At 36.2% G+C, this 142,901-nt stretch overlaps 1 protein-coding gene across 1 annotated transcript; it reads right to left on the reverse strand.

Annotated features, from left to right (window-relative positions):
• Positions 1-60,756: 60,756 nt before the first annotated feature.
• Dthd1 (death domain containing 1) lies at positions 60,757-121,534 on the reverse strand. The gene is made up of 10 exons (XM_026387469.2): positions 121,264-121,534; positions 118,728-119,340; positions 114,513-114,840; positions 111,909-112,088; positions 110,603-110,847; positions 96,306-96,470; positions 92,988-93,277; positions 85,315-85,559; positions 65,322-65,379; positions 60,757-61,079 (listed from the first exon to the last, which is right to left on the reverse strand). The coding sequence occupies exons 1-10, from the start codon at positions 121,532-121,534 to the stop codon at positions 60,757-60,759; spliced, it is 2,718 nt and encodes a 905-aa protein (XP_026243254.2).
• Positions 121,535-142,901: the final 21,367 nt, after the last annotated feature.

The raw sequence follows: 142,901 nt of genomic DNA on the forward strand, positions 1-142,901 counted from the left end.
AATCATGCCAACAACAATCAAAAAATTGTGATTTATTAACCATTTGGTTTTATTTTATTGCACTGTTGAAAGATGCAAGCTATAGATATGAACCATTTTGTGTAACACTGTATCATAATGCATACCATCCTTCCTGACAGAAAGAACTATGGAAGGAACTTTGCTAATTATTTATTAAAATAGAAAAATATTTTTGAACTAACAAAATGATGATTTTTTTTAGTCCTGTAAGTCAGAAATCTAAAAGTACCCTGCATTCTTCTTCAGACCCAACATCCAGGAACCATCTTTCACTGGAGTCTAGACCTCATTCATCTTGCTGCTTATGATCAGGTTCAGATGATCTGTTATCTGATCACTGGGAAAGGCCCCCTACCTGGTCAGTCTCACCTACCACTCCCCACTAACAAAGGTATCCTAAGACAGAAAACTACTTTCTTCCTGAACTTAAAAATAAATAAATAAATGAGAAACAGGATTTATAGTTTGGTGGAATGGAAAGTTTGACACATCCTCTCTCCAAAAACTGGGTGTGAAAATTCATAAAATTTGAATAAAAACAAATATTTCAGGGCCCTAGAATCAATGAATGGTAACCAGCTGACATATTTTTAGTAACTGTCAGTGCTTAATGTTATAGGTATTCATTTTGGTCAATATTATTAGAAACAATTAAAACAATAACAACTGTTTGAATTAAAATTTCAAGTTACATTCCCATTTATAAAAAGCTTGCTAAGCTTAATATATTTCCTCATTTGAATATTAAAAAAATAAAAATTAAACTAAAAATTTAAAAATTTATTTTCTGATTTGATACTATTTTGATACTTCTCATTTTACAAAAAAATGTGAATAGTTTTAAACATGTTTAGTCAGGATTGAGAGTTGGGTAAAGAGGAAAGAGAAACTTTTTTCCATTTCAATAACATATAAAATAAATTCTTATTTTACTTATTTCATTTCTATTTTCTTCTACTCCTCAGCTAATTTATAATTATTATAAAAATGTGCTAAGAGCCACAGCCAAGTAATATGATGCATGGCATTTTTGGTTGAAAGGTGACCAGCAAGCTATTGAGATGATATGATTATGTTAAGATCTGCATTTATATGGATATTGGACTCCTGCTGTCCACCTTGGCCTGCCAAGGGACTCCTGGAGAGTTCCCATTGGTTGGGGAAGTGCGGTAGGAGGGAATTCCAGAGGAGGGACTTCCTATTGGGGTCAGGGAGAGCACCGAGTGGGTGGGTCGGCAAGCTTGCAGGGAACATACGAAGCATTGGCGGCAGTTTCAAAAATAAAGTTTGTTCCTGCTTGAGTGGCTCTTGATTTTGTGCCCAGCCAGACTGCGGCAAATGTTAAAATAAAATGATATCCAGAAAACTAGGACCATAGTCTATGCTGCTATTTAATGTGAAACATTTACCAGAAATGAGTTTTAAGAGTTCTTATATGAATATGCTAATGTTCCATTGTAGACACATATGCTGTACAATAGCAGCAAAATGTTATCTGGTGATGTTTTTCTCCTCATTTCAACAGAATTCCAAAAATTGGGTGAGTCTGAATGTGCTTTTTACCTTTCATAATATAGGAAACGTTATCATCTAGTAAATTGAGTTGTGTTTTCTTATTAAAAGAATGTTGACACCATTTGATCCAGCTATCCCACTCCTCAGTCAAACCCAAAGGACTTAAGGACAGCATACTACCGGGACACAGCCACATCAATGTTTATAGCAGCACAATTCATAATAGCTAAACTGTGGAACCAACCTAGATACCCTTCAGTTGATGCAAGGATAATGAAAATGTGGTATAGATACAAAATGAAATATTATTCAGCATTAAAAGAGAATAAAACCATGGCATTTGCAAGTAAATGGATGGAATTGGAGAATATAATGCTAAGTGAAGTTAGTCAATCTCAAAAACCCAAATGCCCAATGTTTTCTCTGACATAAGGATGCTGATTCATAATGGGGTTGGTGGGGTGAGGGGAGCATGGGTGGATTTGATGAACTCTAGATATAGCAAAGGGGAAGGAGGGGAAGGGAGAAGATAGGTGGATAGGAAAGACAGTGGAATGAAATGGACATCATTACCCTAAATACATGTATGAAGACACGAATGATGTGGCTCTACTTTGTGTACAACCTGAGATATGAAAAATTGTGCTCTATATGTGTAATATGAATTGCAATGCATTCTGTTGTCATATAGAAGAGATTAGAATTTTAAAAAAATTAAAAAGCATTGGATTCAACAATCATGACTTAAAATTCAACCTGAGAAATTAAAACATTTTCTAATTTAAAAAGAAAAAAAAATGTTGATAACCAAGAACTTTTTGCTCTAAGGAAAAATTTAAATGTCAATTCCATAAGATACTAATTGAAGTAAAATCTAATCACTGGCCTTGGTAATGTATACCACAAAATATTCTTATAAACAAAATCCATATATATTGGAGTCTTAAAATTCTTGATTATTATAACTCCAATCAAATATGGCTTCAGTGAAAGTAAGTCTCAGACTCTCATGGTCCCTTTGTGTGGGTTTAATCACTCACTCTGATGACCTAATCATCCTTTCCTGTTTCACCAACATGTCCCCAGCAAGTACAAATAGTATGATGTCACTGCTCTGCTTACCCAGCACCAGAGGTACTGCAGAGAACAAAGCCCATTTTTTACTTTCAAGATCTCACTCACTCTTTCCTCTCCAGACAGATGATCCTGCTTCTCCTGCCTTTCAATTATTATACCAGTGATAATGACTCTTTCCATTACCCAACCAAACCACGATGTTCAATATTAACTACATCATGCCTCTGTATCTCTCAAGCTTCTCTCTCTCTCTCTCTCTCTCTCTCTCTCTCTCTCTCTCTCTCTCTCTCTCTCTCTCTCTGGAATTTCCTCCCTAACTCTTGTTAGTCCTGCTTCATGGTTCACTTTCTTTCTACTCTGCCTGACAGATTATCATTAATTTATTAAGACCTAGATCCCCCAAGAAACTCTTCATGATTTCCCAGTCCAGGAGAAAGTCAATTGCGACAGCTCCATGCTGCTTGAGTTTCTTGCCCAAGATTCTATCGCTCACTTGTAACCGATGCAATTTGCTCATTATTCTCTCCTAGGAAGGTACTGAACAATTTGAGATCAGGCACCACATTGCCAACATTCAATAAACATCTTGACACATCATGGATTCCAAATAAATATTTGATGAAAGGACAAAAGAACAAAACTAGGGAAGCAGAGAGCCACACAGGAGCTTAGGCACAGGAACTAATCAAGAACTCAGTTCCTGGGAAAATTGAGTATGTGATCAGAGATTGAATCAATGACGGCCGAATATCAGGAGAGGAGAACAACCTGTGGCACCATATAGGCATTTAAAACATATTATTTCACTTCTGTGTTTTCCAGGCTTCAGTCACCGCCATAGTTTCTAAAGTGTTTGACACATTTGCCCAATTTAAATGCGTAATGTTTAAATTGACTTATTTAAATTGACTCCCATTTTACTCACTAAATTTATTCTAATGAAAAATTTGAGACATTACTGTACATAGGTGATTCACTATTTTGTACCAAACACACAAATTACACTTAAAAATAAACATAATGGGAGTTTGGCTTCAGCTAATACCACAGTAATCAGTTAGGACTGATCTTCCCACTGAGAACAATGAGAAAAGTTATACGAGGAATGTTTAAAAATTTGTTGTAATGCATTTTAGAGATCTATCAAGGCAAGAAAGAATTTAAAAGGCAACATCTGGGACATAACAGGGACACAAAGAATTGAGTCTCACTCCTAGAGCCACTATTTTTTCATATAAGTACTGGTTCTCAGATGCTTAGGAACCAAGCAAAGTTTTCAAAAATGGAAAAGAAATTAATTTTAAAGCTTCACAAAAAAGGAAGGCTGGTAAAACTGCAGGCCTTTGTCATCTGAATGCTCTGTCCAGAGGAAACTGGCCAAGCTCTGCTCACTTCACTGTAGGAAGCCTTGTCTGGTCATGGTACTTTCATCCACTTCTAGAATTCAACCACCTCCAAGAGGACTCTTACTTTCTGTTTTGTTCACTTAAACCCCCCTTCCTGGGTCTGACGGGCGAGGTGCCAATCCTTCACTAAAGATAATTTAAAATTTCAGTGGTCACAGAGAGGAAATTTGGATTCTAACAGTTCTGTAGTTCTGGAAAGTTCTAGAACAAAAAAGGAAAGCAGCATTCTGTTTTACAAGGGTCAGCCTTTCCCATTGGCTGTGAAATCTGTCTTGTTGTGAGCACTCTGGAAGTATCTCACCCAAATGAATCCAATATAAAAGAGGAGAAAGTAAGACCAGTTTGGGGATCTTTTAAAATCTACTGGAGCACTTGTGCTTTTGGTTTTATGAGGATTAAAAGGAGTTTATAGCAACTTAATGTATAAAATCTAAAGAAATGCTAAAGAAGTTTAAAATAGCTTTAATTATTTAGATATATGCATTAGTTAAGAGGAAAAAGTTGTGCAGTCGTGCAATGATAATAATAGGTTCTTTGGTGTAAGTTACTTTAATTTTTTAAGGAGATTTCAAGATAAGGATTGTGGATGTATGTGTTGCTTTTAATGAGTGTCAATAATTTCCATATGTTTGTAAAAATAAGGACATATAAATACCTATTCAAGGTGAATTTTAGAATTTATACTGATGTGATAATATGCTTTCTGGTTATCGGAAGGTAAAAATAATGTAACGTAAGCAATACTAGAAAATATTCTAGTGCATGGAAGACTGTTCACATTTTCACAAAAAGGCTTAATAACTACAACTTTCTAAGGTTTGTTTTCTGATTTTACTCTTCAAAGAAATATTTAGAGGCCCTAAATATTTCCAATTATGGAGATTAAAACATGTGTTTAACTTTATATATAATATAAAAAGGGTTTATAAAACATATTCTTATGACTTCAGATAGTGCTATAAATTACATAAATCAATATAACTATACTACTCCAATCATTTTCATAATTTTTTAATGTTTTACTGTCAACAGTGCTTCCATTTTTCTTTAAAGAATAATTCTAATTGACTTCTGAGACCTCCATTGAGTACTCAAAAGTCATTAGTGAATAATTTTATTTTACACAAAAATATTCCTTTGGTAATCAGGCCTAAAACAGAAGAAATATAAATAGTTTTCATATGGACTGGGGATGTGGCTCAAGCAGTAGCCCACTTGCCTGGCATGCGTGCGGCCCGGGTTCGATCCTCAGCACCACATACAAACAAAGATGTTGTGTCCGCCGAGAACTAAAAAATAAATATTAATAATTCTCTTCTCTCTCTCTCTCTCTCTCTCTCTCTCTCTCTCTCTTAAAATAGTTTTCATAGAGTTTTCTTTTATTTCTAAATATTTGTAGGCATAAAATACATATTAAATTCATGTATACAAACACACACACACACACATATATACACACACATTTGTGTCTAACAATATCTAAGTCAAAAATGATAAAATCAATTTTATATATACATTGTCATATACAATTTTTATTAGACCATATGGTTGAAAGTTAGAACTTCAATATTATCCTTGAACATTATGCAATATCATCATATTTTGTATTTAAATATTATTGTGCCATAACAAAATGCCAAAGAAAAGGTTTTATAATAGACAAAGAGAGAATATAATGGTGAGTGAGTGAAAATTGTGACCTCAGATTATTTGCCTAATTCTCCAAAGAAAGAAAAGAGAAGGTTATCGTTTGGCATCCACATATTTTACCCAGAAAATGAAAGCTTATTTTGTTCTTCTTAGTAGAGACATTCAACTCTCAGGAGTCTAAACCTGTGCTCTCATTCTGCCTTTTGCCTTGCTTCTAGGTTGTTTTAAATAGAGCAATAAGAATTCTCCACTCCAAATGAAACTAAAATTTTTGATGTGTATTAAGTTAACCTTTGCATATTTGTTTTAAATATAGTATATTATTCTGACTAATTAAAGAGCCAACAAATCAGTTTCTTGTGCTTTTGAAAAATACAGTCTGGCTTTTTTTTTATATAATGCTTTTCTATTTCTAGCTCCATAACAATTTCATTAAAATTAAATTATTTTATTTTAAACAGAAACTGTTCTGGATGTTTCTCAGATGGCTGCTGGGCAACCATTATGATTTGTTCATAAAAGGATTGGAAGAAGTGATATCTGCTTGATATTTTATTTAGGCTACCAAAAAGAGGTGTTTTTTAAGTTACCTAATAAATTAAAAGAGAAGATCAGCCTTCTTACTTAATTATATACAAATAATTAGTGATGATATTAATCACTAATTCAGATTAAAAAGAGGCATATTCATACTCACATAATAAGACTAATATTGTGTGTAAAATTAGGTTATAAAAATAGTTTTGTTTTATATTTAATTGGCTTAAAATAATAGCACAATTTATACTGTTGAGCACTAGCTCCCCGAGCTCAAGAACAATGTCCAGTCAGTACCCAGCATGGTTTCTGCCAGTCAGACTATGCCTACTACTGCTCTGGGCCTGTTTTCCATTGTGGTAAAGACATTCACTTTTACCCTGGTGATCAAATGCCACCACTGGGTCCCTGCCACCCTGGGATTCCATTATCCACGTTGCATCTTGAGATCACAGTTCAATGGGGTAGCTGTTCACGCTACATTTTCTGACCTACAGAATGAATAATCACAAGCTCTCCACATATCCTGGGGCTCCCTCACAAGTTGATTACACACAGTCCTGGTGTGTGTAAGGAGCATCCTCTGGACCATCCCAGGGTGGGTCATAAATGTGCTGTAACATTCCAATATCCCTAAACCTTCTTCTAAAGTACTCCAAGGCAGTTAGGGTATTGCGTGTACATTGATTTTTTTTTTCATACCTTTATTTCACTTATTTATTTTTACGTGGTGCTGAGGTTCGAACCCAGGGTCTTACATGTGTGAGGTGAGTGCTCTACCACTGAGCCACAAACCCAGCCCCAAGCATATACATTCTTTAGTCCATATTTGATCCAGCCAACCAAACTGTTAGAGCTTTTTATAACCCTTCAAGCTAAAACTTTGAATCCAGAATCTCTACTAATTAGATCATATCAATAAGTTTATGCTGATCCAACTTTATATTCTTTCACTATGATCCCATACCCTTAAGGTCCATTTTCACACATGTTCCCCACAAACATTGAAAGAATCTTACAATTCTTATTTTGAGAAGTGCACCTATTCTAGAGTCACAATTTTTATGTTATCTTTTGGGCTTGTTGGGAATTGAGACTAATTATAGGACTAGATGTAAAGACAGGTATTAAGTCCTAAGGAGAAATCAGTGGTATTTTGAAAGAAAACTACTTGAAGGGAGACCATTACAGTTTCTGTAGACAAACAAAGGGTGATTAACTAAGCCAGAGATGAAAGTATTATTTTTTTCCTGGCAAGGAAAACAGAATTTAGGAGTTCAGTATTCCCAGCTTTTATTAGGATCTGCATAAATGTACTTTTTAAAATTTTTTTACAATCCAATTCTTTTTATTCAACGCATTGACATCAGTAGAAGTTGGGAATTCACTTTGCATTGTAATTAAGCAACTCATAAGATGAGACTCTAAATTCCCCCAAATCTTGGCCTTACAACTACAGGGGAATAACTTTCTTTCAGAGGAAATGCTGAAGCTTCCAAGCTGCTTATGCAGAACTTTTGTTGAGAATTTGAAGCCCTAACCTAACCCTTTATTTCCATACCTTTTTCTAATATAGTTAGGAGTAACCAACCAATCTCATTATATTATTTAGCTTGAGTAAAATGTTCTAATGTAGCAAATACATAGCCACCCAGAACCTCGAGTTCTATAGATATTTGATCAGGAATATTCAATGACAAAAATTTTTATATCTCTATCGTCACATCACACCATGGACTAACAGTACACTCTTTACTACTGGAAATAGTCAAAGTGCCTTTAAATATAATTAGGTTTTGTCTAACCAATTAGAGAAAAGCTAGAATCAAATCAGAAAACTTACTGTTTATATTCTGTTTCTCTAATCTCACCAAAGTTTCTATCAGTCAGAGTTCAAAGAAGCCAATCTAGCAAAAGTCATACAGTAAAATATCTGTTGCAAAGAATTGATTTGTGCAATTGTCAGGTTGGACAGGGAAAGAACAAAATCTGATGGACAGGCTATCAGAACAGGCAGGCTGAAACTCATGGGCTCATGCTGAAGTACTCTTCACAGTTAGAATTTTTTATTCGGAGGCGACTCAAAGGCATTTTTAAGACCTTCAAGTAAATTGAATTGGACCTACTCATATCATCTAGAATAATCTCTTTTACTTAAATTCAACTAAGTATGACTGCAGTCATATCTACAAAATATCTTCAGGGCAACACCTGGATTAGTATTTGATGAATAACTGAGGACTCACAGTCTAGCCAAGCTGAAACCAAAAGACAATTACATGCATCTTTTAATTTATTTTAATATAAACATGTAATACTTCTGAAATTAAAAAAAAGAAGATATATGACTGAAAACTTTCCCCCTTAAATGCAAGTGGATGTATTTTGCAATCATATAACAATGTTAGGCAATAATATAATTTAGATCTGTTTTCCTTCCCTTTTGGAACTTTGTTTATATTTGGTCCATTCTCCCAAGTTTGTCTATCCAAGATGGGTGATATGCACACACAGCAGTTCTTGATCTATACAGCTTCCAAAGATAAACTTCCAAAAATAGATTTCTTTCCCTAAAATGATAGGTTGCACTCTGAGAAAATTTTGCTTTTAAATCCCAGACACTCCATCATCTTTTTTTTTTAATTAAAGTCATTGATCATTCCTTATAATAGTCAGATTTCCAAAGTTTAGGTAAATAGAAAGTGAATGATGATAGCTGATTGATGGAAACAAAAGACATATTGATTTAAAAGATAAATAAATAGAGGGGAGACACTTTGCCCTAGTGTCGTGTACCAACACAGGAAGACCCAATTCTGTACAGCTGCATATCACAGTCACTTGGTTGGCATAGGCTATTTCCAGGGAAGATACAATTGTGTTAAAGGTACGATATGAGAGCCTTTTAACACATTTTATACCAATTCATTTTGCACTTTAATCTTGTTTGGTCTCTGTCATGTTTTCAATACTTCAGCAGAAAGATTTTAAAGCACTCAACTCATTCCCAGTGATTTATCTTCTAGGAACTCTCTGTTCTGTCTCTTTTCATTAGAAAAGAAATGACTACCCTGTCAGCCAGCAATCTTTCGTGTCCTTGACAATAAAACAGGTGTCTTCCTTTCAATAAAGACCCCAGGAAAAGTTGTCTATGTTCTGAAAACATATCAATCTCAATTATTTTTTAAATGAAAAAAAAAAGTCAGTCTCTTAATTCAATCACACTGTATAGAAACCTGTCAGAAATACAATGAAAGCCAAATCACATTTGGAAAAAAAAAATGAGAAATTTAGAAACAGGAGGAAAATGCTGCTTAGGAAGTAATAGAAAGTAACACAGAGGAGTCATTTACTTGTTATTCAGTAATTATTAAATGGGAACATGTTTCTCCTTGCCTCACTTTTTAGGCTCTTCCTCTACTTTTTCCTTTATCACCATCAAAAACTAAATGAAAATTCTGTTCAGTGTAGAATTGGTTCCCAAGAATTATGGGTTTAAAAAGAAAGACTTTCCTATACTTGACCTGGAAGCACTTGTTTATATTTAATTGGGGTATTCGTTCTCCAAGTTTGAAAGAGCTGGCTGGAGCATCCTGCCCAGGAAAGAGTGCTGATATCGGAAAGAGCCCTTAATGAGGTGTTATGCTCCTCTGTCTCTGAAATAGAAGATTCCCAGGTTGGGAGAGGTGAACCGGGATTTTGATATAATACTTTAAAGTTTATAAATTATTTTCCTAAGTTATTTTATTTAACATTAAATTCTCACACTAATACAACAAATTGGTACTATTGCCTATGTTTTTTAAAGAGAAGAATTTTAACCTTTTAAAAATTGAGTGCTTTTTCCAACTTCTCATAGTATTTTGCTACATTTCTGACTCCGAATCCCACAAATCTCTTTATTAGAATGACCTTACATCTCAGAGGATGTATCTTTTGGAATGCTTCCTTCCAGAGAGATAAGAATCTAGTGTTCCATAGGAAAGACTTTCATAGTCTGAAAGAAATTCATTTCACAGAAAGATCAGATAGGCTCAGAGACATAAATTTACACATTAATATAAACAACAAAGCAATGGTAAAACTAGGACTACTAATTATGAATACTAAGGGCTCTCCTCTAGACACCTTCTGTCTAGAAACAAAGCAATCATAAGAACAAATTCTGTACACATATAAATGTTCATTAGCAAACAGTAGCTAAGGCAGTCATATAGCATCTTACCTAAGCTCAACTAAATTCCAGTTCTCTGTCTTTCTAAATGTATTGATCATTCTTGGCATGAAATCTTCCATAGATGCACATGTAACAATATGCTAGACACAGAAGCTTGTGTATCTACTTGTAAGCAACAGATAACCAGATTCTTTTAAGTCAGTAATTGAATACTAGTTTCCTTGGGAATAAAAATCTGGGAAAGCCCAGAAACATATAAACTTCAGGGCTCACCATTCATGTATTTCTAGCCAATTTACAAATTAGATCTTTCCTTTTTCTCATCAGTGAAACCCCTGATGCCATATCTGTTGTTCTAGTTAAATATCTTCTGGTGTTGATTAGAGATGAATAAAGCTGAAGGCATAGAGTTGCCATTTCTGTGGTGTAAGCAGGATCTTTCAAATGGTGGATAAAATCCTCCAGAGAGTGTGTTGCTGATTAGAGTAATTAAATACAGCCCTTGAGAAATCATTTACACATACATAAGTTTTCTATAATGAAATATTTTAAAGTAAATTATAGCCTAAATAGCAAAGAGGTTAAACATTATTTCAGGGTGGACACACACACACTGATTTCCAAAACCCAATATGTTATTTGCTTTCATTCTCTCACTGTCTCTGAACCTTTGTCTCACTTGCTTTTACTTTCCCCACTCAAAAATCGTCCTCAGAAAATTCTGCAGTCTAAATTTGTAGATGTAAAAAAGTCTATTAAAATGTTAAAGATGATTCTTAAGGATCTTTAAAAATCATACAGCATTGATTTATAATCATTTGAATACAAACTGTCATCGGAGTCCAATTCATGTGGAAAAAAATTGTTGGTTATGCCTGCAGACATTAAATAACTATCACTGTATTCATTATTATTGGGATAACACATAAGAGAAGGCAGAACTGATAAAGCCAGGCCATTTTTAACTTTTAAATACTGTATAAAAAAAATGGCATCTGGAAACCCAGAAATCAGGGTGGAATCCAGAGCTACCTAATAAGAATTCTGTAGTGAGATTCATTAATGTGTATCTTTAAGGATCTCATTATAATATGTAGCCCAAATATGGATACTACCACTAAAAATATTTTTGCTTCCTGGATAATTTTTCCTGGGTTTAGTATCTTGACTATAATAAGAAACTGCTTGGTTCACACTGACAACACTTGCACAGTAACATTATTATGCTTTAATTTGGACTGAAAAGTTTTTATATCAACAGGAAGAAAGAATGGAAAATGATTAAACCCACCATGTAAAATTAATTGCCTATATTTGACCAAATAGTAACTGTAAGCAGAGATCCTAAGTGGCTATATTCAGACCACAGAAGTATTTTACAGAGTGTTTTATTATGTTTTTTGAGTAAGATCAGTTGCAAACTTTTCAGAGTAGTACATAAAATATGTATTTTCATTTTCCTTTGAACACAACTTGAAGATATGATCTTACCAATGGGACCACTTACCCAATTGGCTACAGCATATATGCCGGAGCATCAGCTGTTCCATTGAGAATGGGCATATTCCTAGTTTCCCCAGTCCTTCTCCTTCCTGTATTGAGTGCCTGCACATGGGGACTTGATTTTATGACCTATGAGTTAATCAAACACAGATACACAATCAATTAACCAATTCCTAGTATGAAGTAAGTAGAGGTATCTATAGCAACATGTCAAAGACTCAGAAGCACAACTATCAGAGAATAAAACAGCCTGCAAGTAATTACGTAACCATAGCACTCATGCAAATTTAAGAAATAATGTTGTACTTGAAAGACATCATGCATTTGTATTTTTGTGGATATAGGTATAAGTAACAAAAATTAAAATCAAAAAAGAAAGACATACTAGTAGCAGAATGCTGGAAATCTTGATAAATGCTATCATCTGATAAATGTGGAAGACAATTTTTTCATTTAATTTTCTGAGATGTCATATACTTGAAATATTTAGTAGTTAAAATACATATAGTTATGATTCTAGAATACATTGATTCTCCCTCATATTAAAAGTAGTAAAACCTTCATCCAATGGTGAGTCGGGAAGCATCTTTGCTCTTGTAGGCACTACTCAGATCCCTTCTGCTGTCATGATGGCAGTGTTCTGTAAGTCACAGTCTCTGTGTTCTCCTCCATCTCTGTCATTTGTGACACATAGCATGTTGTGATAAAAATTTTATCCTCCTCCTATTCCAGAACTCTTATGTTAAGTGTGGTCACTTTTCACTTAGAAACTCAAAATAAAAAATGCATACTCCTGAAAAGACCTCAACCCATAAGCTTCAGCTATTTTTTAGCTTTACCTACACCAGAGACTTTGTTAATTAGCATTATGAATATTAGAACTGACTAGCTGTGGTGGGTCATTCTGGTTCCTGAAGGAATAATGAACTCTTTGCCACTAACAAACTAAGATGTCACACATTTCACTAAATGATAATGGATTCCGACTTCCAGTTTCCAGCACAACATGTCAGGAGTGCAGAAGTCACCACCACACCCCTGCAAATTAGAGCTGAGCACACTGTAACATCAGCAGCCCTTCCAAGATCTGTTAAAGTGAGGGCTCAGGGTGAACTGCTGCCCCTGAATTGGTGAGCCAGGCAAACACCACAAATCACAGGGCAATGGAACAGAAATCAAAGCAGAGACCAGTCCCAGAGTAGGAAACCCTGAAGTACAAGTGGACAGATGGCTGAAGCTCAGAGAGCTGAAAGCTAGCAACTCCAGCAAGGCCCAGTCCTAGCAACCTCCACACTTGTTTCATTTTACCACCCAGATATCAGCTAGGTTCTGACAGTGAAGATCAGAGAAAATTCTCAGGGAGTATCCAGTGGGGAGCGGAGAGTGTAATGATTTTGAAATGCACCATACTCTTCTCGTCTTCTTTACAAGGCCTGACCTCAAGAGCCTTTTACCAGCCTGATGTGCTCAGGTTTTGTTAGAGATGAGCAGACCTGGGCAGGAGGCAGGGGGATGGTTACCTGACTGTAGCCCCCTGTAGCCATCCTGTCCCACCTGAAGGGAGGAAAGGAACATTTGTGAAGGCAACAGAAGAGGGGCATGGGCTCACTGCAGGACTGACACCTAATAGATGGATAGAATATTCCCTCCCCTATTGTACCAGAACTACACTAAAGGCCTACTTACCACAGTTCCCTTGACCTGCTACATGGTGTCTGATTTCAACAAAAAGTTAAAAGGTTATGAAAAGGCAAAATAACCACATAAGTAAAGAAGGCATGAGGACCACATGCAGATATGTCAGGGGTATTGGAATTAACACACTGGGAATTTAAAGCAATGAAGATAAGTGAAACAAGGTCTTTAACAACCACATATAGAAAAACATAGGCAACATATAAGAACACAAAGTATTGCAAAGCAGAGACAGGTATATTCTAAAAGAGCATCAGAAAGAATTTCTAGAAATCAAGAATATTCTAACATGAGGGGAAAATGTCTCATTGGCTTCATTGACAGATGACTTGGCTGAGGAAAGAAGCTGTGAGCCTGAGAATTGTCCTGGAAACTTCCAAAACTAAAAAATAAGAGGGGAAAAAAACTTTAAAAAAACAAGAAACAGAATATCCAAGAACTATGCAACAATCACAAAAGATATAATGTGCACGTAATGGGGATGCTTTCAGGAGAAGAAAGAGAGAGAGGGGAACAGAGAAATATTTGAAGCAACAGTGACTGAGAATTTCTCCAAATCAGAGACACCACACCACATCAAAGATCAGAAAGTTCAGAAAACATCAAGCAGAACAAAAACTATAATAATACTAGTGATAACAGAACAAAACAATTTCATCTAGACATATCATATTCAAACTGCAGTTAATCAAAAATAAAGTAACAAATCTTGAAAGAAAAAAAGTTTCTAGAAAAGCAAGAAATTATAGCTGATGAGTCCTCAAAAACCATGTGAGCAAGAAGAGAGTGAAATGAAATGCTTAGGGGTTGACAGAAGGAAAAAAAAACTTAAAATTTTGTACTCTGCAAAATTTTATTCAAAAGTGAAGAAGTACTGTATCATAAAAACAAAAATGAGGGAATTTGTTACCAGGAGACTGTCTTTCAAGAAATAAAGGAGTATTAAAAGTTCTGCAGAAAGAATAGAGATGGGAAACTCAAAACTATATAAATAAGAAAGGACATCAAAGAAGAAGGATCAATGATCTAACAGGTCATAGTTGTACAAAATAATAACAGTAGTAACATATTTGATGATCATAGCTTAGGTATAAGTGATATGAAAGAGAGCAATGATAGAAGGGACAGGGGGAGCAATTAGGAATATTCAATTCTATAATGTAGTTGTGCTACCTACAAAGTGGTGCAGTGTTCCTTGAAAACAGTAATGGTTTACACCGAAAATTCTTGCTCAACTCCTCTTTCTACACACAGTGCCCTCCAAGCCTTTGATCCAGATGTCAAACATTTCCTCATTCCCTAAAGCCCACAAAAAGCCTCATTATCTCCTTTATGAAATATTTCTTGGTCTTCCTTCCCAACTCACCTGTTCTGTAGAAATACTCTGCTTTGCTTTGTTTTTTCCCAATTTTTTCTGCAGATTTCTGTGTGAGTACATTTCTCTGCATTGCATTTATCTTTGTGGGATAAGGTCTACATGTCACTCATCTTTATACTCCAGGACCCAGAAAACTGTACAGAAGTATGTGGATAAATCATCTAGCTATCTATATAAAATATACATATATGACCTTATTCTTACACTGCTAGATTTCCTATGATTTTCTCAGGGTTTCTATTTGAAACAAGCCCAATTACATTACCATATATGGTGTGAGACCTAAGAAATTCAAGGTCCAGTTGTTTGAAACAAGAACAAGTGTGTGATGATGACTTTTGGTCAGCAGAGGGCACCACTCTCTCAGCAGCTGCTCCTCTGATGCCCTGGCGTTTTATCACCTGATGCGTATATATTTAAGTTTCCTTGACTTATTCAAAATGGTATTTACTGAGCACATATATTGTGCAAGCAGTTTTTGAGGTACTGGAGGTACTGAGAGATACAGCAGTTAGAGAAATATAGTATCTCTCATTCAACTTGTTGAATATTTCACTCAAAAATGATGATTTGAAACAGCCTAAATTCTGTTAGGCTTAAGAATCTTAACTTGACTAGGTTATTTCCCAATATGAGAAATAGATTCATTCTGATGTCTCCTTCATTCATGTAGCCAAAATGTATTTATTAAAGCTGCCACTGTGTGTCATATCCAATAGTGAACACAAAAAGATGGTTTTTGCTTTCATGAAATTTATTACCTAGTAAGAAAAAAAAAATATTAGATTTAAACTGTACAGTTGCAACCAGCAATAAAACAGGTAACTGGATTACAAGGGATGTCACAGTACAGGAGAGGGAGACCCTGTTACTTTTAGGAGTTTAGGGAAAGCACTGAGGAGACATAAACATAGCACCAGCGATACCAGGTAGAAGAACGAGTAGAAACAAACTGGGAAAGAATTCCAGGAAGACACTTTAGAGTGAAGTAGTTAAAAAGAACCCAGTTAAACAATTCAGCATGAGGAAAAAAAGATCTGGTCACAAGGACTTTGGTATGGAAGGGAGCCACAGAGGAGTCGTTCTCATTGCTCTTTGTTCAGGTGACCTAGTCTCTCCTGCTAAACTGGTGCCTGACCCAATGTAACCCCAGCCTCACATCAGCCCAACACCATGCTAGAGCCACAAGAGTTGGGAAGAGACTGGTGGCTGACCAAAACATAGTCACTCTCACTGGGTTTAACCAGAACAAGATCAGCCTTGGACCTGTTAAATAATAATACATTTGACTCATAAATAAAAAATAAAAATATGCAAAAAAAATCTACAACAAAAGGTGCCTAAAAACACTAGTCAAATTGAATTATGTCCATTTTAAATTAGAATTATAACCTCAAAGCTCCTGTGGTTTAGGGTTAAGGCCAACAAGAAACCAAGTGATATCATGTAAAAGAGGGAGTTAGGGGTTGGAGTTTTTAGTTTATTGAGTTAGTTTCATGAATAAAACAGTTAAGTTTGCTCTACTTTTACTTTTTCTTTTTCAATAGACCCAAGAGATTCTGCCCATTCCCAAACAGAGACGTCTCTGTCCTAAATAAAATATATTATTAAGATAATGGCCTGCCTTTTCTCATTTGGCTTCCTAAGAAAGTGAGCTAAGAACTAGATGAAATGAAAAGAAAAATTTAAAAGAATTATAAGATACAAGGACTAAAGAAACCTGGAGAAGAAGGTAGAAGGATGCCAAAATAAGAATGGGAAGATGGGCGAGAACATGCACTTACATCATTAGTTTAATTAGCCATGTTATACTAAAGAGCCACCAAGTGCCAAGTACCAGATTAGACCCTGAAAAGGAAATAATCACAACAAATTTTTAAAAGTAATACTATTAAACATCTTGTCACCAGGATGTTCTGAGTTCTTTTAGGGCAAGAAACATAAAAATAATAATGCAAGATGGTGAATTCTATAATCCAGGAGACTACAGTCCAAGGCAAGGTGTAAGGAGAGATTGAAACAGAGAAAAGGAGATAGGGTGGATTGATTACCATTACTTTCATCTATTAGTATTTTGTCTTCCTCTTTTCTCTGGGAGACAAACTCTGATTTGGCGGGGGGAGAAATTATTGCACATCATACTGTGGAGCCACAGGAATATTTGTGAGGTCTTAGGCTAGCCAAACATAGCTATGTCAAACCTGACCACAGCAATTAGTCCATTGTCTGATCATCAGACAATTCCAGCTAGACTCATTCACTTCTTTGTGCAGTTTGTCCTTCTTTCAAGGACCATTTGGAAAGAATGCTTTCATTGAGATTATTAAATCTGAAAGACACAAGTATAGGCGTTCTGAGAGTAGTACTTCGGTAAGCCACTTACACAGAGGATGCCACGAGGGAGACAGAACCTGAAGGAACCCCAGGATCTGTTCATGCCTGAACTACTATACCACACAACTCCCAAAAATTCAGTGTGAGGCATCCTCCCTCCACTTGCAGGTAAAAATAATTCTTATTTATAAAGAAGATATCATTATATTATAATTAACTGTTGTTATACACATTTAAAACCTTGAATTTCAATGTTGAAATTATTAAAGGGTAGTCATAATGTCTGCACTGTGGGCTAATAAATTCTGAATTTTTTTTTTTTTGCATTATTGACTAAGCAGAACTAAAATAGTTCAGAAACATAAAAAAACAAAATCAAGTTTATGAATTAGACTATGGGGCTTCTGCAAATGACACAATGGCTTGTGCTGAACTTGGGTCAGGAGTCAGGCAAGTAGATAAAAATATGTAAAGGAAATGAGGTAGGAGAGAGCAAGTGAGCAGAGAGGATAGTCTAATTTAAAACTCATTATAAAACACACCTAATAACAATCGAGGACACTACAAGTTCCGTTAGAAGGGTATTTTAACAGACTACAAAATGAAAGAGAATTTATGAAGTGTTTAGCTGCCAGCATAAAGCTGCTAGAGTTGACAAGTTCATTTTTAGTATTTGATTTTAAAATCCTGGGCACAGCAGTAGCAAGTTAAGATGCAAATTAAATTTTTTAGGAAACAGAAGAGATACACATTTTTAAACTGAATTTCCTGTGAATAAAAGTTTTTTCATTTCATGGCCCAAATTTCATTTTGAGTGGTTTGGGAGGCATTCTGAAATTTTTTTTTCTTTTTTTCCTTATTTTCTCCTCTAGTTTGTGTTCAGATTCTTCCTTTCTATGCCAAGGTATTGTCACAAGGACAAGGAGGACTTGAACCTTATTTTAAAAGGAATCAGTGACAAAGGAAACCAAATAGAAGGACATTTGACCTGAAATCAGGGACAATGCCTCGAGAAGACATTTCCCAAGAGGGCAGCTGCCCAGGGGACACTGGCATAAGTTGCATTGAACCACAATCTGCAGATTTTCCACTTTAAGGGATCTCTGTCAGCCTAGATTAAAAGTCACACCCCTTATCCCTTGATCAACCCAGGTATCACCAGCCTTTTCTCATGGTGTGCCCGCAGCTCTTCATAGTTGTCCCCAACCCCAAATTCATATGTTTGAATCCTAACCCCTCAGGTGACAGCCTTTGAAGGTAGGGACTTTGGGAGGTTATTAGATCATAGCGGGGGGAGGGAGGGCTCTGTGAATGGGATTCTGATAAAAGAAGCATGAAAGCTGTCCTTTGCCTTTCCCAGCTCATGAGGTTACAGTGAGAGGATGGCCATCTATGAACCAGAGAGGGCCATCAAGTCCTTCCCAGACATCAAGTCTGCTGGGTGCCTTGATCTGGACTGTCTGACCTCCAGATAATGCAGAATAAATTCATGTCATTTATAAAATACCCAAAATTATCTTTTTTTAAATAGCAGCCCAAATGGATGACACAATTAATAAAGAAGGCTATAAAAATATTTAACGAACTCTATTAATGCTGTGATGATTCTCATTTTCTCTCCTTGAATGACCAGAGATTCACACATGGTAGGCTGTCACTTGATGCTCAGCATTTTTCCCATAACTCAATAAGCATAAAGATGCATAAGGGTTTGCAAAAAAAAAAAAAAGTGCATCAGAAGGAAACTGGCTTTAGGAGTGATATTTTCAGAGGGGAAAAGTTAAGTTCTTTTGTTGATGATAGTGATGAGACTGTAAGCATAGATCCCAAAGCAATATCAACACAACAGTCACAGGATTGGGGATGAGATCATGTTGTTCAGGCCCAGGGCTGTCACTTTGCACTTTGTGGCATCAGACCAAGCTTGTGCCACCACAGTGGCATTGAGCCAAAAGACAAGTGAGGTTGAGAGACTTTAACGTGATATATAAGAGAGGTTCGGTGCACAGGACCCAATACACAAATTAGACACAAATTCGTACACAGCATCAGGCTAGAGAATTCACATCGTGCATTTCATACATTTGTTTCTACTTCTTTGGACCTTTCCCCAAACTGATTCATTTTGTTTTCTTTGTCTTGAACATGTGGAACTGAAATTTTAACCATGCCCCCCACAAATGAAAAGAAAGACTATCAATAACACTACATCGTACCCAGCATATAAAGGGAAAGCAAAATTAGTTGTCACATATAATAAACAAACAAAAAAATTTACATTTTCACGTCTTTTTAATAGTAGTAATTCTACCAGTACAATCTTCTGTCATCAGAGAATTCCATTTTCTCACATAATCAAAGGCATTTAATATATGGAAAATACCTTCAAGCTTTTACCCTTGTAACTAATTTGTATTTTTGACAGTCTTAATAATTTCACTATTTCTGAAACATTCAAAATGAAATTTTAGTATATCTGTGTACGTAGCGTATACGAATATGTGATTAGACACATAGTCTGCGTATACAAATAACATACATATGAATACATCACAGAAAAAGAAATTAGATAAACTTCATAATTTGCTACTATGATGAAAACATGAAGTTGATGTTCACATCCCTTATTCTAATTGGTCTCATGCATATTTTAACTTCTCGCATTAAAGAGAAACGTCAGTTGCACTGTCCTCATTAACAATGATCCAGAGAAGAAATTATATTTCATCAATTTAATGCTGCAGCTATTCCTAGGAAATGTAAGCTATTACTCTGTGGAATTTGCACAAATTTAAATATTTTTGATTGATTTATAAATATGTATGCTTTAATAGTTTTGTAGATGAAAAGTAAATGAAAACTGCTACAAATGTGTAGTGGATTTGAACAATTAAGTAAATGGATGGCAGGTGGTAGGAGCCAGATTTCACACTGCTGGAGTGAGAAGTCACAGATAGGCAAGGGGAGGAGGCTAGAATATTTCACACGGGGAGAGATTAGACTTGGCAACATCAGCAGGAATTCAGGTTTAGCTTATTCTAGATTCAAATGGTTACATATAAATGGGGAGGGGGATGTATATGGTTATCTGCACACAGGATCGTCTTTACATACATGTATCTTTTTGCTTCACCAGCTAAGAGAGCCTGGAAGCAACAATAGGTTAATACTCAGATCTTGTTTATTAATATCGTTCTCTAATAAAAGGATCTGGAGCTCCTGAAGCTTTGGAGAAATGGTAGATTTAATACCAAGGCAGGAAATATGCAAGATAAACCTAGAGCATACTTAGTATCAGAAAGTAAGAAAATGTTTGGGGCAAAAAAAAACTTCATAATTATATTGATGGGAATATGTTGAAGAATTACAAGGCCAACTGGAAACACTCCACATGACCAAAGATGAAAAAATTTGAGCTACAAAATAAAGTAATACAATGTAAAGTATAAGGTATATGTGCACCAATGAGCCCATTCTGATATTAATAAATGATTTGAATAAATAAATAAGAAAGGATGGTCAAATATTCCAGTGTGTACTGTGCACAGTGATTTGCATGTGTCCACTATGAAGCCATACATTGAAGTCCTAGCACCAGGTGAACTTATTTGGAAACAGGGTTATTGTACATGTAATTAGTTAAGAAAAGGACATAATGAAGAAGATGGCCTCTGATCCTGTATGATTGGGTCTTTATTTAAAAAAAAAAAAAAGAGAGAGAGAGTTTGAGCACAGATATAAACCCAAGGATACAACATGAACCAGAAGGCAAAAACTGAGATGATGGCTGTACAAACCACAGATTGCCAGCAAACTTCCTGGAACAGATTTTTTTTTTCTCACCCTCAGAAGTGATCAACACAGCTGAAACTTTTATTGACTACTTCAAGCCTCCATGTTATAATTTGGATCTTGGCCCATATGTTGAAGGCTAGGTCCTCAGAGTGGCACTAAGGGAGAGGGTGGAATATTTAATAGATGGGGCCTAGTGGAAGGAAGTAGGTCATTACACGTATGCCCTAGAAGGGGACAACGAAATACCATGCCCTTTCCATCTCTCTCTTTCATTTTCCAGCTGCCATGAGGTGAACACCTGTGCTCCACCACAGGCTTCCACCATGAGGTATTACCTCCACACAGACCCAGAAGCAATGGGCCAACTCTCCATGGTCTGACACCTCTAAAACTTTGTGACAAATTCACTTTTCTCCTTTTACATTAATTATCTCATGTATTTCACCAGAGTGATATAAAGCTAACACAATTCAGGGTTAAGAGACAATACATTTCTGTTGTGTAAGCCATCCAGAGTATGTTCCTTATTGTCAGCCCTTGCAAACTAATCATTATTTGGTTCCAAAAATAAAGACATGGAAATAAGGAAAAACCACTAATTATGCAGTGGGAAAGCCTAACCTACAGTCTCAGCCATGCATGCAGAGCAATAACAACCGTGATGAATCAAATCAATAATACATACCCTTGACATGATGTGACAAAAGTGCTTTATCCATGGTTGTCCTAAAAAAAAAAAAAAAAAAAAGAAAGAAATACCATACCTCACTCTAGTTGGGAGAAAAGTATCAGACAAATCCCAAACGAGAAGAGTTCTTAAAAAATGCCTGGACAGTACTACCCAAGCTGTCAGGGTCATCAAAATCAAGCAAAGTCTGAGGGACTGTCACAGCTAGGAGAAGCATAAGGAGACGTGACAACTGAATGTAATGTGGTATTTTGGATGGGATCCAGAAACAGAAAAGGACATTAGGTTAAAAGCAAGGACATTTGAATAAAGCATGAACCTTAGTTAACAATAATGCCTCAATATTGGTTAATATGAAAAAGCATCACATTAATATAAGATGCTAATTATGGAGAGACTGGTTATGGAGTACAAAGGAAATTTCTGTATTATCTTCTCAACATTTATGTAAATCTAAAATTTTAGAATAGTAAGATTACTTTTAAGAAGTGAAAAATATTGGATCAGCTACACATTAAGAAACGTATTTAAAATGCATAAGATAAAGTGCTTGAAATACAGGTATATTTTAAATGAACCATGGCTTGCAATAATCCCCATGTGCTCATAAAAGTTAACGTCCACATTAAATAAAAAATAGTATGATCATAAATTATTTATACAAATCACACAATTCGTGTGGCAGAATGTATGTTTCAAAAATGATCTCCAACACATTTTTAATCCTTTTAAAAATACAGCTAATGAATTATTTTCTCCTGTCAGTTTACTAGAAATCATAATAATCTCTGACATATTATCTTTAGACTGTTACATAAACAACTTGCTGTTCATTAATTTCAGCTGAATTTTTTATGTTCTACAATAATTATCTAAAAGAAAATAAAAGAGTCAAAGATTTATCAGCAGATTTCATCTCCTATATTAAGTCAAAAATCAAACTTGTTTGGGGCTGGGGATGTGGCTCAAGCAGTAGCACGCTTGCCTGGCATGCGCGCAGCGCTGGGTTCGATCCTCAGCACCACATAAAAATAAAATAAAGATGTGTGTCCACCAAAAACTGAAAAATAAATATTAAAAAATTCTCTCTATCTCTCTCTCTCTCTAAAAAAAAAAATCAAACTTGTATCTGGCATGGAGTTCTTCTGTCTTTCATCATCTGTCAGAACACCTCAAAATCAACAGAAGCCAAGTTAGACCACCTAAAAAAAAATATCAGAGGCTCAAAAATGCCAAGTCATGTATGGTATATTACCTTTCTCAGTGGAATAACACTTATTTTTTAAGTTTAATTTTATTGGTTCTTTTTATTTATATATGATAGAAGGACCCATTTGTGGGTTTCGTGGTTTTTTTCCTTTTTTAAAAAATTTTCTCTTGTATTTTGACATATTATAGATACATAGAGTACAACTTCCTATTTTTGTGGTTGTACGTTACACTGGTCATGCATTCATATATGAACATAGGAATGTTCTGTTCGATTCGTTCTACAGTGTTTCTTATTCTCATCCCCTCTCTCTTCCCCCTATTCTCCCTGTCCAATCAGGTAAACCTCCACTCCTTTCTCACCCCCACCTATTGTGAGTCAGCATCCATATATCAGAGATAACATCTGACCTTTGATTTGGGGGAACTGGATTATTCTACTTGGCATGATAGTCTCCAGTTCCATCTATTTACCAGCATATGCCATAATTCCATTTTTCTTTATGGCTGAGTAATATTTCATTGTGTATATATGTCATATTTTCTTTATCCATTCATTTATTGAGGGGTGCCTAGATTGGTTCCATAGCTTAGCTATTGTGAATTGAGCTGCTGTAAATATTGATGTGGCCATGTCACTATAGTATGCTGCTTTTAAGTCTTTTGTGTATCTACCAGGGAGGGATAGCTGGGTCAAATGGTGGTTCCATTCCAGGTTTTTTGAGGAATGTCCATACTGCTTAATAGGATCCATTTTGATAATTATAGAAGCACGGAATATATTTTGTTCTAATTCAGGCCCCAGTACTTCTCCTTACCCTTCCCTCTCCTACCACTGTTCCCTTCTTTCTATTGATCTTTCTACCATTTACCCATAGTTTTTTTCTATATTAATTTCTTGTGGATGTATGTGATGGTGAGAATAACTATGGTATATTTACTAACAGTTCCATATATTCTATACAGGAATAAATCATTGCCAACTGGATTTACCCTTTGCTAATGATTAACATTCATCTCTCCTTGGTGAATCAACCAAGTTTCAACAGTGAAGACCTGTGAGTCTGAGAGTTTGGAAATACATTCATCACAGGAAATAGACTTTCCATAGCTATAGGAAACAGAGGACCAGAAAAGGGATTGAGTCAGAGATCAAGTCACCAAAGCATTCAATCAGAGAAGCCATGTTCCAGTAGCAGGTATGGAATCACCAAAGGGGAGTCTCCAAAGAGGCCTAAGAGAAGCCACAAGTAGCTGTGGTCAGCAGGCCCAGAGGTCAGGGGAATAACTGAACACAGTGCTGGTACCTCTATGATTGTATATCACATATGGTTAGAAAAAGGCATTCAGAGAATAATGAGCATTGCTTTCTTTTTGTCTTCCATGTTTTTTTTTTTTTTTTATTGGTCGTTCATAACATTACATAGTTCTTAATACATCATATTACACAGTTTGATTCACGTGGATTATGAACTCCCCCTTTTACCCCATATACAAATTGCTGTATCATATCAGTTTCCCTTCCATTGCTTGACATATTGCCTTTCTAGTGTCTGATGTATTCTGCTGTCTGTCCTATTCTCTACTATCCCCCCTCCCCTCCCCTCCCCTCCCCTCCCTGTCTTCCATGTTTTAACAAGTACTTTCTACCCACTCTAATTTAGAACCACACCAGGAAACGTAGCTCTCACCTATAATCATTGTAGCCATCGTGAGTGCCCTGTGTATGTCCTGCCCTTGTAAAAATAAGACAAAGCTATGAAATGAGTCTGTGCTTGAAATCTTTGCCCATGTGTGTGCAGGACTTTGTTAGAACACTGCTTTGGCCAGAGTGCTCTCTTCATTGGATGACTGAGTTAACCCAAAAAATGTTTTTTTAAGATGGATCCCATAAGTTGGAATTTCACAGTGGTGCTGTTTGACAAAGGTTCTCATCAGATATCTAAGAAAACAAACATTTGTAGTGTGCTATATTTATGTCTAAGTCTCGGTGCAATCAGCAGATATATTATATTGGAGACCAAATCTATTAAGAAGCAGAAACACCTAGGGACAAGATAAAGGAGGCAAGGCTAACTAGCAGGCTAGGGTTAGTAGTAGAGGGCCAAAGTACCCCCAGAACACAAATGAGAGTAGTCGCAGCCAGCACAAATGGCTTTTAAAAGTGAGCATCAGACCCCTCAGGCTCTGAGTCAGACAGGCCTAGGCCTGAGACTCGGTTCCCTTGCCTAATAGTCACTGTCTAACTTGAGCCAGTGATTCAGTGATTCAGTTCTTCTAAGGCTCATTCTTGTCACTCTGTAATTGCATAATACTTTCCAAAAGAGAAACTACTTCAAACTTTGAGAGATAATAATAATAAATGTCCTAAAATCCAGCTTACCATGACTGGCTGACAGGAGGTACTCCATAACCGGTGGTCCTGTGAAGACAGAAATTTTTATCTATTTGGTTTTAGCTAGATCCACAGCTCCTACTTACTAATCTTTTGCTGTTCTTGTACTTCTTAGTATAAGATTGTGAAATGTACAATATTTATCAGGAGAGAGATCACGTCGTTCGATTTGTTTTGTTTTGTTTTTTTTTATCTCCAACCCACTCAGGCATTCCCTACCCTCAAAATGTTTAAGGAGAATGAATTTGTTGATTTCCTAATGTACTAGAGGCCCCACCATTCTGAAGCTCAAGCATGAGAATCGGTCTGTTCTAAGATCCTCTCTTCAGTAGCACAGTTTTGCCACGAAACTCCTCACATGAATGCCTTCTTAAAGGTTTGTGGTGATCATTTTTGATTTTTACTTCTGACCTCAGGCACTGTGGCATATCTTTGCTGAACAAAAGGCTGTTATTTTTCCAACACTTGAAGTTGTATGTCATGCTATTGCTGTTTTTTTTTTTCTTCTTAACTTCTAGGAGTAGCAAATGCCACTGTTGTTTCATGTAACCTTTTCAGTGTCTTGCATATAAAGTGGGGACAAAAGTATGTCATTTTAAAGGCTAAAGCCATTTCTAAATTCTAGGGTGAATGTCAACATTCTCTCTTTGTTTTTATAGGGGCTTCTTTGGTGACCCTTTTAGTCATGTAGACATAAGGAGGTGAAGAATCGAAAACACAGATGCTACAGGCCAAGCTACTGAGGATTCCATTTTGCTATCATATAAAAGGCTTTCTTTACTTTGAGTTGAGTCTGTCTTTGCAGAAATTATAATGTCATTAAAATATATTGGTTTCCTCTGGCTCAGGTTAGACAGTGAGAGTGAATACGGAGTTAATAAAATCACCCCAAACAACGGGATTCAAACTCCCCAAATATGTAAATAAACCAGCAGCTTGAAGTTCTTCAACACATCCAGTGTCTAAGAGAACACCAATCAGTGACCATAGTCAACATATTAAGAAAGAAAGTTCACCACCAGTTTTAACTTTTCCTTTTTTAAGTTACAATTTCTCTCCTTCTATAATTTAGATTCCACAGTCAGGCAGCCTGGACTTAAATCCTGGGTTAATTATTTATTTGTTAAATATTCTTGGGAAATGTATATATGCATCCTTTCTCAGTGCTTCAGAGTCTTATCTGTAAAATGTGTATTCTCACCTACATCATAGCATTGGTGGGATGATTAAATGCACACACATAAGTAGAAATAATATTCTTACAGTGCCTAGTTCACAGCAAGTACTGGATAGGGAGTTGTTATTGATACCACCTGCAGCATTATCCTCAAGGGTTAGTAAGATCTTAAACACGCAGCATTACAGAAGCTATGTTTAGGAACCTGTGTCTTTGCTTTGGGACAAAGTGTGATCAGGAACAATAAAGCAGTCGTGAGACAGACTGTGGCAGGGAAGTGATGAGGGAGAAAAGGAGGAAACAAGGAAAACCAGATGGATTTCTGGGACATATGAAGAATGAGCTCAGAAATTTGGGGAAGAAAACTAGATTTTCTGCAATTATCCTACAGGACAGCTCATGCCGCAGTCCGGCTGCAGCAAACTAACCAGGGGGGTGACGAACAACTTGTGTACGTTGATACAGCAGGAGTAAGAGCCGTTTATTGTAGGACAGGAAGGTATTTATACATTCCACACAGCTTATCTTAATTAACATAAAATAGATACAGCAGTCAACCAATAAGGAATCTCCACACTTAATGGCTCGCTGGCCTTACTTCATAAACCACTCCCTCTGGCATTTTGCCAGGCGCCATCCAGACTTGTTTACAGACTCTAACGAGCTCAGATTAGTTGTTTGTATATGAAATGATCTAGGGAACTTGGCGGCATCATTGACTCTAACAACTACATATGAAAACCTGTGCATGTGCCAAACATTCAATCAGGTGTTAGAGATAGAGTTGAAACTTACATTTTCATGGGGAAGAAAGATAATGAGCAAGTAAACAAGTACAAGTTAAATACCTACCCACCAATGGTGGCGGTTGCTTCTAAACATAATAGAGAGTAACTTCTCAGCATATATGTTACATATAAGAGGTCAAGAAGAGATTTTCTGAAGTATTTAGTCTGAAAACGAAAATATAAGAAAAAAGAAGCCAAAAGGAGTTTACCAGGCAGAGGGAATTCAAAGTTCAAAGGCCTTGAAGTAAAATGTAAAAAGATAAAATTAAGAAAAAGAGGCTGGCTGTGTCCAAGGCGCAAAAAGGGAAACTGAGACGGAGTGTGGTGTGGCTGGGGGAGTTGTGGAGATGCTGTAGGGAGAAAGGCAGAATCTGAGTCATCTCCACCTTGAAGGCTTGTGGGAAAGGGCAAGGATTGTGAAATTTTTTTTCTAAAACACAAGTCATCCACAAGTTTTAAGAGGCAAAATGAAACCAATATTTTCTAATGCAAAATATTTATATAGCACTCATTATCAGCGAAGATGGACTGACTATCCATGATGCTAAATCCAATCTCTCCACTTATGCCCTAAATTTCATCCCTCCCTGCCTACTGCACCCCAGCAATTCTCCCCTATTTTCTGAATCACCTTGTTCTTCTCTTAGTAGCTATTTCCTAACACAGAGATATGCTGTACTTTTTACTACTATCTTTAAAAATTCAACACTTTTCCCCTCTTTCCCACTTCAGTTACTACCAGAAGAAGGAAGGAAGGAAGGAAGGAAGGAAGGAAGGAAGGAAGGAAGGAAGGAAGGAAGGAAGGAAGGAGAGAGGACAAAATGACTTTTATAAGTTGTCTTCACTCTCTGGCTGCAATTTATTTCCATTTTCTTTTAATCCCCCTCTAAGTAGACTTTTGGCCACACTATGCCACAGAAATTGCTCAAAGTCACCCATGACCTTCAAGGGGCAAAAGCCCCTTCATTCAGAGTTGATGGGTCAGCAACCTTTGTCACGGTTTGTCACTATCTCCTCCAGGAAACTTCGACCATTGGTTTTCAGGATACCACTGTCTCCTAGTATTCCTCTGACTTACCTGGGTGTTCTTCAGTCCCTTGATGAGTCCTACCCATATCTTTTATCTCCAAATGTTGTCATATACTAATTTCATCTTTATTATGTCTATACCCCCTAGATCATTTATCCAATTTCATGACTTTAAATAAAATCTATCTTGTGATATCTCTCAAATATTTATCTCCATCTGAGACCTCTACCCTGAACTTCAAATCTACAATGAAACTATTTAGTGACAACTTGGATATCTTATAGACATGTGATATAAAGCATGTTAAAAATAGCAACTGATGCCCATCCTTTGCCCTAACAAAAAGAAATGGCTCCATTTTTGTTAATGGCAGCTTCATTAATTCAATCATACACGTGAAACTTGAAGTCATTTTAACTCTTTCCTGTCATTCATCCTTCATCCAATTTATTGGCAAAACCTATTTGATTCAAACATCAAAATATAGTCATAATCCGACTACTTATTGCCTCCACTTCTAACATCTCCAGTAAAACCACCATAAATTCTGACTTAGATGAGTACAGTTAGCATCTCTGCTTTTGCTTTTATTCTCCTAAATATATTCTAATAGAGAGAGTGGACATAGTGATCCTTTTTTTAAAAAAAATCATGTCATACTTCTTAAACTTTTCAATGGCTTTTCTTAGCAGTTTAAATAAGGTTTTTTTAAGTTTTAAAATTTTTAAGCCAGAGTTTTTTAAGTTATTTGGCCCTGTTATCCTTTTGATGACATCTCCAAATACTTCTCTTTCACTTTGCTTCAATCTCAGGAGCCTGCTTGCTGTTTCTTCAACAGAGTTTCTGCTCTGTACTGGCTCTTCCTACTACTTGGACAGCTCTTCATCTAGACATTCACATGTCTAGTTCACACAATCCCTACACATCAGAAATAGATGACATGCTAGATATTTCCAGGGAGGCTATTTGATGTGGAATTGTTTAAACAGGTTTTAAAAGACAGGAATAACCAAAGACATCACAAAGGTTAATGTAAGAGAGTAAATACAGGAAAGAGTTACCAACTCTACAACTGGGAGGAAAAAAAAAAAACAGGAAGTGTTTGGGTTATAGAACCTCCCAGCTCAGTGGAGTAGCCATGGAATTTTGACTCAGACATCTGAGGATGGTGTTGGAATCTTGGGAACTCAGGAAAAACCCCATGGGGTTTGGTCCCAAGCCACAGAGGAAGAACCATGCTGCAGTATGAATTATGTCCCTCCCAAATTCATATATTAAAGCCTTAATCCCCAATGTTAGTGAATTTAGAGATAGAGCCCTTAAAAAGGCAATTACAGTTAGGTAAAATGTTAAGGTTCATGAAGCAATATGACTGGTGTCCTTATAAGAAGAGACAAAAGGAATAGCATGCACAGAGAATATCCATGTAAGAACATTTTGAGAAGGTAACTGTCTACAAGCCAAGGCCAGAGGCCTTGGAGAAGCCTTGATCTTGGACTTGCATCCTCCAGGACTGTGAGAAAGCAAGTTCCTGTTGTTTAAACCACCTGTCTGTTGTATTTGGTTTTGGCAGTCAAAGCTATCTAATACAGACCATGATCCTTCTGGGCCTATGTCTCAGTGGATCAAATTAGGAGCCCAGGGAAGCAGGCCTAAAATTCAGAGATGGGGAGGATTCTGACTCTCCAAGAAGCCAGAAAGCCACTGGTTCAGAAAGTGCCAAACAAAACAGAAAACTAAGCTCATCTCTTTCTTCTAGAGTGAAAGGGTCATTTCTAAAGTGATGCTGACAGAAACAGAAAGGAAATAGAAGAACTCCCTTCTTTCCTTCTCCTGCATTCCAGTCTCCCTCTAGATTCTATTGGTAGAACTTAATAAGAAACAGAATGAAAATGGAAAAAAAAATATGTTTTGCAGAATCCCAACCATCATCAACCAGAAAACAGCATGAGAATCACTTGATTCCTGGCCTCTACCCATAGAGAGGAAAAGATGAGTCAAGTCTCAAAATTGTGTTTAAGGTAAGCCCTCTCAAAATTGTGTTTATCAGATTGTCCAGTTGATTCTGAAGTTCAGCTGGGTTAGGAAACCTTTGACCTGAAACAAACTCTGCATTACACAATAAGGAAACTGAGCAAAGAGCATCAAAGTGTTTTATGGCCTTTGACTCAGTTCTGGCTAAATAGAAGAAAAAAATAACACTTAACATCCTAAACATTTGTCACTAGCAATCACTGCCTTATTAGCATGGGCTATTTGCTTACCATAATTTTTTTATTCACCCACTGAGGATAAAGTGAATGTTTTGCATCTGTTCAAATGCAAATATAATCAGGTATATTAGACTAAAATGTTGCATAGTATTTTGTTCAAATGCTTAGGAGATGGCCAATAGGCAAACACCACAAACCCAGCATTTAGCCTAATAAGGTCTAATACATTGTTAGGGAGCTTGAAGAGCAATATGAGATAGCAAATTGATAAAATACTTAGGGGATAGAAATACTGAATGAAATACCTCACAGCAAAGGGGAGAAATGGAATAAATAAATCTAATGGATTTTATTTATACAGATTGAACAAAGTGGGATCTAAAATTAAAAAAAAAACACGAATCTACACAAGATAAAATAAAATAATTATTCCAGTAAAATCTGAGCAACATTAGAAAGGGCATAACAACCCTTTCCTGGGTGAGTGGGAAAGCAACTCTTTGTGTTTAAGAAGCAGATTTGGTGATGACTAATAGCATTTCTTCAGTGTAGAGCTCTGAATCATAAATCTTTATGATGTAGTTTTAGAAAATGCCCTAGACCATTTATCAAAGGAACAAAATCAATGTCAGTGAAAAGAGCTCCATATTTACCCGGACCTCTGTGCATTTTGATGTAACACAATTTTTAAAACAATTTGCAATACTCGAACTTAATGGAGAAAAAAATAGAGGATTTTATATTTAAGATTGAGATCAAAGCTCAACAATGTCTAATGACTACTCTCCCAAAAATGTATTAAAATATAATCCAATTTTTATTAAACTTGTCATTTATTCTCAAAGACAAAAGAATGACAATGCTTCTTGGTGTTGGAATCTTATGAAAGTTTTTCCCTGAATTTCAGGCATTCTCCTTCCACTGACCACACAGTAAGCAGAGAAGTGCATGCACAGGACTTTGCATGACATCTGCTGGTTAAGTGTGTGTATGATGCAAAAGCTCATTTTTCTTTCCTCCAAATATATCAATGGATAACATCCCCAAGGCTACCCATGGGAGGATAATGCCCACAGGGCTAGAAGGCTTCCTTTCTGTCACTCAAAGTGTTCATGGAGTCATTATTTAATCCATGAGATTCTATTTTACCCAAATAAAAACTAATAAATTGGAGAATGAAAGCTAGCCTACATGGGACATTTGAAATTTCTCACAACCTTTGTGTGATTATTTCCTTGAGTCCTTGTGTTTTTCTCTGAAATACATCAACTAGTTAAACCAGAAAAACGAACTGGTTTGGAAATTTGTAGATGAAGGAAAGCAGGACAGAGTTCTAGTAATGCAGAAGGTGAAAACACAGTTCTAGTAACACAGAAGGTAGAGTTGGCAGCTTCTGGTCTGAGGGTCAGAAAGAAACCCTCATCAGTCAAAAAATATTTAACCTTACCTAATACCAGCAGCTTGGGAGGCTGAGGCTGGAGGATCCCAAGTTCAAAGCCAGTCTCAGCAATTTAGGGAGGCACTTAGCAACTCAGCAAGATCCTGTCTCTATAATAAAGTATAAAGAAAGAGCACCTCTGGGTTCAATCCCCAGAACAACAACAACAAAAAAAAATCCATAGTAACTTTTGGTAATAGCAGTGCTAATATGTTCTTCAAAGAAATTCTATAGAAATATGATGGGAAAAGTGGACTAGAAACAGAAGATGGGCCTTCCTGCATCACTGCATAAAATATCACTATTAGAAGACTGTATTTTTAGTTCAGATACTTTCCACTGTTGTTATGCAGATAATGCAGTGTATCCATTTGAAGATACTTGTAACTATTTTTGTTATTTTTGTACTGATAGTTTCTCCTACCCAGATCCATTCTCTGCTTTTCTGTGTCTCAAGTACTGACCTGAATCATCCAGTTTCCCATATTGACTGGTTTCTGAGTGGAATGGCCAATGGGAGGACCAGCAGGAAAACAGCTGGCAGGAAGAATTGGGTCTCATGGTGTTTCTCCTCCCTTTGTCTCTGCTCAAATGCTGTTTCTTTCATAAGCACAGCTCCTGTCTAGGGGCTCTCCTTCTGGTTCAGGAACTTCCTGTTAGTTACCTCCTGAGTACCCCACTCTCCTTTGTTTCCATGGTTTTTCCCATGCCTTTTTAATTAGTGACTTTAGTAATGACTCTTTATTTAAAACTTCTCTTAATGTCAAGACTTTTGATGGTGTATCTTTCTATCTGAGACTCAGTTTGCATAAAACAAAAGAAAGAGAGCAGTATGAGAGGGAAAAAGAGTTATGACAGGCCAGGAGGCTACCAGGACAAACCCTAAACGTCATATATGAGCATGACTTCCACAAAATGACACACTCAGGTCCCTGAAAGTTTCTACATCTAAAATAATATTGTGTGCATGGAGGTGGCTTTGTGTGTTGCTTCATTGGAACCTAAGCTCTATGAAAGAAAGGGAGTTTTGTGCTTTTAGTTTTGTTTTCATTTTCTTGTTATTTTTTGCCTGTGGTCCACAAATAACCAAATATTGAGAATTGAGCATAAGTAGCTGTTTATTAAGTATTTCATAAACTAAAGAAGTCACAGGATCATTATTTGGCTTCACAAATTACTGAATAAATGGGTGGCTGGATGGGTGGGTGAATAAATAATCATTGCCTGATTCTCTGTGGTTTTTTTTTTTTTTCAATCATCTACATATTCTTGTATCCAACCTTGATTATTTCTCAGAGGTGTAGTAATATGTACTTAGAACTCAATAGACGACTCTTCGGAAATGTGCTATAATGGAGATGGCGTCTACTTAAATATATTGCACAGCAATAAAGAAATAAACTTCCTCTGATCTGAGGAAGTTTATTGCGAGGATCAAAAACATACTTATATATTAATTGTCATAGAAACATTTTTATAAAAACAATTGAATCTCTCTTTATTCTGTCTTTTGGTTAAGTTATTTCACCTCTTCATTTCCTTGTCTTTTTTAACAGGATACAGTATCATACAATAGTCAAGAGCACTAATGTGTTGATAAAAGTTTAACAGCTGTCTCTCTAGGAATTAGAGACTAATTTACTCCATTTGTTGATTTCTGTAGTGTCAGCATCTCTCCCCATCTTAACAGCCTTATCTCTTATCAGACCCACATAGTCCCTTTTCCAGGTAAACACAGTCACAAATTATGAGCAATCAAACAAATAACTTTTTTCCTGAGGACATTATTCTGGCTACCATACCCACCATGGACAACTTCATGCCACTTATGTGACATCAGGTGGCTCACAAAGTTCCTAAAAATTTAATGGTTCCTGTGAATCAGAAGGAACTGACTCCTGCTACCACAATTCAGAGTGTGAGTTCCAGAGTCAGAATACCAGGATCTGATCCTGACTTTGCAATATACTGTTTGACATTACTTAACTTCCCTATAGCACAATCCTTCCCTCTGAAATGGTGATTGAAAAGATAGGACTTTTTCATTGGGTTTCAGAGTTAGCAACAGAGAAAATATAAGTACAGTAATTAGAAAACATAAGTACTCGCTATGTGTTAATTATTATTTTTATGTTTGCATCATCTTTTTAAACACTTTTATGTTTGATATTTGGAGGACAAATGTTCCTTATACAAATAAGCTAACTACTAAATCCCCAGATAAATAGTGATCCAGTAATTGGAAAGCTCAAAGCACTTATTTGTTTCCCCAAGGCACATTAACTTATGTTCATAATGATTACTTTTAAATGTATCAAAAGGCTCACAGGCCTTTAAAAACTTCAAAGGAAGATGCAATCAATTTGGCTGTTAGCATTACTTCCACTTTGTACTAGCCAAATTATTAGAAGCCACTATGTAACTAAAATAACAAGAGTTAGGAAGGAAAAGGTCCCCTTAAGCTGGAGTGAAGTGGTCTTAAAATGTAGCCTTGGAAACACTTGGGGGTGTACTGATCTCTGTAAGTACAAGAGTGAAAGCTGAGGGAGGGCTGGCAGAGCAGGGGAGGATACTGACAAAACATCATCTTGAATAAAGCCCACTTACAATATTTTGTGTATTTGACATAAGGGGTTGGAATGATTAGCCTATGTCCCTCTGAAGCCCTCTAACCAAATAAAAGTCCCAAGTATTCTTCTCATTTCAACTGATCAAAATATTCCACATCTTTGGAAACATAAAAAGACTGCCAGACTGCTCCTTTATTTAGTTGTTCAACTAATCTCCATTGTGAAGGTCCAGAAATTATTCTTCACAAATTGGGAAAGGACATGTGAGGCCCAGATGGGATGGACAAGTTTGCTTGTTGTGAATATAGGGAGTCATTCCTAAAGTACTAAGACCAGTGCTTCAGGTCAATTCTGGACTAACTCATGTAAAGGGAAATAGAAATCTGTAGAGGAGGCATCCAGATCCCAAGTGCCTATGACTGAGGTGGGGGATGATGGGATATGAATACATAGAGGAGTTAAGTAATCAACAAATAAGCTTTGGAATCCCTAAAAGAAGCATGCGATTAAACAGAAAAGGGTGATAAGAACAGGAAGTACAATGAATTCAGAGGAGATGACTGTAAACTGGAAAAGCCATGTATGAGGGAATCGGTTGGTGTGTTTGGGGGACAGTGAGGAAGTCATTGGACTCACCTTGCCTCTTATTTTGAATTCTCTCTTTTCAACTCAAAATATTAGATTGTTAATTTAGTCATCTTGCATTAAATTTTCCAGGTTTTTTTAATAAGGAAAAGAGAAAAATTCCTAAAAACCATCAGTTTTGTGAATATTTTTCATTTTCCTCATGTCACTTTCTTAGTATGGCCTGAAGAAGTTTTTCAAAAACTCTTTAGCCTCTTCTAGCAGGTGTACTATAAAGGAAACCTACATTTTAACCTCCTGGTCAGATTTGAATTTTTCAGGGATGCCAAATGTCGGAGGCCAAAACAGCCTGATGGAGGGAGATTCCCACATCAAAAAAAACCCAGGTGTGCTACTGTTCTGTTTCTTTTCAGGCCTTTGTGCTGTTTTTTGTCATTTCAATATGAAAAACAAAGGATTCTGAAAATAATGTACTGATAAAAAAGAATAAAATCAAGGAGGTAGGTTTATTATGGTTTCTCTACATTTTTCATCAGTCTTATATTGATAATTGTAATTTCCAAAATTCATTGTTTTGACCCTAATATATATTTTGGCATAATACACTGATATGATACATTTATATCCGATTATTTGGCTTAATTAATAAACCTCATTTCCAAGAGCAGAGTTGATTGTTACTCCCTTTCTCTTCCTGATTCTGTAATTAGAAAATAACAGGGCACCCTATGGAAGCATATAACCTGCTCTCCCAACAAGGAGCAACAGAGAACCCAATAGAATTTATTAAGACAAAAACTCCAAGAACATGAGGGCAGAGACCTGGCAGTGTCTGATTTGTTTACTACTATATCCTCAGAACCGGATGCAGTATTTAGCACATAGTAGACACCACAAAACATGCATTAAATGAACAAATGGGTGGATGGATGGATGGATGCTTCCTAAAGAAAGAAACTTCTTCAAGTCATTAAAGTCATAATACTTAGTATCATATCTGACATGAAACTGGATGGGATTTGGTAATTAGCTTAATCAAAAAACAATTATGAATTATGATTGACTGAATGAATTAAGTCATCTCCGCAGGTGGAAAAAAAATGCACTATGGTCCAACAGGGATGGAATCTGCAGTGGTCCCCCCTTATCCACAGTTTCACTTTCTATGGTTTCAGTAATCCAAGGTCAACTGAGATCTGAAACCATTAAATGAAACAAAAGTCCAGAAAAACAATGACTTTATGTAACATTTATTATTATGTATTGTTATAATTGTTCTATTTTACTATTAGTTAATATTGTTAATTTCTTATTTTTCCTAACTTATAAATAAAATTTGATCACAAATATGTTTTTATGGGAAAAAGCATAGGATTTAGAGGGACTAATATATTTCATCTCTGATGCTTTCTCTTATCAAATATATATATTAAAAATTTCAATCTATCCACTGACTCTATCATCCTAATATTTCTAAAAGAAAGGCCATCTTGTTTGTCTGGTGAGCAGAAGCCCTAGCCTTCAAACTAACGAAGAGTGAGTGTTGCACTTCCTCATTGATGCTTGTAAGGGGGCATGGCAGGTTTGCATCTGCATGTGTCTGTGTCGGTCATGATGCAGATATTACTGTAATTGGGCTCCTGGCTTTTAAGATGCCAAGGAAAGTATCCTGTCAGAGTCTAGAGTCCAGGGAGAGATGTACATGTTTTCATGTATGTCTCTAGTGTTCACTTGTAAGATTAATAAAAAAATTTAAAAAGTGATAGAATTGGTGTCCTTCTCTGAAGCAAGGACCATGATCCATTGGTTTTCTATTTCTGCCAGAGCTCAGGGAGAAGCTCACTCCTGTTCTCACTTCCACAGCCTCAGGATCAATTCAGGAGTTTCCAGTGGATAGAAATCATTATTGAACTATAGTGTACTTTGTAGTCAGCCATAGTCCCTTGGACCTGCAACTCTAAATTTAAGTAAAAGCCTACCAAGAAATAGCATTTCTTCCTTTTTTTTTAATTTCTTAGAAAGCATTGATATTTAGGGGCTTTGTGTGTGTGTGTGTGTGTGTGTGTGTGTGTGCCCACACTTCAAATATTTTTTTCTCTGAACTCTTGGAAGACAATAATTGTACTTCTAGTCTATTTACAGAAAGCTATAGTAGAAAATCTATTCTCTTCTTAGACACCTTTAGAAAATTTAGAGTATTGAAACATGAGCATATAAGGCCATGTTGCCCTGTGCCTTTATGCCCTTGAAGATGATGATCTGTCTAGAGAGGAAGCCTATCCTACCTTATGTGCCTGGTAGGTTCATTGAGCTTGAATTGTGCATTCTCCGTGTTCATGATCTACTCTATATGAAAAGTATCACTCCTCCCATTTCCATCCATGGTACACTTTGTTCCTCTATTCTAACTTGTAACATTTAAAGCACTGTATTATAATGATTTATGCTCAAATATGATAATTTTGAGACAAAAACTGATTTATTCATCTCCTTCTGTCTTGTAAGACTATATACTAAGTAAAATGTTGGTTGAGTAGTGTGATGGATGTATGGATGGAGACAGAGATGAACAGATGGGAGGGATCTGCATATACTAGAGCCAAGGAACCTCAGCTCTGAACAGTGAAAGGGCAAACTCATTAACTTGCCTCAGGCCCCAAATATGCAAAGGTAAATAAAGAATCTTTAATTCTTCAGAGTTTACAATAGAGCTAAGAAGTGATACAATGAAGAGTTTGTCTACTCGGTTTTCAAGAAATGCTTTCTATTAATAAAAATGGTAGAAAGTTTTTGAGCAGTTAGATCTGATTGGTAAGAACAGCAACAAACATCTCAACCAGCAATAAGCAGGTGGCAGATGAGGTAAGATGGGGAGGGAATTGATTGCCTTTTTTCCCACTTGTATCAGTTGGGATGAACTCAGTCAGAGTGACTTAAATTGGCATATATGATAAGTCAAAGAGGATTCAGAGCTTTCCCAGAAATCAGAAATGGGATCATTGCCAGATGAACTGGGAAGCATTGTTTAAGTATGAAGGATTGTCATTTGGCCTTTCTTCTTTAAAAAAAAAAAAAAAAAAGAACTAAAGTATAAAATGAAGCCTTTTGTGAGTATAGATAATAATAATGTACTATATATTTTAAAAGCTAGAAAAAAGGATTTTTGAAGAGTCATCATAAAGAAATGATAAAATGGCCAGGTACAGTTGCATGTGCCTGTAATCCCATCAGGAGGCTGAGGCAGGAGGATCACAAGTTCAAAGCCAGCCTCCACAATGCTAAGCAACTCAGGAGACCCTGTCTCTAAATAAAATACAAAATAGATATGGGAATGTGGCTCAGTGGTCAATTGCCCCTGAGTTTAATTCCCAGTAACCGCCCCCCCCGAAAAAAAAGCAATGATAAATGTTTGAGGATGAAGATATATCCAACTGGATCCATTATCGAAGGGCAGGTCCCTTCCATCTGTCCTGATCCATTTGTAGACACAATGTGTACCTGTATTGAAACAGCACATAGCAACCCATGAATATGTCTATGTATCAGTTAAAAAACATAAATTTAATAGATATAAAAATTAAGATAAAATGAAACTTTCTAGCTCTCCATGTTCATATGAATGCATTATCTTGTTCCATCAGTAATGATAATAGTAACTCACTAGTGATTCTCATTGAATTTCATAAGGGATTTTAATATGAAAGTTATGAAAAACTGTCACCAAAAGAATCCTCACATAGTCACATTTAATACCTCCTTTTTGGTAAGAGGTAAGGTTCTTCCTTACCAATTTGGATTTGTACATAAATGTCTATAAATTTTCACATTTTTTTTCTTTGTTGGGCTGAGAATTAAATTAAGGTCTTCATGTATGCTAAGGGCCCACTATCACTGAAACATGCCCACAGCCCTAAGTTAATATATTTTAATATTTCAATTTTTAAGCTTTCAGAGACCACTCATTATGACATTGGTGTCAAATAGTCTTCAAGTTGAGTTTTTCAGATATGTGACACATAAGCTATAATATTGTCACCATTCTGCCTCCTTTCCCTGTAGATCAACCATAGCACTCAGGGCCTCAGTATCCTCAGGACAGAATTCCAGGCAGCCATTACCAAGGGGTTTGAATTGGCCTGCAAAATGGTTCCTGTTTATTTTCTCGGCCCTAAGCAGATTTATTGAGAGCCAGTAGAGATGAAGAGATTCACAGGTTTTTCTCTCGATATAAGGCAAAGCAAGTGATCAGAGAAAAAAAAAAATCCCTGTGACAAGCTTGTGATTATCAGTAACCAAACTGTTAGAGTGAATCTAAAAGAAAAAAATAATCTTCTCAACCCTTGAGAGAAATCAGTGGCATAGAATTAAAGAAATGCACAAGGAAACCTTCCTCATCTTATCCATTGACTCTGAATAATTACTGCATATTAATTTTGAACAACATCATGCTATGAGAATTGAAGAGAACATGCTCTGCCCTGGGAAGATTCCAACCAGAGAAAGAGCTCTGATGTTAAGCTAAGGAGGCATCAAGCACTATTAAGTAATAGAGCAAAAGTATAGAACCAGATAGAGAAATCAGGTTTAAAAAAATAAATCAGCAAATGGCATGGTGTATTAAATCATTTAACGGTTTTAATGCAATGTTTCCCAAACTTCAGGTATTTTAAAAAATATTTTAATATTTCTGCGTACTACCTGTATAACTATTTAACTGAGTTTTAAATTGATTAGTTTTTAATTAACATTTTTATTTAAGTAGTTTTTGAATTATAGAAAAGGGTAACATTTTACATTAATATGGTGCATTTGTCACAGCTAGTAAACCAAGACTGATAGATTAGTATTACCTAAAGGCTATAGTTTTTTGATAATTCCTCAACTTTTACTGATTGTACCTTTTATATATCAAAATTCCATCTGGAATACACATTACATTTAGTCATCATTGTCTCCCTAGAATCCTCTTAGCTGTGTCAGCTTCACAGATTTTCTTTGTTTCTGATGACCTTGTCACTTTGGGAGAGTATGGGTCAGATAATTTTGTAGAGAATCTCTAGTTGGAATTTGTCTGATGTTTTTCCCCTGACTGGGTTTATGGATTTTTGCAAGGAAGACTGCAGAGTTAAAGGGCCTTTCTTATCACATCATATCAGGATTACACACTATCAAGGTGGTTTACCTCTAAAGATATAACATGTTTACATTTCACTTCAACCTTCTATAAGTAGCAGAGTTCAGGTCACACTTTTGATGGCATGATTGCATTTTCAAATATATTTTCACTCTATTTTCCCCTTGTGTTTCAGGGTGGACAATTTTCTGTCAAACTGTCTTTTAAGTTCACGAATTCTTCCTCTGCTGCATCAAGTCCACTGATGAATTCGCAAGCATTCTTCATCTCAGTTATTGTCCTTTGTTTCTAACATTTCCATTTAATTTCTTCTCTGGCTTCCACCTCTCTATTGAAATTCTTTTCTCCTCATATAAAGCCTTAACATATTAATCATGGTCATGTAGAAGTGTTCTGATAGTTCCAATATCTGGGTCATATCTGAGTATAGTTTTATGCATTGCTTGGCACGTTGAGAGTGTATTGTTATGTACTCATTCTTTTGCATTTCTCAGGATTTTGTTGAAAGTTTAACATTGTCTGCAGAACAGTGAGATTAAGAAATGGGTGCCCTTCTTCTTTAGCTACATTTTCAGCTCGAGAGCTTGAAGGCAATAAAGTTGTCATTACAGTCAGAGTTGATTTGGATTTGAGTTATCTTTTTGCTATTATACCTTCAGTGGTTTACAGGATTCAACTTCCTCTAGTGTTACCTTGCAGCTGAGGGCAAGATTGATTTGCAGGAGGACATATACCAACCTTCTACAAGGAAGTTTCAGGTCTTCCCTGTGCTCCTGCACTTCAAAGAGGCTCTTGCTGCAAGCTTTTCTCCTTCCCCATCAAGAAATTGTTGTGATTTTTATTCTATTGTGTACTTACTGGCCTAATGGTATATTTTTCTGTTACCCTGATGCAGCCTCATCATTCTCAGCATTCTCAAGGATGCTTCTCTTGCAGTGGTAGCAGGCCTCTTGTGATCTGACTCAAAAATTTCCTGTGCCTACCAAGATATATAACTTTTCCTGTTCTTAACCCCAATAGGTCTTGACCTTTGACTAGCATATGACAGAGTTTTCTGCCATTAGCCCTGTGACAGAACCTCTTTTCCCTGGGGAGAAGCAGCCAGGTGAACTTTCTGGCTTTGCCAAGAAATGACCTCTCTCCTTCTCCAGGATTGAATCATGAGGGAAGCATTCTGTTTCTTCTCACCTCCCCCTAATCTTTCTTGTGAGCATATTATGGAGTGTTGTGTAGAGCAGCCTACAAGGGAGTGAAAATCCCCTCGAATTGTCAGTTGGCAGAAGTTCTACATTGTCATCCTTACCCACACTCCACTTTTAGTAACTTATAAAAAAGAAAAGGAAAGAAAGAAAGAAAGAAAAAAAATTTAGGTGACTATAAACTTGCATGGAAGCCCCGTTTTATAGTTTGAATATGAGTAGTCCTCCAAAAGATCATGTGTGAAACAATGCAAGAATGTTCAGAGGTGAAATTATTAGATTATTAGAGCAATAACCTTGCTGATTAATTCATCCACTAAGATGTATTAACTGGAAGTAATGAGAGGGCAAAGTGTGGCTGGAGGAAGTAGATCACTGGGGATATGCCCTTGAGGTTTATATTCTGCCTCTTGTGAACAGAACTCTCTGCTTCCTTACTGTCATGTCATGAACTGCTTTCCTCTGCCATGCCCTTCCACCATGAAGTGCTGCCTCACCTCCGGACCAGAGCTATGAGGTTGATTGTCTATGGACTGAATTCCTGAAAGCATGAATCAAAATAAGCTTTTTTTTCCTCTAAATTGTTCTTCTCAAATTTTTTGGTTACAGCATGAAAACTTCACTAAAAAAGAAATTGGTACCAGGAGTGGGGTTGTTGCTGTGAGGAACCTGAGCATGTGGTTCAGCATTTGGAGCTGGTTTGGGGTGGGACGGTGATTTTTAGAACTTTAGTGATGACAATCTGGAAAAACTTTAGAAGGTTGTAAGTAGAGCTTAAAGGGTGATTCTGGTGGGCCTCAGAAGATCAGAATGCTGATAAGACTGTGGAGAGTAAAGACTGAGCTCATGAGGTTTCTAAACATGAGGACTCTTATTGGAATTTGGACTAGAAGCCATTTATGCTATGTTCCAGCAAAGCCATTTACATTTTTTCCATGTTCTGATACTTTCTATAGACTAAATTTAGAGGTGATGGACTAATTAATCTGGTGGAGGAAGTTTCAAAATATCACAGCACTCATGCAATGACATGGATATTTCTGATGGCTTTTAGCTAAGTTACCTATGATAACAAGGAGAAGAATGCAGAGCAGAAATATTTTTTAAAGTTTGTGATTTAGCCAAAAAAAAAAAGTGCATGTAGAACTAGGACCAAGGAAGTTGTGGTTATTGAAAAGATTAAGCTACTAAAATTATAGTAAGTATTTTACATAGATACAACAAGAAAGACAGCTTAAGGGCATCTCATGAATTAATAAGACCATATCCATAACAGGCTCAAGAATGTAAAAATAAATACTCCTTTGAGATGAGATTGTGGGTGCACCCTGCCTACACAGGAGACCTTAGGAAGTGGTTTCCCTGTGTCTGGGCACCCACACACTCAGAGGCTGCTTCAACTGTGGTCCCAGGAGGACTATTTACTACTAGATATGCTGACAGAACTTGGTATCAATTATGATATGCTGATTCTGCAGGAATGCAAAATGCTAGAGTAAGGGGGTCATGGAAGCTTGCACCAAGATTTCAAAGAAAGATCTTGGAGTCCAAGCAAAATTTAGCAGGATTGAAATCCCTTCAGGCTGCCCCTGAGAGGGTAAAGTATGAAGATGTGAGAAGGAAGTCAAAGCTGCAATGGAGACCCCCAAGATTAAGAGATGCCAGTAGCATGGAGTGCCTGATGAGGAAAGCTCAATAAATTGAACAGAGGCAAGCCAAGAGAGAGACCATGTGGGTTGCAACCAGAAAGACCATATTGGCAGAGCTACACAAACCCTTTGCTGAGAATAGTACAATGCCCTATGCCACAAATTTTGGACACGGAACTACTGAACTTGTTTGCCCAGTGGAATTTTGGTCTTGCTTTAGTTACGTCCCTTCTGTTTATGCCTCTACATTTTCATTGTGTAATGGAAATGTTTATGCCATTACATATTTATATATATAAATATATATATATATTTATATATATAAATATGTAACAGCTCCTGTGTAAGCAGGATGTGCCTACAATCTCATCTCATATATATATAAATATGTAATGGCATATATATATATATATATATATATATATATATATATATATATATCAATAAAGATATATAGAGAGAGAGAGACAGAGAGAGAACTTTCTTTTGATCTTTACAGGGGATGAGTTAATCTTGAGTCTCAGATGAGATTTGGATTTGGATTTTGGAGAAAACTGGAACCACTAAGATGGGGATTCTTGGAAATGGGATATATGTATTCTGCATTGTGAGATGTGCATGAGTGGAATCCTATAATTCGAATAGGAGCTATCATCTAAAGTTGTGTGTGATAATGCAAGAATGTTCAGAGGTGAAATGACTAGATTATGAGAGCTAGAAACTAATCAGTGAATTAATCCATTTGAATGGATTAGCTGGGTGGTAACTGTAGGTGTGCCTGGAAGAAATAGGTTCATGGGGGGTGTGCATTGGGGGTTTATGTTTTGTCTTTGATAATCAGATCTCTCTCTCTCTCTCTCTCTCTCTCTCTCTCTCTGTGTGTGTGTGTGTGTGTGTGTGTGCGCGTTCTTCCTGGCTGTCATATCTTAAGACACTTTCCCCTGCCATGACCTTCTTCTATGATGTGCTGCCTCATCTCAGTCCCAGAGCTATGAAGTCAGCCAACCATGGGCTGAATCTCTGAAACTTGTAAGTCAAAATAAACTTTTCCTCTTCTAAGTATTTCTTATTGGGTCTTTTAGTCAAAACCATGAAAAACTGACTAAAACATCTCATATCCCATGTGACCTTTTGAGTAAGTCATTATTTCTGGCTTCTGTCTGCTACCTTAAAAGAACTTGTCCTTCAGTAGAATGAGAAGGACATTATTACCCTATATACATGTATGATTGCACTACTAGAGTGACTCAAAGTGAGATCAGTAGAATAGAGGAAAGGGACCAGAGAGTGGGAAGAAGAAAAGAAAAGAGGAAGTGTTGGGAAATTATATTAACTAAATAATATTGTTATATTGTGTGCCTGTACAACTAAAATGTGCCAATAAATAAGTGTGTGGGAAAAAAATAAGATAAATAAAATAAAAATTTTAAAAAGTACCTGTCCTTGAGCAATTTTAGAGAACAAATTAAAGAAATAAGAATAGAAAAAGAAGAACTCACACTATCCCTATTTGCGGAGGGCCTGTTTAATATTTAGAAGACCCAAAAAACTCTACCAGAAAATTTCTAGAGCTCAAAAATGAGTTCAGCAAAGTAGCAGGGTATAAAATTCATACCCATAAATCAATTGTGTTCCCAAACATCAGTGATGAAGCAACTGAAAGAGAAATTATGAAAACTACCCCTTTCACAGTAGCCTCAAAAAGAAATATATATATATATATATATATTTGTGAGTCAAACCAACATAAGAGGTGAAAGACCTCTACAATTAAAACTACAGAACACTATTAAAGAAATTGAAGAAGACCCTAGAAGATGGAAAGATCTCTTATGTTCTTGGATAGGCAGAATTAATATTGTCACTAAAAGCGCTATCCATATTTATGTAATTTCTATTAAAATTCCAATTAAATTCTTCATAGAAATAGAAAAAGCAGTCATAAAATTCATTTGGAAAAATAAGAAACCCAGGACCGCCAAAGCAATCCTTCGCACAAAAAGTGAAGTAGGAGGCATCACAATACCAGAACTTAAGTCACACTACAGAACCATAGTTACAAAACAGCATGGTATTGGCACCAAAACACACATGCAGATGAATGATAAAGAATAGAAGACACAGACACAAACCCACATAAATAGAGTTATCTCATATTAGACAAAGGTGCCAAAAACATACATTGAGGAGAAAATAAACTATTAAACAAACAGTGCTGGGAAAACTGGAAATCCATATGCAGCAAAATGAAATTAAATCCCTATCTCTCACCCTGCACAAAAATCAACTCAAAGTACATCAAGAACCTAAGCATTAGAACAGAGAACCTATGCCTACCAGAAGAAAAATAGGCCCAAATCTACATCATGTCAAATTAGGAACTGCCTTCCTAACAATACTTCTAAAGCATAAGAAGTAAAATCAAGAATCAACAAATGAGATAGTATCAAACTAAAAATCTTCTGTTACAGCAAAGGAAACAATCAAGAATGTGAAGAGAGGGCCTACAGAATGGGAGAAAATCTTTGCCACCTATATATACCTCAGATAAAGCATTAATCTCCAAGATATATAAAGAACTCAAAAAACTTTAACACCAAAACAAACAAACAAACAAATAACTCAGTCAATAAATTAGGGAAAGAATTGAACAGATACTTCACTAAAGAAGAAATGCTATTGGTCAAAAAACATGAAAAAATGTTCATCATCTCCAGCACTTAGAGAAATGCAAATTAAAACTACACTGAGATCTCATCTTACTGGAATGGCAATCAAGAATACAAGTAACAATAAATGTTGGATGTGGGGAAAATGGTACACACATACATTGTTGGAGGGACTGCAAATTGGTGTAACCACTCTGGAAAGCAGTATGGAAATTCCTCAGAAAACTTGGAATAGAACCATCATTTGATTCAGTTATCCCATTCCTCAGTTATATACCCAGGACTTAAAATCAGCATACTACACTGATGTAGCCACATCAATGTTTATAGCAGTTCAATTCACAATAGCTAAACTATGAAACCAACCTAGATGCCCTTCAACAGATGAATGGATAAAGAAAACGTGGCATATATACACAGTGGAATATCATCACTAAGCCATAAAGAGAAATGAAATTATGGCATTTGCCAGTAAATGGATGGAACTGGGGACTATCATGCCAAGTGAAATAAGACAATCCCTCAAAACCTGCAGGTTTTTCTCTGATATGTAAATGCTACTTCACAATGTGGGGTGGGGGATAGGGAAGAATAGAAATTAATTGGATTGGACATATGGGAATGAAGAGAAGGTAGAGGGAATGGAAATAGGAAAGATAGTAGAATGAATCAGGCATTATTTTCCTATGTTCATATATGAATACATTGCCAATGTAATCCCACATCATGTACAACCAGAAGAATGGGAAGTTGTACTCCGTGTATGAATATTATGTCAAAATACATTCTACTATCATGAATAACTAAAAAGAACAAATAAAAATTAACTTAAAAAATAAGTACCCAAACTTTCTTCAACTTCAGGTCAGTTTGTAGAGCTGTGGCCTCAATTCTCTGTTGGATTCAATAACTTTTATGATTTTATTGATCATCTTTCTTGAAACAACAACAACAAAAGCAGTTAGAGTGTAGACAATGCTTTTACCAGGTTTTGTTCCCCAATTTTTCCCCAATTATTGGCAGAAACCAAAATTCTCCAGTATATTTTTTCAATGAATATCTAATAACTATTTAGTGCTCATTTGTATCCACCTGGAATCATTGAGTTCACTACCAATATTCTGAATATTAGACTTACTAAAAGAAAAAAATGGGCTGGATATTAAGAAATCTGGATTGTACCCTGTTTTGGCACTAGGTGTGTGGTCTGTGAAAAGTTATTTGAGTACTTTGGACTTTATTCTTCTGGTGTGCAAAATAATGTCACATCATGTTGATCCCTAAGATCTTTTCCTGCTCTTTCATCTGTTACTTTTCAGTTTTTAGAAGCAAAACCTGTATTTTTACAGGCTTTTAATTGTGTGTCCACTCTCTACTTAATGGAGAGTTAAAATTAAAACCCAAAGAGACAAATTTTCATTATAAGTAAACTACTTCTGGCAGCAAGTCAGACCTTGATCAATCTTACTAAATGCTAAGTGTTACTTTAAGTAGTGAGGACAATCATCCCCAAAGAGCACCTGCACTTTACTGGCTGAGTAGTGCATTAATTCCAACAATTTATCAAATTCTTGGCAAACTGTAGATCCAGACACTGTGACTCTACAGAGTGGAAAAGTTGAGTTTTTCTATAAATACAGTCACAGAATTGTTCCCCATATTTCCAAGAGGAAGTAGAATTTATATTTCACATGAAAGATCAAATTATATTGGATCTCTGTATTTCATAAAATATATTTATGTGTTCACTTTATTACACATTTTTACACTATAAGAAATATCCAAATGCTACATTTGGTTGAGTTAATGTTTATCTTTTCAAGACTTCAACTTAACTCTTGATTTAAAGCACAATAAGAATTGCTTGCTGAATTTTTACAGTAGAAAATATAATAACATTTTTCATAGTGAAAAATATATGCTAGGATATTTAGTCTTTGGCTTGTCATCTCACTGCCTCTAGAAGAAATATTGATTTTTTTTTAATCTACCTGTCTCTTCTTGTTCTCTAACTTTATTTGATAAATGTTGACATAGAATTTGTGCAAATGTCAACTATCAATGTTAGATATATTTCATTTTTGTTAATAAAATGCAAGCTTGAAACTAACAGACCTCTTCTACTGAGAATTCCCTGATCACTGTGAAAAAGCATGTGCCTGGGGGTCTAGTGTTAAGTGAGGCACAGATTCTCCCACCTTCTGAGAATAGTCTTGACTCCAGGTGAGCTTTCAGATGTGCTATACCTAAAGCCTGTCTCTCTCCTGTGTAAACTAGTGTCAAACACAAGGATTTCTGTGCATTCGTCATCTTCTAGTTCTTTGAACCAACTCACTGCAATCAAACTTTTGAGTGAAAATTATGCACAAAATATCATGTATGATGAGATGAGGCATATAAATGTAAGTAATGTAATTTTTGCTTTTAATATGCTTGCAGTTTCAGGGAAAACAAAAGCAAGTAAATATACAGCATTACAAGGCGGAGTGTCAAACCTAATAATCATCAGCAACCTCTGTATTTCAGTAATTATCCTATACCTTTGTTGCAGTGCTTTAAAGCACTGAAACCCAACTGATTGTCAAGAGTCTACTGAAATCCCAGTTGTAGATTTGAATTTTTAGAAAACTCAACAAGGATTCTAATGATCAGCCACCTTTGGTAGCCACTACTTTAGAGTTTTAAAAAGCAAATAACATTTCCTTTAACCTATTTTTTCCTGGTAATATAGTTGTATGAAGGGGAAAGCCTTAATTAGTGCTTAGGTATAAAAGGAAGCCTCTCACCCAAGGTTGGAGCCTTAATGGTAACAAGAGAAAATAGACAAGGCTCAGCATCAGCACAGAAGGACATGTTGACTATGTTGTCCCTTGTCACCAAGTGTGCCAAATAAGCCAGGCCAATGCCAATCAGCCCTGGCAACTCTCCTGGTCATGAAGATATACCTACAGTTCTTCAAATCCTATGAGATGAAGCTTCTTAATCATTGTTGTTATGGTTTGGATATGTGGTGCTCCCCAAAGGCTCATGTGTGAGACAAGGTGAGAATATTCAGAGGTGATTGGGTTCTGAGAACTGTGAGTGGTATGGATTAACTGGGTGGTAACTGTAGGCATCTTACTGTGGCTGGAGGAAGTGGGTCACTAGGGGCATTACTTTGAGGCTTATGGTTGTGCCCTGCAGTGTAATTTTAGCTTGGTCAGCATTTGAATGAAGTCCAAGCCAGTGCCTAATCCCACATTCCCAAGGGATTTGCACTTTTGCATTCTTTGCCTGCCCCAAGGTGGTGATATTCTAACAGTCACAATTTAGTGAGAATTTTACTCCATGTATTTCCATTCCGAAATATTTCTACTTTGTCTTATTTCTTCTTGGATAAAAATTGTTGAGTCAGTAAAGGAGACTTAGAAGGAGGAAAATACTTACCTCTAACTCCAGTTGTAGTACCACTTCCATTTATCCTGTATTCCCAAAGCTATTGGATCTTAAAAAAAAAAAAAAAAAAAAAAAAAACTTCTTTAAATCACCCACATTCCTCTTTTCTGTTCTATTTTGTTTTGACACTAGTTCCTGCCAATGTAGATGGTTTTGAAGCCAGAATTAGATCCAGTATAAATAGGTAAATCAAGTCAGGTTAGATTGAGTCAGGCCTATTTTGAATGAGTCCCACAAGTTGAAGACGTCTCCTGAGGGACTGAAATGTTAATTTCTTCAGAGCCCTTCCTCCACCCTTATCAAGAACCTGCCCTTGCTCCAACCTGTTGCCAAGGTAACCTGTCCCAGGAATTACCCCTCCCTACAGGGAGCTATAAGGTTGTTATGTGTCCTGGGCTGCACCATCCTGCCCTTTCCCCTTCAGCCCACCTGTGTCCCACCTTTGGGCCATCCCACCAAGCATTCCTGGTATTAGTCCTGGGCCTAGTCACGTACACAGAAAGGAGAAAGGTATGGGAGGAAAGGCAGGAGAACAAAGGAAGCAGACATACAAAAATGGCAGAACACCTCCTTCCGCTGATACTAGGATAACAGCTAAGGTCCCCGTCCCCACCCCACCCCCCAGGGGAAGTCTATGTTACCTCTTTTTAAATAAACCCTGCTTTATAAACTGGTCACTGGTAACAGGCAGTATCAGTTTCAATAAAATACAAAAGGAAAGAATTTTATGTACTTGATTAAAGACATGGCAAAAGTACACAACTGTATATTCATGGACTTTTTGATATCTTGCTAATTATGTTGCTTAGGCTATTAAGTCTCTAAAACTGAAACCAAAACAACACTGTGGTTCAAAACTCCTTTACATTCTTAAAAACTGATGACCTTGAATTGCTTTTGTTTGTGGTGATTATTCCTAGGTATATTTACCATGCTAAAATTTAGGCAGAAGATTTTGTCATTTTTATTAATTAGTCCATTTAAAATAACAATTATATAAACTCTTTATGAATTAACAAAAATGACATCGCTTTATTTAAAAGAACTATATTTTCTGAAACAAAGTAATAATGAAAAAAAGCATTATTTAATTTTTTTTCCAAATTGCAATATCTGGCTACACACACACACATGTACATAAACAGCTGGCACACAAACAGCTGGAATCTCCTATCCTTTCATTCAACCGTCACACATCATGTAAACACTAACTCCCTACATAGAAATGAGAATATAAATGGAAAAGGTAGATAACATCTTAGTAGTATTATAAAGAGTTTTTATGTTTTCTTCTAGAATTCCTTGACAGGGCTTCTATAACTTGCCCCTTTCCCTCCACCCACCCCCACCTCCCTCGCAAAAAAAAAAAAAAAAAAAAAAAAAAATCCCTATTTGAAAACTGCTGCCCTAAGTAGTAATCACACTTAAAAGAACTATCAGTCTCATCTTACTGTTGTGTCATCTAGAAAAACAACAGTGGTAAATAGATTTTCATCATGGGGAAAGTAACAATTAAATGTGCAGATTCATTTGTCCATTCATGTACCTTGTTTACCTGCTCAGGTGCAGAGACATGGGAGGCACTTCATCCAACACCTCCAGTTTTGCTGCCATCAGGTCTTCTAGCAGTTTGTACATGACCAGGAAGTTCTCATGGGTGGAATAAGACTTGCATTAGTATCTTTATTGCTCTCATACTTTAGGTTGGGATTTCGCATCTCCTTCCAAAAACTATTCAGGGAAAATGGAGAAGGCCTACAAATTATATTTGGAATAACATTTTCAATGTGAAAAATAGAATTCATAAAATCACAAAGGAAACATTACATTGAAATATAGTGTCATTACATTTTTCATTAAGATATAATGAGTGGTCTTTTTAATAATACACAAACTCACCAAATCTAGAGATGAAAAACCAATATCATGTCAAAGCAGTGATATGGTTAAACCACATTTCAAGATATCTGAAACAATTGTGAACTAATATGAAAATGTCTTCTATTTCTATTCAAATCAGGCACTACTAATGCAGATGGAATTACTTACCTTCTTTTTTTTTTTTCATACACACCCTAAAATCTATCTGCAGATGCCTTGGAGACCTGTGAACTCCAAGTGAAAGAATGTTTTGGGGTTCTGCATGATCCTCAAAAGAGCAGCAACACAACCACCTGGAAACTTGTTAGAATGAAACTTTTGAAAGCTCTTCTTTCACCCAGTAAATCAGTACTCAAACTGAGTTCCTGTAATCTGTATTTTCAACAGATGCTGATGCACACCAACATTTGGAAACCTACATCCTAGAAGTTCATTCTGCCCAGGAGCAAACTATGCCCCACAGTAAGGAAGGGCAGGCAAGGAGGGACAGTCAAGAAATGGAGTACAGTGGAGCACTGTGGGAGTTCAAGCCAAATCCCTGCATAGGAGACACATGCAAGAATCATGAAATACTAGAAAGAGATGACCTGGAGTTCATCTATCCCAAGACTAGTGTTTTATCTTATGTTACATTATAGCTCAGTTTGTTCATAAGTATATTGGAAATGCTTGAGTTTAAGAATGAGGTTCTGGGTTGAATTAGAATAAATGAATGAGTGATTCATGTCAAGACCAGCTATCTGTATGGATGAATGTGCAGATGGTTAAAGAATAACAACACTTAAGCAATATATTTTCTCTCTCAAATATAGCCAATTCTTTCATCTTTAAGAGAAAAGAGTATAAGAAGTTTGTCCAAAGTCAATGGCAAATTAGTCTGCAAGTCTGAATTAGGCACTTGGGACTTCTGACCAGAATCTAATGCTGATGCTCTTGTGTATATCACAGGGCAGTGACTTCACAGCCTAAACTATGAAATTTTATAGGCTGTGACTCCAGAGTCTTCTACAGACTGATTCCTCCTCTCTGAGATAATATAAATTAGATAAATAACTCCTTTAATGTTGAGTATAACATTTTATTAAATGTCTACTAGTGGCATTTTAAGGTTTTTTTAACGTGCTATGCAAAACACTGCAAACCCCAAATAGACTCCACAAGAACAAGTCTCTCGAAGAAAGACTACTTGAGATATTAATTGAAACAATGTATTGAATCCAAAAGTAATTATATCCCAAAATACTTTAAAAGAACCAAGAGAAAGGAGGATTATTTTCTTGAATGGAGACAATGTATCAAGCTAAATAAAAGGAATTTGAAAGTGGTAAAAGGGCCTCTGACAGTAAATACTTAATTATGAAACCTTCTTCAAGAAAGACACAAGATCAATTGCTTAGGAAGTTTAGGAATAAATTCTCATGGCAAGGTTTAATTTTAAGGTTTGCTAGCTACTAGGCAGAAACTTTCAGCAACAAGCTCTCTCTAAAAAAAAATAGTTAATCTTTCCAGTTGTTTATTTAAGACAAGGCCCTCCAGAGAAAACCACAGGAACTCATCTAAACTAGCCAGAGCCTAAGCCATCTTTCTAGGTAACCTGAAATAATAATCTTATTGACTAAATTCTCTGCCCAGAAGGCATTCCTGCCAACCCCTCCCCCCTTTTTAAAAAGTTGCAATCTGTGAAGCTGGATGATCTTGAACTGAGCATGCTCAGGAATGGGCTAACCTCCATTGGTGCTGAGAAGTCTCTTCTATATGAATAAATTGCCCTCCAAAAAGTCCCTTGCTTTTATTATTTTTATTGGGTTAGTTTATGTGCTTTTGAGATGTGTTATGGAGGGACATAGTTGACTTTGTTTCTAATTTATCTCATTAAATATATTATTATAAAATCACAACAGAAAATAATAGCCTGAAAAATATCACCTGATCATTTAAAAAATCATAATCCCATATCAGAAATTCATTTTTAGTGTGTGGGAGCCACTTTTATTTAATGAGAAACTAAGGCAATATCCCTGTTCAAAATATTTCAAAAATTGAAAGTCTTTAGAAATCAGGTCAGCCAATAGCATTTGATGGAAAGTGAAGTGAGTCAAAAATATATTGATTTCGGAGTCAATAGTTTGGAATTTAAAACTGGCAAAAGGGCCTCTGACAGTAGATACTAACGAATAATGAACCTACTTCAAGAAACACCCAAAAGAAGATCCATTGCTTAGGAAGTTTAGGAATAAATTCTCATTGCAAGATTTAATTTTGTAGAGCTGTAGTTTGCTAGCTATTAGGCAGAGTTAATAGCTTGAACTTTTAGTCATATTTCCAGGCAATTTCAAAAAAAGTTAAATGGAATGCCAATAATAAATAATACATTGCATTATCATTTAAATTACCTCGACTAAAAAAGCAAATTACAGTGCAATATAAAGACCTTATAATTGCAGCAGTTTATATATGTATTATTAAATTGATACTCTATTGACCATAGGTAAAATTATCCCTTCTAAAATGACTTCATAATTTACTTAAAGGATCATACAAACAGATTTTTCACTACATAAAGAAATTCATATCCTGATAACATTCTTAATTTTTATCTGTGACACAGAGGCCCCCTTGTGGTTACATCTGGGCCTTTGCACTATTTTTAAAGAAAGGTTTCAGGTTGCCTGGCACACACAGAAACTTTCAGTGGAGCAAGGCTCGTCTCATTTCCAATTTTTAATGTCCTCAGCATATTTTAAAATAAATCTCAAAAAGAATAGAATATCATGGTGCATTTTAAGTTTTTAGCACACAGAAACTGAAGTATAATTTTCTTTTTTCTTTTTCTTTTTTTAAAGAGAGAGAGGAGAGAGAGAAAGAGAGAGAGAGAAAGATAGAATTTTTTTAATATTTATTTTTTAGTTCTCGGCGAACACAACATCTTTGTTTGTATGTGGTGCTGAGGATCGAACCCGGCCGCACGCATGCCAGGCGAGAGCGCTGCCGCTTGAGCCACATCCCCAGCCCCAATTTTATTTTTTCAATGACAGAAGTGATCAAAATATTAATTCACAACACATTGATGAGTGTTCAGTAAGTAGCTTCCTGAGGAGTCGGTTCATATTTGTAATATGGTAGACTTTTCTTATTTACTAAAACTAAGTCTGAGTTCTTCTGTCCTCTAGAGGACTGGATAAAGTGTTTCTCCTTGTCAGCTGTTCCAATTCCCGGCCTCAGCTCCTGACTCCACCCTGCTTATTCTTGAGAATAGATAAATCATCACAAATGATGACTCGCAAAGAAAAGCCTTTGTATTCAACATGACACACAGTTTTCTATGCATCACTTTCTTCTCTCCTGCTAGTTTTGGTCTAGGGCTAACCATAAAAAGAAAGAGAGAGAGAGAGAGAGAGAGAGAGAGAGAGAGAGAGAGAGAGAGAGAGAGAGAGAGAGAGAGAGAGGGAGGAGAGCGTGCTCTGGACAGAAAGTAAAATACAGTCAAGAATGTCCTTTTTTAGCTTTCTTGAGTGTACACGTGACCTAAGATAGTCACTGACCATGCAGACTCCTCAGGTCTACAGCCAAAGCTTCTGATGTGGAGGGCAGAGTTTGGATCCTGAAAAACTGAATTGTAGCACCTATTCCACATTGCTCTTTGTCCATGTGACCAGAGAAAATCATTCCTAATTCTGGCTGTATTTAGGCAGCGTTGTAATTCTGATTCCTGGGCCTCAACCTAGACTGATTCAATTTGATTTTCTCTGATTATGTCCAGGCATCTCCTGCTGATTCTAATATGCCATGAATTTGAGAACCACTGGGCAAACCACCCACCAAAGGACAACATCAGTGTCTCATTCAAGGAAGGACCAAAAGGGACACACCCAAAATTTAAAAAAAAAAAAAAAAAATTGAGTTTTTGACTCATTGCAGTAAGCCCGACTGTACACTAGGAGAATAGTGGTTGTGTCATTAAACAAAGGCAAAGGCTTATTTTAGAATATAGTACTAACTAGGGTGGAGTTTAGTGTCTCCACAGGCTCAAAGCAAAGCAAAGCTGGTATAAAGGGGTCAATGTTAGGTCGGCAGTGGGAAGGGATCCACAGTCCCATTTCTTTGGAAACATTAATGTTGAGATAGATGTGCAATGTTGTATCCAGAAATTCTTTATCTGAAGCTCTGCACCTGGTTTTTAAATCAAGAATTCTTTTCTGTGTCAAAGTGACTGCGATACTCTGAAGGCAAGAAAGGGATATTTCTTCCAAACAGCAACATTCGTGAAAGTCATTTTGATGATAAAGTTTTTCAGTATGAACAAAAGCAGTTACTCAAAGAAGGGCACACTTTACAGCTGCAGTGTGTTCTTGGAGGAAATATTGACTTCTATTAACTTTGCAGCTGGTGTTATCTAAGTCTGTTATTCTGGCTTGATGAATGGCATGGCAGATTTTTACAATCTGAGCTAACTTTTTGCCCTTTCATGCATGACATCTGCCCCCACAGGCCTGCTTCCAGAAGAACAATGACACAGGAAAAGTGAAAGAATGTGTAGATGTTACTTGTGCATTAATTCAACCAAGAATTATTATCTACTGTGTGCTGGGCCCTGTGCAAGGTGTTGGAAATTTACTGATGGACAAAACTCAAGGCACTGTCCTCAAGGAATGAACAAACTGGTTGGAGAAAAATAGGTAAGTTGACAGAACAGTTTAGACAAATGTTATAACTGGGCTAAAAAATAAGATGTCATGGGAAATAAATCCAATTCTAAGAACTCAGCAATCTGAAAAAACTCCCAGAGGGCTGGGGGTGTGACTCAGTGGTAGAGCGCTCACCTAGCATGTGCCAGGCCCTGGGTACGATCCTCATCACCATATAAAAATAAATAAATAAAATAAAGATATTGTATCCAACTACAACTAAAAATAAATAAATAAATAAATAAATAAATAAATAAATAAATCTTTTTTATTCAAATATTTGAACAGAGAAAGAAATAAAAGACTTGTGAGGGGGTTTGGACTGGGGGTAGGCAAGGGATAGAAGGATGGCAACAGAAGAAAAAGACTTTAAGGGTTTTCAAGTTGGCAGATCAGAGGAGGTATCTTTCCTGGCTACTCTGTGGCATGAAATCAAGAAAGCAAACAGGCAGCTTCTCAGCAAGGTGGATTAATAACAAAAAAGGGGGAGGACTTTACTGGAATTTAAAACTGGACATTCAAAGCAGATCAGGGATTCAGGAGGTTGGATATAATAAAATAAGGAAGAAATCCCCAGTGTCAGAGCCATCCCTCTGCAAGCAAAGTGGAGGGATAGGGAATTGAAGGAACCCATACTTTTTGGAGGCCTGAGGTGTATCTAGGTATGGAGCATTTAGGGATCAAGGACACTGCCTGACTAAACTGAAAGGCATGCTGCATAGAGAATCATGATGACATCAACAAATATCTAGAGACATATAACCTACCCAAACTGAAACAGGAAAACAGAAAATTTAAACAGATCAGTTACAATCAATGAAATTCAAGATGCCATCAAAAGCCTACCAACAAAGAAAAGTCTAGGACCACATGGATCCTCAGCCAAGTTCTACAAGACCTTCAAAGAAGAACATACCAATACTCCTCAAATTATTCTATGAATAATTCCACTCCTTGGAATATCCCCAAAGGACTTAAAAGTAGCATACCATAGTGACATTGCCACATCAATATTCATAGCAGCTCAATTCACAAGAGCTTAGCTATGGAACCAACCTAGATGCCCTTCAACAGATGAATGGATAAAGAAAATGTGGTATTGGGCTGAGGTCATGGCTCAGAGATAGAGCACTTGCCTAGCATATGTGAGGCACTGGGTTCTATCCTTAACACCACATAAAAATAAACTAAAACTAAGGTATTGTGTCCACCTACAACTAAAAAATAAGTGTTAAAAGAAAAAGAAAAAGAAAATGTGGTAACATATAATGGAATATTACTCAGCCATAAAGGAGAATGGAATTGTGGCATTTGCCAGTAAATGGATAGAACTGGAGGTTATAATGCTAAGTGAAACAAGCCAATCCCCCCAAAACAAAGTCTGAATGTTCTCTCTGATATGTGGATGCTGACTCACAATAGGTCAAGGTGTAGGGTGGGGAGGGGATTGGAAGTTCACCAGATTAGACAGGGGGAAATGGAGGAAAGAGTGGGGGGTGGGAATGGGAAAGACAGTAGAATGATTCAAATATAACTTTCCGGTCTTTGTATGTGAATACACGACCAGTAACTCCACTACATGTACAACCATGAGAATGGGAAGTTATACTTCATGTACATCTGATATCAAAATACATTCTATTGTCATGTATAACTAAAAGGAAAAAATAAAAATAACATTTTTTAAAAAAAAACAATCAAAAACCTTTGAGAATAAAATAATCTGAGTTATAACCTTGGTTGTACCACTGACTATCACTGTAACTCCAAGTTGCAGTTTCTTACTTAAAAGATAAAAATAACAAAACATTTATTGAGTGCCTGACAGAGTTACAGGAAATACATCAAGGAGCAAAAAAGACAAGCACCCTGATCCTGCATATGTGCAGTGAAGTGGGTACTTATTTGCAGAACATAAATAATAACCATAATAAGTAAGTAAATCTTTAATATATTAGATAATAAGTGAGTGATTGCCAGTGAGCAGACTGGAAGATGGGATGAATTAAAGATTAAATGATGTCACATCTGCCAAAATGTTTGTACAGAAAAGATGCCCTCTGATGAGATTAGATCACAAAGCAACAAGGGAATCCCCCAGCAAGCTCAGCCATGATTCTGACCTCACTCAGTATTTTCCTCTTCCCCTGCACGTGTGCCCTTCCATGGAAGCCTGCCTTTGTAAATTAAGCTGCTCATTCTATAGCTCAGCTCCAGACTCCTCACTGAGAATCCTTCTGAGCAAGTCAGCTATCAGCAGTTAACATTCCTCCTAAACACAGGTAGCAGTTGCAGAGTTCAAGTTAGACCCCTCTAATGTTCTAGACTTCCTTAGCTTCCTTTTCCCATCCGTTTTCATGCCCCACTTCAAGCCAAAAGTTGATTAAAATAGTTGTTCTCCAAAGTCTCCCTTTGTCCCCACCCCACCCCCACCCTCCCGGTGAGCGGAACAGTGAGCAGAACAGTATATGAGGAATTTTGCTTGTTGTACTTGCTAAGGTGAGGGAGTAGGGAGTACTTTGAGCATTTGGTTGGCACATGTTAGGGATGCTGAATGGCCAGCAATTCATGAACCAGTTCAAGTTAAAAAAAAAAAAAAAAAAAAAGTTGCATTCAAAAATGCCAATAATCCCACTAAAAAAATACTGGGTTACAAAAATAGAATTTTTCCCATGAAATTTAGCTATTTTAAAAATTGGATTATTATGTTCTCAAAGCATACCTATCTCAATTTCTAAGCTGTCTCTATATCTTTAAAATACATCAGAAAATATAATCTGACATTATATATGTTTTCATTTAAGCTACATTTTAAAAATAGTCAATTGCTCTAACCAAGAATTAATACTCCAAATATAGTATTTAATCACAATGACTGTCATGAACACTAGGTTTTGTTAATTTAAATAATAAATGTTAGAACTATATCATTTATAAAATTGGGTGCTTAATAATTGGCATAATGATGGGGTTTTGTCAGTGAAATTGGTGATTCAAGATGCAAAGATTGGCTGTAAGTGGTAGATCATTCTTACCCTTCTGGTATAAAACAGGAATTTCAATAATAATGTCCCAGATTAATTGCTAAGTGGTTCTGAATGGACAACAAGGTTAAATTTATTATGGTAAGCTATCATTCCATTCTTGGAATGTACTTGAAAGAAATGAATATTTAGTTTATTAAAAAGTATGTAAAGAATATTACTAACATCACTATTTATGGTAGTCCCCATTCAAATCTATTCAAATGTCTATCTGCAGTGTAATAAATTTGTGATATTTAGTACTTGCACATGCTGGAATATTATACAATAATGAGAATGAGGAAATCATGGCCACACATGGAGCACGAATGAATTTTAACAACATAAAGTTGATAAAAATGTCAGGAATAACAGAGAATCTACTGCATTTTAAACATTTTCAAAAATGTGTAATACTAAAAATTAATCATAGGACTATGAAATGGACTATTATTCAGCTATTAAAGCACCTAAAGACATTAAAATGCTTATAATTGAATAAAACAGTAATGTATAAAATTGTATATATAATAAATGAATACCACTCTCAGATAATATGCATGTATAAGTTGCTTATCTCTGTATAAGGAGTTCAGAGGTGTTATCCGTCAGGCTCTTAATGAGAAACATACAATACACTGACACTAGAAAATCAAAGGAAAGTTTATTTTAAAACGGAAAGAGAGGACACAACGGAACCACAGGGAGCACCCAGTTATCCTGAGCAAGACAGCTGGGCTACACCTACAGCTAAAGAGGTAAGAGGAAAACCAGTTACCAGGACCCAGGAGAGAGTGGCCTGTAGGGGCCTCTTCCAGAGAAGTAGGGACTGTGGGATGAGAGACACAGTCTGGCCATCATTCTCCTGCTACAGCTCACCATTAGCCAAACCCAATGAGAAGCCTGGAGCATCATCACTGATATGATCCATACACATCAGCCCACGGGACAGATCAGGTGCACAGGATGGGGAGGGGCGGGGTATGGCTGTGAGGGTGTTCAAGGGTAGTTTCCCAACACAGGAAAACAGCACATGTCACCACATCAGACTGAATCCAGGATTACCTAAAGATAGGAGACACTGAAGAGAAGATCATTTTTTTTCTTTTGATACTTTGTTTTGTCTTTCTGTTACAATAATATGTGTAAATTATTAATTCTAGGAAATAAATGTGTCTATGTGTGTGAAGATGTGTGCATGTGTGTATCTGCCTATGAGACTTTGTTTTTTAAGTAGGTAAAAGAGGCCCTGGATTCTTTTATTTACAATTCATTTTTTCTGCACTGCTTCATTTCACTAATAATAAAATAAGAATATTTCCCTATTCTAAGCTACATTTTTTTAAGAGAAGCTGTGGCAGTCAAAAGCTAAAGAATTTTTTCTATTTTTAATTTATTACAAGTTTTTCTGTTTTCTAAAAGTGACTTGCTATTACTAACATCAGCCCCATTTATTTTGTATTGTTACCTGTGGGTCCCAAGGTATCTCTGTAACTTGATTTGGTGGCTTGGAGTCATGGGAAACACATTTAATTTTACATAGGTAACAATTTTAAAAAAGTGATTTTGTAGTCATATCTTTCGTGCGTACATAGCAAGCAGCCTTGGCTATTAAAATGTAAATAGGACCAACTCTATTGCAAATGCTATGAAGTCTGACCAAACCCAAGACTTTCAGAGTTGCAGAAAACATGTCACTCACAGTGAAGAAGCCCGAAGAACCAGGAATGTCTTATTGTCATTAATATTTCTCCATTGTTTCAATGGATTTCTCAGTTACATGTCTATCAAACAAACCCCCTTCAAACAATGTCACTTGAAAAATTCTCAGTAAACCTTGACAGAAACAGTCTTTAAACCATGAGGCTTTTTCTAGGGCAAAAGGATGAGTCACCAGCTCTTACTCAGGTTCCATATCAAACCACTGTTCGGGTTCAGTGAACACTTTATTTTCCCACTTGAACTTGAACTCTCCTGCAAGATCACTCCTGCCCATCTTGCGAAGGTGACGAGCCAGGAGGCGAACTTTGTCAGTGGAAGTTGGGAGAGATTTTTTCCAGAAGCAAAGAAGTTCATGGATCTGCTCCGTGAGGTCATCAGGGTGCTTGAGTTTGATGAGCTGAATGGTGCTGCGGCGCAGAGGGAGGGACGAGGTAAGGACCTCCGCATTTTCTTCTGAGAGTTCCTCTGCCAGCCAGTGGAACAAGTTATCCCAAAGGGCTTCTGGAGGCACACACAGAACACCCAGTGTTAGGAAGCTTGCTTGAGGGATGTGCTAATCCAACCCTTCACACCTGCTCACAGGAATATACTAGCCCTCTGGTTTAGCTTCTGAGCAGCAGAGAAGTGTGGGACCACCCAGATGGACAGTTGAGAGCTTTTGAATTCCTGCCATTGCTGAGGTCATCATCTGAGCCTGCTAGCTATGGTAAAGGGCGAGAAATGCTCCTCAAATTTTAATGTACCTGAGAACCAGAAGGACTTGTTAAAATGTTTCTTTGGTTTCCAGCCCACAGTTAATTGAATAGGACTAGCGTGGGGCAAAACATGGCATCTTCAACAGGCTTCTAAGAATGCTGACAACGGAGGTCCTTTGCCATTCCTAGCCTTGTAGCACTGCGTCAAAGGATGTTTCATAGGTTCAAAAAGATATTCATCTTTATTAGTATTAAAGTGATGAATAAATTATGCTAGAAGCTAGCTGGTCCTCACATATTCATGCAAATACACACACACACACACACACACACACGTGTATGTGTGAGTGTGTGTGTGTGTGTGTGTGTGTGTGTGTGTGTTTATACACAGCTCACCAATTTCACTACCCAAAGAGCATTCTGGGCAAAGTTCATTACATCAACATTTCCTCTGGACCTCTGGACTATTTTGACTCGAACACATCTCCTCTGAATATATCCTATATTCTCTGTGTATTTTTCCCCTTAACCTGAGACTCCTGCCTGCTTCCTAATCCATGATTCCATCTGGTATTTCTATGGTTTTCATTGCATAATTCAAAGCCGTCACTCTAAGTAAATCCCCTGTATCCCTCTATGTTTCCTCTTCCATATACAAGCCATAAACTATCTTTTCCCTTCCATATATCAGACCTAGCCTGCATACTTTCTTCTACTCTCAGTCTCATTCCCTGGCCTTGTATGAGCAAAGAATTCCATGTCTTCCCCCTATTACTTAATTACCCTTTCCACCTACCTCCTCATATAAATTATGCTCTGATTTTACACTATAAACCTGCTTATCTGTGAATATTACTTAAAGGAAGGAGCTAAATATCCTTGTTTGTTTTCAAATAATTGTTCTTCTACCATCAGGCAATGCATTCACTTAGATGTCTATGCTACCTAGGGGGGCCTTCCTCCCCCACCCACATTATCTATGGACAGCCATCAGCCATGACATTGATAATCATTCATGCTACTGACTGCATGGTTCCTTAATCTTATTAACTCCAGTGACCTGTCCTGTGACTTCAAATTAGAAACTGACTTTCAGAGTTATTCTTCACATTTCATCATCTGCCAGAATCATGCCTCCTTCATGGCCTCAGCTTCTCGATATTATTGCTGACTGCTACCCGCTAAACTCCCACAGCTTCTATTCCTCTGCTTCTGCATAATTTTCTCTGTCCCCATCACTAATAGAGCAATCCCTCCTGTCATTCAATCACTCCTGCAGGGTCTTACATACCTCTGCCAGTGCTGCTCCTAAAGATCAGTTATATACATCAAATATGGTCATGCATCCAACTTAAAACAGGTTATCCACCTTAGCCTTATTGTCATTATTGTCAGTTTGTCAACTCTAATCATGCAGGTTGGGGGATACTGAGTGTCCCCAAATGGCCTCTGTTTTGAAGGTTGATCAGTAGTAGCTGAACTACTCCAGCTACCCAATTATGAAAATATGTTATTGTGCCTACTAAACACTATGCTATTTTATTCTATTGAGCCCTTAGCATTCACAAATCCATTTAAAATTTTTCTAATCACAATTTCAAAATTTCCATAGCAAAAACCAAAATCTTTTCTCCTGTCTCACTCTCCTGTTTCACCCAGCCCAAATCTGTTTTTCCCACTTTACACAAAGCCATTCTGCTTGAGTTCTTATAACCTTGTTTTCATTCCCAAAGTACTTTATTACGAAATCTCCCTCCCTCTGTGTTTGCTGGATTCCATCCCACCCTGCATTTTTCATCCAATATTTTCCCTTTACATCTGTCTCTCAATCTCCTCCTCACTGTGGGTCCTTCCTTGGTTCTTATAAACATGTTCAGGTCTTCTAGTTCCCTTATGCTATAATATCAAGCCACTGTGCTACCTCTGCCCTTTTATTTTTTTAATCATAAAAATCTTTTAGTGTCTAATGTGCCATGAGGTCTCAAGTTCCTCACTATATACTGAGCACTTATATGCTTGCTTTAGGGATTCTATGACCTTTATAAAAACTGCTATTTCGGCCTTTATTCAAACCTTCCTAGAGAATTCTTAATTACTACTTGCAGCAAGTGAATCTTGGCCTGCATCTTCTTAGACTTCCACAAAACATTTAACTTCTTTCCTTGGATTTCATGTTCTCCCCAAGATCTACTGTTCCTTCTCTCGCCTTTGTCTGACTCATCCTCCTGGTGCTGCTAAATTACTGCTTCCTACCTCAGGCCTCTTCCATTTTCTGCTCTCTTTACCAATGAATTCATCAATTCTTAGTTACTTGACCATAGCTTCTAGGTGAAATATCCCAGATCTGTTATCTCTTCATCTTTAACTTTGTTTCCTAAATCCTAGAATAGTCTTTGCAATATTCATTTTTCTCAAAATCTCTACCAGTGAATTGGAAATTGGTATCCTGGTACCTTCTTACTTGCTTCCTGGCTATCATGAAGTGAACAGGCATCTTCCACCATGTGCCATGATGTACTATATCACCACAAACCAAAAGCAATGGGTCAAGTCATCATGGACTACAACCTCTATAATTGTGAGTCAAAATGAACCTTTCCTCGTTTTAAGTTGATTAACTCAGGCATATTGTCACAGAGATGAGAACTGATGACCACAATGCCCTATCTGTCTTTGCTGGATGGAGTACAACATTCTAATTTATATCCTTGCTATCAGTTTTGACTCACTTTGTCCTCTGCACACAACTTCTGCACAACCATTCTGCATCCAATCTGATCTTGTTAGTCCCCTATTAATAAATCTTTGAAAGATTTATTATCCTATTGTCTAAACTTCTAAACTTAGCATTTAAACTTTTAATAGTTTTATCGTACTGAAAATATGTAGCCTTATCTACCACCAACCTTCCTATAGAAGCTTTGATGTCATGATAGCAACTCAGGACTTCATAGCACACATAAGAAGAATCATTGTATTCTTATGCTACCCAGTGATTATTGACAGGAGCAGTAATTATGCTTTTATTTGAATATCAATTTCTTTAAAAGTGAACAATGATGAACTTGCCAAGCTTTCATCTATTGATGTTGTTATTATTGTTTTTTTCTATATCATTTTCCTTCTCTTTTAAAACAGCTGTATTATTCCTGAGATAATATATTGTAATACTAAAATTAATTCCTGTTCTATTCTAATGTAGTTCAGTAAAGTCTATGCATTTTCTGGTACCCCTAAGTGTAACCTCTAATTGGAATTCTGTGCTATCCATGGTGAGCCTGATAAAGTAGTGAAAACCCATCCACTGATGTCTTTTGAAGACAAGTGATTGCATTAATAGCTATTAACATCACAGAAAGAATTGCTTTAAAGGCTAAAACAGAATAAAGGTGTCAATTCTACCCTTAAATCTGCATCAGCATAATACACCAACATGCTTTCCTGCACATAACCCTGAATATTATGCATAACCACAGCCAAATATAAAATATGTTCTTTGAGGATTCATACTAATATATACTTCTCTTTAAATCTATTTACCATAAATGTAGGTTTGAATTGACCACACTTAAACATGTACAATTTAATGGTCAAAATTTCAGAATGAATTGTTGCTGTCTATTTACCAAATTAAGAAATTATTTGTTACTTATCTAATTTATATTTCTAAATAAAAATGATTTGTGGCTAAGCGGTAAAGTGCTCGCCTTGCACATGTGAGGCCCTGGGTTCGATCTTCAGCACCACATAAAAATAAATAAATAAAGGTATAAAAAATAAAATACATGCACATTATTTTGTATAATTATAAAAAAAGATTTATATTTCTTATAGATTTCAGTACAAATTTCATGACATGCATATTTGAGAATGATATTTTGGTTTATATGTACATGACTTTGCAAGAAAATTCCATTTATTAAACATGATAAAACTTAATGATTAAATGAAAAGTCACTTTCTCCAGTCTATTTTGTAGAAGGATTCATGCATACATAAAATATGAGAGGAGAAAAAGTACTATGAGTACGGAGCAAATGTTCCTTACCTAGAGGATCTTTAGAAATTCTCTTGGTACTCTGTGGACGGTTGATTAATTTTTCATGCTATTGGGAGGGACAGAGAATAAGCAAAAGAAATTATTTATTGGTAAATAAATAAAACCCCATATGAACCTCACCCCTACTTAGAAGAAGCACTGAATTGCATATCTTGCAAAATTAGATCTTGTATTTGTGCATGCATGTTCAGCAATTGTTTTCCTAAGATAAGGCAAAGTAAAGCAACCCAATTTAAATTTAAGAATACACATTTGAATATTATTAGAGAGCTCACATGAACTCGGAAGAAACATTTCCCAACTAAAGCTCAAAACTATTAAAGCCAACTAACATAGAGCAAACTATCTCTATGCCACAAACATGGTTTTGGTAAAATCTCTAGTAGGTTGGTCATTGTTCTTCAACACTCAGCACGGGTACCTGATAGTTAATTGAACAATAGTTTGTGAGAATGAACAGGTGAATGTTCAATGAACAAGTTGATAAAATAATCAAGGCACTGAGCATATATTATTCTCAACCAAATATTTTATCAAGAAATAATTGCATATATAATCATTTCTTTTCTACACTATCTGCAGAACAATTTATTCTCATTTAATGAGGGATGGTGGAAACAGCACAAGAGATAAGTTAAAAACATCTGAGTTTAGATACCAGTTTAAGTGATTGAGAGCAGTGTTACTGTGGAACACTTATCTCTAAATCTCTCTTAAATGTTCGTTATAAACCACATCACAAAAAACTTGCACACAAATGTTCATAGCAACTCTATTTGTAATAGCCAAATCTAGAAACTGTAAAAATTGTTTTTGATGATATATTCAAAATCCTGGATATTATTCAATTAATAAAAGGACAAATCGCAGCTACATGCAATAGCTTCTAACTTCGTTTTCCAAGGGCCACTAGGCATTATGCCAAGTACAAAATTCAAGTCTCAAAACTTTGCATATTCTGATTTCACTTACATTATCTTCTTGAAATTATGTAATTTTAAAGATGTAGAACAGATCATTAGAGATTGTTGGTACTTACTGATCTGGGAACATGACTAGAAAGAGGTGGCAAAAAAGAGATCATTGTGGTGATGGACCAGTCCTGTGTTTTGAATGTGGTGGTGGGCACATGAATCTACCTACCCATTTGGAAAAATTGCACAGAATTATATACACACATCATATCACAGTGTATCAACATCAACCTCCTGGCTTTGATACTATATTATTGTTATGTTAAGATGAAACTACTGAGGAAATTGGGCAAAAAATACTCTTTTATAACTTCCTGTAAACCTATAATTATTTCTGTTTTTTTTTTTTTTTTTTTTTTTTCAGTGCTGGGGATCAGACCCAAGGACTCATGCATGCTGAGCATGGATTTTACCACTGAGCTACATGGCCAGCCCCAGAATATTTTTTAAAAGCCTACTTCAAAGTATGAGATAAGGAGGACATAACTACTATATGTTAGTGTACATCACATTGCTTCCTGCTGAGCACTCAGTACAAGTAAGTTGAATCTGAATTTCATTTTTTGTAGACATTACATAATCATGGAACCATATAAAACTTCCTTTAAGAAGATTTAATAGGTTGGAATTAGGAAACAGTAGAAGTTAAAGTATACTACATTGCAGCATTGCAACGTAATTACATTTTTGAGGCATCAACGATGTGCCTCAGAATTGTGAGATGACTATCAATTTAAACAGGACAGCAGACTCTTCATTCCTGTCAGAAGACATATCACCTGGACTGAGCCTGGGGCAAGAGGTACATGCCAGGTTTTAATCTTTTCTTTATGTTAATTGTTTCTCCTGTCAGTCCATCTTTGTTCACGGATGCATCTTAATGCACTGAGAGTGGTTCTAGTATTTACTAGATGGATTATTTTTCTCATCTATGAAAATTCAGGTAAGTACTTCATCTGACATACAACCACAGAGGGAATAAATTGTGGTAGCACAGGTGCTTTTGAATGCCCAGACATAGGGGATTTTCAATGCTGCCTTCCCTTCTTTTTACTACCCGTCTACTCTCTCCCCTTCCAGTTCTCTGTTTGCATGATTTTCTCTGTGCACAATTTTTGTCTGTGCACTAATCTTGCTTTGCACATTGTTTCTTGAAACTCACTTTTGTCCAGGGTCAGCACCAAGCCAAACAGAAGGCTTCTGCTTGTCCTTCCACTGACTTCCCTCGCCCACATGCCCAGGGTCCTCACGTGGCTTTCTGGAAGCCTTCCTCCGCAGGAAGTCTGAAGTTTTCCTAGTCGCTCTCCCCGCCCCCTTCTTCTAATTAGAAGGCACCCTTCTGTTACCTCTACTCAACTTTGCTATTCTTCTCAAGTAACATGTTTTTCATGTTAATATTGTACATTTTAACTTGCAGAATACAATTTCTTCAATGCCACTGTCAACATGTTAGTGCACAAAGAGGTGGCTCATTGGGCATATCAAAATGTGGCTCTCAAGCTCTCTGTAAGCTGTGTCCTTGATACACATCGTCCTTATAAAGAGGGAAACTGGGGCTTATGTCGCACTTTTTCCCTCACTATAAAGCTCTCAAGAAATCTATAAATAATAAAACTATAAGTAATCCAGATGTTTATAGATGTGTTGTATTTACACTGCTAAGAGCAACACAGGCCTCATCTACTTGGAAGTGATTAAAACACTGAAACCAAAGAACCACTCACACTGGAAGTGGCTGTTATGGGTGCCAGGAGCTTTCCCACTGCTGCTGTGAGGATTCCTTTAGTTACTCACTATTCTTTACATGCCACCCCAATATAATCCTCCTATTCTTAAAACTACGTAGATAATTTTATAGTTGGACTCAACTAGAGTGACAATTTTATCTGTTGCGTGCAATCCCACAAACTGACTTGGGCATATTCAGCATTTTTCTAGGTAAGGTCCCAGCGGCCTGTTGAAAAGAGTCTGTCAAGTCCTAAATCATACGCCTGGATATTTCTGAGACTCAGCTTAATTTCATGATCCAGCTTGCACTTCAGCATCCATACAATAACCTTCCAGACTGGGCCTTTCTCTAAATGCTTATCAGACATGTATGATACTCTCAAAATTGATCCTGCTTCAGAGATATTAAAAAATTCCTTTCTTGTTAGTTATCTCACTTGCCTTCCATTTACACAGAGTGTGCAAGAGTGCACTTCCTGTTTTCCTCTATGATGGCTGAGAATATTTCAGCTCAAAAGTGCTAGTTCTCCTGAGAGACGCCAACAGAGTGCAGAAGCAGGCATGAGCAGCAAAGCTAATCTTTCCCCAGTGCCACTCTGCTTGACCATGTGAGGGCTCACTTGGTCAGTTCCTGGCTTCTGATTCAACCCATGCCTCAGTTTCCTGAATTTTAAAACCATTACATCACATTACATAGTCTCTAGGTTTGTTGTAAGCATTAAATGAAATAAAATATGTAGTGCATGATCTTTTTTCTCCATTGTTGTGCACTTGTTGTTCAGTGTCTGTGGTAATGATGGTGTGAAAAAAAAGTACTGTATAAAAGTGCAGGATGTACAGTTCTGTACAGAACATGATACTTGGCAATGGTATGTAAGTAACTACATTAATGTAAGTGACTACATGACTGGTTTGTGTATTTACCATATAATATAGTACTTTTTAAAATTTATTTGATTCATAGTATTTGTATGTATTTATAGGGTACAGTATGATTTGACACATGTACATAATGTGTAATGATCAAATCAGAGTAATTAGCATTTCCATCTCCTTTAACACTCATCATTTCTATGTGTTGGGAACCTTCTACTCTTCTCTTCCAGTTATTGTGAAACATAATAAATTGCTGCAGACTATAGTTTTATGGAACACTAGAACTAAATCCTTCTATCTAATTAATTTGGCATCACACTGTACCCTATAAATACACACAAATATTATGAAGCAATTAAAACTTAAAAAGTACTATATTAATAGGATGGGGGACAAAAGAAATTGTGATACATTTTTAAGGAAACAACTTAGTTCAGCTATTGGCACATGTGTACTTAATAAAAGTCATCTAATTGTTAACCACACAGGTTTTGCTAGAACTACAGTGTCATTTTTGCAGACAGAGAGGCTTTTTCCAACCCTAATTTCTAAGATGTTGGTCCAAAGATCCATCTGTAACTAAAGGTACTCTTGTAAGTATATACTTCAGTAAATGAATGGGTAAAGAAAATGTGGTGTATATATACACAATGGAATATTACTCAGCATTAAAAGAGAATAAAATCATGACATTTGCAGGCAAATGAGTGGAGTTGGAGAATATAATGCTAAATGAAGTAAGCCAGTCTCAAAAAACCAAATGCCAAATGTCTTCTCTGATATCAAGATGCTGATTCATAATGGGGATTGAGGAGGGGAGCATGGGAACTTTAGATAGGGAAAAGGGGGTGGAAGGGAAGGGGGTATGGGAGTAAGAGGACAGTGGAATGAGACAGCCATCATTACATGTATGAAAACACGAATAGTGTGACTCTACATTGTGTTCAACCAAAGACATGAAAACTTGTGCTCTATTTGTGTTATAAAAATTGAATTGCATTCTGCTGTCATATGTAACTAATTAGAATAAATGAAATTTAAAAAACTTTATGTAGAGCAAGGCAGGACCAAAATGTCCCCATGACATCATAGCACTGGAGACAGCTCTGTCCCTTGATCTCGGAACAGTCCTGGATTCAGCCACCACTGACCATTTAGTCCCTGAAAATGCTTTGGCCTGGAAAAATCTCAGTGTTTCAGTTGGGGCTAGGACTCACCCTCACTGTAATGTGCTTTCAGGAGCTTAGGGTGGTGCTGGCACGACCCAAGCTAACATCACCGCAGTTCCTGAGGTCTCTATCACAGAAACAGTTTTTGTGTCCAGTGATATGGTAAGGACTTTCTGATAATTTGAACATCATTTAGCACAGATGCCCCATGGTATTACAACAAAACAACAGCCTTATACAACTAGCAACAACAAAAACTGTCAGGCTGCTGTTGTTACTTTTATCATTTACCTTAGGACACATGCACCCAGATCTTTTCTCAGATTATTATTATAATATCTTGTGGCAACAACTCCTTCATCTAATGCTACCCACACCTCTCCCACTCCACATATGTATCATAGATTGTTCTGGTAAACAGTCTCTTATTTTATATTAGAAGACAAACAAGAGAAAGTGAAGTGATCAATGGTAGAAAGAGAAAGTACATATAATCATTATCTTTCTGTGTATCTTTAACATGGACTTTTAGGAGGTGCATTTGGTAAGTCCTGGCTTCCACTGCTCACTCTACTCTGTATTTATTTTTGCATAGAGGCCTGTTTAACTAAGTAGTAGTCACCATTTGCTTAACTTGAGTGCATTTATTGCATCATAATCATAAACTGTATTCTCAGTTTTATAATAATGTGGCTCATGCAGAATTTTTAATGGCTCTGCATTGTAAACAAGCTAGATAGAATATTGATCAAAGGAATAATCTGGCACAAAAATTAATGGTAGCATAAATGGTGCTACAGTTCTGGTTTCAACAAAACCACCAATCAAATGAGCGCTTACCTCAGAGTTGAGTGAGAACACATGTGTGATTACATTATTTCATCCAAAGCCATAACAATGGTTTGATGTAGTATCATCCCTGTTTTGCTGATGTAACCTCTCCAAGGTGACATGGCTAATTTATAGCAAAATCCAGGTCTGACTAAGACCTGAACTTAATAAATAATAGTCCTGTGTCTCTGTGTGTGTGCGTGTCCATGGTACTTATGCCTATTTTACAAATGAGAGAAGTTTAGAGAGAGAAAATAACTTGACCAAAAACATACATACAAAATGATGCACATTACATTTTAAGCATCTTTAAGTATCCAGATCCCTTATCTGTAAGTTAAAACTAGTATGTGCGATGGTATAACTTGGAATCTCCATTTGCTCATCCCAGCAAGCACCTCCAAATTATGCTCCCCATTTTCATATGTCAGATTCTGGCCTTGAAGGAAGGATTAGAAGGAAGCAAAGGGCTCAACTCCTATTCAGACAACTCACTAAACTGTGACCTTGAGCAAAGTGTGCTATTTGTTCCTCAGTTTCCTCATTTTAAAAATAATAGTACCTGCTTAATAGACATTCAGATGAGGTATTGAGTTATATCATATAACTTCAAGGAGACCATCATATGAAATAAGTGCTCAAGGTATTACCTGTTATTGCTCCATGTTTTCTTTAAAAATACTATTTCTTGCCTATATTAATAGTTTTAAAAGAAAATCTCATGTTTTTACCATAAATGGAAAAATTTCCACTTGTATAAATATAAGAAAATGCTAACCATAAGTACATTAAAAAAAAGCGTTAGTAAGTTTTGCTATCAGCCAAGATTTCCAAACTTCAGAACAATTCTCTGTTAAAAAAAAGGAAACTTTGCAAGTGTTAGATATAAAAATACATTAACACCAACCTGACATCTATCTACTCAAAAGATTAGAGAAAGGATTAAGAGAACAAGTGTCTCATCATGTGAATCTATTTTTATTATATATATATTGCCCTTAGAAAAAATAAGTAAAGTACATGCAATTTCAAAATTTGGGGAAGAGCATTATAACTGAGCATCTGTTTTATTTTCTGAGAATGATACTTTTCAGTGTAAACACAAATGAAAAACACCTTTGCCTTTCAAAACTCTAAGGACAGCATTTTAAGGACATTTGAGTGATAAGTCGTCAACAGAAAGCAATGGATATAAACTTGTAACCCAAGCCAGAGAAAGCAGGTCCTTCCCGGCTATAGGAATGGCTGTGACCTCTGCTCTGAAAATGAAGTAAGAGCTTCTGTGCTCCAAATGAACAGGACAGGAAAGTATATCAGGCTGCTCCTAAGTAGCTAAGCCTTCAAACGAAGCTGAAAGAGGAAGCCTGCTTCTGACTCAAGAGCTGAAAAATTCCAAATAAACAGAGAAACCACCATCCAAGGCTCCATTCCAAACCTTTGTTTCAATAAAAGATCCAATCACCCTTCCTAACCGGTTCTTTGAAAGAGTTTAAATTTCCGAACACCCTCAAGGGGCAAAGGATGCCAGAGGCAACACGACATAGTGGTAAACATGTCAGGCCTAAAGTAAGCGAGGATCTGGCTTGCGCAAAGAATAGGAGGAGAAGGTAGGCATGAAAGGAATGGCTTCGCAGTCCGCCTCCGCTCCTGTGAGGTCTGCAAGCTGAGGCAAGCCATCTAGACGCTTCTGGAATTCTCTAACTGGAAAACAGAAAAGATGGTTCCTACTTGTGCAGTGTGCATATAGAGGCACGCAAAAATAATGTCTGCAAAGGACACGGCCCACGTGGAGAATTCAACGAAGAGTGGCAGAGACACAAAAATCAGTTGTAATGTCCAGATTTTATGGGAATACTGCTTTGGAGTAAATCAACTGAAAAAAAGAAATTGAGTCAGTAGTTTAATACAGAACAGAGGCTGCATAGTAGATGATATTAAGAAGTAATCACTAAATATTTTTTTGATTCTAGCAATGGAACTGTGGTCATTTTGTTTTGTTCTTACCCCATAGAAATGTATTCTGAAGTATTTACAGATAAACTGATATGTCTGTGATTCACTTTAAAAGACTGCCACAAGAAGGAACAAGGCCATCTGATGAAGTAAGCACAGCAGAAAATGATGAAAGATGGGTCCATGTGGGTTCATTGCATATTTATTCTATTTTTGTGTGTACTGAAGTCTTTACACACACACACACACACACACACACACACACACACACATGCACGCACAACTTTTAAATGAATAAATTAAAAGACACCAGCATCATCCAATATCCCGTTGTTGTTGTCATTGTGGACCTTCTTACAATTGCACAGTCAGTGTACAACTTCCTGGAGGCAAGTCGGAGATGCTTGGCCCTCACAATAAAAGGAAGTGCCTCTGCATAGAGAAAAGATTACTGAGGAACAAAATAAAAACAAAGTTCAGAGCAAGAAGTTCCAACCTGGGGTGGTCTCCTTGGAAATAAAACTAGTGACTATGTTTGGGAAGCAAATGTAGATCCATATCTTTGTTCGGCTTAGATTTTTGTTTTAAACCCATGCAATATTACTGTACAACCAATTTTATGTTTTACTTCTCTGTTTTTTTTTTTTCATTTGCTTATTTCTTAGGAAATCACTCCTTTTAAGCCTTCAATCTGATTATGGTTTTGCCAAGGGGAAGAGTTCATAAATACATCTCTCAGTCCTTGATGAGCTAGCTCAGTCACAAAAGGAGACAGCTTTAGGACTCTGGTCACCAGATGGATAAATTCAGGAAAATCCAAAGAATCTCAGGAACTGGGACAGACAGAAGGAAGGTACATTCAGTGATGGCTGCAGACATAAAGTGAGCAAGAATCTGGATAATTCAGAAGATACATATTGAACATATATGAAGTCAGCCAAGGAAAGAAATCTTATTTCTAAACTGGTGTCTCTGGTGGTACATTTTTTATCTGCCAAATGGGTAAAGCAGTAGCTACCCCACATGACTGGCAATGAGGACTAGACAGGAACTTAAACAAAGCCCTTCAAACATCAAGTGTTCCATATATGTTAATGCCTTTTATGATTAAAATTGTTGCTTAGAATTCCAATAATTCTGACAGAAGCATATACCTTTGGCCCATAAAGGTAGCTTATGCGGAAGGTGCTATTCATTTTTAAAGCAATTAAACAAATCAAGAGAGATACACAACACTGTTAGAACTTATATTACCTTCAGCCTCTTCTCTTCTTCATTTCACCCATAGACTATGCTTCCTAAGGTTTTTGTCCATACAGAAGACCTTTCAAGTTGCCTAATGGAATCTAAGCGTAATTCTTTCTAGAATATTCTAACAGAATTTTTTTCTGCTTATTTTTTTTCTTTTTTTTTAATTTTTCTTTTTGGCTTATAGACAGAAATAGCCTTTTAGCCTTTCTGAAAAAAAAAAAACAAATGAAAGTTACTGGAAAGTCCTGGACAGCTACAAACATCTTCCTCTTAGGCCTTACCACAGTGTAAGAAATAACCACAAAAGCCTTTCCTTTTAAAACATGAAAGGGTTCTACTAGACATAACCCAACCCGAAAAAAAAAAAAAAAAAAAAAACTTGGAAAAGATTTTGTCAGCTGTCAATAGATTAATTGCTTTATCAATGTCCCTAGCATGCATTCATTTACTCCTTAAATAGTTTAATGAAGCAATACTGAACTTATCCTAGGAGAAGAGATTGCAGAATTGAATGAGGTATGCTTCCAGCACTGAATATCGGCCCCAGAAGGAGACATTAGAGTGCCATGGTCAGGGGCACTACCACAGAAATAAGACCAACTTGGTTTCAAAGTGTGCCTGTTGGTCCCAAATTCCAAATCTCTCCAACTCTGTTCTCTTTCTGCCATCCTTACTGCCACCAGTCTCCAGCTATTTCTCTTTGGGGAAAACGTCTCTGTGCCTCCAGTTCTTCAACCACTCGCCTTTTCAGTAAATCAGTTGTCAAATTTCTGGCAGGAAATGAGAATAAATATCTTTTATTATTATTGTTACCTAATTACATAAATAAAATTTGTAATAGACCTTATGTTAGTACATGTGACAGTGCTTTAGTTATGCATACAGCGTGATATATATAACCAAATTTTGCTAATTCTTCTTGGGAATGTTAAGGGCTTCTTCTCAAGAGGTGATAGCAGAGCTAAGTGTGGAGTTGATGTTGTCACAAGGGCCACTATGGAAAGAACCTCTGAGGTGGTCACAATTGTAATGGGTAAGGGAAGTAAGATCTTAAGTAGAACCAGGACAAGAGATTAGTTGGGCAAATATAGTAATGGAAAGATTTTGGGGCTAAGATGTGGGCATTTGTGAAGGGCCCAGGTAATTGGATTTTTTTTAAGAGAGAGAGAGAGAGGAGAGAGGAGAGAGAGAGAGAGAGAGAGAGAGAGAGAGAGAGAGAGAGAGAATTTTTTAATATTTATTTTTCAGTTTTTGGTGACACAACATCTTTATTTTATTTTTATGTGGTGCTGAGGATGGAACCCAGTGCCCCGCGCATGCCAGGCGAGCGTGCTACCACTTGAGCCACATCCCCAGCCCTTGGATTATTTTTTGACAATGGACATTCAGTGTCAATTGAGGAGCTTTAGCAGAATATTGATAAAATAATGCTGATTTGGGGGGAAAATACTTATGATTGTGAGAAAGGTGGCCAAGAACAGAAAAGGGAGCTGGCAATAGGTCTACAAGCAAAGAGAATTACAATCAACCACTAGGGCAATGTTGAGATTTCTGTGGTAGTGCCCCTGACCATGGCACTGTGCTATCTCCTTCTGGGGCTGATCTTCAGGGCTGGAAGCATACCTCATTCAATTCTGTAATCCCTTCTCCTAGGATGAGTTCAGTATTGTTTCATGAAACTATTTAAGGAATAAATGAATGCATGCTAGGGACATTGATAAAGCAATTAATGGTGGAGTCTTCACAGCTGACAAAATTTTTCCCAAATTTTTTTGGGGGGGTTAGGTTATGTCTAGTAGAACTCTTTCATGTTTTAAAAGGAAAGGCTTTTGTGGTTATTTCTTACACTGTGGTAAGGCCTAAGAGGAAGATGTTTGTAGCTGTCTAGGCCTTTCCAGTAATTTAACTTTCTTTCTTTTTTTTTTTTTCTTTTTGTCAGAAAGGCTAAAAGACTATTTCTGTCTGTAAGCCAAAAAAAAAAAAAAAAAAAGGAAACAGAAAAAAAAATCTGTTAGAATAGTCTAGAAAGAATTATGCTTAGAGTCTATTAGGGGTGGAATGAAGAAGAGAAGAGGCTGAAAGTAATACAAATTCTAACAATGTTGTGTATCTCTCTTGATTTGTTGAATTGCTTTAAAAAGTAACAGCACTTTCCACATAAGCTACCTTTATGGGCCAAAGGTATCTATCTGCTTTTGTTCAGAATTATTGGAATTCCAATGGAGATGAAATGCAAGTTCAAACAACACCTAAAAAGTAAATTCAAAGAAATAGTATGTTATACCACAAAACAATAACTCAGACCAGGGTCCCAGAGAGACCCCCTCCACAACTCCCTCTCTCCCCCATGGTCCATGCACTTCCCAGCCCCATACACATTCACTCTGCCACCAATGCCTATTGGTCCCAAATTCCAAATCTCTCCAACTCTGTTCTCTTCCTGCCACCCTTACTGCCTCCATCTACATCAAGCCCTCACCATCTCTTCCATGGACTCTTTAGTAGCTCTCTCATTTACCATTACTAAACTCATCTTTTTCTAATGGCGAGAGAGTGATACTAAAAACAAACTTGATGACTCTTCTTGCTAAAATTTTCCAATGACTTCTCATTACTAAGAGAGAGATGAACTTAATCATAAACTAAATACCCACATCTTCATCCTCAATGATAGCCATTCCAAGAATACCAATCGATGAGTGATTCATTTGCTTAGTCATATGATAAGGGTCTCTGGTTTGAATGTCTGCCTGGCTTGTGTTTTTCAGGTCATAAAATTGATCACATTCTCTGGATGAACTTTGACAGAAGGCCCTGTTTATAACAGTTGCAATCATTTGGTCGACCTAAATGAGGCATTCAAAGCCCTCCATGATCTTTTCCAAACTTATTTTCAGTATGACCTTGCCAAATCTTCCACTCTGACCCCACAGGTATATTCATGATCCCTTCTTGAACACACCTTGTACTTTTCTGCTTCAGTTTCTGCTCCTATCGCCCCTCCTGTGTGGAACTCACTGTCTCTCCGTCATCCTCTCCAGGTCCTAAGCATCCTTAAATCCATCTTGCTATGTGAAGCACCCCCAGGTCACCTCAGTCCTCCAAAATTGTTCCCTTCTCACTTGTTATTTTGGCTGTTCTTTGATAATCACCAGTTCCTGTCTTTCAGTACTGTTATATTGTATTTGCTTATTATTTATCTCTTGCATTGTTTTACAATTTTTAAAGTATTTATGTTTTACTTCCTGAACTGAACTGCAATTTCCTTAAAAGCTAGAACTTTGACACTTATTACTATTATATTTTAAGTCCTATAAGGTATCTTATATATGTTAGGCCCTTATTAGTATTTGCTAATTAATAAGCTGACTGGTGTATCTGCAGGGAAAAAAACATAGTTAGAAAATTGCTTGAATTAGTAAATGTTACTTTTTACTTTTTAAAAGTTGAATTTTAAGAGTATAAATGCAAAAATGCCAGTTACTCTTTTACTTATTGAATTTTCTTAGGCAAGAATTTCCTTTGTAAAAGAATTATTGAAGCCGGCCGGGCAGAGTGGCACATGCCTGTAATCCCAATGGCTTGGGAGGCTGAGGCTGGAGGATAGCAAGTTCAAATCTAGCATCAGCAACTTAGTGAGGCCCTAAGCAATTCAGTGAGACTCTATTGCTAAATAAAATATAAAAAGGATCTGGGGATGTGACTCAATGGTTAAGTGTCTCTGGGTTTAATCCCTGTGAAGAAGAAAAAGAAGAAGAAGAAGAAGAAGAAGAAGAAGAAGGAGAAGGAGAAGGAGAAGGAGAAGAAGAAGAAGAAGAAGAAGAAGAAGAAGAAGAAGAAGAAGAAGAAGAAGAAAGAAGAAGAAGAAAAAGAAGATGAAGAAGAATTATTGAAAGCTACAGGACAACCAAGTATTCAATTTCGGATTTAGCTATTCTGTCCTCAAATGAGACAAACTCTCCCCTTTGATGAACAAGGGTTGCAAGTTAAAGAAAGAGGAACAGGGGAGAGAGGAGGAGGAAGGAAAGAAGGGAGAGACAGGGGAAGAGGAAGGAATAGGAGAAGGAGAAAAGAAAGAATTTCCTCTGATTAAATTGGTGAACAAAAACACTTTCCAGATCCTGTTTCTGAATAAACTAGCTTTATTCATCTTTCTCCCATATCTCTTAGTGACAGGGGTACAACTGTATCTTTCTCTGAAGCTCATTCTGATGGCTTACAGGCACATAAGACCAGAAGTATAAGCCATGTCAAGGGAGAGGCAAGAAAAGTCAGAATTAAGACACTGGAAAGAGAGGGAAGGTTTGAAAAACTTTCAGAGAAAAAAAAATTAATATAAATATAATACTTCTATTTACTAAGACTCTAGTGACTTTCTCCTATTGATAGTGGGGTATGAAGCCCCTTACTCATAAATAGAATTCCCTGTAATGTGGAAAGCATGAAACTAAGTTACAGAAAACTTTTTAAAAATTGCCTTAAGTTAACCATTCCTACAAAAACAAAAGGAACCACAAAACAAAACACCCCTGATTTCTTTTATGGGGTTTAAAAAATGCATGTGCTTTTTCTAATCATTTTCTTAATAACAACCAGTAAGACAGTAAGTCTATTTTATTCTTGAATTCCAATATAACTTTGTAAACTTATTGCAGCTTAAAAGCTGAAGTAAAGCTGAATAGTCTGCAGTTGTAGACATTTCTCATACCTCAGCCTCACCTCATTTAGTCAAGATCACTTTAGTATTTCACATTGTTAGAAAAATTAAAGAAAGAAACCATGCCTAGCCAGGCAGGGAGATGGTAAAGAAAGTCCAAAATCGTGAGAAAGTGGCGGTTCTAACAAACTGAATCTGCACTTTTCCTCTCTTTGACACAACATGTTATTTAATGCAGTGAAAAATGTAAATGTTGGAGCAGTGTCAGGATTTACTAAAAATGACAAGTCATGAGTTCAGTTATTTAAAAAAAAAAAAAAAAAAGGAAGTTCAACTAAGCAAAACCTGGGTCAAGAGATGGCTTACGTAAATCTGTAGTTTAGCTCTTCCTGGGAAACTCCCGGCCTCAGAGAGACAACAGCCATTGGCTCTGAACCCCTTCCTTCCTTCAAAGCAAAACCGTCAGAAGCAGGTGGGAAGAGTAAAAGGCGGCCACAACACAAGGTGACACTAATGTCACAGTAACCCGTCTGACCTATTCAGAAGCACATACACAAACAAACAAACAAAAAAAAACACTCTTCCCACTTCCTTCCACCTAAAAAAGTTTTGAAGTGTTTTTTTTTTAACTTGCTTTGTTTCTACCAAATTACAAATATACACACTATTAACTGAATTTTCTTCAACACTTCTAAAAGGAGACTGAGAAGCAATTTAGAAAAGACCAACGAGGCAAATTGTTCTCTGAAGCCATGTATTTTCACATCCAAGGCTGACATGAGCATTTTCAGAAAAGCATATGAAGTTTCACCAAGACCCTGTCTCTCTTCCAAATCTCCTGGCATCACCACACGTGTACACTAGCTATGGTGGCCTTCCCTGCAGTCTTTCTTTCACAGAGCCTAGGTACCTGCAGTGTCCCTCACTCTGCCAGAAGCTCTCCCAGCCACGCAGGCAGAGGGGCTTCTGGCCACTGTTTGTCATCACTGGTGGGTCTTTCCTGGCTATGCCACCTCAAATTCTGTCCATCTCTTGATGCTACCTTATTTTCTTCCACAGTACTTCTTACTTTTCTCCCCACACTTTTGGTATTTAAAATGCAAGCTCTATTTGTGAACTCATTCGATCATTCAAAAAAGTTATTGAGCATCTAAAATATGCCAAACACCCAGGATATATTCTAAGACTGAGGACCTTGGAGCACATCCCCATGGATGTACGGGATTGTATTCCAAGTGAAACTGGGTGTCATTTTAGTGTTTGAAGCAGAGCAGGTAATGATGTGACTGATGGCTTCAAGGGTAACTCTACCCTTTGAAAGACTACAGAAGAGGGGTAGAAGGTCATACACACAGCAACAACACTGAATGATAGGGTCATGGGATTTAGTGTTTAATGAATGAATTAATATATGAATAAATGAAATATGGAAACTGAACCAGTAAAGACACATATCCTCACAAGCATAAAGCAAAAGCCTAGAAAGTGCCTTCAATTCTTTTGGGCATCAAACGGCACATTGACATCACACCTTGTAATTATGTGTGTGCTAATGTGTGTGTGTGTGTGTGTGTGTGTGTGTATACATATACAAATTAACTACTTTTATAGACTAATAAATAAAAGTGTAATAATAAGTAAAAGTTTTTTCTGGGCAAAAAAATATTATTGCCTAATGACCTACAATAATATCTTTGAGATGCTTATTTCTCAACTTTCCTTAGAGTTTGTTTCTGTGTTTGTTTAGTTGTGCTGGGGATTGAACCCAGGGCCTTGTACATGTTAGACAAGCACTCTACCAACAGAGCTGTATCCCCATCTTCTTTTCTTAAAACTTTGAACTTACAGACAAAAGATAACTTGAACCTGTATTTACTCCGTAAACAATCTCATCAGTACTCCAGATCTTTACCAAGTTACAGAGATTGCCTTGTTTGGGGTGAAAGTTTATATACAAGCATCTTTTCAAGTTGGATAGTTTTGGAAAAAAAAGGGGGGTGTTGAATTGAATTTGCTCTATGTTTAACACTTTGATATCTTTTTTTATTTATGGAAAAGTTAAACAACAGCATTTATACTGAAAAAAAATATTAACTATTTTTCTTCTGTTATAAAGAACTTTTAGTTTTGATAAATACCTTCACCTAATTTATGCTACATGTACAAATGTATAGATAAAGCTGTGTTCATCTTTCGCAAGGTGCTATAATAAGGCTAGCTCCATTTCCTAAAAAATTGTACATTCTAATATTGCTTAGCTGAGTTAGGGGTTTTCAATCCTGAACTTTGTAGAAGTCTGTTCTCACAAAAATAAAGGTCATAGTTTCAATTCCTATTTAGGTATGCTAACTATAAAACAGGAAAAAAAAAGTTTCCACAGCCACAAATTCTTTCTCAACTCTGACAAACCTTTTTTTTTTTTTTTTTTTTTGTGAACACTTTGGGCACAAGAAAGGGCTGAGGGAGTGAATCTGGAAAGCCCTGTGCAAACCCATCTGGGAGAAAAGGAAAGTACAGATGGCATATCAGCAGTGGATTCATCTAGGAGAAGTAGCAGATGTTGAAAATGTACTACTTTTAAATGTGCCAATATAGTTTCAAGATTATCAATTTCAAGGTTGGATACTTTGAAGACTGGCAGAAATTAGCACATTCATCTTGTCATTCACAAATATTCATCAGGTACACACTATGCAAAGTGGAGCAGGACCAGGTGTGGATCTTTACTATCCATGCACACCTGCTCAACTGTGAAGGTGGACACTCTTAAAGAAACTTTGTTCTGGGTGATAACAAGAAGAAACTTACTCTTAATGTTTAAAGCATGGATGCACATCAAGTATATAATCAGATACACAGTATTTCCTTGGTATTAAATTTTCATGGAGAGAGGTCATTAGAGAATACAAAGTCTAAGATGACTTCCAAGGAAGTCAATAAAAAAAAAAATTTAAAAAGCCTGAGAAACTCTAGTCCATTAGGAAGAAAACAAGCATATGATTTATAATGAAACACAGTAACTAAAATGACAGAGGAATTATAGAATGCTGTGGCTGCATGTACCAGCAACACCTAACCTGGTACAGAGGGGAAATCCCGCTGGGGTTATGGCTCAGTGGTAGGGCGCTTGCCTAGCATTCGTGAGACACTGGGTTCAATCCCTGGCACCACATAAAAATAAAAACAGAGGGGAAATCCCAGGAGAGGTCACACTTAAGAAGAGGTGTAAGGGAGGGCCGATAGGAATTACCCAGGCAAGTGGGTGGGGAGTGGTGTGCCAGAATCAAACAGAGAAAAGACTAGTGAAAATTCCCTGGCACATCACTCATAAGACTTTCATCAAAGAAAATCTATATATACCCCTAAATTGACTAGCTTGGCTACGTCAGCTAATTCTCTAGCTTGGCTAATTCATGAAGTCAGATAAGCCAAAGAGAAAACACAGATAACTGAGAGATGAATTGGTATCACAGTTTTGGACTTTGAGACAGTTCTCTCTTAACATTGGGGCCTTTCTTTAAATTGTCTGCCATCATCGCAGTAAGGCCTTGAACACTATCTGCCAGAGAATTCCAGCCCCAGTCATGTCTCCCTCTAAACATCCCATGGAAATGGAACATAGAGCTTTCTGGAAGACCTAGGGCCAGTGGAGCTGTCTCCAGAGCAGCTCTAATATACTTCTCCACTCCAAATCTTTATGTTGATCCAGTCAACTCATTAGCCTTCCAGTGGAGGGTTTGTACAAACAGGTTCCAAATTACTGACAGAAATAATTGGAATAGTCCTTTCAATGACTATTTCTTGAATTGCCCATGCACAGTTCTCATCACTGATGGAGAGATCGACCATGGGGAAGGACAGACCAGGTCCTTCACTCATAGACTTTGCTTTCTCAGGGAACAAAAGCAGACAGAAAATATGTGAGCAAATTATAAATCTAATCATTCCACTTACGAATGAGCTTCAGGAAATAAATCTAAAGAGAATTACAGGTTAAAGAGTGACTTTGGATAAGAAGGTGAAGAATAAAGATAACAAAAATGTGAGCGGAAATCTGAATGAAAAGGACCACCTACAAAAGTCAAAATCCTCTTTTCTAGCCATTTTGAAAAGATAAATATTTGAGATGATGGATATGCTAATTAGCCTAATTTGATCATTACATATTGTATACCTATATCAAAACATCATGCTATAACACACAAAATACATATGCTTTTTTTGTGCTGAAAAATTGTAGCCAAAGTCTTACACATGCTAAGAATATTCTCTACAACTAAATTACATCCCCAACCCAATATGTACAATTATTATGTCAACTAAAAATAAAGCCAAAATAAATAAGCACATCAACTATAAAATTTCCAAAAAAAGAAAGAGCCAGCATTGTGTCTATCAGAGTAAATAGTGCCCTATATGCAAATGAAAACTCATAGCAAGAAAACTGATCATGGGTATACACTTATATAGCTATACAATTATGAATAATATGCTTTTCAATTGGCTCTGCCATCCTAACATGCCTTGCAGGAACCCCAAGATCTCTTTCAAACCAGGACATAAGAAGTTAATGTTTCTAGAAGCCTGTTTCCCTGGTTGGTTTCAATTTGGTTGGTTGGTGTCCATATCATATCATTTGTTAAATATTTCTAACATCATCTCCAAACTAAAGCATGGTATACTGTATTGTCACATAACTTCAAGGATGAATCTAGAAGCCCTCAACTCTGTCCTGTAAACTTGACTGAGATAATACCTTTATCTGTACCTTTATCTGCTAAGGAGGCAACAGCATGATTGTGAAATCCAGGTAAAGAAGATTTCCTGGGTTTGAATGGTAAGCTCTGCCATTGACTTAGCTACAGGATCCTGGACAATTTGCCTAAAAATTTTCTATTTCAACTTCTTATAAAATGAGAACAATGAAAATGCCTCATAGGATTTTCTTGAAGATTTAATGATAGAATGCATGTAAAGCATTTGAAAGACCTTTGGCATATTTGAAACCATGATGGTATTCACATGAAGTATGAATTTCCTTCACCCTGACTTGCTTTTTTTCATATTAAATTTCTTAACAAATTTCAAGGTTCCGATAAAATGCCATAATCACTACAAAACTTCTAGCCTCCAGAGAAGCTATTTCCCACCTGTGAACAACTGCTAATGCATTGCTTATACATTAGTATAACAAGGAACTTTTATGTAAGTTTGTATACATATTTTGCATGCTCAGTTGGGTTGCAAATTAACATCAAATAATTCTGCCCCGTATAAGTGCAATTTGAGTCACATTAAAAAAGTAAATAAATGGAATCTATTTTAATAACACATATATAACTTGATATAACCAAAATAATAAATTTTATCACGTAATCAATAGGAAGTAATTTTTAAATGAGTTTTTTTTTTTACTAAGTCTAAAACTTGGTGCTTTTCTTACTCTTACAGCACATTTCACTTCAGAATAGCCATATTTCAAGTGGTTGATGATAGTCACATGTAGCTAGTAGCTACCATTTGAGACAACCAGCTTTAGGTCATATATTATTTTCTATAGCTTTGTATTTATAATAATGCCTAGTATATTCCTTGTTCCAGAAACTCAATTAAAAATATTCATTAGTTAGGGGCTGGGATTATAGCTCAGTGGCAGAGTGCTTGCCTCACACATGTGAGGCATGGGGTTTGATACTCAGCACCACATAAAAATAAATAAATAAATAAAGATATTGTATCCAAAAAAAATTTCAAAAATATTCATTAATTAGTTACTTATTTTACTGGTTCATTTACAAGTAGGACTATCTATCTGTGGAAAACATTTCAGCTATTTATGACATAAAAAATAAAAACTGGAAAAATAGTTTTCTTTAAAGAATAAAGAATTTTATTCTTTATAGGGAGTAATCAAATAAAATTTTTAATTATATTTCCTGTTAAGTATATAGTGTAAATACACTGTCATAAATAAATTGTATACAAATAAAGAAAACGCATATATTTGTATGTTGGATGTTTGAATAAATATAATGTATTTACTTGTTTGATGTGTTTGAATAAATAATTCAACCCCACTTTCTGATAACAGTAACAAGATTACATAGGAGTAATTAACTAACAAAATAAACATATAGAATTTATTAAGACTCAGTGAAAATATTTTGATTCCATTTCCCAATCAATGTAATTTTTCCTTAAAGTGATACATTCCTAAATGTATTCAATGTTTTCATAAACAATTCCCCAGCTAGTCAGATGTAGTTACAGAAAATGAATAATATTATTTCCATAGTCATTAACAACATACTATGAGGAACAGATTAATTTGAATTGCTCTGTTAGAAAAACTGATATGAAAAAATCAATCCTAATATATATTTTACCATTCTAACATTGGGCCTACCTACTCCTTCTGTTTGAGATTTATTCTTATTTTTTTTTTAAAAAACTTGTATATTCATTTGCCTGCAGAACTGACTGTGATAGAGAATTACAAAGAATTAACAAAATACAGCATTCAGGAAAGTACAATAACTCACCTTTGGCAATTTCAATGGTAATTTGCAAATTGGCAACTCATAATGATTTTCATTAAGTATGAGAGATTGGTCCAGGTTGGGAACTATCTTTTCCTTAGGTACTTTATAAAATACAATGGTTCCCTTATAATGGGGACAGCTGTAGTTTCCAAATTCATCCACCTCTTTGATTTGGAGTTCCAGCCTGGGTTTTCTTTGCAAGTGAAAAATAAGTTGATATTCTTTTCCATAATCCTTCCCATTGCCTAAATGGAAGTAAAATGCATTCATTACCATTAAGATATATCACTTTGTCTTAATTTTTAAAGCCCAAATATTCATCCAATTTCTACATATAATTAAAGTTTCTTGTTGTATTATTGCATCTTGTCAAACATAACTTGGAAAACCAACAATCGGTTAAGAACAGATTATCACTAGAAGAATGTTTCATTTGTTGGTGGGTGAGGTTCTTTCTGGCTATTTCTAGATTTAAAAATCTTTTCTTTTTTGTTTTTTCCCCTTTTGCTATAGCAAGGAGCTATTAGAAATATTCAGCTCTTTCAGTATTTAGAAAATTATCTTCAGTCTCAAGAATTACCTTTGTCCTTTATCTTGTTCATACTGTGTTGTACATTATCATAGCCTCACAATAGACTTTCTAGTACTGTACTCTCCTATAACTGTGGCTATTCAGGTTGAAAGGAAAATTAATTAAAATTAAAGAAAGTTTCAAATTCCACTCCTCACCACATTTAAAATGCTCAGTAGCAACACATGTTTAAGTGGCTACTTCACTGAATAGCACAGATATAAAACTTTTTCTTGTTTTCAGAATGGACCATGCTATTTTAGAACTTCCAAGTGGGATAGTTTGGGATTTGTGTTGAAAAATTTGTAAGAAATTTGTAAAAACAAACAAAAAAAAAGTAGTGGATGCTCCTAAAACAATAAACTATGTAAGAATTCTCAACTCCTCAGTGAAAACACTGCCATGTTTCTGAACATAACCTTTCACTTATGGGAGTTTTACCATGTCGATGTGGATATTTTACACTGATATTGCAACAGCAAAAGGGACATTGCTATTCCCCAAGATAACTTTATTACCTTTTGCAAAATATATAGGAAGCTATAATATGGCAGATAAAATAACATGTTTTAGACATAGAGATCTGGAGTCAAGTCCAGCCCCCACCATTAGTCTACACTACACTGTTGGTCAAAGTTCTTTATGCCTCTGAGTTTCTTGTGTCTTAACTGCCTTTTCTTTAAAACAGGAAAAATAAACTTATCTCTCGTAGGATAATTCTGGAGTGAAATGAGAAAATATATATAATGATTGTCAAAGGGCCTAGCACAAACTAAGTGCTGAATAAACTGTAGCAAAACCAGCAAACAATAAGAAGCAGGCTTCTATTATTTTCATATGAATGCTTAAAAATCAACCCTTACATTTTTTTTTTTTGTTAAGAATGTCAAGATGAAGCTTTAATATCTGGGTTGGAACTTCTTTTGTTGGCCATAATATAGTTGATTACCCAGAGCTCTCACAGAAGACCTTTCTTTCATTTTGCCCAATAAAAGAAGAATTCAGTGATAGAGGAGAAGACACCTCTGTCCTTCTCCTGTTGTGACTGCTAGATGCCATTTTGGTGAAATTCTAAAGCACAGTTAAATCTAGAACCAGAATATATGTAGGTTAGGGAAAGCAAAGATAGATAGCTTTGCACAAGTCTGTATTTGAGGGGCAAACTGGCGATGTGAACAAAACAGATTTCTAAAAAAGGAATGACCAGCCAGGGTTGTTTCTTAAAAGAGTTTTACTTTGGTTTTTTAAATAAGATAAATTATCTGGGTGATTAATATACATAATGATTGTCATTAAAAAGTAAAAACTGGAAAAATAGTTTTCTTTAAAGAATAAAGAATTTTATTCTTTATAGGGAGTAATTAAATGAAATTTTCAATTATTTTTTCCATTAAGTATATAGTGTAAATACACTAAGTCATAAATCACTCAAGTAATAGCTGGTTGACTTCTATTTCCTGCCACTCAAGTACTATCAAGAAAAATATTATTACTTTGATCTGAATAAAATCTTGCTTGGTAGATTTCTCCTTCCTTCCTTTAAGAGACATTATATTCCTTGCCAGGTGCACAATTATTCATAAGGAATTATTTATATACAGGATACAAGAATTTAAAATGAGTCATAGCTATATTGTTTCGATTCAGATCTTAAAGTATATACTTCTAATCACCAGTTTTTAAAAGATCAGTAATCTCTAAAAATCACATTTACATATAAAACCAGGATGAAATTATTAGTGTTTACTAGCAATAAATAGAATGATCTAATATTAGAAAGCATCATGGAAATTTTTAAAATCTAGAGTTTCATCGTTGTATAACACTGCAAAAAAGGACAAATAGTATGAAGAAATTTCACTATTCCATATTTTTCTTCCTTTTCTGACACATTAGAGTAGAAGAAAAAAATGAGAATTATTTGTTGCATATCCAAAGCCTGAAATCTACCACTAGTTGACTTTTTGAGAATCATTTTCTCCTTTTCAACATACAAAGTACATAGAACCTTGTAGAACCCTGAAGTACCAGCTGGTCAATAAATACTTGTCATATTAAGCAAAATTCACTTCTATTTTGCAACTGATTAGATGTTTCTCATGGCAATATATTTTCTTATGGCAATATATTTTCTTGTTAATAATGGAAATTGAATGCTTTTCATTGATGTTATAGAAAGTTGCAAACATAGAAATATATGCTTTCACTTAGAAAAGTCAGATGAGGAAACAAAAGGGCTAGCAATAAGGGAAACCCCAAAAAATCCTAATGAGAGCCTTAGCTCAGCTATTTCTATAATCTAAGCCATCCTCTATGACCTCTTCCTCTAAGCTTCAGTTTACTTGCTCAGTTAACTGCAGTGGCTCCTTAACTGACCTCTTTGTGTCTACCCCTTACCTTACTCAGCCATAATCTCCCTCAAATCATGCCACTCCTTTGTTGAAAATCCTTGGTAGATCCCCACTTCACTTAATATAAAAGTCAAGGTTCTTTCAAGGGCCTTCAGGGCATTATCAATCCTCACCTCACTTCCTGCAATCTCTCCTCACTCCCTCTGATCCAGCCATGCCAGGCCCTAATGGGCTTCAAATACACAAGGCACATTTCTGCCTCCGCTCACCTGCAGTTACAAACCTTGTGCTGGGGACAAATTCTCCTGAGACCGGATGACAGCTTACTCTCTCACCTGCTTAGGGTCTTTGTGTAAATGCTGTTTTCTCAGAGTCTCCCCTGATGACTATGTAAAATTGCAACACTGCAACTCTTCCAGGACTCCCTTTATCCTTTCCCTACTCTATTCTTCCAGAACACACTTTTCAGCCATGTTAAGCAGTACGTTTTATTCATTTATTTACTTCTTCTCTATATCTCCCCATTAGGCTATAATTTATATGAGGGCAGAGAATACTTGGTAAATATGTAAAAGGATAGTTATTTAAGCATCTTACCCATGTCTAGGTAAATGACTTTCCTGGGTCAAAAGGTATTTAGGGCAACTTTAGGAGACACAGACCTCCACAGAGCATTCCCTAGTTGTTAGGGGTGTTGCTAAGGTGTCACTATATAAAACCTTGCAAAAGCACTTCCCAGCATTTTCTGGGTTTTCTGTGCACTCGGAGCTTGAGTGCAATGCAACAGAAAGTCTAAGTGCTGAACTGACTCTCCAACCCAGGAAAAGAAAGCAGCCTGTAGCTCTGTCCAGAATGAGAAAGACCAATACCAAACCACAGAAAGCATCTATCTAGCTTTTATCCTTGAAGCATAGACATAAATCTAACTCAAATGATTCATCTGTATTATTCATAAGTGGAAAGAGAAATGTGGGCATTTCTTAAAGGATAGTCATCTAAATTTGTTAACTAATGTTTTAAATACTTTGAACCATTCTTAGCACTATAAAGTCAAATCTTTCCACAAGCTTTTGTCTCTGTTTCTTCCAACACATACTCACTGAGGCCCTTTCTGGATGCCAGGCACTATCCTAGGTTCTGGGGACTGAATGGTGTGCACCAGCAGAATAGCCCCTTTGCCCATAGGACTGCCATCAGAGAAAACGGCATTGACCATCAAATGAGTAGATAGAAAATTGTGACAAGGGACATAAAAGAAGAAGTGAAGGTCTTCAGAAGTAAAATAAGACTCTGAAAACAGAAAGGACTGATATACTCAGGGAGGATGGGGAGACATCTTTAAACATGACCATTGAGGTGAGATACAGAGATAAAGTGGGAAAGAATTGAGGGTGAAGGGATTGGGATGGAAGAGAAGGAGAGCCCTCCAGGCAAAGATCCTCTGGCTTCATCACTTTGAGATTCTCAGACTACCCCAGGCTCTGATGGAAGGATAGATATGTATTCTTTACTGAAGTTCTTGTTCCTCTTAGGCAGAGAAAAGTCCAGTAAGGTTTCAGGTCTGAGCATGATTTCTAAGAAAAGCAAAGTAGAAAAGATCCTGGCATCCTGCCTGACTCACTTTCTTTGAGTGAAGATAAGCTCCTTGACTTCACCTATGTGAAAGAATTGTACATGGACCTGCTGACCTCACACACTCTTAATCTAGCATGCATCCCAGACTCCATTGCAGACAATAGGACACTCAGTTTCCCTGCCTATGAGAACAACAGTAACCAACTCCTGTTTAGAGCAGCGTGTAAACACAGCTGCTGTTCCAAGTATTGCAGGAAAATCATTTGCATCATTATTTGGGTGGGGCACTTCTGGTTTTTGACTATCTTTCATTAGAGAGATTTCCCTACTTGGACATGGTGGTTTCTGCTCTGAAAGCTGAGTACAAAGGATTTTTTTGCTACCCTTCACTCTCTACCTCTTCTTCTTTCCTTTCCCCTTTTCTGATATACTTATCATTCATGCAATAAGTTTTTATCAGGAGCTCAGAGATAAAGCCTGGGCATGTAGGCAAATGCCCTACCATTGAGCTACATCTCTAGCCCAGTTATTTTTTAAAGCAGCAAAGACCCATTGGGGTCTGATGTCATTTCCTGAATTAGAGAAAAAAAAATATTTCTCTATACAATTATTGAAAGCTGTTGACATACCAGGCACTATGTATCAGGTTCAGAAGTTATAAGGCAAGACAGACATGGTCATTGCCTCATGATATTCTGTTCCAGCAAAGAACACAGTATGGTTATATAAACTGAATGTAAACCGATAGATAAGAAATTTTAAATTATGATAAGATTGATAATGTGAACAAAAAAAATAACACTACATCAATATGGGGATGGGAGGTTAGCAGTTTGTATCATCTGAATCTGAGGTTTTTAAGCTATCTTGTGCCACAGATCCTTTTGAAGTTTAGTGTAACCTGTAGATTCTTTCTGAGAGTCATCCTTTAAATATATAAAATAAAATATATGGAACAACCAATAATGTCATTACACTGGAATATAGTTCTATCTGCACATTTATTTTTTTTATTATTATTATTTTTTTATTATTGATTGTTCCAAACATTACAGAGCTCTTGATAAATCATCTTTCATACATTTGACTCTATTGGGTTTTGAACTCCCATTTCTACCCCAAATACAGATAGCAGAATCACATCTGTTACATACTCACATTTTTACATAATGGCATATTAGTGACTGTCTTGATCTGCTACCTTTCCTAACCTCTACTATCCCCCCTCCCCTCCCCTCCCACCTTCCCTCTCTGCCTCCTCTGCTGTTGTTCAATTCTCTCCCTTTTTTCCCCTCTCCCCCTTGCCCATCATAACCTCTTATACTTTTGTGTATCATTGAAGGTCTCCTAGCATTTGCATATCCTTTCCCTTCTCTCTCCCTTTCTCTCCCCCCATTTGTCTTTGTTTACAGTTAGTCTTTTCCTCATGCTCTTCCTTCCTGTTTTGTTCTTAGTTGCTCTCTTTATATCAAAGGAGACATTTGGCATTTGTTTTTCAGGGCTTGGCTAGCTTCACTTAGCATAATCTGCTCTAATGCCATCCATTTCCCTCCAAATTCTATGATTTTGTCATTTCTTAGTGCTGCATAATACTCCATTGTATATAGATGCCACATTTTTTTTATCCATTCATCTATTGAAGGGCATCTAGGTTGGTTCCACAGTCTAGCTATTGTGAATTGTGCCGCTATAATCATTGATGTGGCCGTATCCCTATAGTGCACTCTTTTAAGGTCCTCAGGGAATAGTCTGAGAAGGGCTATAGCTGGGTCAAATGGTGGTTCCATTCCCAGCTTTCCCAGGAATCTCCATACTGCTTTCCAAATTGGCCTCACCATTTTGCAGTTCCACCAGCAGTGTACAAGTGTACCCTTTTCCCCACATCCTCGCCAACACTTATTGTTGTTTGACTTCATAATGGCTGCCATTCTTACTGGAGTGAGATGGTATCTTAGGGTGGTTTTGATTTGCATTTCTCTGATAATTCACTGACTCCAAACTTAATTCCTTCTAAGGCATGTTAAAAAGCTTGGATATTATTGTAGTTACAGTAGAGAGTAATAATAAGGATTTAGCTGGGCATGGTGGGGCATGCTTGTTATCCCATTGGTTCAGGAAGCCGAGTCAGGAAGTTTCTAAGTTCAAAGCCAGCCTCAGCAACTTAGCAAGGCCGTAAGCAACTTACTGAGACCCTACCTCAAAATAAAAAATAAAAGGGCTAGGGATGTGGCTCAGTGTTTAAGTGCCACTGGGTTCAATACCTACTACTACTACTACTGCTACTACTACTACTACTAATAATAAATGTTTTCATCAGAGCAGTAATATACAGATGGTACTGGACTTATGATGGGTCTACTTTCCTATAAACCCATCATAAGTTTAAAGTATCGTAAATCAAAAATGCATTAAATATATTTAACTTACCAAACTCCATAGCTTAGTGACAGTGCACTACAGAGTATGACAATCCAGTGGCCAACAGGGAGCTGCAGCTCACTGCCTAGCACCACAAGTAGAGGACGTGTCACAGGATATATCACTATCCCAGGAAAAGATCAACACTCAAAATTCCAAATTCAGTTTCTACTGAATGCATATAACTTTTTTACCATGATGAGACTAAAATTTTAATTCAAACCATCATAAGTCAGGGACCACTATGATTCATGTTTTTTAACAAATCATAGTTACATATGGAAAGAGATGGCATGTGGCAAGAGTTAAGAAAGGAGCATGGAGGGAGCTACTCAGGAAGTAGAAGACCCTAGCTTGGGACTGGGAGATTCATCTTGGAGAAGACCCTTTCTAAAAAAAATGTCACTTAGGGGACTGGGTTTGTGGTTTAATAATAGAGTGCTTGCTTAGCATGGTGAGGCACTGGGTTCGATTCTTAGCACCACATATGCATAAATAAAAATAAAGTCCACTGACAACTAAAACATTATTTTAAAAAAAAGAATATCACTTAGAATCTAGCTCTAAAAAAAAGAAGAGGCGTCCTCTGAGGAGAGAGGAGACTGGAAAGGAAGAAGTATATCTTTTTCTCTTCCTTCTTCCTGCAAACCTCCCTCGATTCTCTGAAGGTTTCCTTGGTGATTCTAGTTTAAGGAACTCCTTCTGAAATTTGTGGCTTGAAGACAATAGAAGACTTAAAGAGAATTCTCTATACTTACTTGAACCAAATATGTTTCCAGTAAACCTTAAAAGCAGTTGTTCTCCTTCTCTTACTTGGAAATGACGAGATGACTCTGGAAGTCCTCCAAATCCTTCTAAGAGCAAGTCCTTAAGTGTCTGGTTTAAATCTTTAGAAGGCACCACTAAAACAACCACTCGGTGTGGATTGTCCTTCTGGTGCGACAAAACTACGCAAGCAGTGGTGCTGAGCAAGGCATCCTCCAAAGACTTTACAAAAGAAACCAAATGGCTCTTGTCCACAGTGGAAGAGAGGTGAAGTACAATGAACCTGCACAGAAGAAGAGGGACAAGACCACAGGGGGAAATGCAGCCTCACAAACATCACCAATACCTAGTAATAGATCAATATCTTTAAAAAAAAAAAAAAAGCCCTTATCATCCAAACTCTCCTTAAAAGCAGATGTGCTGATGACAATCCAGTTACAGTCATGAGTGACTTTAGTGAAATCTTTGGCAGTCAAGACATGAGCTCAGATCTAACTAAATTCTAAAACATGATCTTAAATAGAGAAGTCATACAGGCTCAGCTCTAAACATGACATCATAGCTTAAGTCATACAATAACGAGTCACATAATGTTTCGGTTGATGGTAACCATATATATGACTGTGGTCCCATAAGATCATAATGGACCTAAAAATTTCCATCACCCAGTGATATCACAAACATCTTAACGTTATTATGTAATACATTACTTACGTGTTTTTGGTGATACTAGTGTAGACGAACCTACCACATTTACAGTCATACGAAAGTATAGCACATACAATATGTGAATTTACATAATAGTTGATAATGAGGATACATGAGTATGTCACTGGTTTATATATTTCTATAATGCACTTTCTATTGGCACTTAAGAGTGATTTTATTTTATTTATATAAAAGACGTTAACAATAAACCAGATTCAGGCAGGTTCCTTTGGGGTATTCAAGAAGGCATTGTCTTATAGGAGATGACAGCTCCAAATATTTTATTGTCCCTGAAGAGCTTCCAGGGGGACATGATGCCAAGTTGGAAGTCAGATACTAATGACCCTGACCCTGTGTAGATTAAGGCTAATATGTGTGTTTGCATCTTAGTTTTTAACAAAAGTTTTTTTAAAAAAAAACATTTTAATTCAAATTTTAAAAGTAGGAAAAAGCTTAGAGATTAAAGCTATAACAAAAGAAAATATTTTTTAAGTTGTACAATGTGTTTGTGCTTTAAGTGTTATTACAAAAGAGTCAAAAGTCTAAAAACTTTAAAAGTTTATAAAGCAAAAATAGTTATAGTAAGCAAATTAATGTATTAATGAAGTTTTTAATTTAATTAATTAATTTACTTATTTATTTATTTATTTTGTCAATTTAGTGCAGCCTAAGTGTAAAGTATATGATCCTAGCTCTCTCATTCACTCACCACACCCTCACTGACTCACACAGAGCAACTTCCAGTCCTGCAAGCTCTATGCATGATAAGCACCCTATATAAGTTTACCATTTTTGATCTTTATACTGTTTTTGTACTGTACCTTTTCTGTTTAGATACACAAACACTCTTGTGTCAAGATTGCCCATAGTATTTATTTAGCACATTAACATGATTTACAGGTTTGTCAGCTACAGCACACAGCCTTAGGTCTGATGTACTCAATACCACACAGGTTGTTTCAGTACATGCTGACGTTCACATCATACCACAACTACCTACTTATGCAATTCTCAGAACATAGCCTGTCTTTAAGCAAAGCATGAGTATATTTTAACTAGAATTACCAAAGTATTACTTCAAAATATAGAAGAGAGATACTTTTAAGATAAACTATTTACTCCTTATGCAGATATATATACCATAATAAAGTGGGAACTGAAATATTCATCTCTATCTCTGTGTGGTAAGTATCTTTAATACTTTTGTAGTTGTAGATGGATACAATATCTTTATTTACTTATTAATCTTTTTATGAGGTACTGAGGATGGAACCCAGTGCCTCACACGTGCAAGGTAGGTGCTCTACCACTGAGCTACAGCCCCAGCCCCTGTGTGGTAAGAATTTTTATGATGAATTCTGTTATGGGTTGAATTGTGCCCCACCCTCAAATCTGTAAGTTGCAATACTAACCCAGAGTTAGCTTAAAATGTGAATTTAATTGGAGAAAGGGTCTTTACAGAGGTAATCAAGTTAAGGCAAGATCATTAGGGTGGACCCTAGCCCAATATAAATGGTGTCACAAAAAGGGGATCTTTCAACACAGGAAGGCATACAGAGAGAACACCATGTGAACAAGAATATTCCTATCTATAAGACAATAAAAACCTCACAGTGCTCAGAAGGAAAAAAAAAACCCTACTAATATTTTGGTTTTGGAATCCCAGTCACTAGAACTGTGAAACAATAAATTTCTGGGTTTCAAGTCATCCAGAATGTGGTATTTTGTTACAGCAGCACTAGAAAACTCATACAGACTCATAACCCTGGGTTAGACCAGTCATTTCTCAGTTCATTTCCAGAAGTTGCCCTCCAGGACCCCCTAATTCAGAGAAGCCTTCTCCCACAGACAAGGACTGACTGATGTGAGGGCACAGAGCCAAGCTCCCTAGTACTCCAGAGCCCCCCTGAGGTATCAGCTGGGGAAAGACTTCAGCTGGAACCAGAGTTTTCCTATCTTCCTCCCTGGCTCTACCTCCTTTCATTTCCTTACAAGACTGGCCTAAGAGGCTCCTCAGTAAATAAATTGCACTTTTAGAATTTTTTTCTACAGAATTTTGATCCAAGATAATTGTAGATGTAAAGTTTTCATTATAAAATAAAGGCTATCTTTAGAGATGGTGATTGCCCTCTCTTCATGAGTATCTACTCCTCATGAACCTTAAAACTGATTCAAATGCTCCTCGTAATGGACCGTCTAGAAAACATGGAAATGAGAAGGCAAAATGAGGGCACTGAAATATCCAATTCAGTTCATCTATACATAGTTATGAGATGAGCATAGATATGAACAGTTAATTATTATCCCCGTGAATTTCAGAAACGAAGATGCTATTTTAAAAGTATTCTGGAGTTGAAAGAAACCTATAAAACAAAATCTAAGTTATGAGTGGTTTCCAAAAGCACTTGTTTTAAACTATCATGAAAGAAATTACAAACAGCATATTCATGTCAATTCTAGTTTATATTTTAAGCAGATCTTAAAAGGGATTTTATATTCTTATTTGAGGAATTAAAATCCAATCCTGTGATTGGATTTCCACAAACATCAAAGATAGACCATCAGGAGAGAAAATCAACTCCAATCATTTAGTACTATATTACCTCTCTAAATGTTCATGCAATTCAAATGATATCAAGCCACTCTGGATGGTTCTCACCACAACATCATCAAGCCCAAACCAACCAGTGTCTTGGCTTCTGTATCCCAGTAATTTCAAAGATTCACAGGTATTGTTCCCAAGTTTTCTTGTGGAAGCACTTTTTGTCCTATATAAAGGCAGCAGAAGAGAAATTGGTAAATTTTACTTAACGTACACCATATATAATGCATTCATTCATTCTTTATCTAGTGAATAATTCAATAATAATCCATTAAGTATATGTTATGTGCCTGTAATTACACCAGACACCAGGAAGACAAAGATAAGTAGATACAGCACTTGCCTACCTAAGCACATGGTATCAAAAGATTATCTGATTACAAGGTGATCTGTGTGGTAATTAAAGGAAGGTATATAGTGGTTTAGGAGCAGATGTGAAATGCTCAGGGAAGCTTGCAAAGTGAAAATGCTGATTTTAAAAATGAGATTTTGAGAATGAGAAACATTTTACCACTGGCAAAAGAGGTAAAAGGGAACTCTTGAAATCATTAATGAACTTCCTGATATAAACCAAATGTTTTATAATAGCCAAGAGTAGTCTAACACGTAGCACCACGGATTCTGTTACAGAACTTCCCAGTTTCAACTCCTCAGTGGCTTTGCCTCTTATTCACAAATGGCCATGGGAATTTATTTGGTATGACTATATGCCAGTTTTCCTGTCTATAACATGAGAATAATTGTATTACCTACATCTTAGGTTTAAGTGATACTTGTATAATTATAAATCACTTATAACTGTAGTGAGTATAAGAAGTAGTATTAATACCCTCAATCTAATCAAGCATAGTCAGTTAGCTTTCTTGCATAATTTTCCTTCTCACATAACCTGCCAAACAAAGGTCCTGAAAGGAGCAGTTGTAAATGCCTCATGATACTTCTCACCAACCAGAAGTGGTTTAACAGTAGATCAATTTCTAACAGTCAGCCAGTTTGATTCTCTTTCTTTGGAATTAAGTTAAGAAGCTCAGAGAATGTAACTTGCCACCTTCCTTCAGCTGTAGTGCCCTGGAGATGGAAATTAATAGATTTAAGAGAGGAAAATAGATGCTACAAAAGAAAGTAGAAGATTAATGAGATGCAAAAATTCTCAAGATGGGAAAATTAGAGCTTAACTATTGTGGCATTATAATAATTTTTTTCTTGAATTCATTTGAGAGGTTATCTGTTCCTCAAAGCTAAAAGAAGGAAAGTCCTTGATGCTGAGTGTCTTAGGTGGAAAATGTGCTACAACTCAAAAGGGAATAGAAACATTCTAGCTATGTACAAGAATGAAGATACAAGTGTGAATCCCACATCTATTTTGGGGTTATAGACTTAAATCCACCATAGTTTAACAGATTTAGCTGTCCTATTACCTAGCGACTACTAATTGCACAAGATTTAAAATATCCACCTTGAAAAATCTTTATTGGTTATTTCAGGAGATAAATCAAATTAAAATCAAGAGTAGGGTAAAAATATTTAGCTCTTGGCTGTTGGATTATAACCACAGAGATGGTAAAATTTTAAGCCCTGGTAGTTAATTTATTCACACAGGAAGGTTGACTCAATAAGAACCTTGGTCATTTACCATAAATTGAGTTAATTAAGTATAATGTTGACTTTTTTTTTTTCTGGAAGCAACTATTCACTTTTTTTTTTCTGCCAATAGTTTAAATTTTTCTGTGGGAGACTATAGGCTCCCGAGTGTGATGAGATGACCCCATCCCCAGATCCTGGAGTGAGTATAATTGGCATTCATCAGTGCTGTTCACCAAATATCCAATTTCTCCTTGTTCATAGGACATGATATGGAAAATGTGCTACAACTCAAAAGGGAATAGAAACATTCCCAGCATGTCCTGGCCCCTGTGGTTCAGTGGAACCATGTGTCTAGTTCTGGATAATTAATTGTACATGAAAGATAGATGTGTCACTTTGAGTCCATGCATTTTGTTGCTAATGGATCCATCCAAAAGTCTTTCTTCTACCACTATAACAGCAATCAACCAGTACTTGCTCCATCTGCCTACATCCTAGAGTGAGAACGTTTTGAGAGGCAGCCTACCTCTGATGGCCACACAGTATAGGTGACACATAAAGACTATTGTTACAAATCCTTGGGTTTGTTAGTTTTGTCATTCTAACATAACCTAGGCTAATCTGCACTATATCTTCCTTCTTGTTTCAGTGAAATTTTCAGAGTTGGATTTATATCAGATTCGGAATGAGAATTAAGCCATGGGCTTTTATGCATATACATGGAGAAAAGAACTATGCTCTTTTCCATGAACAGTAGCTCTAAATATGTAGTAGAGCCACATTGCCAGCATAAGGGGTAGGCAAGTCAGAGACTGAGTTGGCACAGCCAAGACAGAAGAAAGAGGAGGAGGAGAAAGAAAAGAAGGAGAGGAAGAGAAACAGAAGAAGAAAAAAGAAGAAAAGAGGATCTTCTTGATTAAAAAAATTATAAAGATAAATGTAGCCATAGACGTTTTATTTATATAGACCAAAAATTTTCCTTTTCACTTAAACATTTTCAATTTGCTTTTCTGCCACTAAAAACTGTTCTCAGGAATAAATTTAGGGGACTGGGATTGTAGCTCAGTGGTAGAGCACTCGCCTAGCATGTGTGAGGCACTGAGTTCAATCTTCAGCACCACAAAATAATAATAATAATAATAATAATAATAATATTGTGTCCACCTACAACTAACAATATATATATTTTAAATTTGACAGCTATTATTGTCTGACAATGAATGGTACTTTTAAGGATCCACAAAACCTAACTATGATGTCATCATAGTTGCATAAAATATAGCAAACCCTTATTAAATCAATTTGTTAATTCAATAATGACCAGACTTTATCCTGGCCAAAAGGTACACTGACAGAACCATGCTCATAGAGAATACTGATTAAAATGCACATGTTTCTTTATTTGTGAAAAAAATAGTATGATGCATAATTTGGCAAGCAATCATATCATCAAAATTCACATATCATATTTTACTTTCAGAATATTTCCTTTGTGGTATGCATAATGCATAGTCATTTAAATGTAAATGTCATTAACTTTTTCTCAGAAAACTATAATTTAGCTATTAAAGTACTGATTTTAAATGGCATGCTACACTCAAAAAATTAATTTTTTTCCCATTCTAGGTTATACATGTTGATTATACAACTATTTTAAAATAGAAAAGTAAATGGAAAAAGAAAAGTACACCTAGTTACATTGCCTAGAGCCAAATGCTACAATATTTTAATGGATGTCTAGCAGTCTTTTTCTACCTGGTTTTTTATTTGGCTTATAAAATAGTAACTATATTCTGTGTCAAACCATGCATCCTAATTTCAACATTTGTAACTAATATATAACCTTTGGATATCAATTCAAATGACCAGTCCCTATCATAACACTAAGAGAAAAGTTCTTTCTTGATTCAACTATCACTTCTGACTAAGGCTCATGAACCTTCAGGGTTTTAGTCCAAGGTGCCATTAGTCCAGTCATCTTGCAGAGAACACAGGCGGCATAATCTAGGCAGTCAGCTGTCTTTTGCATGGTCTTCCTTCTCTTATGCTTGGCTGTGTTGCTGTCTCACTGCTGGTGAGAGCAGAAGATTCGTGGGATGTGATGCCACACTGCTCCACTATTGTACCAGCCCAGGTCACTACTCTAACAGTAGTTTTTCAAGAATTAAAAAGAAACTATAAGACAACTCTTTTCTCATTATTATGCTTATATTTAATTCAGTTATCCCACCCTGAGCTTAAGTACCCACTGTATCTTAGTGAGCCCACTGACTCTGGTCCCCAACCTGCACACACAGTCCTTATTCCAAAGGAGTGTGCGTGGTGCTAGAAAGTCCCCATGTTTTTTGTTCATGGCCTACCTATTGACACACGTAGGTCAGGCATTCAAATTCCCTTCTCCTTTAAGCCATTTTTTTTTTTTTTTTGCTAGCTGACTTCTGAATATCCACCTCAATCCAACAGAAATGTTTCAGTAATGTTACCCCTCACAGAAAAAGGTAGCAATGACTTCCATCCCTTCTTTTTCAAGAAGCTGTTTCCACTCTGCACATTTACCCATCATTCCCAGGGATAAAAAGCCCCATGCACCAAGAAGTATGTAGATAAAGTCAGTGTCACTGTTAAGATTCTTTTAGGAAAGTAATAGAAACCCAAAACAATTGTACCCAATTATAAAAATGAATCAATTAAAATAATACCTGTTTGTTAATGGAGCAAATATAGACAAATATTGAAGATTTCAGAGAAAAGCTGTATTTGATTTCAAAATCATCTTTTTTTCTTTTTGTTGAAATGGATTTGTTTTATTTTTAAATGAGCATTTTAAATTATTTTATTGGAGCATATTAATTATACACTATAGTGGGTTTCACTGTGGTATATTTATGCATACATTAAAAACATAATTTGATTAATTTCACTCACCATACACCCTCACCCTCTTTTGTCCGTCTCCCTAAGTCCCCTTCTACCCTACTGGTCTCCCTTTTTATTTGTCTATTTTGTTTACTTTTTTAGGTTCCATGTATGAGAGAAAACATACTACTTTTCTGAGTCTGACTTATTTCACACAAAATTTGGTCTCTAGATATATAGACAGAGATAGAGATAGGCATATCTATATAGATATAGATATGTCTATATTTATCTATACATATTGCACATTTTTTATCTATTTATCTGTCAAACATCATCCCTATCTACTTATTTTTTACCTCTGCATCTTTCCATTTTTTTTTCTCTCAGTTAATAGTGAGAAATTTTTTATACAGTAGAAACTGTATCTGAATTTGACTACCCAGGAAACTGACCTTGCTATTTCTGGGTCCAAGACCACATCAAACTTTCAAACATTAGGGAATTGTGAACAGCCTATTTGGGGCCAAGTGTTTAATTGTAAGTAGTGACATGGATAAACATGGAAGTCACCATTGTACCCACATGGACAGAAAGGGCATTTTCTAGAAATTGTAGTACAATTCCCAAAAATAAGGTGTTATGTAGACAAAACTTTATATATATATATAAAAAAACTTTATATATATATATATATATATATATATATAAAACTATATATATATATATATATATATATAAAACACTTGATATATATATATATATATATATATATCTCAAGTGTACTTTCTCAAGTCCAAGAGTGCCCTGTTTTACCTTTCCTATCTTTCCACAAATGCGCTAATACCATACAAAGAACATTCAAAAGTTTTTCCCATGACAAAAAATTTTTTTGCTCCAAGTCATCTCAATACTTTATCTTAACAAGTAGAAATAGATACTACTAAGAACTTTTCAAATGTTGTTTCTCTTTGATTTAAAGAAAAATTAAAATTTCCTTTGACATTTCAATTCACAACTTTATATTCTTAAGTACAATGGTGTATACAAAAGTAAGTAAAAATATTTCAAATACTCTATTTTCAAGTTTGATAAATAATAAAAATCTTATTTTTTCAGAAAACATTTGTTTCAATTATTTACTGAAACTATTTTATTCTAGTAAATTAGATTTTCCTGTGTTAACCATATAGTACATAAGCACAAGGGAAAACACAGAACATTTGCTTTTGTTGTCTATAAAATTATTGTTTATTTCTTTAGTTGCTTCTCTAAAATATTACTGATATCACATGTAAAACAGAACTATAAAAGAAAAATTGGAAATGAATGATCTGAGACCTGTCGCTCCATAATACAGAACACCTAGATGCTGACGTACTTGATATTTTTTTATTTATAAAATTTTTTGGCTTTGCAAGAAGGGGAATCTTAAAAGAATTCCCCAAACTTCTTTCCAAAAAATGTGTAAGGCCAAGATTGCACTTATTAGCAACCAGAAAGGAACAATGGGATTACTATGAGGACAAATGCCTTTCCAGCAATTTAGTATTTATGAGCAAACAACTAGAAGCAATAATCAAATGGGCAGAACATAAAGCCGCCAATCCTTGGCATCACAGCCGAATGGAAAGGTGCACCTTCATAAGGAGGCTGAAGTAGTTCCAGGGAAGTAGCAGCTGGTTCTCAGCAGAGGCAAGAACAGATACCATCTGGAGAAAAGTAGCTCCAATGTACTCAGGCAAAAGTCCACCAGTACACAAATGAGGAGATGAATACCATGGACAGTCAACAGAAGGAGGCAACAAATCAAAGTACTTCAAAGACCGAAGATGGGGGATGAGAACAAGTGGAAAGTCAAATAAAATAATGGACATTCTCAAGAAAAAAAAAAAACAGGCAGCAAGAGACTATCAGAAATGACCGGGGAAATTTCAACAAAAGCCAAATAGAACTTTAAAAAATAAAAAAGTAATATTTGTCCAAAACAACAATTCAAATGACATATAAAAGTAGATTTTTAAAGTGTAAAATATTTTTAGTATTGTCTTTTTGAACTGAAATGTGAAAAAAAAACTACAGAGCTTATAACACAGAGACAGATAGAAAATATAAGAAAAGAAAGGAAATATGGGATTTAGAAAAAGGCTGCTTCAAATACATATATTGAAACTTGAGCAGAGTGGATTAAAATGGGGAAGTGTACCCACTGCATCGTTGTCTCCACTGTGATCTTTCTAACATCCATAATAGGATCCATAAAGAGTGCAGTTACAGCCTCAGGGATTTTAAAAAGCACTGTCATCCTAGAATCTTATGCCACACAAGGGAAGTGGTCACTGAAATGGATCCCTGGTGACTGGTTTTCTCAGAATCCATGTCCTTGTCGATCTGGTACCTTCCCACAGGACTAGAGCTGTCTCTGCAACTCACTTGTGGCCTGCAGAGCACTGCAGAAAAGGAATGAGACCTTGCATAGGGATGCAAGCAAGTAAGTTTGGTCAAACAAAAAGAATGAAAGCAAGCACTGCTGCAAAATTTCAGAATAGCATTTAACTTTGGTGGGGATGAGAAGCAACTGGAGTGGGGGAAAAGGGGATAGGACAAGGGAGGGACAAGTAAGGAGGGGAAATTTCATTAATGATGTTTAGTTTCTTAAGTTATGTAGGAGCATAATCCGTTGTCTCTTTTATTATGTGATATGATTTATGTATATTTTACAAATATTCTTGGTATGACTCACACATTGCATCCGAGCAAGATATTAAAAACAATAGCAATATATAGAATATGTCATGTTTCATGGCCGAAAAGATATTTTCCTTACTACCTCTCTAAAATACAGCTTTCATAACATGGAATGTTTTTATTTAAGCAATGATTTTTTCCTTTTCATTGTCATTGTGAAATATTTCCTAGCTCATAATTTTATTTTTCACTTTTTGGTGATTCTGGGGATCAAACCCAGGGTCTTGTACATACTAGACAGCACTCAACCACCGAGCTACATCCCTAGTCCTCTGGCTCATAATGAAATCTCTTTATCCTTTTTCCAGAAATCATTCAGATATGAAAAAAATGTGATCAAATACAGATCTTTTATTCTTAATATTCAGACTATGCTTTGGCCTGAACTAATTTTGATCCTTTTTATTTTGTGAAGTATGGATTACTACTTCATGATGCTTCTGTTTCCATAGAAAATGTTCGATTGGATTTCACTTTAGGGGAAAAGAATATAAATAACAAGTTGAAATGGATTCTCATTTGCTTGCTTTGTGTTCCACTAGATGGAGAAAATGTATTTACTATGGCACTAATAATAATAAAGAATAGTATAATATATCAATTTGACATTGTCAGAAAGTATAATCAAATTAGTCATGCAATTTAAACTTAACACACATTAGCTCGTATTTATTTAATTTACATAATGTTTTTAAAGCACCATGTTGCAATTTTCCTAAATAATAATAAATGGAAACAAAGAATATATATTATTACAGTAAAATACAGGTTGAAACAAAGAATGAGCTGGCCTAAAGAGAAGGACATTTAATCTCTCCTAGAGATCTCAGGATGTCTTCACTGAGAAGGAAAGAGCTCACACAGTGATCAAGGGTTCTTCAATTAGGTGTGGTAGAAAAAAAGATTTCCTTAGTAGAGAGATCATGTGCAAAGGCAAAGAAGTGGAGACTGCTGGCAAATTTGCAAGTGAAACGATAACAAAGAGCCATCTTCCCATTACACACACACACACACACACACACACACACACACACACACACACACATCAGAGGTGAGGAGAAAAATCCCTTAGATTTGAAATAGAAGATCACAAAAAGCAAGAATTTTCTTTCCTCAAGGGAACTTGAGCGACTGAGCCCATGGACATGCCTTTGGTTGTCAGCCTCTTCTCCCTGACCCCAACCATGCACCAGGAGCTGGATGCTAGAGTTTAAATCAACAGCCTCAAAGAGGGAGCTGGAACAAATTCAGTCATAAAACTGGAAACTCAGAAGGGTTGCACTGACCATGAACGTGGAAAATAACAACCAAACATTTCTTTCCTTTTTCTTTCTTTCTTTTTTGACTTTCATATTATTTATGTTCAATGTTGGATTTTTTAAAAATAAAGTTTAAGAGTTTTATCATTCTTGCTATCTTGAATTTATTTTATTTAAATCACCTTTAACTTTTATCTGCTTATCTATTTAAGAATATATAAGTAGTACATTTTTGAGCCCTATATTTAAAAAAAAACAGCAAAATATTTCACTTTAGCTTGGTGAAAATTCTATTTCCACATGTTTCCTTTTAGGAATTTGAGTCTGTTCCCCCTACCACCCTCCCCACTGATATTAGTGCTGCCAAGAATAAGACTGAGTTCATATTGATTGTATTCCTTTTTACTTAATCTACTTTTTGCTGATGGAGGTTTATGGATTTATGTTTTATTTAATCCTACGTTTGAGTTTGCCACGCATGTTAGTCAGCTTTGTATTGCTGAGAATCAAATCCCTGACAAGAACAACTTAGAGGAAGAAAGGTTTATTTTGGCTCATGGTTTCAGAGGTCTGAGTCCATAGTCAGCCAAGCCCTGGGCCTGAGGTGAGGCAGAAGGGTGTGGCAAAGGAAAGCCACTCACATTATGGAAGCTGGGAAGCAGAGAAAGAGAGAGAAAAGGGCTGCAGGGTCCTTTCCAGATGCACCCCCAGCCACCTACCTCTTCCAACAAGTCCCGCCTCCCCGCAGTCCACACACCAGTGGGTTCAGAGCCCTCATGATCCACTCATTGCCTCAAAGTCACTTCTCCAAGTCTTGTTGCATAGGGGACCAGGCTTTCAACACTTCAGCTTTTGGGAGATATTTTGGACTCAAACCATAACACCACATTGAGGCTAGATGTAGATCGCTTTACATGATTATTTTCTAGTCAGTCAGTCAGTACTTTCTAACTCAAGTCTTTAATCAACGTCAGAAAATTAAATTCAATTATGCCTTTGATTTTTGCTTTTTTATGATTGTTTGGTCTCCTTCAAACAAATAATTAGTTTATGCCACATTGTAATGATTCTTTATCATACTTTGATCCTTTTTCATCTGAGCTTGTTATCTTATACCACCTTATTCTAATGTCCTTTTATCTTTTCCTGGTTTATCCTGATGACTTTCTGTTCCTGGGTTTTGTTTTCCTTCCTTCCTTCCTTCCTTCCTTCCTTCCTTCCTTCCTTCCTTCCTTTCTTTTTTTTTCTTTCTTTCTTTTTAAGTATGCTTACTGAGCAACATTAAACTCACAAAATAGAGTTCTATAATAATCTCCAATAATCTGTAATTTTTATTGTTCCAATGACTACAAAATATCAAAATGACAGTCTCTCAGTATTTCTATGAGTTTTCAATGTTGTCTTTGCTCTTCTTTTGAAATCTTGTTTTTTATTTTGTTAAAACACCATGTAGAATTTTTTTTTCTTATGCTTGGTTAAATGTTCACTAACCAACCATTTTCAGTGGTAGCCACTGAATCTTTTTCTCAGATTTGGAGGGAAATCTTCAGTGTTTGTCGAAGATTTCCTCAGTATTTTTCCTCAGTATGATTCCTCTGGATTCAATAGAGACCTTCTCCTACATGTGCTGACTAGGTTTCTGAGGTTTTCAATAGGATGAGTTCGTGAAAAAATGTCACCTCCAGGACATGTTTCTACCAGGCTCTTATTGCATTTGCCTCTATCTGTACATTTGTGGGAGTTTCATTCCTGACAATTCAATACAATGCCTCCAACTTCTCTCTATATTCTGCCCTGCTATTTGTGACAGATGTGGAACTATAGAAAAGAAGGGGCAAATGAATTCATAACTCAAAAATTGTATTTGTGGATAAATGTAATTTACCACTTAAAAATAAATTAAGAATAAGAATCATATGACTATATCTCAACAGATGCAGAAAAAGCCTTTGATAAAATCCAGCACCCATACATGTGAAAAATGCTGGAATAAACCCAACTATTATGTGTAACTGTAAGGTTCGAATTTAAAAAATTCTGGAGAAAATAGGGATAGAAGAAACTTACCTCAACATTACAAAAGCTTTATATGACAGAATCTAAGTCAACATCATCTTGAATGAAGAAAAATGGAAAGCAATTTCTTTAAAATCAGGAACAAGATAAGGATGTCCACTCTCACCATTTCTATTCAATATAGTTCTTGAAGCTCTAACCAGAGCAATCAGGCAGCAGAGGAAAATTAAAGGGATATAAATAGGAAAAGAAGTCAAGCTATCTCTGTTTGCTGATAACATAATTCTATATCTAGAAGAACCAAAAATATTTCACTAGAAAGCTTCTTGAGCTAATCAATGAATTCAGCAAAGTAAATAGCACACAAAATCAATACTGATAAATCAATAGCTTTCCTATACTCCAACAGTGATTTTGCTGAGGAAGAAATCAGAAAAAAAAATCCGTTTTACGGTAACATCCACAACAACAAAAAATTGGGGAATTTATCTAATCAAGGAGGTGAAAAATCTCCACAATGCAAATTAGAAATTACTGCAGAAAGAAATTGAAGATGATGGAAAGACTGCTCATGTTCTTAGATAAGTAGAATTAATATTGTCAGAATAGATGTATTACTAAAAGCAGTCTATAGATTCAATGCAATCGCCATAAAAATACCAAAATACTAATGACATTCATCACAGAACTAAAAAAAAAAAAAAAAAAGTCCTTAAATTCATTTGGAAGAATAAAAGATGAAGAATAGTCAAAACAATTCTGAGCAAGAAAACTGATACTGATTCAGCAAGTATCGCAATACCCAATCTCAAATTACAGTACAGAGTTACAGTAAGAAAAATAACATGGTATTGGCATCAAAGTAGACATGAAGACACATGAAACAGAATGGAAAACACAAAGACAAACCCATATACTTACAGCCATCGGATGATACATGACAAAGTTACCAAAAATACATGTTGGAGAAAAGATAGCCTTTTAAACAAATGATTCTGGAAAAACTGGATATTAATATGTAGAAGAATGAAACTAGCTTTCTATTTATCACTCTGCACAGAAGTCAAATCAATATGGATCAAAGACTTAGGAATTAGGACAGAAATCTTGCAACTGTTAGAAAGAAACACAAAATCAACATTTCATCATTTAGGTGCAGGCACTGACTTATTCAACAAGACTCCTAAAACTCAAGAAATAAAAGCAAGAATCAGTAGCTGGGATGCCATCAAATTAAAAAAGCTTCATCACAGCAAAGAAAAATGACTAAGGGAGTCAAGAGAGAGTGTACAGAGTAGGAAAAAGTCTTTGACAAGGGATATTAATGTACAAAGAACTCAAGAAAGTTAACATGAATAATCGGGCAAAAGAACTAACATTTGTCAAAAGAAGAAACACAAATGGCCAGCAAATGTATAAAATAATGTTCAACATATCGAGCACTCAGGGAAACAAAAATAAAAACAACACTAAGATTTCATTTTGCTCCAGTCAGAATGACAATTATCAAAAACACAAATATATTAAATGTTGAGGAGGATGTGGGGGGGAAAGTGTACACTCATTCATTATTGGTGGGACTGCAAATTAGCACATCCTCAAAAAACTAAAAATGGAGCCACCATATGACCTAGCTATCTCACTCCTTGGTATTTATCCAAAAGTACCAAAATCAACCTGCAATAACAATAATGCCATATCAATATATAATAGCATAATAGCCATATATATTATATATAATAGTATATATATATATATATATATATATATATATATATATATATATATAAAACTCCAGAGTATATATGAATTTTACTTAGCCATAATAAATAAAGTAATTATGGGGTTTGCCAGTAAATGCATGGAACTGGAGAACATCATGCTAAGTGAAATAAACCAGACTCAGAAAATCAAGTGTCATATGTTTCCTTTCATATGTAGAAGCTAGAGCAGAACAAAGAGAACCAAGTAAACAAAGTGTGGAGCAGGGATGGAATACCACCAGAATATAGGGAAGATCAGTGGAATAGAAGGAGATTGAGAGCATAGAAGGAAGGGGGACAAGAAAGGGGAGGAAAAGTGGAATGAACTTAATAAAATTATGTTATATACAAATATAAATATATCACAGGGAATTTCACCTTTATCTATAGGTAAAAGTATCAATGAAAAATAAATAAACATGCAAAAAGAAGACCAGTAGGGTTGAGGAAGGAGAAAGGAGGAGAGAGGAGGTCATGGAAAGGTGGGAGAAAACGGGAATAAGATAAAATTCCAAGCATGTCTGATTTTTGTCAAAATGAATACAAGAACTACTTATAACTATAATGCTTTAAAAAGAATAATTAATGAATAAAGGATGGTATTTATGGATTATAGAGGTAAATTTGTGTTCACTTTGATATATATAAATCAGAAAATATAGACACACATGGTTTTTCTTGTTATCTTTCAGGCCAATGGAGTTGCTTTGTTTTATAATGTAAAGTACATGGTAATCACAAGTTATTTGTATTAATTATTACTATACACTCTATAAATAGTAAAAACACTTACTGATTCTGGCAATGGGTTACCAATCAACTACAATCCATTTTTAAGGTTTTTTAAACTCTTATCTTTTTAAAAAATATAAGTATAGACATTAATGTTGGAGGAGAATAAATTTCAGTCTTTAAGACCACTATATTTTAAACTGAAATCTCCAAAATTCTTCTGATTAAAAGTCTCACTTTAGCACGATATGCAGGAACATGGACTAACTAAATTACCACTTGGGTTACACACAATCTATATAATTTTGGTAGCAAAAGACATATCACTAGATACTTCACACCAGAGTCCTCTTGATTGCTTCCCCCAGGCACATTCCAATGTTTTACTGCTGCCTGCTTCCTAAACTGGACACATTTTAGCAAAGAACAAACAATTTACCTCTTTCTTTCTAACCTTGCTAGCTGCAAACCAAAGGGATGATAGCTAAATAAAAGGCATGATTGGAAATGGAGATATGTGAGTCCAGGTCAAGATTACCCACTTGTTAGGGCACTTGTATGAGTTCTTAATGTCATTGAGTTTAAGTCTTCTCATCAATAAAATAAGATTGTACAACATAATGTACATAATCAATTTGGCACATAGTAGCCTCCCAATTAAAAGTAGTTTTTGTTTCAAGTAAGTTTCTATAGCCATTATTTAGTTTTTAAAAGAAAAAAAATATTTCCTTCACAACTAAAGAAAAGTCTCTCTCTGCTTTTTCTGTTAGAAACAAAAGGATAAATATTCAATGAAAAGATAGGAAATAAGATCAAGATTGCTATTAATTCGTATATTATATTTGTTGTTAGTATTTTCTTTCTTGGTGATAGCTTAACACGTGTATTTGACTTATTGGTGGAGATTTTGTTTAAGCAATTAAACTGGGAGAAAGAATATACCTACAGATAGATTTATCTGTAGGGTAAATATTAATTCAAATTTAACTTTTCTTTTAAAAAGTCAGGTTATTTTTTTCCCTTACACTAACAGAAGATTTTTTTAAATACAATAATTACAACAGTATGCCACATCTTTGTAATTCATCATAAGTTTTTGAAAGGAAGCATTCATTTGATCTTTTTTTTAATATCAATCATTGAATAACCTACTTTGGGTTCATTAGAACTAAAATTTTTATTTCCTTTAGTAGATCAATAATATTTTATCTCTAAATTAAAGTTATTTCATAATATTTTAATACTGATCTCTAAATAGAAGACATTTTGTTACAGGTTTTAATCATTAAAGTTTCTTTGCTTACCATTTTATCAGTGAGCAACAGTGGGGTCTTACTCACCGGTAGACATATAGAGGTGTGATCCTGCTTGTTGTGGCAGTAATTGCTCTTTTATGATCTTTTTCCGACACAAGATTCTTCTTATCTTGGTGTGGAAAACAAGGTAGGAATATAGTAACGGGCTTCTGGAAAGGATGTGTTGATGGGTGCTGAACATGAATCAGAGGACTTGTGGACAGTACTGAGTAGGAAGCTTCTTGCTGTGCTTTTAAATATGCAATCAGAGATGGGTCCACTGGTTGGATCTAAACAAAGGAAAAACGCTGTTTATATTTCTATATTTTAAAAGCAAAATATATAAAACATTAACAAATATTGCAGAATATAATTCCTAAGCCATTTTCTTAAAATTTGACAGGACATATCTTCATGCATTACTGTGTCCACTGTGGACTGGAAACAATACTGTTTATATTATAGAACAGCCTCTGGATCCCTGTTTACAAAGTCTTTCTGAAATCTGGCTTCCCTATCCTGTGTTATAAATAACTAAGGAGCACTCTAAATTGTAGGCAACAAAATGACCTAGAAAACAAAAGAGATATTTTATATAATTTCTAATTATAACTATTGTTAAATCAAGTGATCTTTAGAAACTAGAAAAACAAGACTATATTTACTTAAGTGTTTCCTTCTCATATAAAAATGGTTAATAATAAAAATAGATAACATAATGCCAAAATTTCAAAATTTATGGAGAATATGAATAAAATATTCATATTATGTTTTCCTCCAATCTTTCTGCTTCACTTAGCACTTAGGATAATAATTGGGAGAAATATGGGCATGAGCTGAGCCTGGAAAAATAGGGAATATTATTTGAAGAAATAAATATTCAAAAAGTGACACTGATATATCATTATACTCTTTGAAAATGGTGTTTGCATATGTTAAATCCTGACTCAAAAAAGGCTAATGTTTCATAATTAAGTAAAATCAAACAGTCATAATAATAAATATTTTAATTGATTAGCTATTTTTGTCATACTCTCAGATGCAAATCTTGAGTCATATAAATGTCCACAAATCTGCCATCAATTGTTTCCTATATACTCAACATTGTGTTTGATAATAAATATAATAAACAAGACAGTGCAAAATACCAGCTGGGAAGGCCTTTCAAACAAAGCATGGATTTGTTTGGGAGTGAAACTCAACATGCTCAAAATCATCATATTTGCTGATATCACTGCATGCTAATCCATAACAAGTAAACTCATTTACTGTTACACGAAATATTTGCATCTTGTTCATCTTTAGGGCCAGCAGAGCTAGGAGAAGGAGCTAATTGATTTCTCATATTTACCTTTAATTGTACCAGCACCGGTGAGCTGAAAACTCCTGGGGGGTAACTCAAGGATATTCGGGAATCCACGCTTGACTTCACAGTGAGGCCTTTTTTTGTTACTGTAAAGGACTCTCTCTTTAAACAAGACACAACTGAAAATATACCCAACTTGTAAGCTTTCACGGCTGCGCAGGTTCCCTGTGTGGATTACAGATGTTAAAACAAGCTATAGCACTGTCTGGGGAAGTACATGCTGTCCACACTCTGTGAACTCTCAGAAAAACCCATAGGTTGTCAATATGATCACCAGGATTTGGAATGATCCAATTAACTGAAAATGGGTTCTTCTGTGAGATAAAGTAGAAACAGCTAACTAAAAGCTTCTCAAATTCAGATTGCATGACACACAAAAAAGAAAAGTCCATGTATTTTTAAAATTAGATCCTCCCAAATGTACATGTATGGTAGGCGATCATATTCAGTGTTCTCACAAATATTAACTGCTTCTGGAGTTCTAGACTCCTTTAGCTATAATGGATTTTAAATACTAGTCTTTTTTAAATTCAGAACATTCAGCCCTGTCTTTGGGAATTCTGAGGAGTAGAATTTTATTACTTGGGTAGTTTATTCAAATGCTGGAGCACCTGTACTGTTAGCAAATTCGTCCTTCTGACAGCTCAGAATCTTTTAGGATGCCAAAATTAAGTCATTTTCTCTATTTCTCTTCATGTAGTGGGAGCAGATGACTGCAGAAGGATACATTTGCGTTTTTTTTTTATGTAGTGACATTCAAATGTGTAATCATATATGCAGGCACATATTCAAGCTTTTTATATCACACAAAAGAGAACTGAGTACATAAATGAAAACGAAATGACCTCCTCATGTAATCAGCAAAGCTTAAAATGAGGAGGCAGACTTAGATGTAATTCGGTGTATTCATGCTTCCCCAAACACCAGCCGGACTCCGCCCTAGCATGAGTGGATAATCATGCACACACACACACAAACATTTCAAGGACAATCACAATGGAAAATAATCTATCATTTGAAAGCTGACTAAGGAGGAGATTTCACAATATCACTGCATGAATTCATTGTTGGGAAAATTCAAGGCATGAATGTTCTCAACTGGCCAGAGGGAAAATAGTGAGAAACAGGCAAGAAAAGTCTCCTGGAAACCAGGAGAACACATTTGGCAGACACTGGGCAACAAAAAGGGTTTTTAGGAATTAGAATTTTTAAATGTCACATAGGACCCACAGAAAAAAACTGGAAAGAATCCAAGATTTAAGTTTTCTTGAGCTAAAACTAAGGATAACTACCATCAGAATACTGCAAAAGGAAAAGTATACAGTTTTATTTTTCATGGTAGACCATGATTCTCTTTTTCTTTTGCTTTGATCATCCATTTACTGAGCAAATTTCAAACTCATTTTGTGGAAAGCCCACATGCTGGGAGCAGATTTTACTTTACTGTGACAGTCACGTAAACTGGCCAGACTAAAAAGTCTAATAAAGGGCAGTGTGGATCAGACTTTCATACTTAATGACTTGCTAGACTAAATATAAAATGAATTAGTTGAATGAGTTGGAAAGGGTGATTAGAATAGGCTTTGTTTGCTTATTCAATTGCATAATCTTGTTTGTAGTTTGGAAAAAACAAAATCAGAAAATATAGAGATGTGTTATAAAGATTTTTGACATGTATTCCCCAGGCTCTGTCTTTTCCACTTACATAAAGGTGGAAAAGACGAATATTTTAATAGGTTAAAAAGAACCTCAAATATTAGTCCCCATCAATTCTACAGTACTAAATTTAATAATTGTATATATCCTTTCTTTGCAACGTATGAATTTGTGATCATAGAGAGTTTCAGATTTATTACAGTAGAGTCAATAATGAAAAGTGACAATTTATTAACAACTAGCCTGTATTTATAGGTTTCCTCTTAGGTTCATAAATGTGTTGTCTACTTAATACAATCTTATCAGGTGGACACTATTATCGTATTCATTTTTCAGATGAAGAAACTAAGTCATAGAAAGAGTTTTTAATTTACACAAGTTCATGCTGCCAGAAAGTATAGAAACCTGATTTCAGACCCCACCAATCTTTCCCCACTTCCCCAATACTGACCATCATGCACACTATCTTCTATGTGCAAGCTGAATTCCATTTATAGACTTAATTACTGGGTCAAGGGAGGCACACACAAGCCTGCACACACAATTTTTCCTTTTTTGCATAGTTTAAAACTCATGAATGATAAAAATAAAGTCATTAACACATGGGGATTTTAGCACTCTTAAATTTAGCCAGGGTCCAACACATTAGATATGCTATTCTAAAGCGAGGCTAAAGCATGAAGTTAATTAAACTATGATGTCACTTTTGTTTCCCAGGTGAAAAAATAACACTTGCTGAGTCCGAGATCCAAGTTCTCAATTCCTGACATTGGCAAGTCATTTCTGCTCTCTGATCTTTATAGATGGCAAAAAAGTATAAATGTATTGGCACAAACCTATCCACCCTTTGTTATCAATGGAGCCATTATATCTACAATATAATCTATTAGTCTGCCCTACAGCAAATGCAAATGTAGCCAAGGATTTACTGACCTTGTAACTTCCTCTCATTCCTTCTAGTGAATTTGGGGTTAGGTAACTTGATTGAAGGTTTATGTCAGACACTTTCACCATGATGTCTCTGTAATTTCCCCTGTAACGTGCAGTAAATGGAATTGCAATGCATATTGGAAATGGAATTCTCTCTTCCTTATCTGAGCATTCAATGGAGATGACATTGCTAACCAGCTCTTCATTATCACTCACTATTAAGCAACTCATGCTGTTAACTATCCGGCACTCCAGCTGCTGTAGGACACGTGATGGTGCTGTAATGTAGCAAGACACTTGGGGGTCAGACTCCTCGCTCAGCATAAGATACCTGTAGAAACAACAGAATGTCATTTTTCCAATTATTATTATTTTTAAATGTACTTTGTAGCTTTCTGCAGAGGACACAAACTCTAGAGCATATTGCCTTGGTATGAACCTCAGTTCTCCTTATAAAACCTGTGACCTTGGGAGAGGTACTCTACCTGTCTATGCCAGTTTCCTTAACTATAAAGTAGTATTAAATGATATCTACCTTATAGGAAAACTTTGGGTTAAGTGACCTATTATATATTAAGTAATTTGAAAGAAGGCATTATACTATATGTTAGCCATAATTATTGTTTATAATGTGACTACTATTGTTATTTATGTGATTGATTTATTTCTTAGTATCGTTTACTTCATAATAAGAACTTGAAGATTGCTGATGCTTCTTGATAGACCAAGAACTAATTACTAAATGGTTTCCCACATTACAAGGGAAGGGAGTACTTGTGTACAAGGTATTATAATTGTATAAACACACTAGATCAAAGAGTGATGTGAACTCTATTTTTTTTTAGAAAGATTGAGAATGGTTCAGAGATTGAATTCAGTAGTAATTAGGAACAGATTGTTTGCAATCCTCAAATAATCATTCCAAAAGCTTAATTTGATAATATTTTTCTCATTTTAACTATTATAATTACCAAAGACTTTTAGAACCTTATAGATTTAAACTCAAACTTGAGATCAATCACTTTCTATTTGTATAACCATAGACATCAATAATTATTATTAAAATAGCTAAAACTTAATGTTTTCTGTGGACCAGGTTTTAAGTCTACATAATTTCATTAATCTTCACAACTATTGTGTCAGATTAGGACTACTATCATCACCATTTTACAGACAAGGAATCAGGGTTAGAAAATCTAACCACAGGGCTGGGGATGTAGCTCAGCGGTAGAGTGCTTGCCTCGTGTATGTGAGGCTCTGGGTTCCATCCTTACCACCACAAAATAGAGATGGAGGCTGAAAAGAAAGAAAGAATGGAAAGAAGGGGAGAGGGAGAAGGAAGGAAGAAACGAAAGAAAATTTAGCTTGCTACATATCTCACAGGTTGTAAATTTTAGAACCAATAATTGGCTCCATCCATCTTTAACACAATAACTCAAACTCAACTCTTACACTTCCTCAAATGATGCCAAAGTACTGTTTGCTTCATCCATAATCATGTGTTGTGAAGACTGAATGAGACAAAACATCTAAACTTCTTATAGTAATGAATTAGCATAAGCTGGGTACTCAGTAACTATTAGATCTCTATTAAAATTACCAACTTGAGTTTCTCCTCTTCTTCTATTTGTCATTTTGTACTAGGGAAATGATTGAAACATAGCAAAGGTAGAGAGAAATAAAAGGATCTATATATAGCACAGCAATATTTTACAGTTACAAAATAATCTTATCTGGGTTTGGTATATAGAATTTTATTAGTATATTTTACATATTGGTATGTATCAGTACCAATATATATGTACTGATATTATTGGTATATAGAATTTTAAAGAGCACTTTAATGCAGAAATCTAAAAAAGATGCTCATATTACAGAGAGGGTCATTTATTTATATTTATAATTCTGAACTCATAAAGTGAGAAGGAACAAAAGATTACACAGAGCATTGGTCTGCTAGAGTATTCTCTAGTGATAGTGATGAAGTTAATTCATAAAATGAACATCGTTCAATTGAGGGTACAGTGACTTCAGGAATAATCCACCTCTGTGTCTGGACACTCTCTCAATGCACTCTTCTTCCAGAGCTATGGGTTCCCAATCAACAGATGAAGTAGGATGAGGAGAACTACAAAGGCTTCCCATTCTCCTCATCCCTAATAAAATACCATCTAGTCTCTAGTCACTAAAATAATCTTGTTGGTTTATTCTAGTCTTGTTTCTCCTTTGTGTACACACCAGGACAGCTACTCTGAAGAAGATAGGGTTCTTCTGGAAAGGTAACCATACAGGAACTACAGCAGATTCTGAGAAAGATTTTGTTTATGACATGTACTTTTATGTGGTGTGATGGCTTCCTAGCCTGGGAGACTGGAATGAATAGTCATCTTCTTAAACATGCAAGCCAAGCACAATTGATTTGGATGCCATAAAGAGGAAATCACTAACTGGGGAACACCTAAAGGAGGTGTTAGAGGGAGTGGTTCAGGCCTATGACTCACTAACTGATGTTTTGAGTCATTTCTGAATGTGAGGATATAAAGTGTTGATGTTTTTCTCAACTGAGATGGGTAACCACATGCTAAAAACTGTAGCAGTTGGTTTGCAGGGACAGTAATTCTTACAAACCACAGCAGTCTTTCATGTATTGAACGAGTCATCTATACACTTCATTAGAGTCTGACTGTGGGGACATCACAGCAAAACTAACCGAACCTCTTCATTTCATAGATAACTAGGGTCAACGTGAACATATTGACTTGCCAAAGATCCCCGACTCTGTTAGTGATGTTGTCCTGGAAATGGTACTGTAAATTTATCTGAAAGAGAATCAATATATCATAGCAGTGATGTGGAGGGGATAGGTGAAGAGAAGTAGTGAGGAGGAGGCAGGGAAAGTGAGGGTAGCTGAGGGTGAAATGAAATAGCACACTAACATTTAGCTGGGCACCAACACCTACAGAGTGGCATGGTGGTAGGCCCTTTCCATGATTTTCTCCTCTGACCTTATCAAATATACCCAGGAAATATATATTATTTCTACAAACAAGAAAAATGAGGTCTACAATGGAGCAAATTGCTCAGGGTCACAGAAATAGTGTGTAATAAAACAGAAAATAAAAATCAAGTCTATCTAATTCCCAAAACAAGTGGTCACCCCCCAGTCCCTATTGCTTCTAGGGGTATTGTTTATCTGGGAAATTATGGTTTGTGGATATTTTGTTCTATCTAGACAAAGGATACTTGCAGTTTTGTGAAGGGGATATAATTCATAAAAATACATCAGATTCATAAACCTTTTTCCCTTTATTTAAATCATGGACATTTAGAGAGTCTCATGAGAACTGTGAAATTTTTCCAAGGAGATAAAATTGGCATGAACATACAGAATCAAATTTAAAAACCTCCCAAGGCTTATCTATGAGTTTCCAGAGTTCAAAAGACACAGGTTAAAAAATTATGGTGATTTTCTTGAAGTCACAAAAAACATAAATAAATAAGAGGCTAAAAAATGTTCTTTTAATTTTTTTTTAACATTCTGCAATCTTCTTCTTTTTCTTACAATTCAAAAAGTAATGATTTGAACAATTGTTTTTATTACTTTCTCATCTAGTTAATTCTTTCTTATTTTAAAGAAACATTTAATACATATGTTTTCTAAAACTGTAAGAAACAAATAATATAAGTAATGGCAGCCACACCGATTTCTGAGGGGGTAATTTAACCTGAATTACTGATGTATAATATGTGTCAGAGATATGACATGAAAATGTAAAATCGTATTCATGTATAAATAACATATATGTTGGTATGGTCCTGATGATTGTACTCTCTTAAAATTCATATGTTGAAATCCTAACAACCAAGGTAATGGCATTAAGAGGTGGGGCCATCTGGAAGATGCTTAGGTCCTGAAAGTAGAATCCTGATGAATGGGATTATTGCCCTCATAAAACAGGCCCCCCCAAACCACTCCCACCCCTTCCGCCATGTGCACACACAGCAAGAAGGTGCCATCTATGAACAAGAAGGTCCTCACTACACACTGATATGCCAACACCTTCTCTCTCTTCTCTGCTTCCAGAACTATGTTGTTTAAAAGGTCCCACTTGGTGCTATTTTGTTATAGCAAACCAAATGGGCGAAGACATTTCCTAACTACAAAAACACATAAACAGGTAGATATTGAAAGGCACATCTCACATTGTGTTTACTTACTCCTTTTCCATTATGCTACTCTTTTGCTTTAGACTGTCTGAGTCACTGGGAAGATTATTCACAAGTTTACTGGAGATATCCCGTGTTGTTGAGGATGTGGTAATCTCTTCTCTTTGGCTTTCTGAGGTCCCTTGAATTTCTCTTTTTGTTATCTGGATTATGTCATGAATCTCCTCCTTGTTGCCATTGATGTTCTCAGCAGTCACGTGTCCTATTTGTTTATCATCTTCATTTTCTGCATTATCTGGGAACATGGTGTTCTGTGACGGTTCTTGCCCTGTAACATTTCCATTCAATGATACATTGTTTTCTCTTTCCACTAATTCAGAATTTATGTGTGTTTTATTTTCTTTTAACTGAACCTGATTTGTGTAATGGCTTTCCTCCTCATTTGTGGGAGAAACAGTAGCTGTTTCTATGACATTTAGTTCCTCTCTTGCAGCAATGTCTGTTGCTTTGGTGTCATGAATGGTGGTCATTGTCCGCTGTGGAGTATGTTCATCATGCATCCTGCATAAATTACACATCTCCTTTTCTTCTTTCTTTAGAAGAAGAGCAGTGTTCCCCAAATGCTCCTTCATTTTCATGAGGCATTCTATGAAAGCAATAATTTCTACACACACACACACACACACACACACACACACACACGCAAAAGAATAAGTACGAAACTAAACCAAATCATGCTTCTCCAATGAGATATGGCAAAAAAAAAAAAAAATCTTAGAAACCTACCAAGACCCTTAGTGGGTACTTAAGCCAACCTCCTGAAGAAAGGCTGATTTGCACAACTGACCTTTTAAACACTTCTAGGAACTAGAAACAAGCTACTTTTAAACATGGTAGAAAAAGTACATTTGATCTCTCTTGCTCAAGAAAATGCTTTGAATTTTGAAAACAAATACCAAGACCTCCTTCTCTGGGGTAAGAACTGAAGTTGGCTACTCCCTCAATCATTCTTCTTTTGGTGTGATTTTGAGATTTGTTCCTTTGCCTCTGAAGTTACTACAGTTAAACAATTACCCATTGAAAATGATGAGCCTAAAATTAGCTAAACACTCCAAATGAGGCCTGGAGAGCAGAAATGCTGTAGCTGTGTTTTTTTCTGCTGATATATTGGGGAAGAGCTGTTTTCTCCCATGAGAATAGGATTAGATTTACGCCATTTCTCCTACTGGATTTGTGGTCATTAGAAATTTTCAAATTGGTCGTTCAAAGAGCATCTCTTATTATGCCTACAGGAACCTATGGTGTCTGCTCAAAGGCTGCTCAATGAAGTCCAGCCTCTTTACGTCAGTGTAAACCTTCTTTAGGACCTGATTTGATGCCATCCGTCACTCCATTCCCATTTCATAATAGTCTCTGATCTGCACATCCCTCTTCTTGCAAATGACAAAGGTCACCTGATGACTTCTAGAGGGCTTAGCATCTCATCGGTTTTTAGGATTAGATTCTGAACTAAAGAATTTGTGATTTAAGGGTCCATAGCTCAATGTTTTCAGAATCATCACCAAATTATCCCTTCACTAGTCTGGGCTTATCTTTGGGCTCCAGTTCTGACAACCTATTCTTTGTCTTTTACCTGAGACCCTGTCTTTATTTTGGACTCCCTGTTTCTGGTAGCTGAAGACTTGTCTTGACATTACCTAAGATCATGTTTGATGTTCTCTAGAGACAGTGGAAACCTCATCATGAGCTCCAGCTGACAGCTCCTGGACCCTGCTGCCTTTGGCAGATTTCTTTGATGCTCACTATTTGTCCTCTAGACTGAATTTCTTAGTAATATTCACCCTGCTTTCCCGATGGATTGAGACTGCCCCTGTAGCTTGACACTATTATTTACAGCTGGACTTCAGGATGCCACCTATACTCTTGGGTAGAGTAACTGCTAGTGTCTAAGATTGTATTCATCAGATACCACATTTTTCATGCCTCACTGTATGTTTCAGCATCTATAACTGGGCCCCTTCCCAAGAACTTGCCCCATAGGTGTGGGGGGATCCAGTTTCCTATCCCACATCACCCCAGTCCTTCAAATTCTTTTGTAATTAGTTATCCTGGCTCAAATGTCTCTAGAAATAGAATGTTATATTCCAATATAGAAAAACTGCTTTTCTCTGCCCCAAACTAGGCCTCTAAGCCTTGTATCCTGTTAATAATATCTCAAGATTCTCAAGGTTCTAACTACATAATTCCAATTCATTACTGAAGTTTCATTACTGAAGTCTCATTTCAAATATCATGTTTTGTTTTTTTGGGTTTTTTTCTTTTCTGGAAAAATTCTAAATGTATCACCTAAAAATAGGATCCTGTCTGATTCCAAAGAGATAAGACTTCAGTCTTTTATCTCCAGTGGGACCAGCTTGCCACTTCCTTGCATTATTATGCATTTGTCTTACCATATTGCCCCTATTCTATTGCCAGTCCCTTATAAACAGAGACTCTACCATAGACTTGTTAGTCTGCTTGTAGCATCTCTTAGATAGTGTCCTATCAATATTTCTTAGAGAAAGGAATAAATCAAAAAGATACCTACCTTGCCTCCAGATACATGCGTTCTCCTTGTCAAGCAGCACATACAGCTGCTGGCAGGTGGAACACAGGGTCCCTGCAGTGTGCTCCAACAGTTGGTGAAGAGCCCCACTGAGTTCCTGACCCAGAAAGACCACTGTGGCCAACCAGGTGGCCGCCCCAGGCCCCTCACAAAGGTCATCACCCAGGAGTGCCTGCTTTAGCATTTGGTTTTGTCTCCAAATCTGCTTCAATATTTGGCCTAGTTTACCTGAGCCCAAGTCTTCTGTATCCATTTTATGCTCCAAAAATAATATGCCTCTTTCCTGCCAGCAAAGCCTAGAGGTTTAGCTGATTCAAACCTGGTGATGGTTATTTCTTCTAAAATCTAGGAGAAGATCCAAGTCAGCTAGTCAAGCACTTTCCTGCAACATAATAGCTTATTCAGCTTGTTGTTGACTAGTGAAAAGTTACTAGGTGACCAAAGGAGGGGCGTTCCCAAACCCTTTGCTCTTGTGTACAGAATAGATTAATCACGGGGCTACAGCTAGTTCACACAACCCAACTCTTCAGTTTGGTTTTGCAAATTCAACACACTAATGAAGCTCAAATCCTTTTCAGCTTTGACACAACAAAATATGGATTCCAGAACTGGCAATACTCATTCTTAAAAATACTTGTGAATGAAAAACAAATATGATATCCTGTTTGTTTCAAAGCAAAGTATAGGAATGGGATATAGATAAAATAAGATCAGCTATAAAAATTGATAGTTGTCAAAACTGGATATAGTTACATATGGGGGTCCTTACAATTTACTGATTAGCATATATATATATATATATATATATATATATATATATAGTATTTTTATAGTAAAGAGTTCAAAGAAAAAAGATTCTTCTACTGGAGCAGATCCTACTGCCGTTGTTTAGGTAAGTATAATTAATTCCCTTTTATATGGTAAGTTGGCAGCTAGATGGAGATAGGAACTTGGCCTTCTTACTCCTTGATAATTTCCCTCGAATTGGGAAATACCTTCTCAATAAAAGAGAGCAAACCTGAAGAGTGGCTTTCTCTGAATGAGCAAGGAGTCTTTGCCATATATAATTAAAAAATACAGCCACTGCAAGCTCTCAACTCTGCTGCCAGCTCCGTGAGCCCATTACACATGGGGCGACTGCAGTACAGGACTCCATGGAGGGCCCCCCAGGGAGTCTGCACCAGAACAGGCTGCTTCTGGCTCTCCAACCCTGCTCCCTGAAGAAGGGAGGGCACACACCAAAGGTACAGGGTGGTGCATTTGAAAGAGGCTCCTGTTCCCTCAGATGTACTGGAGTGAAATGAAAGCTTTCCAAAGGGGACCTGGAATGTTTCCCTCCCACGGGCAGCACATTATCTCATCTTTAGCACTGGGGCTCTTAGAGCTACACTCATGACACCTGGAAGACTAGATGGGAACACAAGCCCAGGGAATAAAGACAAGAAAGAAAGCCACAGGTCTGGACCTGAGAATCTAAGGGGGGAGTTGAGGAGCAGTGTGGGGACCAGTGTGGGGACCAGTGGTTCCAGGAGAGAGTCTCTGCTGACCATCTTGTTTTGCAGTGACCCTCTGTTCCTTGTGAAAGAAACCCTATTTTGAAATATGAGTCCATATCACATCATGGATCACATTTTTAAAATATTTTCAGGCTCTTCTCAATATTAAAGGCTTTCTGATTCCATTTTAGTTTATTTTCTCTAACTCCTGAAACATATGTGTAATTCCCAAAATAATATACATATGGCTTTAATTCGGTGCCAATTCTGAAAACTTTCCACTGCATTTACAGAGGGTGAAGCACTATTTAAGTGCTTTGGGGACTTCAGAGAGAGAGAGAGACAACTGCATGAACAGATTATTAAAATATAGCTTAGATTGTTGAGAACTAGGGCAGAAGTATGAACAAAAAGTATCATGAAAACTTTAGGAGTAAAAAATTAATTTTGATTAGAGGCTTAGATGTTTGAATTAGGAGCTAAAGGATGAGCAGGATTGGGTCACGTAAGAGAACACAGGGAAGGGACACTGCAACCCAGGAGACAATGTGATCAAGGCTCGGGTGCAGAAAACCCCAGAGCGGGCTCACAGAAGGCAAAGTGAGGCTTTAGAGGAAGGTTCGGTTCATGGGTCAGGCAAAGTACCAAGAAGAAGGGCAGAGAGTCAGGAAGGGAAGTTAGAATTTTATTTTGCACTCAGAAGAGAGGAAATATTTTCAAATGAATCTACAATGTGACCAAATCTGTGCTGCAGGGATGCAGATGGCTTAGATGTCAGAGACACAAGACACAAGGCTTGAGGACCTGCAGATAGGAGAAGGAGATGCCTTAAAAGGGACTTGAAGTGGAATGGATAGAATTTTCAACTGTCAGGTTGAAGGAGAGGAATAAAAGCATTGAAAATCCCTCCATTCACTTATTTTAGAAATATTTCTAGATCACTGATAAAAGAATTGTGCTTGGTAGTGGCATATAACTAAAATTTTCAGTTTAGGGAGCTTCATAGATTGTAAACCCATTCAGGGATTTAGGAGGAACACTGGGATTGGTGGGCAGATAATCTGATTAACTTTGGATTTGTAGAGATTCATATAACTCAGAACAATCCTTTAGAATGTGCTATTAGATGAAAAGTCAGAATTTAGGTGATGAATGAATTCCTGGAAGTAGAAAACATCAAAGAATTTATACCAGGTCTATGTTTAAGCGTTGAATGAGACTGATAAAGAAATGCCAGATCACTGGACCAATCTACATTCATTTCCTCATAGACTTGTGGGAAAATCCTTTCTCAGGGAGGGGGAAAAAATAAAGAAGGAACAAAAACTAACAACCTTTCTTCTCAGCCTCAATAATGTTTGCTGTCCTCAAGCCTCAACTTGTTCTCAGTCTAGCTTCTTAAGAACAAGTAATATTTACAAAATGAGACCTACCACAAGCCACGCTGCTTTGACTTGTTAAAACAAGCATCTGCATGTTCCTGCATCTCGTTTTCAACTAATTGATGTCACTAACCACAGGAAGAACTGACATTTTGCGAGTTAACTGCACAAGTTCATCTGATTGGTTTTAATATTTGATTAGCATCTTCTCTGTCAATACTAGTTATGATTCCTTTTACTTTCTTACTGAAGATCCTGTGCATCCACTGACTTTAAGACGTTAGCAGTCTTGAACTCATTAGAAATATTACATGGTTGAAAGAACAATAATATTTGTTCACATCAAAAGCACCAAAATGTGCTAAAATTAAAATTCAGGTAGGCAGGATAGTCTCTCCTTTGCTATCTGAGGAAATAAGGCTCTGAAGTAGACCTGATCACCTATTAATCCTGTTGGAGATGATGACAATAAAATTTGGGGGCCTAATAAAGTGTGCTGTTTTCTATGGATTTTGTGGTAAATACTAGTGGGTAGGTCCAATGTAATAGAGTTATGAATGCTTGTGATTATGACTCCACATTATTAGTTCTATTATCTGATGTTGTCATTTTTTTCTGTAGTTGGCTGCATCAAAGATTTTGTGCAATCAGCCATTGAGTGCCCATCTTGTGTCTATTGAAGACAGTCTCATACAACTGGAAGAAGGGTAAAAGAAGAAGGAAAAGGAAATTTTAAAAATTTTGTCTTGCTTTTGCTCTCCCCCAATAACTTAGTGCACTGGAAAAATGCAAATGAAATATAAGACTTTTCAAAGTGCTTACCGATTGTTAAATGTTTTAAAGGAACAAATGGTAAAAATCAAAGCTAACATTTCTGGTTCAAATGCATGTATTTTAACTGCTTCTTTCTAAGATACCAATGAAAAATATGTAAACAATATATAAAACAATATATAAACTCCAAATAAAGAGAACGGTTGACAAAGGTATCAACAAACTCCTAGAAGATTGAAAGTATCAGACAAGTGATAAGTGATTTGATCAACAAGGACAGTTGACATCTAAGCATATAAATGATGAGGAGGGGAGACAGTTCTTGTCAAAACCTCAGAAGGTTCCAGCATTTGGACACACCTACCAACTTTGAGTGTGAGAGTGAACTTGAAGGTATAAACGGAAGTTTTCCTTGTGACTGGTTTTGGGAGAAATAGATTTCTATGTCCCTCTCCTCTGTCCCAAATAGCTAGGCAACTCTCTCCCACGCATTGAAGCTCTGAGATTTTCTCTATGAAGAAATTGCAGCAGAAATGTTCATGGCTTAGGCTGAATGGAGAAAGGAATGGAAGTACCATGTTAACTATAAGGATTATATCCATAATTTTATTTTTCAAAGTTTATTTATTTACCTATTTATTTATTTTACTGGTTTTGAAACTTGAACCCAGGGGTACTTTACCAATAAGCCATATCTTTAGCCCTTTCATCATTTTTTTTTTTTTAATTTTGAGGCAGGGTCTTGCCAAGTTGCCCAGATTGGCCTTGAACTTGGTGATCCTCTGGTTGTAGCCTTCTGAGTCTAATGAGTTTCTCCTCTGCTCTTCAGCTTAGCCCTAAGTAAGAACACAGGCTGACAAGCATAACATCCTAGGCATAAAATTGAAGACTTCCTCTCTGGAGTAACCAAACACTCTAACTAACTGGTAATGAATCCCTTAGTGTCCCTCCCCCAATTCCCAGCTCCTCACAGTCTGCCCTGTCCCTGCCAACCTTTCCACAGTGAAGCTCTTACTCATGAACCCCATATGTGCAGTTTCTAAACAATGTTCCTCATGCCTCACCTTTAAGTATGGAGTGACAGCTCAAGAGGCCAGACATTTAAATACGACTCCAGCACAAAGTTAAAGACTAAAACTAACAAACCTGAATAAAGGACTTGGAAAAAACAAACAAAGACGACACACGGAAGAGAATTAAACACCAAACACATTTATAATTACTACTTTCAGAATCTAGGATAAGACCAGAAAATGCATCCATAAAACAAGAAATTTTCTTAGAAAGGAAACATCCAACCAATGAGAAATAACTCTCAGAAATTCAAATATGGCCACAGGGAAAAAAAAATTTTTTTTTTTGTACTGAGGATTGATTCCAGGGAAACTTGACCACTCAGCTAAGTTCCCAGTCCTTTATTTATTTTTTATTTTGAGACAGGGTCTCACTAAGTTGTGTAGGACCTCGCTAAATTGCTGAGGCTGGCCTTGAACTTGCAATCCTCCTGCCTCTTCCTCCTGAGTTACTAGGAGTACAGGTGTGCACCACCACACTCAGCTGATCCCAGAAAATTTTAAGCTAGTAAATGGACAGAAAGAAGCAATTGAAAAAAAAAAATCTGTCAAAAGGTCAAACAAAAAGATGAAGAGATAAAACAACAGGAAAAAAGGGAAATTAAAAGTCAAATCCAGATGGTCTGACAAATATGAGTTCTAGAAAGAGAAAAACAGAAGGAAATTGTCAAACAAAAAACATATTTCTCAGAATAAAAGGATATCATATTTCAGACTGATGGGTCCTGGAAAGATGTATACAGAAAGGAAGCAAAATTGGTCTTGTCACCATGAAAATCTAAAGCATCGAGAACAAATATCTTAATAGCCTCCAAAGGGGAACAACAGGTTACATTTAAATCAGAAGTCATCAGACTTCTCACAGCAGCACTGGCACACAGAAGATAATAGAGCTGTAATTTCAATATTAGAAGGCAAACCTCTCTGAACTCTTTTTTGGCCCAAGGTGTGTGTGTGTGTGTGTGTGTGTGTGGTAAAAAAGGGCTATTTCAGGATGTAAAATCCAAGTATTTGCCTTCTATGTACCATTTCCTGGGAAGCTTCTAAGGGACTTAACTCTACTAAAAGCAACAAGGTAAAACAAGAAAAAAGAAGGTGTTGAGGTCAGGTTAACAGAAAATCTAGAAGGAAACAGCTAAATTAAATGCCTAATATGAAGTCTCAGGGTGACAGGTGCTGGGGGCTCATGAGCCACCACTGCGGGTAGTCATCTCCAGGAAGCTGCAAGCAGGAAAAACTGGAGAATTTCCAGATGTTTTAAATATTTGAAGATAAGTTTTATTCTTTCCTTGAAGAATTTGGGGGAAAGATTATTGATAACTGAGCCAATGAAATGCAAGATATTTATAAAACCAGGATAAAACCAAATTGAAAGGGAAGGATATATATTTATAGTATACTGTATAGTTCTGTTATGAATATTATTTACATAGCCATAATAATGAAAATGTTTATATAATTAGTTAAAATAAAAATTACATTGTAAATATATTACCAGGATGGATCCAGGAGGTGTGCATGTGGGAAGTATATACTGTAGTATAGATATAAGGGAGTTAAAAGTGTTACTTCTATAGAAGGAAGTCATGTATTTTAAAAATAAAATCAAATATTTGAAAAACGATAGAAACTAATATTTAGGAATCTGGAGGTAAGTCCCAAAAGAGATTGCTAAAAAGTTGGATATAACTGCCTCTGGGAATGAGAAAAACCCCTCCTGACTTATAGGAACTACCCCAGGACCACCAGCTGGGCTGGTGGAACTACCCCACCACTACCTTTGTGACCAACTGGCAGTTCCATTTGAGTGTTGACATCCTCCTTCTGAACATAAAGATCTCACGGAACATCACCACTCTGATGGATCAATGCAACATAAAGACCATTCTGTAATCATGCCTAAATGAAGATAACAAATGAACATTGTCCAAGCCCTAAAAATACAACACAGATCCTTCTCCCAGCTGCTGAAAGGATTGCTGGTTAACAAGGTCATCCTGAGCTTCACTCTAGTCTTCTCTCACTATGGAAAAAAAAAATTTACTGAGGGGCTGGGTAAGTAGTTAACTGATACAGTAATTGTCTAGCATGCATAAAGTCTTGTGTTCAATCGTTTGCACTGCTGGAAAATAAAGAAGATTTCTTTAGAAAATTGAATCATAGGATTGTCTTCACTCTTATACAGCTTCCAATTCAAAACCGGAAACTAACCTTGAATCACCCCAAATCCAGATCCCTTTAACTGAGAAACCCTGTAGCTCCCTGTGGCCTGGGTTTTCCCTTACTGAAATGATTATTGAGTCAGTTGGTTGGGACCTTGTGGCCTTTGCTTCGAAGACATTGATCTAGTTTTGGGTATTTGGGGTGAGAGGTAGGGTACAAAAAATCTATTGCTTTTCTTCAAAGTTGTTGTCACACTAGATGATTTTCAAAAATATATATATAGACGTATTACATTGGTATAAACTGAATTCACATATTAAGAAAGAAGTAAAGCCAAGTGTTGTATTCATCACAGATCCTTTGGCAATAATATTCAAGTTAACATATCATATCACATCCAATGAGTTACTTCAGAACCGCTAACACAGTCTTCTTTGACTTCATAAAGAATAATTTATCATTTTGAAATGTTTGGAATTCAGTGGCAAGTGCTCAAGAGTGAACTAAGATTTAAAATAGCTAAACAATCTGGGCAAGACCTTTAAACAGAGATGGAGTAATTATCACCTGGTAATGGCCCAGTGTCAAATACCTCATCTGGAGCACAGAGCTCTATATACAGAAGGTCAACATCTCTTCAGTGATTAAGCCAATGACAAGGCATAACAAACAATCCACTTAGTCTTACAAAAATATAATAATTATCCCACCCTCAAAATATTAACAAAATTCCGTAATGCTGTCAAATATTTGGTCAAGCTTCACATTTTCAATTGTTTCATAAAAGTAAAAAAAAAAAAAAGGAACAATTATTTAAAAATCAAGACTCTAAGTATCCCCAAAGGCAACCAATAATTAACATCAGGTGAATAATTTTCATACAAGGGCTAGGGCTGTAGCTTAGTAGTAGAATGCTTGGCTAGTGTGCACAAGGCCCTGAGTTCTATGTCTAGCACCATGATGATGATGATGATGATGATAATAATAATAATAATAATAATAATAAGGCAAAGCATGCTTGTAATCCCAGCAACTTTGGGAGGCTGAGGCAGGAGGATCACAAGTTCAAAGCCAGCCTCAGCAACTTAGTGAGGCACTAAGCAATTTAGTAAGACCCTGTCTCAAAAAACAAACAAACAAACATGAAATGGGCTGGAGATGTGGCTCAGTGGTTAAGATCCCCTGGCTTCAACCACTGGCACTAATAATAATAATAATAAAAATAATAATAATTAAATTTATTATTATTATTATTATTATTATTATTTTCATGCAAATTAAAAGTGCTAAAAACTCATTTTTAAAAAAAATTATAGATCAACAAAAATGGTAAAGGAGCAGTTTTATGAATATGATTTGAAAACTTTTTTTTCATGTTGATGAGCTTTAGAAGAAAGGAATTGAATTCAAATGAAGTCACCAGATTTGACATATTGACAAAGACGTTTTCCTTGCATTTAAGCAGATTTCTGAGGCTCTACCTTGCAGCTACACCTGTTAACTGATTCTGAGATGTTTTGTTCTACATGGCAGTTTTAGTATTGAAAGTTCTATTGGCAAGTTCGTCATTCACAATATAAAGAAAATGGTTTATTCAGGGTGACAGGAACTGTACTAAAATTGACAAGTAATTATGGGCATTTGATTGTTTAGTTGGCAAAAGCTCCTTTTAAAAGCATTAATGGCCTCAGTAGTTAACATCAGATCTTTGGATTACAGCGTGGCAGCACATGTCTGTTGAGTCACTGCTGTGTTTGTGACAATTAAGACTCTTTATACAGTTGTGGGACTGTGACATGAAACCAATGAAATAAATTTTCATGTGAAATGAAAACTAGACAGTTTTCTTCTCTACCAAATATTCTGAGACAGATTTTCAACAGAGGGTGTGCCAAACACCTTGCTGGTGCTTTGTGGCGCTAGGACTCAGGAAATGTCACTCTGCCTTCCCCACTGCCTGACTGCTGGAGACTAGATCTGACAGAGAAAGAAGAAATACACAAAGGAAGAAATGACCTTTCAAAAAAGGAGACAAAGAAAGGGCTTATTATGTTTCCACATTAAAATATTCCCCCCCAAGTTCACATCCGGGTTCTCTTCTTTTCCTCTATTCTCAATCTCCCCTTCACAAAAGGTTTCTTCTACCTATACTCCATGACATCTCTTAGAGACATTATCCCTATACATACCATGCAAAGACCCAGCTCTTGGAAAGTTGAACTGTCACCAGCAATCTTATTCCTCACACTGCAAAAATAAGTTTTTGCAACAAATAAGTTTTTCAGCATGAACTGCTCCCTTGACATCATGAAAATGCTTTCTTGAAATGGTTAAAGGATGCCAAATTTGCTGCTTTTCAGAAATATTTGACCTCTTCCTACTAAATTTAGATGAGCTGAGACTTAGAACCCTATAATATTCTTCATGACTAAGAGGGATAACACTGTACATACTGAAATTTCAATTGTCTTTGTTTTCTCAGAAATTAAATTCATTATAATTTTTCTCCTCTCTTGGAGTGTTGACCCATTTGATCTATTAACTACTCTCTTACACTACTTTATATCCAATATAGATATTTATAACACACAATATCAAAACACAAATATATTATTATTATCATCATTATTATTATTATTTTGCTTCACCCACTCCCCATAGGTCTTATCACCAGGTTCAGGGCCATTTCAGGATCTCCGTGAGTAGCATTGGTGGAAGGAATAGACATGGAGGCCCTAGGCAAGGTTTTTAGTATGAAATTATCATTGGCGTCTCCTTTCTGGCCCTGTTTCCCACCCACTGCTCCCTTTCAGTACTTTCCATGTTGTTCTTTTTCCCTTGCTGGCTTGCATCACCTGCCAAAAATCACCTGGATAAACCCATTTGCATCAAAGCCTTGGAAGGTTTGAGTTTCCTCACCATCACTATAGAAATGTTTTAAGAATGAATCTTCAATGGTGAAACCTGCTGCCTCTGTGAGATGCCTTTCCAGGTACCTCTCAGCATGTGTGATGTCTGCACAATGAAGAGAGATTGCCAGGAAGAATTTTTTTCCCTCTTATTTTGGGCACTGTCAGAAATAACAGGATTACTTACTGGCTCATTTCTCATTTTAGAATTAGCTACAAAATTCCAAGGAAACTGCATTTAATTTAAATAATTTCTTTTTAACTCATCGTGATGAAAGGGAGAACAAGAATGCATTAATTTTCTTCTCAGGGAGATCTCAATCTTTGTTAGGAAACAGACGATCCAAGATTGTACTACCTTTTAAAGATGCTTTTGCAGTTATGTTAGACCCAGATAACAGCTCCAGTGTAATCCCAGGTTCCCATATTGAATTAAATCTGATGTGGGTTATTTGGGTCACATACTGAAGAAGTGCCCTCTCTGTATAATTTCTCTGTAAATAGTGGGTGTGTTTGAGTTTTCTCTATAATATATATTTATTTTTGGAGCTCATTAAACAGGTTAGGTAATTTAAATAGGTCTAGCCAGTAGACAGGAGCCAAAACTGAGGTTAGAAATACTCTCTGTGGTATTATCTAACAATATAAGATGAGGGTCGTTTTAAATTCTTATCTGCTACTTACAAAATAAAATAAAGAGATATGAAATTCAGCTCTTAAAATTGGATCAATACTTTGGATGGAGAATCCATTACTTTAAAATTGTCATTTCTAGCAAATATTAATTTTGCTTTAAAAGTAAACCTTCTAATGGACAATGAATGTCATGAGAACTATTCAGTTCAGATGGGAGTGGGAGTAAGGTGATTCTAATTTTTTTTTCCCCCGAATACTGGTAATGGAACTTTGGCGTTGTGCATGATACTAGGTAAACTCTCTACCATTGAGCTACATGTCCAGGTATTTTTCTTTTCTTTTGAGGATGCAGAATCTTGCTAAAGTATCCACGCTGGCCTTGAACTTGTGATCCTCCCACCTCATGCTCTTGAGTACCTGGTATTATAGGCGTGTGCCACCACACACCTGTGTGTAATCCCTTCTTCCTCTTAAATCGGTTGTACTTTTCTAAAGTCTAAAATCACACCTGAAAAACAAACAAGGTGCTTAGGGATTACTGATTTAATTGCATTTCTGCAATAATGCCAAATGAATTCATTGGCTTGTACAGGGTGGTACAGTAAGTCAGTGCCTCTGTATGAGGAACTTCTTCCTTGTGTCTTGAAGAAGTTAATTCCTTAGTATCTCAGTTATGTCCTAAAAAGGACTGATGGTGCTGGTATATATTAGAAGAATGTTTGGTACTAGAGGACTTCTCTGTTTTCAAATTTACAGGATGAATAATATATTGATCCATGGCAAGAACTGTCTCCTTGGGTTCTTTAAAAATAACAATTTCATTCATCATGTCTTCCAAATTTTAGTGATAAAGCTTAAAATAGTAAAAACGAATTGACAATATGAATTCAATAACTGAGAGAGAGTTATAAGATTTTAAGATATGCATTCTCAACATGACATTCTCACTGGGAAAATGTAGATGATAAACAAAATAAAACAAAATGACTTCCAAATATTTTAAGGTACTTCCCTTGCTCTCATTTCAGGAACAGGCTCTAAAGCTAACATCTGGAAAACAATCTCAACATTTTTAGGAATTCTGAAAGTAGAGCACTTAAAGGAAAGACAACAAGGGAAATGCCAGAAGTTTAAAACACACACACACACACACACACACACACACACACACACACACACACAATATCTTCGGTATATTTTTTGAGAGGAAGAGGTGATCCATGGTAGGGTAATTCACAAATAAAGAGGATTGTTTTGAGGATTTTTATGGGAGTTGAAATTCTTACCCTTGTCCCAAGAGATAGCATGTTTCATGACCTTGAAGACAGATACTGAGCCATTACTTAATCCAGCAGCTGTGGCAATGCCCTTTTGTGTGACCAAAAACAAAGAAGCAGAACACAATTAGGCAAGTGAATTCCATGTGGTAATGTGTATGCAGCTTCTATACCCATGCAATGCCAACTGCTTTAGTGCAAAAGTGGTGATAGCTAGCTTGGAAGTCTGGGCCAGTAATAGACATTAAGACTCATTTGGGGACAACATTAATCCCTATCACCTGTGAGTCATGAACAATACCAACAGCAGAAGATCATCAACAACAATCTACTCCAGAGAAACCAGGTGTTTATCACCAAATCTCTGCTATCTAAAAAATGAGCACAACTGGCCTGTACCCCTGCAAATTTACAGAGAACAAGGTCCTGGAAGTGGGACATTCGCCCACCAGTCAATATATATTGTAGGTTTACTATGTGCTGAACATTGTCCTAATTCTGAAGTTAACTTAAAAGAATTAGTTCTTGTCCCTGTGGATCTTAAAACTCTAGTTGGAGTGGCTAAAATTGCTTTTGATAAGACCAAAGGAAACTAAAAATTTTCATTCAATAAGAGCAAATTAGCCCTGTGTTAAACAGGATTTTTTTTTATAAGTGCATGAAATAGATTAGACAAGAACAGCAGAAGAAAGAAGCACAGTAAATAGCACAGAAAGGCAAGGAGAGTGGTAAACGTTATATATAAATAACTGAGATATTCTCAAATGCAACTTCAGACCTGTCCCAGAGTCCCAATTTGTGAAAAGAACAGTAGGACCACAGATGAATGAACAGTGCAGCAACCGGAACTACACAGTGAACCCCTCCCTGAGATGCAGCCACAGCAGGAAAGTTGCCTTTTCCCTCTACCTACTGTATCTATACCAGCACATCCTGTTTCTGTGGGAAAGAGACCTGTGAGGCAGCTGCATTAAATTTAAACACACAAGAAAGAGACAGAATGAGAGAGACAGAAAGAAAGGAGAAGGAGAGGAAGAAGAAGAAAACCACTACCACCAGGAGGAGAAGGAGGAAGGAAGTTAGGAAGGAAGTTAGGAAGGAAGGAAGGAAGGAAGGAAGGAAGGAAGGAAGGAAGGAAGGAAGGAAGGAAGGAAGGGAGGGAGGGAGGGAGGGAAAAAGAGAATGTCTCCAGGTTACTTACCAACATCTTACAAATGACAACATTCTCATTCTTCTGTTCAATCCTGAGTCTCTCAGACTAGTGGACCTAAATTAATTTGGTTGGCCCAGTGAAGACTATGGATGTGAGTTTGAATGATAATTTAGCCTTTTCCTCCTGACTCACAGCATGTAACACTGAAAGAAACGGTTTTAGTCACACCTGCTCTGTCTCCAGGAGGTCCTGGAATCTCTATTCCTGCCCTATGTTAGTTGTTGATATGACCTTTGTTTCCCTGTGTGTACTCTCAAATGATTTTCAGGATACAAAAATGGAAAACCAATGGAAGTATAGGTTATCACACAATGACTTTTAGCCCTTTGCAGCCAAATCTTGAGATTCAAAGTATTTGGCTTTCTTTCTTATAAGCCTTCAGAAAAGTGTTGTTTTTATACTGTGGCTGATTGCATTGGCTGTAAAAAAAAAATAGTTTCCTTTGAGGTTTTGAAAGATTACATCCTTTGGAAAACCTCAATACCAAGATAAAATATAGGTTATAGCACCTTATAAGCTGAGGCTCAAGGGATTTCTCACAAGTAGAGAATTCTGTTTCAGTATTTCAGAAGAAAACTACATCAACAACCTCAAACAGATATATGCTACACCAGAAATGTAATTCATATCAGTAGCATCTAAATATACATACATATTTACACACACCTTTTAACGTGTTCCATGTGCAATGGAGAAGTCAGATCCATTTTGACAAAGGCTACTAACTTCAATTTTAGACACTGCATTGATCAAGATAACATACAAACACGCTCACTCATTTTACAAATGTCTACTAAGCATCTACTATGTTTCTTTACTTTTCTTGGCCTGCTCTTTTAGGCACAGGTACTAAAGTCCCATCCTCGCATATCTTATATGAAAGGTGCATCTTATATCCTGTTTGTGTACAGTGATCTACCAGGGGCAGCTAGCTAGAAAACTATGTAAGACAGATTTAAACAAACACATTTCTAATGCTATGTAACCTACTTGTATCACATATTTTTGTTTGGAGTTTGTCCTAGTACTAAAGGTAAATGAGCAGTTTTTAACCTGCTGCAGCATGTAAAGATTACCTGGCATTTCACAACAAAGTTAATACCAAATTCTTTCACAGATGATGGTTTTGTTTATCTTGACTGCTGGAAAAAAGTAATTGTTAGCTATTATGTTTGAAACAAAGCAAATCCGAATACTGAAACTATTCCCTGTCTGTTCCTGTTTTGCATGGTATTCAACAAAAAAATATATTTTTACGCTGATAATAATTTCATAAAACTAACTAGAATGAATAAGAAATTGTAGCAATTTTAAGTCTCATTTTCCCCCCATAATGAATTAGCTCTTTTGTCTGGTTAAGGATCTACTTTCATGATGCCAGATCATTGAACAAATTTTGAGTTCTTGGAACTTCAAGAGCTTCATTATGTGATAACATTGAAATCTATTTTGGAATGAAATGTTTCATTACAGTCTATTTCCTAGGGGTGTCTTTGTAAATAGATGCAAGTGTGGACACTTCCTCTTCATGTGGCCACTCCTTGTTGCCATTTCTGAGTGTGTTCTCTTTCGATAATTGGGAGTTTAAATATCAAGATCAAACACACTTAAATTTAGAATAGTATAACCCTGGAGCAGGAAAGAATCCCTTAAACCTCCCTAATCCAACTCCCTTATTTTATGACTGAAGATAATGAGGGGAAAACTAGCCATATTGTTTGAGATCTCACTACAGAGATGGGTCTGGAGCCTATCATCAATTCCATCTTCTGGTTCTAAGAACTAAAGGGAAAAGTTCATCCTTTTAAATCAAAAAGTAAAAGATGAAAACACGCATTGCTCAAACTGAAACTGCTAAATTATTCACAATTCCCTTAAAATGAAAACTAAAACTTTAACAATTATTTGCAATCATGGTTTTGACTGAGCAAACATTATATATGTACACCCATAATTTATTTAAAATTAAATAGCTTAATTGTTCCCTTCCCCTCCAAAAAGAAATCCAAATATTTAAGCATGTTTAAACTCACATGTAATATGATCACTAAAAATAAAATCAGAAATACCAGAAATCCTACAAAGAGGGAAAAAAATTACTAGAATAGGGACAAGATTATTTTTAAGCCCTGAATTTAACATTGAATTTACTGATCATCAAGGCAATGGTAGAACCAAGCCTTAGTCCCATTTTTAGGTGAAAGGAGGTATAAAACATTTTTGGTGTTGAATCCTATATACTTTTGCATCTAGATCTTTATGTAGAAGGTACTAATATGATGAAGAAGGTCTCCAATAGTGACTTTGAAAAAGTATCAAAATTTCTTCAAGATTCTTATATTGAATTCGAGAAAGCATTTCAACATTAAATTATATTCCTGGAAATACTTTTTTTTTTCAAAGGCAACATGCATTTTGATATGCTTATTACTGGTCATCTCAATTGAAGCAGGAATAGAGTTAAAGCAATTTTAAAAATAAAGATTAACTTATCCCTTATAGTCTTCTTCAAATATTAGATTGATTATGCTTTGGGCTAGAATAGATGCTAGTCCATTCAATGTTGCCTCTTGGCCAGTGAGGTGAGACAAAGAGATACATCTCTACCACTAGGATTTCCTGAATTGTGGAAAAAGGTGATACCCTTCCTGGATATTCTTGTGTGACAATTTCATGCTAAGTCCCAGTGGAAGTAGGCAAGAAGATAGGGAGTTATAGAAGGATTCTGTCTCCCATGGGCCTGCATCGGTGTGATCTCAGGACAACAGAATTTTTCTGCCTAACCATACACCTCCCTTGTCATAACCTGGCATCTGTAAGGAAGGAGAGTATCTGAACCACCAGTATGAACTCTATTTAAAGAAACTATTAACTTGTAATTTCAGGGAAAGAAAAAAAATCCTGGAATCAGTATACTTCCTAGTTTTCATAGTTGGTTGATACAATCAAATTATGAAGGTCAAGTTTTCTAAAATAATTATCTGTTTATTAAAAGCTCCTCTGCTTTTTGTTTGTTTTTACTTTTTGGTCCTAGATCTTATTGTCTCTGTGCACTGACTTTTATTTCTTTTGCAGTTGTGTTCAGGGATATCTTCTAAGAAGCAAGCACCTGTACCAAATTAAATGTGCTAGAAATTTATTAGGGGAACTACCAGCAGGAAAAAAAGAGGAGGGAGTTTGGAGAGGCTTGGTCTGACCCTGATTGAAGGACAATTGAGGGAAGGAAGAAAGGAAGGAGGAAAGAAAGGGAAGATGGGAAGAAGGAGTTATCAGAGATGAAACTTGGATTCCCAGGAAATTTCAGCATGGCCATCTGGAAGGGCTGGAACCTAAAGACATGCCTACCTTAGTATCACTGCCCCCATACAGACATTGACTAGGGAACTAGGAGAAGGTGAGGTTCTAGCAAACCTGAAGGAATGGATTCCAGAGCTTTGCAGCAGGGGCCTTGGTTAGTCCCACTCTCAGCAGTCAGAGATCTGAGAGGCACATTCCCATGGCAGCCACAGTGGTGTACCTAATACGGCCACAGTCTACCTCGAGCACAGATAATCACACAACTTTCCATTGTTGCTCATCTGTTGTACATATAATAATAAAAGTCTCTTTTTCAGTGTTCACCGAGTGTCAGGCCCTATGAAAGCTTTGCAGGCATTATGTCATTTCCTCCGCCCAAATGCCCAGCTACAATTCCCATTTCAAAGATTACTTGATACTGTTTTTAGCACAAACAGGCTGTGACGGACAATTCGGTCACCTTCATTCATTTAACTGAGAGTGATGTTTCTCAGAATCCCCTCTCCTACATGGTTCCCCTTACCTATGGAGGTAGCCAAAATAAGAACACCCAAGGGATTTGAAAACCGGACGTGAAACAACAGATGTTAATCTCTGAGAGGACACTGTAGTCACCTGAGGTGAAGGGGTTTCAGTGGGTTCCAGCCTGTCTTCACTCTCCTCTGCTCCTCTTGCAGGTCTCCCTTCAGTCTCTGGGCCTGATCATCACCAGTAAACTCAGGCATATCCCAGACTCATCTGTGGACTCACTGAGACTGAGAACAACTTCTCAGCCCCCCCCCCACACACACTTTATGGTTCTAATTTGGCAATTTGGTTTCTCAGATTTGCTGCTTTTGAACTTCTCCTCTGATCTCTCTTATCTAGACTGTCCAGCTTCTTCCACGACTGTGGAAGAAATTGTCTCATGTAATTTCCTTTTCTCCCTTCCCCTGCTTAATCGCTGAACTGATAAAGTGTCAGTAAAGTGGATATCTGTTGAATGAATGGATAATTTAAGCCTAATCCATTGAAATCTGTGTATTTCAGCTTCAAAGCCTAAGACCCCATGTTTTGGATAAAATCAAGCACAATTGGTCTGTTTCAAATATCCAACATGAGAAGAAAATTTGATCAGAAGAAGTGTGGTGGCACTAGCCTGGTGGGATGAGCCCTGTCCTCCAGGCTGCCATCGAGTAACCCCATCTTTTCCCTTTTGTTCTCATAGCCCTGGGGTACAGATTTCCTACTCTTAGTGGCTCTGGGCTTACCCGAGTGTTCTCTGTTTGCTCTCAGGGTCTCCAACATCTGCATCATTTCTTGTATTAGATCCTCTCCATTGAGCACTAAGTAGAAATTCTTTTTTCCTTACTGGATCCTGATACTCTCACTATTCTGTGATTTCTAGCAGATAAAAGGGATTGGACCCCCTTTTCTCCAACCCACCAACTATGTGTGTTTCTAAGGTCTGTTTTAATTATCCTCAAGAAATGTTTTAGCAGCTATATTGGGGCATCTGCAGTTTTCTTCATTCTAGTTCCTTGTGATGTCACTTCAAAGCCTTGAAAGCTGTGAAAGGTAGGGAGGAGCCATGGGGGCTTCCTCCTGCTTCCTGTGGACAGGCAGCAAAGGTGGTTCAAAAGAGCCTGATGCTGATTCTGCTCTTCAATCTCCAGCTCCTGCTTCTTGCTACAGGGGCATCCATCATGAACTCATCTCTGTTCTCCAGGGCTGCTTTCTTTGATTTACCTTGTGAATTACATTTGTTCTCAAGTCTTGGTATCTTTTGGACATAGAAGGAACAGCTTTCACTTTTAGAGTGTTTTATTACAAGCCCTACCTGTTGGCATAGGACTGAGTCATAAGGCTGTACTGAAGGACAATCTGTGTTGCTGACAGGCTGTAGGACTTTACCAACACTACACAGCGGGGGACACCTTCCATCCCCACATTGCCCTACTTCACCTAGATCATTAATTTTATGTTTTATTTTCATTTCCTCTAAGGATTTCATTTGAACAAAGGAGCCTTCTGATACAAAAGTATATTCAAAACTATTAGCATAGATCCTCTACATGTGCTGAGACTTATCTAAATCTCAGATTAAAATGTTTACATTTCAAGCTAAGACCATGACTACAAATGTAAAAAATGTTCATATAACTCATTGATCTTAGGATTTGGTATAAAATTTTCTTTTTTAACATGTAGAAAAAAAGCCATCTCATTATTTGGTAAAAAGCATTGCTATGTGTATATGAACTCCTAGGAAACTCAACATTCCCTACAGTTGTATTTGTGGGTTCAAAGAACTTATTAGAAAAGTTGTCATTGTTGCATTCAGGGCTTCTTAGAGGTTCCAGAATATAAGAACCGGCAACAGTTAAAATTAAAAAAAAAAAAAGCATAAATTTAAATCCCTGGATTTCACTAAATAAGAAATCAAGAAATGTATTGCGCTTCAGAGATTCTAAGACATCATACTTTGCATTAATATGTATTAGTTACAAGAAGTAAATGAAAATGAAATATGAAGATATTGGAAAGATAAAGGTACAATAAAAATAAGGTGTGAATATTTGCAGTTTCTCTTCTCAATAAAAGTGAATACCTAGTAAAATATTCAAAGAGGTAAAAAATAATAAAAGGAAGGGAATGAAAATATGAAAAAAAATAAAATCAGAACTCTAAGTGGAAGCTACATAAAAACAGGATTTTTTTCAGTTAAACTATTTCTCTTGAAGCAGTATATTCAAAAGTGTTTACTAACTAAAATTTTTAGTTATTAATTAAAATAAGGGAAGTGTCAAATAGTCTTTAAACATTGAGCTATTTAATTGTAATATTATGTTTGCAACAACTTCTTGTTTCCAAAGATTTTTTTTTCAAAAGAAAATAGTTTAATAGAAGCTTCCATAGAAACTTTTTGATGTATTTCAGCCTCATAGATTTTGGAATGAATTTATCTTTTGTGGATTTTTCTCTCACACATTGTTCAACTTGATCTCATAGGTCACTTTCTGGTTTCCACATGAATATTTGTATATTTTATTAGTATAAATATTATTTATTGTCTATTGTGTGAGTCAAATTTTCATTCCTATGACAAAATAGCTGAGAAAAATCAGCTTAAAGGGGGAAAGATATATTTTGGCTCATGGTTGCAGAGGCTTCAGTCCGTGGTTGGTGGGCTCCATTGCAATGACCTGGGCATGAGACTGAGCGTCATGGTGGAGAGAGCATGGTGGAGCAGAGCTGCTCAGTGCATGGCAGCTGAGCAAAATAGAGAGAGAAGAAGGGGCCTGTGACAAGACATAGCTCCGAGAGTATGCCCCCAAGAACCTACTCCCTTCAACCAGGTCACACCTTCTTCAGTTTCTACCATATCCCAAGAATTCCATCAAATTATGACTCCATCAATGGATTAATTCATCAGTGAGGTCAGAGCCTTTATGATCCAATCACTTCTAAAGTTTTACCTCTGAACATTACTATATTGGGGACCAAGCCTTCAATACATGACTCTTTGGGGGACACTTCATATCTAAACCATAACATGTACAAATGTGACTGTCTTAATGAAAAGCACCTTGCAGTTTCTAATTAATGATCCATTAATCCATTAGGAATAAATGAGACTGTCAAAAGTTTTAATGACGATTCCTTGATTCTTGTAGACCTGTATCATTCCTGGTCTTATCTGCACGAGCTCAATGTAAATCCCTTATGCTTAAATAACATCTATTTCTTAATAGCACTCTAGTGATAGAGTGAGCATTTATGATCTCTAGATGGATCAGACTATCATTTCCAAGCCTTTATACTCTTGAAAATGTTCAGAGTAACTTCCATCATGATAGTAGAAAAATCAACATTCTATCATCCTTAAAAAGAAAGAATATTTTGTTTTCTCAAACTTCATACTGCTCCAGGTAACTGACTTCATTAAAAATTTTCTAGCAGTAAATAGTAAAAACTACTTTGAGCTAAATCAAAATATATGGTAGGGATTTCTATAATTAACCTAGCCTATAGTTGACAATTCTGCGATTGAAATTGCTAATTGGCCCTAGATGGACATCTTTCCTTATTTTTTTAGTAATATAACCCTGAAATTTTAACAGAACCATGGAATGTATGCTATGTTTATAAAGATAGTGCATTAGTCAGTGCAGGCTACTATAACAAATTATCATAAAATGGATAGCTTAAACCACAGAAATTTATGTCTCCTAGCTCTGCAGGTTGGAAGTCTGTGATCAAGATGCCTTGAGAGGAATCTCTTCTGTGTTGCAGATTGTTTACAAGGTGGAAAAAGGACCAGAGAGCAATTTGGAGTCAGTTTTATTAAGACAATAATCTCATTCATAAGTGTTCCACCCTTATAACTTAATCACCTTCTAAAAGTCCATCTAATATCAGTACAATAGATACAAGGATGTGAATATGGGGACACATTTAGTCCATAGTAGATGAAAAGAGCGTTATGAAGTCCTGGACTATTTACACCTAAACTAAAAGAGTAATGATCTTATTTAGGTGATAACTATTTTGACCTTTCCTTCTACACCCCAAAAGTATCTTAACTTATAAAACCCATATACATAAAAATCCTACGCTAGGCTGTAAGTGGATAACTCCTAAAACTTCCTAGCAGTCTATATATTTGAACACATTAATTAAAGTCTCCTAGTCTTGGATTCCCTTCCCCACAAATAAAATGTGGTTTGCTGCCCAGGGTTAAGATAATTAGTCCACAAAAGTCTTGTACCTTATTTTGAAGACAAAATGAGTTCTCAAAAATATTAGTTGGTATCATTATTAGAGTGGTATGCCAACCCATTCTGTTAAATAGATATATTTTTGGCAAATTACCATCTCCAGAATTTCTTGGGAGGTTACATTTGGTCAGGTGATTATGGCCTAAAAATACTTCAGTGGGAACTTTTAGCACTATACTCACATTTATTACCATCTACTTACAAATGTTCTAGGTTAAATTTTTCTGTGGTTTAGAATTTTATAATTGAAATTACATTTTAGTTGTCAATTGATTGGATTCAGAAAAAAAAAGTTTTAAGTAAAAATCTTCAATTTATATTTATGGATTCCCTTGTTTCATTTCCATGAAGAGATGGATTGATCTTTCTAGGCCCTTAAGCAGGATTGTGCCCTATCGCCAGTCTATGGACTCTGGAAAGCTGTCTGAAGTATATGTACACTGGTAACATTTTAAAGATCATTTCTTTTTGACTCATGACCATCACCAGAAAACAAAACAAAACAAAACAAAAAAACCCTCAATAGCTTTGCTGAAAGAATGTCTAATGATTCTCTGGGTGCACTACTTGTAGTATACATAGGATACAAAATTCTTTAGTTACACAGAATAGCTTTAAAGAATATGGTTTAATAAATTTA

This window comes from Urocitellus parryii, chromosome 10 (assembly GCF_045843805.1).
Source record: "Urocitellus parryii isolate mUroPar1 chromosome 10, mUroPar1.hap1, whole genome shotgun sequence".
NCBI lineage: Eukaryota > Metazoa > Chordata > Mammalia > Rodentia > Sciuridae > Urocitellus > Urocitellus parryii.

What these genes read in the sequence shown, in the direction of transcription:
- Dthd1 (XM_026387469.2), bottom strand. Translation starts at nt 121,534, where the DNA reads ATGGATACAGAAGACTTGGGCTCAGGTAAACTAGGCCAAATATTGAAG. An exon ending in CGCATGTATCTGGAGGCAAG is followed by an intron (nt 119,341 to 121,263) that starts GTAGGTATCTTT and finishes GTGTGTGTGTAG; the next exon opens with AAATTATTGCTTTCATAGAA. An exon ending in AGTAGCATAATGGAAAAGGA is followed by an intron (nt 114,841 to 118,727) that starts GTAAGTAAACAC and finishes TTGTTTCTACAG; the next exon opens with GTATCTTATGCTGAGCGAGG.